Source organism: Silurus meridionalis, chromosome 5, assembly GCF_014805685.1.
Source record: "Silurus meridionalis isolate SWU-2019-XX chromosome 5, ASM1480568v1, whole genome shotgun sequence".
Taxonomy (NCBI): Eukaryota; Metazoa; Chordata; class Actinopteri; order Siluriformes; family Siluridae; genus Silurus; species Silurus meridionalis.
The window spans coordinates 17,244,269-17,369,173 of record NC_060888.1 but is presented as its reverse complement, the minus strand read 5'-3'; the positions used below and the strand labels follow the sequence as shown (position 1 = coordinate 17,369,173).

General features: G+C 36.9%; 5 protein-coding genes across 7 annotated transcripts; 4 read left to right on the top strand and 1 right to left on the bottom strand.

Moving 5' to 3' along the window:
• Window positions 1-13,734: 13,734 nt before the first annotated feature.
• enpp6 (ectonucleotide pyrophosphatase/phosphodiesterase 6) lies at window positions 13,735-23,075 on the top strand. Its single transcript, XM_046850420.1, has 8 exons — window positions 13,735-14,304; window positions 18,244-18,423; window positions 18,646-18,757; window positions 19,208-19,349; window positions 19,488-19,667; window positions 20,138-20,275; window positions 21,180-21,303; window positions 22,670-23,075. Exons 1-8 carry the CDS (start codon window positions 14,061-14,063, stop codon window positions 22,879-22,881), a joined length of 1,332 nt encoding a protein of 443 aa, XP_046706376.1. The 5' UTR covers window positions 13,735-14,060; the 3' UTR covers window positions 22,882-23,075.
• A 5,698-nt stretch (window positions 23,076-28,773) lies between these two features.
• Window positions 28,774-69,785, top strand: snx25 (sorting nexin 25). Of its 2 annotated transcripts, XM_046849598.1 has the most exons (20): window positions 28,775-29,401; window positions 29,696-29,781; window positions 31,796-31,880; window positions 40,489-40,705; window positions 41,562-41,734; window positions 45,927-46,113; window positions 49,595-49,665; window positions 51,874-52,064; window positions 55,661-55,792; window positions 57,326-57,601; window positions 58,943-59,107; window positions 59,646-59,777; window positions 61,211-61,351; window positions 61,592-61,705; window positions 62,709-62,870; window positions 63,303-63,420; window positions 63,581-63,647; window positions 65,576-65,757; window positions 66,695-66,795; window positions 69,149-69,785. In XM_046849598.1, the coding sequence occupies exons 2-20, from the start codon at window positions 29,779-29,781 to the stop codon at window positions 69,218-69,220; spliced, it is 2,589 nt and encodes an 862-aa protein (XP_046705554.1). In that variant the 5' UTR covers window positions 28,775-29,401; window positions 29,696-29,778; the 3' UTR covers window positions 69,221-69,785. The 2 variants fall into 2 exon arrangements, with proteins under 2 accessions (XP_046705553.1, XP_046705554.1); XM_046849597.1 differs by having other exon boundaries at window positions 28,774-29,781.
• LOC124386015 (LRP2 binding protein) lies at window positions 69,128-76,558 on the bottom strand. Of its 2 annotated transcripts, none has more exons than XM_046849600.1 (8): window positions 76,296-76,558; window positions 74,932-75,029; window positions 74,647-74,760; window positions 73,820-73,953; window positions 73,614-73,719; window positions 73,272-73,495; window positions 71,739-71,904; window positions 69,128-70,406 (listed from the first exon to the last, which is right to left on the bottom strand). In XM_046849600.1, the coding sequence occupies exons 1-8, from the start codon at window positions 76,420-76,422 to the stop codon at window positions 70,359-70,361; spliced, it is 1,017 nt and encodes a 338-aa protein (XP_046705556.1). In that variant the 5' UTR covers window positions 76,423-76,558; the 3' UTR covers window positions 69,128-70,358. The 2 variants fall into 2 exon arrangements, with proteins under 2 accessions (XP_046705556.1, XP_046705555.1); XM_046849599.1 differs by having other exon boundaries at window positions 69,128-70,368.
• A 954-nt stretch (window positions 76,559-77,512) lies between these two features.
• On the top strand, window positions 77,513-89,347 carry fnta (farnesyltransferase, CAAX box, alpha). The gene is made up of 9 exons (XM_046850456.1): window positions 77,513-77,962; window positions 78,564-78,649; window positions 78,746-78,860; window positions 81,555-81,659; window positions 81,868-81,994; window positions 84,278-84,426; window positions 84,557-84,619; window positions 84,915-85,089; window positions 88,781-89,347. The coding sequence occupies exons 1-9, from the start codon at window positions 77,829-77,831 to the stop codon at window positions 88,919-88,921; spliced, it is 1,095 nt and encodes a 364-aa protein (XP_046706412.1). The 5' UTR covers window positions 77,513-77,828; the 3' UTR covers window positions 88,922-89,347.
• Window positions 89,348-101,044: 11,697 nt separating this feature from the next.
• On the top strand, window positions 101,045-105,661 carry LOC124385758 (transmembrane protein 271-like). The gene has a single exon (XM_046849021.1). The coding sequence runs from the start codon at window positions 102,077-102,079 to the stop codon at window positions 102,884-102,886; it is 810 nt and encodes a 269-aa protein (XP_046704977.1). The 5' UTR covers window positions 101,045-102,076; the 3' UTR covers window positions 102,887-105,661.
• Window positions 105,662-124,905: the final 19,244 nt, after the last annotated feature.

The following is a 124,905-nucleotide window of genomic DNA, read 5'->3' as shown; positions in this document are numbered from 1 at the left end:
GGGCAAAAAAGTATTTAGTCAGCCACCAATTGTGCAAGTTTTTCCACTTATAAAGATGAGAGAGGCCTGTAATTTTCATCATAGGTACACTTCAACTATGAGGAAAAAAAATCCAGATTTTCACATTGTCTGATTTTTAAAGAATTTATTTGCAAATTATGGTGGAAAATAAGTATTTGGTCACCTACAAAAAAGCTCGATTTCTGGCTCTCACAGACCTGTAACTACTTCTTTAAGAGGCTCCTCTGTCCTCCACGTGTTACCTGTATTAATAGCACCTGTTTGATGAACACAAATGTTCACAAGCAAAATCTAGTGGAACTAGTGTGTTATAAGAACAGATTGGGATCATACAGTACTTATTACCAGGTGTTTTTTTTTTTTTTTTATGGCCATACTTGCTTAATTGTTAGACATAATAGTTATTTTAGGATTTTAAATTTTTTTTTGTATGTTACGCTTTATGACTAAACACACAAGAACACCAATCATGCAATTATTCCCCAAAGTTGCACAAAGTTGAAACCACACAGTTACATTAAATGTCTTAGTATGCTGTAGGATTATGATTGGCCCTCAGTAGAACTAAAAGACCCAAAAAGTTCCATCATTACTATGCTCCTGTACATTAAAAAAGACATGGTTTGTTGATGTTTGTGGATGACCTTGACTGACCTGTCCAGAGCCCTGGCATCAACCCCAATGTCAGCAACCCCAACCCCAGGCAGTAATACCATTGCAGCAAACATGCATGTGTGGGTTTACTGTGGTGCAGTGTGGGCAGGCAAACCCACACTAATTCAACACAGGGCCCCTGTGGCTCTATGTGGTTTTTCTTTGAACAACCTGACTGTAAGCCCACAGAAGGCCCACCTGTGTCTTAGGGTTGTCTGTGTGCAACACTACCTTAAGGTTTGCCAACATGAAGCCCACATGGGTCTCACTGGGGCCCACTCAACTTAGTGAAATGTCATGTGGGGCCAGAGTGGGCCACTAGGGCTCCACTAAAGCCCCATGGTGTAAGATAAGATTTCACACTAGTAACAGGTCTAACACATGATTGCTGGCAGTGTTCCCACATTGGTATTTGCTGGGTTTGGAATGACTTGGAACACAGACTGTGCATCACATTCTTATCTGATATCTGTGCCTGACCTCAGTAATGCTTTCGAAAATGTATGAGCCGAAGTCCCTACCACCATGCTCACACAGGTCTTTGGAATTGTGTGTTTAGCAAGCATACAGTAAGGAAAATAAGTATTTGAACACCCTGCTATTTTGCAAGTTCTCCCACTTAGAAATCATGGAGGGGTCTGAAATTGTCATCGTAGGTGCATGTCCACTGTGAGAGACATAATCTAAAAAAAAATCCAGAAATCACAATGTATGATTTTTTAATTATTTATTTGTATGATACAGCTGCAAATAAGTATTTGAACACCTTAGAAAGTCAATGTTAATATTTGGTACAGTAGCCTTTGTTTGCAATTACAGAGGTCAAACGTTTCCTGTAGTTTTTCACCAGGTTTGGCCCACTCCTCCACACAGATCTTCTCTAGATCAGTCAGGTTTCTGGCCTGTCACTGAGAAACACGGAGTTTGATCTCCCTCCAAAGATTCTCTATTGGGTTTAGGTCTGGAGACTGGCTAGGCCACGCCAGAACCTTGATATGCTTCTTACAGAGCCACTCCCTGGTAATCCTGGCTGTGTGCTTCGGGTCATTGTCATGTTGGAAGACCCAGCCTCGACCCATCTTCAATGCTCTAACTGAGGGAAGGGCCAATACATGGCCCTGGTCATCCTCTCCTTAATACAGTGCAGTCACCCTGTCCCATGTGCAGAAAAACACCCCCAAAGCATGATGCTACCACCTCCATGCTTCACAGTAGGGATGGTGTTCTTGGGATGGTACTCATCATTTTTCTTCCTCCAAACACGTTTAGTGGAATTATGACCCAAAAGTTCTATTTTGGTCTCATCTGACCACATGACTTTCTCCCATGACTCCTCTGGATCATACAAGTGGTCATTGGCAAACTTAAGATGTGCCTGGACCATGACGTCTTAGTGTATTACCAACAGTAACCTTGGAAACGGTGGTCCCAGCTCTTTTCAGGTCATTGACCAGCTCCTCCCGTGTAGTTCTGGGCTGATTTCTCACCTTCCTTAGGATCATTGAGACCCCACGAGGTGAGATCTTGCATGGAGCCCCAGTCCGAGGGAGATTGACAGTCATGTTTAGCTTCTTCCATTTTCTAATGATTGCTCCAACAGTGGACCTTTTTTTACCAAGCTGCTTGCCAATTTCCCCATAGCCCTTTCCAGCCTTGTGGAGGTGTACAATTTTGTCTCTAGTGTCTTTGGACAGCTCTTTGGTCTTGGCCATGTTAGTAGTTGGATTCTTACTGATTATATGGGGTGGACAGGTGTCTTTATGCAGCTAACGACCTCAAACAGGTGCATCTAATTTAGGATAATAAATGTAGTGGAGGTGGACATTAAAGGCAGACTAACAGGTCTTTGAGGGTCAGAATTCTAGCCGATAGACAGGTGTTCAAATACTTATTTGCAGCTGTATCATACAAATAAATAGTTTAAAAATCATATATTGTAATTTCTGGATTTTTTTTTTAGATTATGTCTCTCACAGTGGACATGCACCTACGACAATTTCAGACCCCTCCATGATTTCTAAGTGGGAGAACTTGCAAAATAGCAGGGTGTTCAAATACTTATTTTCCTCACTGTATATGCATGCAATTTTCAGGTGTCCACACATGTTTGTATATATAGTGTAAGTAGAATTAAATTGACATAGCCTAATAGTAGGAAATTTGAATGTTTATATAATAGGATGTTGTGGCTAGCTATTAGCAGGTAGCTTTTTTTTTTGTTTGTTTTAAATGTACATTAATGCTTTAAAAACAGCAGTTTTGTAATAACCATTTTACCTGAGCTGCCTTTATACATTTGCAGTGGCAACAGAATCTGAATGCCTTCACCGGTTGACAAATTTCTACCAGGTTCTTGTTTTTACTGGTTCACTTCCTGGCGCCATTGCTTATTTAAAGTATTTGACACATGATCACAATCCACAGCCACCTGTAAAAAATAAGGTATTCTTACAGTGCTAAAAAATTGATAATGAAACTGTAAGTGAACAAAAGATTAGATAAATGAAAATCTGGTCTGGAAAAAAAAATAAAAGAAAGATTAAGACATGATAAATGACAGAACAACCAAGATAAGCATCTGTGGCATCGTAAGCTCCACCTTAGTAAAACGAAAAAGAAAAAAAACTCAAAGGAATTAACAGTTACCTAAATATTTCTATTAAGTGTGAAACTCTACTAGTGGAACATATTAAAGGTGTTTTCTCGTTTCCTGGTGCAGTATCACATATCAGTCAAAGGGAAACTGGGTAACAGCTCTTGTGCAGCTGTGACTAAAATCTGTGGGGTCCCAATGACTAAAAAAAATGTTTAGATATAATTCATTTGCTTTATGTATTTTTTCTGCAAACAGGATTTTATAGTGACATGGATCGCTTACTGGCATGTTCCCTGTCCTGTACAATCTCGTTCTGTGTGTTTGCATATCAAAGGTACTGACAGATGCTAGTGTAATATGATCGGACTTCTCTCTGTGTGTGTGTGTGTGTGTGTGTGTGTGTGTGTGTGTGTGTGTAAGGTGTGAAGTGTGAGATGTGTGAGATGTGTTTGTGTGTGCTGTATGTAGAAAGGAAAACAGTACCCCGCTCCTCGCCTTTTGGTTTCGGTTGCTGTTCTCGGCCTGTAAATGTGTTATCTCAGGCCCACGCACAGCCCTAATGACACTGTTAATTACATAACACAAGTAAACACAAAGGTCATTATGAAAGTGTTTTACTTCCTTCTCCTCTCCTACTTTTCCTTGTTGTATATTTGCTTGAGGCTTTGTTCGTCTGTGTTCAGTGAATATTAGTCTGTCTGTATATTAAAGGCTGTCAGTCTATATATAAAGGCAAACAGAATAATTTAACTGTGTTGACCTATTTTATTTGATATGGTTTGGAAGGCCTGTTATTGGTTGAACTATTCATCTTTTAATTTAGTTTGGCGCCATCTACTGGCAGAAGAGTAAGAGTACATAGGTTTGAGTGCCAGGAAAGAGTGTTTAGAATAAAACATTTTGAAAATTTTAATAACAAACAATGTTTGTTTAGATATTCGAAACTTGTATAATATTTTTATATATTGGGTTTCAGTTTCTGTAAGCATGTGTAATTGCTGGTTTCATGGTTTCTTACATTACATTGCTGGGAAAATCCCAAACACTATATTAGTGAAACTAGGAAAAGACTTAACCTCTCATTAACTAAACACATTAATTATAGAATAAAATGGAATTAGAAAATTTTATGAGGTAACTTTCATAAAAAAAAAAAAAAAAAGACAATGTCCAGGGGCAAAAGAGAATGGGCAGATGAACGACCTAAAACTAAAGAAACTGACCAGAGTCCAAGAGTGGCAAATTCCACAGCATAAATAAATAATAAGACAAACACACACTCAAACCACAGTTTGGGCTTGCAGACTATGGCCACAACTGAGCTCCAATGTGGGAGCCCATACAAGATTACCTGCACGAAATTTCATGCTGGTAGCCAATGATGGTTAAGTGTCAAAGTGAACTGTTTGCCCCCAAAGGGGCATATTTGCTGGGTTTGAATTGACTTGGTTGGAGCACAGATTGTGAATCAACTTCCCATCTGATATCATTGCCTGACCTCAGTAACGCTCTCAAGAATGGATGAGCCCAAATGCCCACCACCATGCTCACAAATCTAGTGAAAGCCTGCTTTTTATTCAGTTTCATTCCTAAAAATAAAATGTAAAAAATAAATAAATAAATAAATAAATAACAGTCCTCTACAAGCTAATTATTATCAGTTAGCAGCCTTTCTGGAACATACTGTAGTAAGTCAATATTTGGCAAACTCATATTAAGTTGAAGCTTATCATACAAGTAGAGCAGTGGCCAAAAGTGATGTCTGGCGGGAATTTTTTTTCCACAATATTTGATTTTAATGACCCTACATGGTCGATTAAACCATCAAAATAAGAGGACTATGCCATACTGGAAAGAAAAAAAAGGTAAACTTAGTTATATTTCACTGAAAAGATAGAGCAAAGAAAAGCAATCTATTTCACATATTGGAATATGGTTTTATTCTAATATGCAAATATGTATAACAAATAAAGAGAAAAATGGTGGAGCAAAGGAACTACTTTGTTGCACACATAGTGCCTTCAAGGTCATTATCAATGTTTTCATTTATAAAAACTATTATAAGAAATTCCAACGTCTATCCTTCTGGACAAAGACATCTGTTACTTTGTTGTAGCAGTTGTGCACAGCAGTGCCAATATTTTTTGGCTATTTTCTTTCCGCCAGCTGTGAAATTTTGTTAGAGCTATCTAACAGTAGAAGGAATGGGAGAGTCATCAGTACTCAAGTTCTTACACACCCAAGTTCAGTACTCAAGTTCTCACCCACTGCAGCAAAGGTAATGGCTTTCTCTTATGGTACATTTATATTGCAGTTTTATTTATAGCAACAAGCCTGGAAGGCGATGACATGTTGGTTTTATTCACACATGTAGTAAGGGGCATGTGCTTATCCCCAAGCTCAGGTCAGTTTGAATTGTTTAATCCGAGTTGAGTCAGACCTCTCGGCTTCTGCACTTAATTGTGCCTTGCCGGGAATAACAGCTGAACTCTGCAATTTTTACAATAAAAATGACCAGAATCATAAAAAAAGTGCAGTGCGAGATGAAACTGGAAGCTTGTGACTATTGCATGTCTCATTCAGGACTCTGGAACCTGTTCTGAAGCAGCCATACATTGTGATGATTTTCATCCAGCTGCCTAAAATGCTTACTAAGTTTCCTTGGATGGTCACAACCCTTTACATTCTGCATGGTCTTACAATGCTTTGCAATCATTCTCCGGATGGTGTGACAGTTTAAATCCAGCACATCAGCAATATCTCAAGATGTCTCACCAATTTGAGCTGTTTTGACAATATCCTCTTATTGTTGCAGAGGACAGCTCTTTCCACTTGGCCATTTTTACCAAAGCACACAAAACAACATCTAGTAACATAGCCAACACAGCGATAGACACACTTGTGAGGTACCAGTGTTCCTCTCCCTTTATTCACTTAAGATCTGCCTGATTCATCTAGACACCCCATCTCTGGATAGAGTTCTCTTCAATTGAAGTCCTGTGCAGCTGAGGATCTACATGAACAGCCTAAAAATCCATGAAGTTAATTAGAAACTCAAGAACTGTGAGAATGGATTTGGACTGTAATTAATATAAACAGTCTGCTTCAGTGGTTTTGGACCACAATTTGCTTGAACAGTTTTGCATGCATTTTTACACCAATGAACAGCACACCTCAGCAATAATAAAACTATAACAAATGGACATTCATGAGGACAGGTTGTGTTTTTGGACCGGTTCCTCTCAAGGTTTCTTCCTTAAACCATCTCAAAAGAGACATTTTCCTTGCCATTGTCTCCATATGCTTGCTCAATGGGAATAAACTTACAAGAGATACACCTTTTTATCTGTGTAAAGCTGTTTCAGGAAAATGTCTATTGTTAAATGCGCTACATGTATAAACCTACATTTAATTAAATTGATCTTGTAGCAATTATGACCTGGGAATAACGAGTGCAAGCTTTGTGGAGCAGCTTGGTCAATAATGATGCCCACGCAATGCAGCGTGTTTACCTGCATTTAACACACATGCACACAAAATCTTTAATAAATCTTTAATAATATGCTGGAATAAAAGCAAAGATGTCAACTTTCATTGGTCAGACATCACTTTTGGCAACTAATATTTATCAAAAAAATTTGCTACTAATTGTTTAATTAACACACTTTCTTGCATATTATACATTTATTTTTTTCGTGCTAAAACACAATGCAATACAGAGAAACACAAACATTACGATGGTTGGTTTTGTAAACATGCCTGCATGAAAGTATAACTAAATATAAAAGGTTCTGCTGTGGCGACCCCTAATGGAAGAAGCCGAAAGAACGTTTTACTGTAAATGACCAAATTAAGAATACCAATGAAATCAATGGAACAGGATTTGCAACAACAACAACAACAACAACAACAACAACATAAGTGTCAGTGCCCTCTGGCTGTCTGACAGAGAATTGTCCGTGGTGGTCATGTTTCTTTCTGTTTTTAATTTTTGTAACTCTGTCAAAAATAAATACAAATTTCCAATAAAAAAATAGAATAACAGTTAATCATGTACTGGAACATATGGTGCATTACATTCTATACCCCTGGATAAATGACACAGGTTTTCATTAACATTTTATTATACAGCAGTAACAGTGTGGTTTGTAATAGCTTAATTCTTCAACATTTCACCTTTAAGTCTTTTAAATGGCATCTGACATGCCCAGTCTAGTAGCAGCAACATTCTTGTGTTTATTATGCAAATTATCTCAAAATCGTTGTTGGGTATAAAAAGTCCCATTGTCAACCTTATGCATGGTTTAGGAAACAAATAAAGCTGCTACTGGCTGGTACTGGTATTCTGGCAAACTGTACATCATTGGTCTGCCAAATCTCTTGGTTTTATGCCTTAGCATTAATTAATAAACAAAACATCTGAATGATAATGCATAACCCTGCTGAAAAACACATCTTAGTCAATCTACAGCTATCTGCTGTAAAAACACAGATCAGGCTGGAACTGCATTTCACAACAGTGAACATTTTATAGTGCCCAAACATTATGCTTTAGACGCAATTACATTACAATTATAAATTTTTTAATAAATAGTTAGTCCAAGTCCAAGTTTATTTCTTAAACGCTTTTCACAATGGACATTGTCTCAACGCAACTTTACAGAATTTAAGAGTTAAAGTAAAAGATAGGCTCTATTTAGCAAGGTTTTGGGATTTTTCCCACTTGAGTCTACAGTATCAATTGGTCCGCGGATCAATTGCTACCGGGCCGCACAGAAAGAATACATAACTTACATTATTTACGTTTTATTTATTATCTGATTCTGAACAATGTTTTATTTGGAAAAAAACGGATTCTCTTCGCCACATCTGTCTATGACTCACTCTTGATGCATGTGAAGATGCCTCGGTCACATGACTCACCTCCATCTGCTAACTTCTTAAAGGGGCTGCTCTGGACGCTAACCCATAATACATTACCGCTAAATTAAAACCCCCAAGCGAGCAAAATAAACCAAAAGCAACACAGTGAATTCACCTTTATTATTATATTTAGAAAATACCAGTTATAATTCTATTTTGTTGTATTCGTCCGTCACACCTTGAAGGCCGGTCCATGAAAATATTGTCCGACATTAAACTGGTCCGTTGGGCAAAAAAGGTTGGGGGACCACTGCTTTAGAGTATAGATTTACTGTCCTCTTAAAATAACTCAACATACAGCCATTATTGTCAAAAATAACTGGCAGCAAAAGTAAGTACATCCCAAGTGAACATGTCAAAACTGTGCCCAAAGTGTCAATATTTTGTGTGAGCGCACTGTTATCTAGCACTGCCTTAATCCTCCTGTTCATGATATTCACAAGAGCTGCAAATATTGCTGCTGGGATCCTCTTTCACTCCGCCACAATGACATCACGGAGCTACTGGATGTTAGACATTCTCATCTTGGCAGTGTGTTTGGGGTTGTTTTCATGCTGGAAAACTGCTGTTTGGCCCAGTTTCTGAAGGGAGGGCAGAAACTACTTTAGAATTTTACAGTACATTTTGAAATCAATGACACAATTTTTCTGTTTAAAAAAAAAAGTGTTGCCACACATGCTGTCCCCCATCTGAGCAAAACAAGTTTATCTTAGTCTCATCAGACCACAGGACATGGTGCAAGTAATATCAGTAATGCTCTTTGACAGTTTGTCTACAGCAAACTGTCTGCAGGCTTTCTTGTGACCCAGCTTTAGAAGAGGCTTCCTTCTGGGACGGCGGTCATGACAAGTGGACCTTCCACTTCTGCAACCTCTAAAGCATTGCTGGCAGCACTCTTGTGACTTTTTTAAAGCTAGTGGGTTCAGAGTGGAACCCACTGTACTGTAACTCAGTTTGAGGCTATTACCGATCTTCTTATAGCCTCTGCCATCTTTGTGGAGAGCAACAAGTCTAATTCTCAAATCCTCAGAGAGTTCTTTGACATTAGGTGTCATGATGAACATCCAGTGGTCAGTCTGAGAGAACTGTACTCAAAGCACCATATTTTAACTGCTCTAATACAAGATACACAAATTTGTATGGTCCTGTCAAGCTAACAAAAACATGATGAATAAGACGTGTGGCTTTGCATGGTTAAATGACATACAGCTGTTATCACTTAGGCTGTACCCACTTTTGTTGCCAGCTATTTTAACAATAATGGCTGTATGTTGATTTATTTTTAGAGGACAGTAAATATGTACTGCTATACAAGCTGCACACTGACTACTAAAAATATATCCATGTTTTATTTGTATAGTATTGCCCCTTGAGAAGATATACTAAAATGGTTGTTAAAATGTGAGGGGTGTATTTACTTTTGTGAGATATTGTATATAAAAAAAAAACAAATTCAGACACCTTGAAGTAGACTGAGGTGAACTAAGTGAAAATAGACACAGTTCATGTTTTTCTTCAAACTGGTCCTGTCCCGGAAAGAGATCTCAGATAATTTATTTCACCAGATAAGCACTAATTTGGTCTTAGACCTCTTTGCATTCATACAACTGCTTTATTGCTCATTTTAGATTTGGCTTCATAAAAAAATGTCATATGTGAAATATTGAGCCCTGTGGCTAAAGAAAGAAGACACACAAATGTTATTAACAAAAATTATTTAAAAAATGGCTCAATGTGCGGCTAAAGAGGTACAGCAAATCTGCATTGTCATCACTTCCTTCCTCTATGCCCAAACGTTCTCTTATAAAGCACCAAAAATTTTATTTGATTAAGGGGCCATGAGCCGCAAATAAATGTTGCATTATAGCAAACATTATACTCAAATGAAAGTTGCTATGGTTTCTCTCATTTACGATTTCATGATATTTAAAATAAATAAATTTTATTTCCAAAGTTCCAGTTTAGTGAAATGTATTGTACACTGAGAAACAATACAGTTTATTGTACAATAGAGTTCAATACCAAATGAATGAGAGACATGAAACTGGTCTTTATTTTTCAAAAGTTGTTTCAAAAGTGATTTTTTTCCCCCTTTTTTCTCTACTCATTTATCACATTCCATTATTTGGTTATTTCTGCTTTATGATATCCATTGTCTTTGTGCAGGGGTTTGTGTTCATCGTGTGTGTTCATATATTTTGCTATTGTTTTTTCACTTCACACCTGGCTCTGTAAGTGTATTTAGTTAAAAACACTATTTTCAGTTCTGCTGAAAAATAAAAGAAACACCTTTTTTAATATATAGTTGCCTAAAGTGTTTTAATGATGTCCTTTTCTTCAAACATTTACATTTCTATTAAATTTTAACTGGACTGCGACATTGCCATGTCAGATAAGTCTATACATTTAGTAAATAATTGTTCCTTTATCTGACTTGCAAGCAAAGTCCTATCCGATTTCTTGTCTGAGGTCTGGTTTAAATGTTTCTGAACATTAATCAACATAATTTATCAATGTAGATGTAGTAGTAATGTAATAGTAGATGTAATAGTTTCTTTCCAAGAATAAAGTATATCACTGTATGTAAAATATCAATATAAATCATTATTATTTATATAGTTTTGCTGTTATACTGTCCTCTTCACATTGTTAAAAGGTATATATTCTATACACCAGAGGTGCCAACTTCTTACTATGAAGGGGTTTGACTGATGGTCGTAAGCTGAGAATAAATGATGCATTTCACCATACTGTATTACATAAAAGTTGCCATGGTTCCCCTCATTTATAATTTTATAATATTTAGAAACAAATACATAGAAAATATTAATTTGTAATCTGTTTGGCTGCTACAGTTTTATTTTGAAAGTTGTGTGAGTCAGTGAAGCTTCTAGTACACTGAAAAAATAGAAACACTCCCATTTCTAGTATAACGCAATTCAATGCCTAATACAACTATTCAGGCTATAATACAATACAGCCATAAATTTCCAATAGCAGTAACCTTAAATGAGAGACTTGAAGCTTATTTTTCAAATGTTTTACAAAAAAAATAAGATTATTATGTAGGTAAGAGGCAGTTTGCTTATCAGTTGACTTTTTATCAGGTTCATCAGACCATAAATGTAAAACATAGAGGTAGGCACTGCCAAAGTATTTGTATTGAAGTAGTCAAGTATGTTTGCTTTTATTGTCATTTTAAACATATAAAGTACAATACACAGTAAAAAGAAAAAACACCATTCCCTCAGGATCAAGGTTTCACAAAAGACAACATAAATTAAAAAAATAACACAAAACACAGAACTACACAAAACTAACTGGTTCATGTGTCAAGTCAAGTGAAGTTTATTTCTATAGCGCTTTTCACAATGGACATTGTCTCAAAGCCGCTTTACAGAGTTTAAGAGCAATGTGTATTTATTCCTGATGAGCAAGCCATGGCCACTGTGGCAAGGAAAAACTTCCTTATATGTTATGAGGAAGAAACCTTGAGAGAAACCAGACTCAAAATGGGAACCCATCCTCATTTGGGTGATATCCAGATTGTGATTATAAGTTTTGAAAACAACACAAAACACCGGAGAGTGAGAACTAACATGAGCACTAAAATGTAAGATTATGAGTAATGTCTTTTCTACAGTCTTATACAGTCATATGAGGATATGGAACCAGGAGCTACTGAGCAAATCATAAAATGTGTGTCTGTGTCAGTTCAGTCCCTTTGTATTAAATAGTCGAGTGTCCCAGCTGATTTTCTTAGCCATCCTCACTATCTGCTGTAGAATCTTGCAATCCGCAATGGTGCAATTCCTAAAACCAGGCAGTCATGCAGCTGCCTAGGATGCTATTGATGGTCCCTCTGTAGAATGCTGTGAGTATGTTCCATGGGAGCTGGGCCTTCCTCAGTTTTTTCAAGAGGTAGTGATGCTGCTTCCCTTGTTATAGAGGCTCTAATGTTCTATCCACATTCAGAGACAAGTTGTTGGCTTTGCACCAGTCCATTAACCTCTGCATGACCTCTCTATGCTGACTCCTCATTCTTGCTCATGAGACCCACCATGGTCATGTCTTTGGCAGACTTGATTATTCAAGCTGTACAGTGCTACAAGTTAATGAGTCAGCAGTGTGAACAGCAGGTGACTAAGCACACAGCCACATTGCTCACTGTAATGCTCACTTGGACGAAGTACACAAACCATGTACTTGAGTTAAAGTAGAGATATAGTAGGTAAAATATTACTCTAGTAAAAGTGCTCCCTTTAAACTTTTACTTGATTAAAAGTACAACAATGTTTGCCTTCAAATGTACTTAAGTAATCAATACTTCATGTTACTCTTAGCATGCCAATCTATTAATAGAATGATATTAATCAGTTAAACACTGATGGATATGTATTAGCATTATCATGAGCCTAAAAAACAACTTAAAAAAAAAGAGGCCACGAGTGTTGTGGCAAATCAGGGTCAGGAGTTTCTTTAATCATTTATTACTCTCAAAATGTTCTACTTACTGTTGAACTGATGCTCAACTGTATGTTCATATACTAAGTAGATACCACTGTCAGGTGAAAGAAAGTGCCGGAAACCGAAGTAGAATTCACAAAGGGTTTTTTAATGAAAGAACAACAGGGCAAAGCAGAAAACGGCAACCCGCCAAGAAACACCAGGTAAATCTTGGTGAAAGCTGTGACTAGACTGAAGCACACAAAACACACAGAGTCTCGTAAACAAAGATAAAACAAACTGAGATGCTTGGGTAGTCCGATAGTGTTTCTTAGCCTAAGCTGTAGAACGGACAATGAGCTAGTGGAGGAACGGGGTTATGAAGCGTGAGAACTGATGAGGGCCAGGTGTAGCTGATTAGTAAGTGGGAGAGCTGCTTGGAGTAATAGGTGAAGGTGTGGCTGGTGGATCCCTGACAACCACCAAGCAAAAAGAAACGACTGAGTTTTTTAATATGTAGTTTAATAAAAAGTAAGATATCTAACTTTGAACTGTAGTGACGTAAAGTCTCCCCAAATAGAAATACTTCAGTTAAGTAGAGATACTTAAGTACAGTAATGAATTACATTTACTCCGTTACAGTCCACCACTGGTAACATATGGCATAGGCCAAATCAAAGGTCACCACAAGCCAACAGTGGCCCCCGGGCCCTAGTTTGAGCATCTCTTCTGAAGTTAATCTGTAAGGAACCTCCAGATTCCACATATTTTTTATTTATGAACTTGATTACGGTGTACTTTATCCATCACTGTACATTACATATTAAATAGTTTTGTATGTTCGGACATACTGACAAAATCTGACCAGTAGAACATCTGGATCCTACTAGGAATGCACACGAACATCTAGAATATAAAAATTTGATTGTCTAATTACCAAATTATTTCACGAATTAGTTCTTTTGCACCCTAAATATTGTAAAAATGTCATTCGTATTTTTTTTTTAAAGATGGCAGTTGCGCCATGATGTAGCCCAGTGGGTAGAATTTGTAGACGGTCCCTAACTTACAGTTTCTCACTGCGCATTTGACTGATACGAGACGCAATCCTGCAGCTTCAATCTTTAATAACCGTTTGACAAGAATCTTCTGCAGGCTACGAGTAGTACTTGTTTGTGCCGATAAATAAAAATACGGTACTGCTGTATTAGGTCAGATATTCAGATCCAAAGCCGGTGCGTACTCAATCCCAATAATTTAATGTCGGACCCTATTTAATCCCGGTCCGCTTCCAGTCTCCCTATTTTTCTTTCTCCGCCCCACGGAACATGTCCTAGTCCTCAATCCATGTTCACTTCTCATTCTGCACTTCGTCCTTGATCACTTCTCTCTCAGCCCATTTGATCCTCCCTGCAGCACCATGCCTAGTCCTGCGCGCTCAGCATGGGCTTTTATCGTTGCTTTTCTTCTTGTATTTGGATGCCAATGCGCGGATAAGCAAAAACTTTTGGTCTTCCTCATCGACGGTTTCCGCTATGACTACATGGCCGATCTTCAAAACCTGCCTGGGTTTAAAGAAATTGTGAACAACGGCGTCAAAGTAGATTACATGACTCCGGACTTCCCGAGTCTTTCCTATCCCAACTATTACACCCTTATGACAGGTGAGAGAAGCTTCTTTAAAAACCAAACAATCTGTATACTGTATTTCTGTAAAAGATGATTGCTAAATTTCATTTTTATTTATTCAAATTTTTATACTGCCTATTTCATGTATATCAAACTAAAACTGCTCTCTCACTGGTATTGCAATTGGATAATGTTGTTTAATGGTAATGAAGGGTATGCACTCTGTAATGTATAGCTTTTGCTTCATCTTCTAGACCTCTGTATTCATATAATCTATTGAAGGTCAAAATCTGAGTGTTGACAAAACATGGATCTTTTTATCTAAGATGACAAGATGACTCTTTCCCAATCTCAACAATCCAGATCCGGTCAGCCTGTGCCCACTGTACTGTAGCTTCAGATTTCTGTTCTTGACAGCTGACCATTGTAACCTGATGTCATCTCCTGTTGTAACCCATCAGTCTGAACATGTGCTTTGTTTTGCATTTTGAGATGCTTTTTTTACTTACTGTGGTTGTCATATTATTTAAGTTATTGTAGTGTTCCTTTTAGCTTCCTGACCATCCTTATCTGGACACTGCTGATTAATCAGTTGCTTTGGTCTGTGTCTGGATCTCTGCTCTCTGGATGTTTTTATTTTTTTTATAAGAAATTCCATGAGATCCCAATATTCACAGTAACTGAAATCACCCCCACCCCATTCTGTGGTTTGAAGACAAAATGTAATCCTTTGTATCCCTTGACCTGTACCTGTACAGGTGCCACAGGATTGGTTGATTGGGTAATTCCATAAATGTGTAAGTTTACAAGGTAAAAGGAAAGCTGACAGGACAAAGGAAAGTCATGACTGATTGACAGCACAATGAAAAAAACATGGAGTGTACAGCTGAATGTACTCTTCTCCCATTATTAAATATTATGTATATTTCTATAGAATAGAATAGTTTTATAGTATATTTTATGTGTACTATATTTTATGAGTCAAATATGATCATTCTCTTACTGTACCTCTTTTAAAGGTAACTATTCTTTTTTTCCCCCAAATGAGTATTGAAGTACATATTCCTTGTATATCATTTTGCATATACGGTAATATACATATAATATTGCTCATATCAGATGCTGCTTTATGCATAATATTGCTTAACCCCCTACATATTGTTAAATCTAAGCAAGTCTCATGTCACTATGAAGGATTATTACATCAGTTTTTAACATTTAAATGAAACTGTTAAGCTTATACCTAGTAATAGACTTTTCAAACTAAGCGAGCATGAAAAATGAAACTAATTACTTCATTAGATTTGATTCATTTATTCAAAGAAACTGTTTTATTTTGGTCAGGCCATGGTGAATCTATGCCAAAACCAGGAATACATGTTCTGATATTCAAGCTGGAAAAATATCCCACTGGCTGGCCCTGTGCCATATAGTCCCTAAAATGGATCCTCAAACACCACAAGGGCTAGGAGGAAAAGATACAAAACAGTTGTAAACGTGGTTGTTCTTGTTTTTGTTTCTTTTAAATATTGATATATGGCTTTTGCTTCAGGCAACATAAGGCATGAGGCAACTTATAATAGGAACAAAGTACGGAAAGGTCAGCAGTATCAGCGTGCTATAAAAGAAGGCCATAATGTAATGACAGCCATTTTTTTATTAGACAGTAGATATTGTCAAGATTTAATGGTGCCAAACACTAGAAGAGCTTGGCACAGCTAACAGCTTTTTGACATATACTTCCACAAAAGTACTCTCCATTCTAATAACATAGACAAATGTGCCTTTCCTTAGTTCAGGCTGTCAATATAATTACAAACAAATATAGAAGTAGTGATTTAAAATCATAGAAAAATGAAGAAGAAAGTGTTACAATGTGTAAAAAATGTTTTACACATTATTTTCAATAAATAAAAGGAATATGCTTCATGGATAAAAACAGGAAAACCTGTTTATTACAGTAAAGAACAAACATACAAATTGTAAATATTTTCCTTAAATATCATTTTATATATATATATATATATATATATATATATATATATATATATATATATATATATATATATATATATACATAAACTAATATTTTCTCATTGTCAAAGACATTTAAATATATAATAATTATGTATATAATAATGTCTTTTGCAATGAGAAAATATTAGCTTATGATACAACCATATTGTTATTAATAATTCCATAATAAACTCTTATAAGCTTTGATACTAGGTTGTTTACTGCATTTATTATACTATTATTTCTTCACATTGCCCTGGCTATAGATAGACCTCGGCTAATAATTAACCAAATATAAAGCCATGGAGGTCATTACATCCTCGATACAGACTCTATTAAATAAAATCCCAATTAGCCATGCTTTGTGTGGCGTGTGTCTTTGTGATGTACAAACCTGGAGTCAGGTAGACTTTATGAAACCTCTGGTTCCATGTGCTTGTCCTAGTAGCATATGTGAAGAAACAACTGTTTGCTGTTTTTTAAACCTTTACTTTAATCCTAGCAATATTTCACCAAATCCAGGGCCATGTCAGAAGCTGTTTATGATAATTGTGTTTCCATAGTGGAAAAGTGGTTATCAACAAAGACATTAAGTTTATTGTTATTAGAGAAAGATAATTAAAGTTCACATTTATATTTTTTTATGACTATATGGACACATTAACCAAGCATTAGATTAGTTTTTTTTATCAGGTATGTGCATTGTTCATGTTTACTTCTATCTTTCTGTTTCAATAAGTTTTTTTTTCTATGGGAAACAATCCTCAATCCCAGTCACTGCAGCTGTGTGGATGATTCGCTGATGGTGGTTGTTTTTCTTAGGCTTTTGGATTTCCCCCTCAACCTGGGCTCGAGTCTGTTCCAATAATCACATCCAGGCAATAGTAAAGCCAGTAAACAATGAAGTTTAATCCAGATTGCTGATTTCACTACTATAACAGCAGACTAAAGTTAATTGTTTTCTCAACTTTTCAAAGATGCTGAAAGAAGAGAAACTGGCAGAAATCTCTTGCTTTCTTATTTGTATACTTTCAGGTTTAAAGATTTTCTATAAATCATCTGAATATTTATCTGAGTGTGAACACAGTATTCGGTATTGTGTATGTTGATTTGGCTGTATTCCTGCACACACAGTGCAGAAATTACATCTCTGAATCTTTTTTTTTCAAGATTTTACAATTTACAATTTTTCTTGGTTTGTTTTTAATTTAATTAAAATATTCTATTTGTTAACTTATTAAATACTATAAAAAATAAGACCTCGTATATATGGAAAACTCTAGTTTTCAAATAAAGTATTTGTAAATGAACAGAAAAAGTTTGAAAGAACTGAAAAAGAGATTGCACAGATTACATAGACCTCAATCTGATCGAGCATTTGCAGGATATGTTGGACAAAAGAAATGTGATCCATGGTAGCCTCTTCTAACAAAATACAGTTAAATGATCTACTGCTAACATATCGGTGCCAAGCAGCACACATTCAGAGGACTTGTAGAGACCATGCCTTAATTGGTCAGTGCTATTTTGGTGACGAAAGAGAGGCTTACACAATATCATGGAGGTGGTTTATATATTATTAGCAGTTTATAGTATAAGATTAATTTAGATTAGATCTATGGAATAATCAAGAAAGGATAGTGACACAGCAAGCAACACATAAGACAACTAAAGGTCTAGGCTTTCAGTCTGATGCCTTTGTGGAGATGTTCTGTACATGTTTCATGAAAGTGGCCTCAGATTTCCCTGCAAAAGGTACCTTAGAAGACTAATCTATGTGTGCGGTGGGATGATGTCCCATCCAAAGACATAGTGAAAACTAAAAATTAATGAATTCAGTGTACTAGGGTAAATTACGATTTCAGTTATTTGTTTAAATGATTTTTATTTTGTAACCAAATCAACTTGTTCAGTTTAAATCTGCACAAAGGGTCATCCTTATCCCTTTAATATACCAGGTCGCCATTGTGATGTGCACCAAATGACCGGGAATTTTATGTGGGATCAGAACTCATCTGAGGAATTTCTGATTGGAGCCAATCCAGGCAGCCTCTTACCGATGTGGTGGAATGGCTCTGAACCCATCTGGGTGACTTTGCAGAAACTAGGCAAGAATGTCTACATGTACCACTGGCCAGGTCAGTGATGGTTGTATGTTGTCTTTGTTATTGCTCTCAAATCACCATTTGCATAATTATACAAAATACAGGATAAGATATTGGACATTTATTTAGTGTAAATTAAAAAAACTGTGTGACGTAAAATCCGTGTGACTGATTCTTGTTGATTCATTTTCTATTACAATTCAAGACATGTCAATATTAATACAAGTACACAAACAATTATTTGTGTATTATTAGGTTGTGAAGTGAAGATTCTTGGTGTAAATCCTGCATTCTGTGAGAAATATGTTGCCAGTCCTTCTTTGAAGAATCTAAGTGATGCTATAGAGAATGGTCTTAATGTACTGAAGTAAGTGTTACACAGACCTCCTCTAGCTAAACAAAGAACACTTCAAAACCACTTCAAAACCAAAATTTTTTTAGAATGATAGAATTATGAAATTCCAAAGCAAGTTCTCAGACAAATTGTTACACACTGTATTAACAATACAGTGTAATGCAGTATATTGCAGCAGCAAATTTTACAGATGTACTACAGATAGATTTTAAAGATGTACTAAGCACATAATGAATGGTTCAGATTACATGTTCTTTATCATTGAAGGTCTTATGGGATGGCATGTAAAGAAAATCCATTATATGAATAATATTAAAATGAAACTTTTGAGAGACTTACCTATATTAATTCAGGGGTTTATACTCATGATTTATTTTCAATTATAAACATATGTAAATAAAACTATTTAATTGTGATTAAATAAATATTTGGTGTGTATATTCTGTGATTTGTTCTTCTAAGGAATGATGTGGCAGATATGGCTGCTGTGTACTATGAAAACATCGATGTGGAGGGCCACCACTTTGGGCCTGGGTCGGCGCAGGTGCGGACTGCTGTTCGATCACTGGACATGGCATTCCAGACGTTAAACCAAAAGATTAAGGTCTGTGCTAAACAATGTACACAAGCCAGTCTGTGTGTAATGAAATAGACACATTGTTGTTCAGTTGCTTTTCATGTACAGCAGCACAGAGGAAACATTTATGCAAAATTCCACTGAGATTGCAGTTGTGTATTTCAGGAGAAAGGCTTGGAAGATAATTTGAACGTCATCATGTTTTCTGACCATGGAATGACTGATATCAACTGGATGGAGAAGATTATAGAACTGGATAACTACATAAACATGGCCAACGTCTTAAAGATGATGGACAGAGGCCCAGTTGTCAGTCTGTGGCCTAAACCAGGAATGCTTGAAAAGGTAAACTTACTGTTGTATTTCCTATTATGTATATTAAACATATGGATATGTTCCTATTATTTATAGTGGTCAGAGTAAATGTGTGTTGTCTGAGTCAGAATTTCCTTCAAACATTTTTTCTTTCACTAGCAAACTCACAAACATACATAATTTTAATAAAATGTGATGCTTAGAACAAATTCAACAAATTAAGTGATTTGTACTGGCACCAGTGCTAATTTAAGCAACTAAGGACTAAAAAGAAGTAAGTAAATAGTATAAAATCGCTTTTAGATTTACATTTTGGGAATAATTATGCAATCTATGTTGATTTGTCAAAGGTCATATGTGTAGAGATCTGTATGACTTCTTTGTATATGGTTCCAGGTTGTAACAGTACAAAATATGGTGAAGGGTGGTGAAGTTGTTATTTTTTTACTGCCACACAGAATGTATATAGAATAATACTTTTCCTAAACTTTTTGTTTCAGATATATACAGCATTGAAGGCAGCAAAAAACATGAACGTGTATCAGACACCTGATATCCCGGATCGCTATAACTATAAACGTGGAAAATTTGTCTCACCCTTAACACTTGTTGCTGACCCTGGATGGTTCATCACTCAGGTTAGACTTGAGTATTAATGTCACAAAATTAACTGAAGAAAAATAACATGGAATTTTGCTTTTATTGCCACAAACTTTTATTTTATTGTTGAAAAAATGTTTTTGGGATCGTGATAATTTTAATAGATATCAATAAGTGTTCCGCTAATTCTTTTATAATAATAATAATAATAATAATAATTCATTCTATTAATAAATTGGTGTGCTAAGAGTCACATTACAGTCTTTACATAAACTGAGTTGATTAGGCAAGAGTCTTGTGAAAAAATACAATATTATAGCCATAATAAATCATAGTATTTTGGATACTTGAGTACATTTGAAGGCAAATACTTTTGTACTTTTACTCAAGTAAAAGTTTAAAAGGAGCACTTTTGCTTTATTGGAGATCTATTTTACCTACTGTATCTTTACTACAACTCAAAAACACTAATAGAATATAAGCAAATGTAGGCAATTCTTATAGCTAGTTTAATATTTTTTTGATTTAGTTTTTTTTTTTTATATTTGAGTTATTTGTTTACTGGTAGCTTTAGTCTGAATTTTAAATAAAATTTCCAATAAAAAATATCCTCAATTTTCTTAAATATAAAAACTTTGGAAAGTTTCTAAATGTCCAAAACATACAAAAAGTAAAAATATTTTTGGAGAAAAACGTAACCATTAACATAAAATTAACTTGGAATAAAGGTTTTAGTATTCTGCTTGAATAGTAATTTATTTAAAATTGATCTAGGTCTAGGTTATACTTACATTGACTTTTCTGTGCTTAATACAGAATACTTCTCAAGTCCCCTATAATCAACATCTTAAAAACTCTAGCAATTTCTCTACAAAGCAAACCTATTGCATTTCTGTGTCAAACTGAACCTATCTCAGTAATCTTTCCTGATTCTGCTTGCAGAACAAAGATACATTGCCTTACTGGCAGAATGATACAGGAAAGCCTCAGGGCTGGCAGCATGGTTGGCATGGCTATGACAATGAGTTCCTGGACATGAGGGGCTTTCTACTTGCTAAAGGGCCAGGTAAACACCATATAAACACTAAACATGTTTGTTTACTAGAGATATGGTCATTTTCTATAAAAGCAGGGCTTGGGAATGAATGTCATGACATTCGTTGTAAGTAAGTTAGTTTTTTTTTGTTACCTTATACAAACATGCTCACACACAATGTAAGAACTTACAGAAATTGCTATTTTATTTTGTCATTGTTCAAAACGCACCACAGAAACATACTGTAGCTTAAATCGTGACAAACTGCTGTGGGATACCAAGCAATAATTGGCTTGCAGCACATCCTTTCCAGTATCCTTGCCCTTACCTCCACTCCCGCCCCTATTATTATTATTATTATTTTAATAATACATTATATATATATATATATATATATATATATATATATATATATATATATATATATATATATATATATAAATTATTGGAATGTGATAATTGGAATCTCGACTAGGTTAGGAATGGCCATGCAAACTATGTGCAACCCCAAAATAAGCAATCACCCTTAAGACATTGTCATAACATCATATTCTATAAAGTCTAATAGTAATAGATTGTGTATATACACAATGCTGTCAAAATAGTAAATAGGTTTCAGCTCTTTGTGACAGTTAGAGGCAAAGTTATTCCTTTAACGTTTATAGCATGGGGCAAGATTTCAGAGAGGGGGACTTTAAGCTTTGCTGTTTATAAGTAACTTACATTGTTGCCTTGTCACCAAGATTAAGGGAATAATTAAAGTGATTGGTAAGGCAGTAACTGTATATATGTGCTATAATGTAGATGAGAACGGTAACTAGTTTACTGTCACTATAACAGGCTTACAATTCCTAGATTTTTGTTATCATTCACTTTATATTGGATTTCAACATATCTGAATTGTGTCAGTTTAGCTGATTTTACAATGACATTGGCTGACCCTTAAATTAAATATTTAGCCTAAACTATATTGCCAAAGGTTTATGCACACATGAACATCATGTTATTTTAATTCGATTTTCAATTAAGGTCTGGGGGTGTGTGCTCATTAATTCAAAAGAAAATGTGAGATTACGCACTGATCTAATGGTGCATTCAGCATTCCAGTTTAACCTAAAGGTGTTCAGCTGAGTTAAGGCCAGGGCTCTGCAGATAATTTAAAATCCTTTACACCAACCTTGACACTAAAATCTTATGCACAGGGTCAGTATCATGCCAGGGTCAGCCATGATGTTATAAGGAGAATGCCTAACTAGATTTTTAATATTTCTTTATCTTCCAGTGAACTTAAAATGTATATTAAATTGTAATTATGAATACTAGATATTTGTAAGTTATTATTATACCATGAACATGTACATGTATATTAATCCCTTGTCTCATCTCTGCATGTCAGCCTTCAAGACAAATTTCCAAGCAGGGCCTATCAGATCAGTGGATGTGTATAATTTAATGTGCAACATGCTTTCCATCACTCCACTTCCCAACAACGGCTCCTGGTCTCGAGTGGAATTTATGCTGAAGAATTCTTCTGATGCCATACAGCCTGTGCTGCTTTACAGTACTGTGTTAGCACTGCTGTTAATGCTACTGTCTGTTCGGATTTAGAAACAACACACACGTCTACCTTCTGCAAGACTGCACTAGGGTGCAGTACACTCTGCAGTTCAAAAACAGTTGGATACATTAATTAGAAATCTTAGTTAAAACTGTACAAATTGGGAAATTGAAATTTATTTTTAGGTTGTTAATTCATGATTCGACTCTTGGCACAGACAATAAAGCAAAATAAAGCTCAGGTACTTGTCCTTATACATTTTTTTATGACTTTCTTCATTGTGACACCATGCAAGATACTTTTAATGCTATACATTAATTTCACCCTCATTTCATGTTGATAGAATAAATTAAGAATTAGTGATTCTTATTTTTTTTTGTACTTTGTTGAATGTAAAGATACATGATGTTTACATTTTTTCAGCATGTGAAAATCAATTTTCTTAACATCATTTCTAAATAAGATTGTATATGTTGGGTTTAAAAATTAGTTTTTGAAAAAAATAAAAGTAAAATAAAAGAAATGTTTTTGTCCTTTGTTGTCAGCAAAACTGTGCTGCATCACATGTTGATCTAGTTCTTTCCCAAATGTACAACCTTTTCACCTTTTCTTTATCAACTTATATCTTTGACTCTAGCACATCATATTTATTGTTTTATTGCCTGCATTATATATATATATATATATATATATATATATATATATATATATATATATATATATATATATATATATATATATATATAAATTACCCAGCCATTAGGGTTGGTCTAAGAGCTGTTAGTGCTGGTCCCAAGCCCAGATAAATAGGGAGGGCTGTGTTAGGAAAGGCATCCAGAGTAAAACGTGCCAAATCAAACATGCGGATTACGAATCGGAATTTCAAGCCGGATCGGTTGAGGCCCGGGTTACCAACAACCGCCACAAGTATCGTTAGTCAAAAGGGTTACTGTTGGGCTACTGTTGACTGAAAGAGAGGAGGACAGGAATGACAGCAGAGTAACGAGAAGTGTAGGAGAGTAGAGGTTGGGGTTGGTACTTTAAATGCTGGTACTATGACTGGTAAAGGGAGAGAGGTAGATGATATAATGGAGAGGAAAAAGGTAGATATGTTGTGTGTTCAGGAGATGAAGTGGAAAGTGAGTAAGACGTCAAAGGTGAAGCCGTGTGCTTAGTTTGTTGTACACAAGTCGCTGTGTTTAAGGATTACAATCTGATTTGCCACTACTTGACCAAACACGAGGAGAAATATAAGAGCTTATCTGACGAAGAGCACACAAAGGAGTCAGAGGCTTTGCTAGCCAAGCTGCAAACTCAAGAAATGCTTCTTACAAAACTTTGCAAATACAGATACAGATCCTCTATAACTGACGATCACCTCTCAGCTGTCCTTCGCATAGCCACCTCAGCCATTCAGCCAGATTTCAGTGCACTTGTTTAAGCCCAAGACAGACTGGATTTTTCTCACTGAACAAGTAAACTAAACTGAAAACATCAAAAGCACTTATTGTTTTTTGTATAAAGTTGTTCAGTTGCTTATTTTTTTAAATACTGTAAAACACCTTTTTAGTATTTGTGAAGATTAACAAGTTAAAATAAATTTAAACAGTGACGTTTTGTTTTGTTTTAAACTGTTTATTACTTGCTTTAATCGCTTTAATACTTTATTTACTAGCAGCTTATCAAAATATATAATTTACTGCTTTTTACAATGGGAGAAAATTATTATTGAGCAGAATATTTAAATTTATCATTGGTTCGGCCCTCCAACACAGTTCTTTCATGTGGCCCCCCTATCGAAATTAATTGCCCAGACCTGGTTTAAACTGTTCTCTCATGGTGTGGATGAAAAGAGAAATGGTGTATGAGTGATCCTGAAGGAAGAGTTTAGTAAGAGTGTAGTGGAGGTGAAGAGAGTTTCTGATAGGGTGATGAACGTGAAGCTGGAATTTAAAGGGGTGATGATAAATGTCATCAGTGCCTATGCTTCTCGAGTGGGTTGTAAGATGGAGGAGAAGGAAAGATTCTGGAGTGAGTAAGATGAAGTGGTAGAAGGTGTACCTAGGACGGAAAGATTAGTGATTGGGGCAGACATTAATGGGCATGTAGGTGAAGGGAACAGAGGTGATGAGGAGGTGATGGGTAGGTATGGCTTTAACGAGAGGAATGTGGAAGGGCAGATGGTGGTAGCTTTTGTAAAAAGGATGGAAATGGCAGTGGTAAATACATATTTTAAGAAGAAGGAGGAGCATATGGTGACGTACAAGAGTGGAGGAAGGTGCACACAGGTGGACTATAATCTATGCAGGAGATGCAACCTGAAGGAGATTGGAAACTGTTAGGAGTTGGCAGAGGACAGTGTAGCTAGACAGCATCGGATGGTGGTCTGTAAGATGACTTTAAAGGTGAAGATTAAGAGGAGGAGAGTAAGAACTAAAAAAAAAAAAAAAGGGGGGACTGAGCTGGGAAGGATGTGCTGCAAGTTAGAGCAATAAAGGATGGAGATGGAAATGTGTTGACTAGTGAGGAGAGTGTGTTGTGAAGATGGAGGGAGTATTTTGAGCAGCTGAAATGAGAAAAATGAGAGAGAGAGAAGGTTGGATGATGTGAAGATGGTGAAGCAGGAGGTACATAGGATTAGTAAGGAGAATGTGAGAGCAGCTATTAAGAGGATGAAGAATGGAAAGTTGCTTGGATCGAATTACATACCAGTAGAAGCATGGAGATGTTTAGGAGAGATGGCAGAGAGTTTTTTAACAAGATTGTTTAACAAGATGGTTTAACAAGATTTTGAAAGGTGGGTGTTTTGAAAGAGAATGAGAAAACCCACTGGGTACAACCACACACACCCATCACACACACTCTTCACTCTCCTGCCATCAGGAAAAAAGAGGGTCCAAAGAATTCTGGCCTCACAGCCAGACTGTGTAACAGTTTTCTCTCTCAAGCAATTAGTACTCCTGAACTGTACATAACACACACACACTTACTCAACTGTGTGTAACTGTAACTGTACAAAATGAATTTAACACACACATTACTCATCTCAATCCACTCCACCACCCATATTATATTTATATTTAATCATTTTATACACATTACATATGTATATATTATACACATTATACATATACATATCACATTACTGTATAATCTAAGTATACAATAGGTTTACTGGCTGGTGCTATTTTGTATTCTGTGTTTAAAAAAACAAATCTGTCCTACACTGTCTTGTGTTGTCTGTCTGCACTGTATTTTTTTCTGCACTGTTTGCACACAGTTGCACACGATGTACTTTATGTGGCAAGGACACTTACTTTAGTCCTTGCTCTGTGTTGTGTTATGTAACTTTATGTTGTGTGATATAGTTATTTAATGTAGCACCAGGGTTCTGGAAAACATCTAATTTTACTGTGTATTGCATCAGCTATATATGGTAGAAATGACACTAAAAGCTATTTGACTTGCCTTGAATCTTGACTAACGGAGAGTGTGTTAGAGAAGTGAAGTAAAGAGTGCAGGCAGGGTGGAGAGGGTGGAGAAGAGTGGCAGTGATTTGTGATAGAAGGGTATCTGCAAGAGTGAAAGGGAAAGTTTATAAGACTGTGGTTAATTTTGCTATGTTGTATGGTTTAGAGACAGTGGCATTGACTAAAAGACAGGAGGTGGAGCTGGAGGTGGCAGAGCTGAAGATCCTGAGATTTTTATTAAAAGTAACGACAATGGACAGGATTGGATATGAGTTTATTAGAGGAATCGCGCATGTAGGAAGTTTTGGGGACACAGTGAGAGAGGCCTGATTGAGATGATTTGGACATGCAGACGAGGGACATGGGATATATCGGTAGGAGAATGCTGAGGATGGAATTGCCAAGAAGGAGGAAAAGAGGAAGGCCAAGGAGAAGGTTTATGGATGTGGTGAGGGAAGACATGCAGGTAGTTGGTTTGAAAGAGGCAGATGTAGAGGACAAAGTAGCATAGAGACGGATGATCCACTGTGGTGACCCCTAATGTCAGCACCGATAGAAGAAGAAAAATATATATTTTTTGATAAATCTTTGTTCACCCAGTGATTAAAAAGTATTTATTGAGCCAATAGGTCATTTAATGTGTTTACTTACTTTGCAAAGGACACATACTGTATATTATCATGCCACTATGATGTCAGTAGAGGTACTGTTTCTATAGATAAATGCGGTCATGAGTGGTTAAGAAAGTGCATATGGACTGCAATAGACTAGCTACAGTTAGTTAATATACAGTGGTTACAGATACTTTACTTGTAAAGTTACAACTAAAGAAGTGCATTTTTGGGTTGCTGTTCATCAATTAAGCAGCAGATGTCGCAAAAACACAGTTTTTTTATAAACCAGATTTACACTAAATCCAATAGACGTGTGTTTACATTATAAAGTTTTGTCATACTCCACCATTTTTTTTCTCCCTCCCTGTTGGGTTATCTGTCGTAATATAACATTATTTTCCACACATACCAGGCATGAATGACTTAACGGTGTGAAAGTATTAACAAAAAACTACCCTCTGTTGCTCTCTGTTTATCATAATTAAATCTGTGCTCTGTTTCACTGACTAGCTTGCAATTGTTTGATTAATAATCAGATTCATGTGTGACAGTACTACAGGCAAAATATAAATTAAATCTGTCTTGATTTTACGGATGTAAATAAAAACAGAATGCAATGATTTGCAAATCTCATAGATCCTTATTCTAGGACTGTAAAACAATAAACAAAATCATCCACATCATCCAACCTTCTCTCTCTCTCTCATTTTCCTCATTCATCAGCTGCTCAAAAAACTCCCTCCATCTTCTCAACACAACCTCCTCACTAGTCAACACATTTACATATCCATCCTTTATTGCTCTAACTTGCAGCACATCCTTCCCAGCTCAGTCCCTCTGCCTGGCCATCATCATTTTAAGGAAAATATAGGGTCTTTTTGAATTTGATTACTGCAACAGGTTTTTAAAAAGTTGGGACAGGTCTATGTTTACTATTGTGTAGTCATCTGGGAACTAAGCAGACCATTTGCTGAGAGGAATGTTGTCCCAAATGTGTCTGATCCCGGATTCTAACAGCTCAATGGTTCTGGGTGTCCTTTGTTGAATTTTTTATTTCATGATGCACCAACTGTTTTTAAATGGTGAAAGGTCTAGACTGCAGGCAGGCCAGTTCAGCACCCAGACTATTTTAATACAATTGCATGCTATTGTAGCAGATGCGGTATACAGTTAGCATTGCCTTGCTCAAAAATGCAAGGCCTTCCCTGAAAAAAAAGACAATTTCTGGATGAAAGCATTTGTTGCTCTAAAACCTGTATCTACCGTTCAGCATTGATGCAGCCATTCCAAATATTCAAGCTGCCCATTATACAGGCACTAATGCACTCTCATACCATCAGTGATGTGGCTTTTTAAACTAAATGCTGATAATAAGCCTGATGGTCCCTCTCCTCTTTAGTCTGCAGGATGTGGTGTGCATGGTTTATAAAAAAGAAATACAAATTTCGATTAGTCTGACCATAGAACAGTTTGTCCCAATTTGCCTCAGTATATTAAAAATCTTATAATAACTTGCTGTTTTAGTATGTAAACTAAAGACGGATCTGGAATATTTAGTTGTTTTGAAACAGAGCTTTGAACAGGAAACTTGGAAAGAAATTCACACAGAGACCAATATGGGTTTCACTTCCATTATTCCCTAGAGGAAATAAATGCCCTCGTGACTCAGGCTTTTATTTCTTTCTTTATTTGTTTGTTTGTTTATGCGTGATCTGACACTATTTTAATTCCACAATGTCCAGCCTGAATCCTGCTTGTTCATTTTAAACATTAGAAACGCGACCGATTGACTGACCCATTAGGTGCGGTGCGCAGTTCGGGCTGGTCGTTGATTGGTCGATCGTGGTCACGTGCGTCAGTGTAGACGCGTTTCCTCTCCAGAAAGGCTGACGAAAAGCGCCGTAACCTAAACACACGCTGTTTGGACTGGGATATTACTCTGGACATGGCGCCTTCAGCTGCGGATTTATGGTGGAATTAACATATCCGGAATGCGAGTCTGCGATTTGTTTGTTTTATAATTTATTTGCGGTGTTGGAAAGTTGGACACTCGTTCAGAGCTGAGTAAATGAATGTAGCCATTAGCTCATAAAAACACTGGGGTCTTAATTATCTAAACAAAGTTGCTAATTTTCTGTTGGTATTGTGTAGTATGTAGACTTGTTCGGTGTAGATATCCGAGTTAATGCCCTGCTTGGGCTACATCAGATAGCGGTGATTTTATTTTTCCTCGCACTTACACTATACTCGAAGACAATAGAAAATACCTGGCTGTTTTGACTAGCTAGCTCCGTTATATGGGCTCTGCAGGTGTCCGTGTTTGCTGGCTGCATCAGCTTATATGCAGTTCACATGCCATCGATCACGCTGAGGTAACAAAAGTAAGATGCTAGTCAGCAGAGCTGTAGGTTGGCTTCGGGTTTTCAGCGCGGAGTAGCGGTCCAGCCTGTCCGTAGCTCTGTGCTCCACCAAAACCAGGGTACAAGGTGGGTAAATGAATGAAAGTTGAGGGGCATAAAGTCTGTCCTGTTCGCGCCTGTGAGGCCATGTCATTTCCAGCAGCATGCATGTTAATGGCAGCAGTAGTGGCAGTGGCGATGCCCCCATGCCTGGTCCCTCATGCCGCCTCCTGCCCGCGATCACTCTGGGCATCGCGGCGGTCGCTGTGCTCTTTCAGTCCGGCTACGGAGGACTCACAGTAACCTCGTTTTTCCTTAAACTCTTCATTTACGTCTCTTTCGCCCTCTTCTGCTTTCTCCTGGGCACTTTGGGCTTGATAGTCAAGAAGAGTCCACCAAAGATCATCCCGTTCGACCCGTCCAAGAGGCAGTCTCCCAAGCTGCTGGATTTATTCAACAGATTAATGGTAAGATGATACACAACAATCTATCATCCATCCATCTTCACTAAACTGTGTATCCTAGTCAGGGTCATGGTGGACCCTTGGAATGGATGTGAGACAGCACATCATGCACACATAGTTTTCCACACACATTCACACTTGGGTGGGTGGGTGGGAGGGGGATGTGTTTAAAAGTCCACATATTAAAGGATTTGTAGGAGGAAATCCAGAGAAGCTTGAGACAATCCATACAGAGTGAATAACATGCACAGAAAATCTATGCAGCTCATGGCTGGAACAGAAAAGCACGAGATGTAATGCAGTAAAGCTACCCATCCTTATCAGTATAGTCACTGACTGACCATGTGATTATCTTGCACTGACACATATTGGTCATGGTTTTTTTTTTTTTTTTTTTTTTAGATAAACCTACTGAATAGGTGCACATTTGCTGTGGACAGTTTGAGAGCAGATCTTTGGCCTTGGTGCAGCTGTATCAGGAATATAGTCTTGTTACGATGCCACTGCTTGGCTAAAAACATTAACCTGAAATATCCAGCTAACTGCAGCTCTGTGTTTCGAAATGGGTCGTTGATGCCAGTGAGAATGTACAGTCCATTAGTGATTGCTCCTGATACACTAATCCACTCAACTGATCCACTCAGTACAGTGCTTGCTGAAATGCCACTATCATGTCACTGCCATTATTTGAGTTGAGATTGGTCCAGCATTCAAATGATATTCAGTTACTGTTGAATAATCCATTTCCATATCTGGAGGTGGTTTAGGAGGACATGCAAATTGTTCATAGAAACAGCCAAGCTGCAGTGAGTAATTGTATATCTCTGAGGTGCACTTGTATGTTGGGTGTGTCTGATAAGCTAAACTCTTATCTTAGCCCAATTACCTCTTGTGACATCCCAAAGAGTTGATTTTATACCTAATTTTCATCAATTATTTTGAATTATGTGCATCCCTAATCGTACGATACAATGTTTTTGGCATTTGGTGACTGAATGCGTTTTCCAATCAAATTTAACCTATGCACACATTTAATGGAGGTACACTGATAAAATATCCAGAAGGCAGTGTCAAGAATTAACAAGCGTCCGTGTTTTATTCATTATTATCTGGCTTGGGGCTTCTGGCTTTGTATTTTAGTGTTTTACCTTTTAAATCGACAAAACGTTGTATAGAGTGCTATTTGTGTATGTGTAAAAAAAAAAAAAAAGGCTGTAGTAATGTGACAATATTGAAGCAATCCAGTAATTTTCTGTGCAGTATAAAGGAAAGAAAAAGAAAAGGTGCTTTATACTTGTCACATGTACTTTTACAGCAAGGTGAAATTTTTTCTTCGCATATCCCAGCAATGTTATTAGTTGGGGCAGAGCACAGCACAGGGACAGCCATTATACAGCACCCCCTGCACTTAGGGTTAAGGGCCTTGCTCAAGGGCCCAAAACTGGCGCTACCAGGGCTTGAACAACGACCTTTGGATCAGTAATTCAGAGCCTTAATCACTGATCTACTACCTCAAAAAGGTACCATGATACCATGGGCATTTCCAAGGGTAATTTTTCTTTCCTTTTTTTTATTTTTATTTTTTTTTTATTTTTTAAATCTGACTCCATAATGCAGATTTAAAGTCTGTCAAACTGCTATGTGTTTGGATGCAAACAATACACAGTGCCTTCATAAGTTCCTCTCATTGGGAAATGTGGGAATGGACACAATTAGGACTGTATGTCATGAAGATACCCAAAATAGCCTATAATATTGAAGTGCTGGTAATATCAGTGTATTTTTGCATTCTTAAAGTTCTATTAAAACTGGAAGAACATGGCCAATCAGCAAAATAAATGTATGCGTTTGAGTATGTATTATTAAAAACATTTTTGGCAACCTTGGATGCACTTGCTTGACTTAAAATGATGCCTGTCTTATTGTTAAATTCAGTTTGTTTCGCAGTGGCAAAACAAGTGTTTTGCATTACTGCACATATCCCTTTCCAATAGATTCTGTGTTTTGTGCTCCACAGGGACGGTTTTCAGTACCACTTCTAGACTCTGTGCAGACCAGACGAGTAGTGGTGTCGCACAATGTGGACAAAGCGCTGAAAGAGTGTGAGTAGAGAAGTAATAATGACAAGAATGCTAACAACTCCAATAATGTTACTTGTTCCTTTGTAAAAAAAAAAGTCTGGCACTGAAGTGACACTACCGGGAAAATTCCATCAGCAAAACTCATTTTACACATTTGATTCCAGTAAAGAGATTTGATTACAGTGAACAAATATCCCTGAAGAAGTGGTCATATTGAACTTTTAAGCTTGGAAAATAGGTATGAACAAATTTCATGTCCAACTCTAATCTGGATATGATTGATGAGAGTGAGCTGTTTTGACTTAGCAGAAAGATGAAGAAGAGTAGAATAGAGTTATCTGTCTGACTGATGGTGATCTCTTTACCACTTTACCATTGCTTAATACAAATTGCGTACCTCACTTCGGTGTAGGGGAACTGTGACTAGTTTACATGCTAGCCTCCATACCTGAAAGATCACGTCACATTTTTACAATCTGCTTTAATTTTGTTCTAGTGGGGCTACACAATGAATGTTTTAATTGTTTAGAGTTTCTGTCCCAAATACTAAAACGTAATCAAATGATTGAGCTTAGCTTAAGGTTGCCAACTGATTGACATTGAAGGCTATTTTTTTTATTGAGCTTCTGCTGAATTTAAATGGAAGCAGTAGTTCAGCTCACTGGTTATAATGTCAACACCAATCTCCCACTGCTGGGCCCTTGAGTAAGACCCTTAACCCTTAACTGCTTTTGTATAATTGCTATCTGTCAAATACCACAAATGTTAATACCTGAAATTTACTTGCTAAGAAAGTGTGATCGTAGTTCCACCACCATCAACCGTCCACATGCTTGACAGATGTAATATAGAGAGAATTTCAGCCTGTCTTTCTGCTGTAACTGTCCTCAGGCGGCAGTTGAAACTGACTTCATAAAGGTTTCAACCCGAGAGCATGTGCGAGTGAAAGAACTGAAATTCTCAATGGATTAACAAACCTTGTGATCACCCTGGTGATACATGTGTCCAATAACCTAAAGTTTAGCACGGCCATTTGCACATTCGATTTTTCCAAGTGAACGAATGCTCATTCCCGAGTTTACACCCTACAACTGGTGATCACTGATTGCTCGGGGGCAATTCTAAGCTTTTCACCCAGGCAGCGGGGGTAATTTTGCTCTCTTGCTTCTAGAATAATCAGGATTTCAACTCTCCAAATTTCCTGTTCGTCATCGGAATCATCAGAAATGTTCCATTACTGTTTTGTCCTGGAAGCTGTGTATGGATTGCTTGTTCCTCCATGCATATGGGTAAAAAGAAAATGCCAATTAAGTGCTTTATTTTCACACAACATAATGCTGCTCTCTGTATTCAAATTTTCACATTTGCAGAGCAATTAAGTAAAAGAAAAATAACAGGTGGTTAGATGCTCGTATTTGGTTTTGCTACCAAAAACATAGTAAGAATCTACATTGTAGGTTATACAGATTATAGAAGGTCGACTGAATGTTATGCGTTTATATACAGCTGTGGTATACAGTGTTCTTTAATTAATTAAATAATAATTATTTTAATTAAATAATTAATATATATCTGTATATATATTAATCTTTATATTCACAATTGATAACTCATGCACAAATTACTTTGAAAGGATACAGTCTTTACTGTGAAAGGCTAAAGTGATGAAATGCAGTGAAATATTTCAGTTTGCAAAGTGGATTTATTTTATTATTTATGTAAAAGCATGACTTCATTATAGTAAGAAGAGTCATAAAGATTGTTTTAGCTCATGCAGATGCCATGCAGTCTGCTGTGCTGAAGCAAATGGTATATGAATTGTCATTTGCTAGCACAGACCACTCTTTTCACCTTTGCCCTTTGTCTCAAGACTTCCTCACTCTCATTCCTTTATTTACGCTTTAGCGTGCTTGTGTGCGTGTAACCCTCTAAAATTTTCCGAACATGTCCACGTCTTTGAAGTTCCCCATTTATATTTGTGACATCTCATCATGCTCTGTATTGCTCTAGGGTCAGTTCAGAGCATTATGTGAAATGAGTGATTGAGGAACACAACACTGAGGCTGAAAAAAATTGCTTTAGGTTGTGAAAACAGTCTGTTTATTGCATTTATGAGTCACTTTCTCTAGCTTGCCTAGTTCTGGTCCAGTACTTGGAAATTTCCTTTCCTTTTTTTTAATGTATAAATTCAAACCACACCAGGCTGTGCCTGTTATGCAATTTCGTCTAATATGTAAATGAAAGTCTCTCAGTTTCATTTTTTTTTTTTTTTTAAATAGAGAAATTGATTTAGATTTTTGTGGCTTGTTTGTACATCCCAGCTGGTATGTGAGCACCACTAGCAAACAAGACAATTTACTTTCACTAAGCCATTTATTTAGAAGATGAATGATATAAACACTAGGTTCATATCTAGTTGCTGTGTTGCCGTGCGGTTTGACTGTGTAATATAATAATTGGTCTAAATGCATTTGATAATAAGAACTAATTAATTTGAAGTGTTGAAGTAAGTATTGTCGAAGGTACTATTCGTTAGACTTTGTCATTAGAAGTATTTAACAATAGAATTCCTGAGGAGACATGAAGTGCTTGTCATTGCAGTTCTAGTTATTAGATGTGAAAAGGAACTAATTACAAGTTCTCCTCATTGGAGGTTAGAGGTACTGATCATTAGAGGTAATGAGGTAGTGGTCATTAAGTGCTTGTTTTTATAGGTAGGGAGGTAACGGTCAAGTGCTTGTTATTAGAGGTAATGAGGTAGTCGTCATTAGAAGTACTTAAATAATTCTCATTAGAAATACTGAGGTAATAGCTATTAGTGGTCATTAGACGCAATAATCATAAGTTATTTTATTGTGTATATATATAATATTATTATTATGTGTTTGTTTAAAAAACCACTCATTATATGTACTGAGGCACTGATTATTAGATGTGCTGAAATATTTTTCAATAGAAGTATTGCTCCATTGAAAATAATAGCATCAAAGTACTGATTATTAAATGTTTTGGTAATTTTAAAGCATCAAAGTACTGGTCATTATTCCTGGCAGTTCCAATATTTGAAGTTGCCATGCTACTAAATTACTATTCTTTTATTCGTAGTTTACTTATTACAGTGCAGCCTTGTGGTGTCGGGAACAGTAAGCTTTAGGACTATTGCACTGAGCTTGCCATGCTTCACACATCATTTATTTTGAAAGCTCTTGCAATACTGGACATTCATTCAAGCCATGACCACCACAGAGCCTAGTTGAGCTGAGGAGTTTGGGTTAGTACAAATGACTTTGTGGTAGAACATGTAGACTTGGACTATTATAAAAAAATTAAATAACATAAAAAAAAGAACGCGAATGCAAAGCGTCTCATATAAACATTTTGTGGTTATGGAGGTGGTAGTCTAGTTTTGTAGCCATTTTTTTAGTTTTATGTGCTGTGACACAAAATTATTTGTGGTTGTGAAAGTTTTTTTTTCAGGGAAAAGTTCTTATGGATTTTTTTTTTAAAGTTTCGAAACTGGAGTTTTAACTGCATTAATGCACTCGCAAGAAGTCCGTTAAGAAAGTCAACATTGAAGGTACAGTAATGAACCGCTCTTAGTAAAGGTTGAGTGGAAGAGGCCAGAGAGTGAAGGCAGGTTAACAAGAATCTCATTAGTAGCATAACAACAGAGAGAGGTGACATACTGGGATTCAAAACTACGGGATAAGAAAAAGAGTGGAAAGTGAGGGACACAACACAGAGGACTTTCTTCTTCTGACCTACAGTGCCTTGCAAAAGTATTGACCCCCCCTTGGCGTTTTTCCTATTTTGTTGCCTTACAACTTGGAAATAAATTGATTTTTATTTGGATTTCATGTAATGGACATACACAAAATAGTCCAAATTGGTGAAGTGAAATGAAAAAAATAACTTGTTTCAAAAAATTCTAAAAAATAAATAACGGAAAAGTGGTTCGTGCATATTTATTCACCCCCTTTGCTATTAAGCCTCTAAATAAGATCTGGTGCAACCAATTACCTTCAGAAGTCATGTAATTACTTAAATAAAGTCCACCTGTGTGCAATCTAAGTGTCACATGATCTCAGTGTGTGTATATATATATATATATATATATATATATATATATATATATATATATATATATATATATATATATATATATATATATATATATATACACCTGTTCTGAAAGGCCCCAGAGTCTGCAACACCACTAAGCAAGCGGCACCATGAAGACCAAGCAGCTCGCCAAACAGGTCAGGGACAAAGTTGTGGAGAACTACAGATCAGGGTTGCGCTAAATACAGGGAAATTCTTGAGGGAAACCTGTTTCAGTCTTCCAGAGATTTGAGACTGGGCTGGAGGTTCACCTTCCAGCAGGACAATGACCCTAAGCATACTGCTAAAGCAACACTCGAGTGGTTTAAGGGGAAACATTTAAATGTCTTGGAATGGCCTAGTCAAAGCCCAGACCTCAATCCAATTGAGAATCTGTGGTATGACTTAAAGATTGCTGTACACCAGCGGAACCCATCCAACTTAAAGGAGCTAGAGCAGTTTTGCCTTGAAGAATGGGCAAAAATCCCAGTGGCTAGATGTGCCATGCTTATAGATACATACCCCAAGAGACTTGCAGCTGTAATTGCTGCAAAAGGTGGCTCTGCAAAGTATTGACTTTGGGGGGGTGAATAGTTATGCACGCTCAAGTTTTCTGTTTTTTTGTCTTATTTCTTGTGTTTCACAATAAAAAATATTTTGCATCTTCAAAGTGGTAGTCATGTTGTGTAAATCAAATGATACAAACCCCCAAAAAATCCATTTTAATTCCAGGTTGTAAGACAACAAAATAGGAAAAACGCCAAGGGGGGGTCAATACTTTTGCAAGGCACTGTAAATATGCACATTGCAACATCAGTAAACAATATGACTTTATTCATCTATGTTTCATAAAACCATGCTGCAATGCCTTATCAATTAAATTGGTTTACTATATGCATATTAATAATATAAAATGCAGATGTAAAAAAAATTTATCTGATTAGATTATGATGCTATTTTATTTTAACTGTGAAGTCAGGCCACTGATAAAAAAAAAAAAAAGTAGGGTTTTTTTGGCTACATTTTGATAGAACATCAGAAAACTGCAATCTGTCATCACATGTCTGTTTGAGAGATGGTTCATATTTGGTGATTGTACAGCAGTGTAGCCTTCACAAATGCGAGCATAGAAGGAAGTTCCTGTGTGCTTTGAAATTGGATAACCTGAAATGAACCGAGATGAGCAGATATCTTTAGTGAGCTTGTTTTGTCTTTACTTCTCTCCATCCTTCCATCCATCCATCCATCCATCCATCCAGTACAGTTTGTGGTTTTACTCCACAAGAACAATACCTTCTTTTAATAATTCAGTACACAATTTTCTTTATGCAGTATTTATTATTTTATGAATTGCCTCCTGCCCTGAAAGGCTTATTCCTGCCAAAGCGCTGATCAGATATATGAGACACATCACATCATGGGCCTTTTCTGTTTAGTTGTATAATGTTAGATTTATGTCTATGATACGGTTATAAAAAATAGCTTAAATTCCTTGTTAACACTATTGTAAAATAAATACTGTTCTACTGATAAAGATGTGATGTAATAAAAAGAATTGCTGTAAGTTTAATCAGGTCCTCTAGAATCTTAAAAAAAAATGAAATAGGCTGGCTTTAATACACAGTGCGGGATGTTTCCCCACTCATTTTTGTGATCATTACGAATATTATTGACAGTGGAAGTGGCTGAGGTAGTGAGGAGGCTAGTTTGTTTGTACTATAATGTGTTTGTGTTTAAATTTGTAAGAAAGGGGAGTGCTTCAGAGAGGTTGTGTTATCAGGGCACAACTAAGATGCAAATTTATTTCCAGTGTGCTGTTTTTCATAATATGTCTATTAAAATTGTTTGCATGTGTTTTGATGCGAGTAATTATGTATAATGTTCTAATGGAAATTGATTGTTATTCCAATGAGACAGCTTAGCTTAAACTAATGAAGCCTTGCTATGGTGTGCTCTGGCAGTATGTGTGGAACCTACCACTGAGATTTCTGAAATGTGTCTATAATTAGACACTCTGCCTTGCATCGATGAAGCCCTTTCAGGTCAGCGTGTCCTGGTACTTTTTGGCCTTTACACAGATTTTTTTGCAATCTGCTAGATAGATGATGCTGTGGAGTTTTGACAAGGAGAGAGTCATGGTGTACAGCTAGCCCAGATTAAAGCGTCCAAGAAGCTTTTCTGTCTGTCTTTGTGTTAACTAGATGATAGGAGTGATTGGGAGTGAATATTTACTTTAACAGAGGGTCTGCTCTGCATACATCTGGTATGTCTGGGAATTATTGTGTCTCTGCTGTATGTCTGTGCGTTTATCTCTATATTTAACATGCTATATATGTGTCTCAAGATTCAGAGAGACAGAGAGAGAGCGACATGCCTTACAGGCTTAGTTAAACAGAGTGGAAGCAATGCCAGCATGACTCACTCCCAGTTGTAGAGAAGACCGCTTACAATGAGGCTGCTAAAAACGCAGCAGATGCTCAGTTCTGTGCTGTCATTGTAATTAAGTCATTTTGTTTTTAATCTTATATTTGAATAATATTACCACATGAAATTAACTTAATCAATAACTTAATGAGGCTCTTAATTTGGTGATTGGGAGAGAAACCCTGTTGAAAATCTTATTGGAAATATTAGTTGTTTTTCCATCTATCCATCCATCCTGGTCATGGTTGCAATTAATCCAGGAGCACTGGGAAGAGGCAAGGCAATTTAACCCAACTAATAATCCTCCTGACATGTTTTCTTGGAAGGTGATGGAAAGCCAAAGAACCAGAAGAAAACCCACACAGGCACTGACCCAATCTTAGGATCAAACTTGATCTTTGAGCCAGTCTTCTGAATAACCCATTTTTCCTGTTTAGTACAACTTTGCCATTGTGTAAGAAGTGTTGTTTCATGTACCTATTGCTAAATCTGAGCAGTAAAGAACAGAAGGTGATCACAGAAGATCACAGTTGGATCAGCTTTTTACAAATGGGCTTTTGTAACTAGAGTTAATGCTTTTAAAGAAGGCCAAAGACATTTAGTGTCTACACAGAGTTGCAATTGTTTTCCCTTGGCTGTGGTACCAACCCAAAGCCATCTGTTGCTTGGAACCAGGTCCTTTTGTCTTCCTCAGATGGTCTCTCTAGAGTTGTTTGTGTCTTTCTTATAGAGCAATTTTTCTGCTTAATACAGCTTTGGACAGAAAACCGTTCTTGTCAGGGCAGCCTGACAACTCAAATGTCATGTCAAAGTGTGTTTGGACAAACACAAGAGAGGCACCAAGGGCATTTTGTCCAATCTGCTTTTGTGGTGATTTACTGGTGTTCATGAATTACAGCTTGCCTCAGAAGTAAATCCAAACTCTGTTTCATGCCATCTGGTCCTGAGACACTTTTCGTCGAGTTCGGGGAATGAATTGATATTTTGTGCTTATTAAGGGAGATCTTCTGAAGGGAAATACTATAGAAATTAAACTTGGATATATTTTAGATAGTCAATAACTCAACATAAATCCATTATTGTCAAAATAGCCGGCAAAAAAATTTCCTATTCCTCATGCTCATGTTTTTGTTTGCTTGAAAGGACCATACAAATTTATGTATTTATTAAAGCAGTTAAGATTTGGTGCTTTGAGTACACTTCTTTGACAACTGGATGTTTAACATGGCACCTCATCGCAAAGAACTCTCTGAGGCTTTGAGAATTAGAATTGTTGCTCTGTAGAAAGATGGCCTTGGCTATAAGAAGATCAGTAACACCCTGAAAATAAGTTACAGCCAGAGTCACACAGAGGTTTTCCAAAACGGGTTCCACTCAGAACAGGACTCACAAGGGTCGATCAAAGAAGTTGAGTTCTCATGCTGCGTGTCAGGTGCAGAAGATGGCTTCAAAAACAGACACATGAGTGCTGCCAGCATTGCTTTAGAAGTTGCAGAAGCGGAAGGTTGGTGCTCAGGCCATACGCCACACACTGAAACAAGTCAGTCAACCATGGTGGTGGTAGCATCATGGTCTGGGGCTGCATGAGTGCTGCTGGTTCTGGTGAGCTGAAGTTTATCGAGGGGAAACATGGATTCCATCATGCATTCTGAAGCAGAATGCCCTTGATTCAGAAACCTTGCCTAGAAAGCTGAAGGTGATTGAGTGGCCAAATATGTCTCCAGACCTAAACACTGTTGAGCACCTGTGGGGCATCCTCAAGCAGAAGGTGGAGAAGCATCATTTGTCTAACATCCAGCAGCTCCATGATGTCATTATGGAGGAGTAAAAAAGGATCCCAGTAACCTGTGCAGCTCTGGTGAATTCCATGCCTAGGAGGTTTAAGGCAGTGCTAGACAGCAATGTGCTCACACAAAATATTGACACTTTGGACACAGTTTTGATATGAAATATGAGTGGTGTACTCACTTTAGTGAGATACTGTGTGCATATGTGTTAGGATTAACAAAGATATTTGGTAGTAGTAAATAGTCTGTGTTTTACTGATGCTGTGTGGTTTAGGAGCAAGTCATTAAACTGGCGTCCTTTTTTCTCTTCATTTTAGTGTTTGACTACAGCTATAGAGATTACATCCTCTCATGGTATGTGCCTCTGAGTCGAGATGAGGGCCAGCTCTATCAGATGCTGGCTGAAGATTTTTGGGAAATGGTGAAGCAGCTGAGGACACGCCTTTCCGAGGTGGACATGGTTAACATCGTTTGTAACAATATGGTTAAAAACCTCCACGCCCATTTCTGTGACCTAAAGGCCTCAAACACCAGGTATGACGTTCCTCTTTATTCATTGGCCATCATTAGTTTAACCCATTTTCTAATAATTAGGCATAATCTCACCTAATATTGCTTACTAATGACTTTTTATTAGCTTTTGAGACATCATTTTCATTGGTGAGTTGAAATTGCCAATAAATTGACCCAATTCTCAGTTTAATTCTAACAGTTTTAAACCTGCAACATTTTATCTTTTAATATTCTGCATAGGAAATATAAATGTACTACTTTTAAAATAAAAAAAATTGTAAAGTAAAAAGTGTTGACTCAGTGTGTGAATTTGCACTGCTAATCAAAAGGTTGTAAGTTCAATCTCAGCACCGCCATGATGCCATGGCTGCATTCTTACTTTCAAATATAAATAGCTGGTTATATGTTTCATGTGTGCAACATCATAACATTTTCGATACAACACGAGCGCATGTGTTTGCTTTTTGTTTCTTTATTTCCTCTCTCCTGATATTATTAGACACTAAACACTCATGTCCTTAATTAGATCTCTAAGGATTCAACGGTTACGGGTTGTTCTGCGCTCAGACATTCAGGATTGCTACTTCAGCACATCCACGTAGAACAGCCCATCATGCAATGAAACGATCAATCAGCAGAGCTCATTAGCAAAGTAGAATTTTAAAGCAAACAGCGTCTCTGTCAATTGCTGTCAACTCTTACTGAATCAATGTCTTCATTTTCTGTTTTTTTATTTATTTATTTTTTTCCCCCTCATGTAAAACTTTCTGTCTACCTTATGGCTTTATTTCTTTTCTTCCCTCAATCCCTTTCATCCTCCCTTCATTAATTCCTTCTTCACTTCCGCCCTCATTATCTCCTTGTCTTCCCTCTGTAGGCAGGAAGAGTTACCCAGGGCCTTCCCGCTCCATCCGTGTTTGTGCAGTCCTAAGGAGGAGATGCGTTTCCTGCGCTGCTGTTCACGTATACTTGTTCTTTGCTTGCTACCTTCGCGAGACTCGCGCTCCCGCAGTCTCCGGCTCGTCCTCGTTGAGGTTATCGCCACTAAAGGTGACCTATCTTTTTTTTTTTCTCTCAAATAACAAATGCAAGTCTCACTATTCTGCTTACTGTTCATGATGCATTAATGTGTAGTTGTTTTTGTTATACATATTAGTGTTCAGGGTTGGGGAATAATGAAATCAATTGCTGTGCAAAGAAAAATAAACTGAAATGAAATGAAATAAATATTTAAACTCTTTATAAATATAGCAGTTAAGCTCACCATGTTTGACTTCAATCTCTCGACTTAAATGTTTCTCTCAGATTGGTAGAAAATGAACTTGAACTAAAATCTCAAGTGCCATTGGTTCTTTGTTAGACCAGTTTATAGAAGTTCTCAAGTTGCACTTTAAATGGCAGTACTATGCAGCATACATTACAATCTGACCTCTTTTGAAGTAACAATGTACTTAATACTAGGTAGTGCCTCCTTTACCTCTGACAACATCTTTAATTATTTATGGATTCCACATGATGATGGAAAGTTCTTTTGTCTTTCTGGTCCAGGTTGACCTATTTTGCATTGTATAATTTATTAAAGTTTCTAAGTAGACTTTTATTTTAAGTATTCTCTTAAGCGGGCCAAAAAATATTCACCACATTATGACACCACCTCCACCAGCTTGGATTGTTTGCACAAGGCAGGTTGCCTCCATGGATTTGTGTTGTTGCCATTGTATTCTGACCCTTCCATTTGTGTGGCTACTTTTTTCCAGTCTTCTGTACAGTCTGTGCTCATTGTGGACTGTTGTTGGCCATCCACCTCAAGGTCTGATATATCTGAAATGCTTTTCTGCTCATTACAGTTGTACAGAGTGGCTGAGTTGCTCTGAGTAGCTTTTCTGTCTGCTTGAACAAGTCTGGGTTTGCTGTTGTTTTTTTCATCAAATAACTGCTACTCAATGAAAGGAGATGGGCAAGTTATAGAAATATCAAACCAGCCTGGCACTATCAGTTCCACAGTCAAAGCCACTGAGTTCACATTTTCTCACTTTTTTCTCAATTTTTTTTAAGCCGTTGGCTCACTTCTGCATGGTTTTATGCTGCTGCCTCTTTATTGTCTCTTAGATAGTTGCATGAACGTGTAGGTGTTCCTAATAAAGTGCTAGATAAGTGTGTCTTTGTGTACATGAGTACATTTTACCTGTAAAGTAATATCTCAAAGTCTAGCCTTTTCCAGTAAATAGAAAATATTTGCTTTTGTGCCCTGTACCTCACATCAGCATGCCAAAGCAAACGCCATAGGCAGCATTTTTAGTTTGCTCTGCAGTATAACTGCTCTGCTCATGCAAAAAGTGAGTGGGTCACAAGAGGCAACCTTTTTTAAAGCATTGTTTATACCTAAACATTATGAAGTCTGTATTCAGTTTTACAGCTGTTAGCAGTTAACAAATGTGTCATGCTTGTAAAGTGGCACCATTATTTATAAGCTCCAATAATTAGCAGGAAGCTTTTGACTGTTTGATTACTGACTTTTCCATCCACATGGCTCTCAAATCAGTTTGAATTGATCCATTGAGAGTAGGACAATTTTAATCTTGTATTAGAAATGTACCAGGATTAAATTTGTCTTATGCACATAAATATATAGAAACCACATTCTGTATTCAAGCACTGTGTTTTTACCTGACGGCTTGGTGCATGCAGAAGATGACCCACTTTTTTGCAGACAGCGTGGGCAGGCTTTTTTAACTCACACGCTCGATGAAAAGAGCAAGGTGACGGAAATGCACAGAGCCTAATTTGACTTTTTTGCTTTTTCAAATCTCTGTTACTAAGCAACATCTGTCAGTGGCCATATCGAGTGCTACAAATCTGTACTTTTGGGTTTGTTTGTTGATTGTGCATCATTGTGAGAGTACTAGTGATTTCTGTTTGTTACAGGCTGTTCCCCTTTTTGTACTGCCATCTGTTTGCCTAAAGCAGACTTCCACATCTGTCATCACTGCTAATGGGCTTCTTTAAGACCTGTTAATTTGATTTGTAAACTTTCGCTTTCTACCTGAGTGCAAGCATCTCAACCAATTCCATTTGATCTGTCTGTAATTCTATTTTAGTGAGCTGTAATGGACTCGAGGACTGCTACATGAGCTGATCATAAGTCCACCCATGGTTTTATTTTGTTTCTCTGTTACCCCTGACTTTGGTCTTTAATTATGGTTCTAATCAAATCATAGACTTAATTTGTCTGCAAATTGCTATGAAATCACTATTAAAATCAGTCTCCGAAGGAGAATTAACTATTGTTCCTCTCCCTCTGCCCTCCCTCAAGAGAATGTGAGCGTTTAATAGACATATCACCCTAATATGAGTATAGAATTATTAAGCATTGGCAAGGATTTACTGTGCATTCTGGATAATGGTTAGGAAGCTTATATTAAAATTCTTTATTTGATAATTAATGAAATGTGTATATATATATTTTTCTATTCACTTATGTATGTAGATTTTAGTTTTTATCAATTCTAATATTAATACCATGAGACATTTGTATAAACTCTGTTTTATGCTTGTTGCTGCAAGCAGGTTTTTTTTTTTTTTTTTTTTTTTTTTTTGCCATCTTTAATAGAGAGCTCTATAATAGCTGACTCGAGTGCACAGAACAGTAGGTATGGGCATGGAGAAAGGAGTGCAAGGTGTTAGTAATTGCAACTTGACTAACGAGCAAAGCGCTGTTGCATGTGACAGTTTCTCTTCATGCTTATGTCACCGCTTAATGCTTCTCATTATCTTTTTGACACAATTCCCGTCTGCTTTCACTCGTTTCAGCTGTGCATGCTCAGGGTGCATTCTCTATTAAAGACGATTAATCAAGAATGCCAAATAAAGTCCAGATCACTGGCATTTTGTGTTCCCCCCAGGCCACATTTGTGTGTGTGTATGTATATATATCTATATCTCTATCTATCTATCTCTCTCACAGTAAATAAGCTTTGTGTCAGACCAATACTGGATTCTATTATAGGTATAGATGCATCGCTACTCATTTCTCTTTTTATTATTATTTACTTAGCTCTCTCGTTCCTCTTAATATCACTTCTGCAATTTGTTACTACTAATATTAGAAGTTGTATTCATACTTTAAACCATACCAGTCATATTGTTTCTGCCTCAGTATGAGCAATAAGGAGCACTTGTCGGGGCATGGACAGGCCTTTAGCGTCTCTCTGCTTGTCAGCCTGGAACTAATTTGCAGAATGGAGCTTCAACCATCCGTGTCCTGCTATTAAAGACAAGGCCTCGGATTTTCACTTGAACTTCCGCCTTAATTCTTTTATGGTTCTTTTGGCATCTCAGCATCTTGTGAATTACAGTCCCGGAAGGCTATATTTTATTCAGTTAATTGCGTTTCTAAAGACAAAACTGTTTGAGTCTGTTCACAATATTTATGGGGTAGAGGAGATGCTAGCAATTTTACACTTGATTGTTTAGATTAGCGCATGTTTTTTATATATTTTTTAAACAGATACAATCCTTTGCTGTGCAATCCTTGAATGCCAGGGATTGACGTTGAAATACTACTAGTCATGATTCTTTTACAAATTTTAGAAGAAAATATTTGTTTTATTTATTCATCTTGCATGAGCATATTGTGGTTGTAGCTTTTTCTTGGCAGTTGTTTGCAAATGGTAGCTGAACTGCATTTTTTTTAAAGAACTGAATTAGTTGGAAAAAAGTAAAATACGAAGACTGTCCAAGACTGTAATGGTTCACTGGTTTTGAGTCAGACTGTGCACACAGCCATGACTCATTTGCCTTATTCATTTATTTTCTACATCTAATCTTAGTTTAATATTGGTGGGGCTCTGGTCTTCAGTTCAGAATATTAAACATGTATTTAGGACAAATGTACCTTTTTCCAAGTAGGTATTTCTTCCATTTTTTTTTTATTTACTTCCTAGTTTTCCTAAACTGTTTCTCAACTTTTCTCATCATTAGTTAAAACTTATGACTTCATTTTTCTAAATCTGAAAGCTATATATACATTCAGAAATCATTTTCATGGTTTCACTATTCATATCTTAACATGCACATTCAAATTGCTGCGCTGGAAAACATCTGTAAAACCGGATTTAAATGTCTTGTTGGTTTCATCACTTTAAAATTATGGTGTTTTTGTGGTTCACTTTGGAGTAATTAAAATGTATCCAGCGAGTTTTAAAATTAATTATTTATTTTTTTCCCTCTCGCTCTTTCTCAGTGTTACAGCCATTAGTGGAGGTTCTAAGTGATCCAGATTACATTAACCAAATGCTGTTGGCTCAGCTGGAACATCGGGAACAAGTGAACGAACACCATAAGAAAGCGTACACGTATGCACCGTCCTATGAAGAGTTTATCAAACTCATCAGTAGCAGCTCTGACATCGACTTCCTCAAACAGCTCAGGTGAGACAAAGCATCATCTGCTGTTTTGTTTACTATGAAATCTTACACCCATTCACACAAATCTTTATACTTCAAATCCAAGTTAACTTGCAGCAAATTGTGCGTTACTTATTCAGCTAGGAAGCACTGGATATGTAATGCAGGCTGCATTTTGATAAATGTTTTTTCATCTTGTGTCATGCTGAAATATGCTATTTGGGCTGAAGTGCTGGAAATCAACTGTGTTTATTGTTGCAGTGAGTCATAAGTAACATTCAAACACACAGCAGAAAGTTTTCTGAATTATTGATCTGTACAAATGAAAGATGAGCTTCGCGTTTTTCATTGAATTGTAAAGTGCAATCAGTCTGCACAAAACGATAACACTGCATATTTGATGTGTTAGAATAGAATATTCCTTTTTTTTTTCTTTCAGTTTATTAGATAAATAAAGAATATGCACCATATGACTCTATTTAAAGAGGGGGGTCTGTTTCCATGACACTTCACTTGCCTAATTTTCATTTAAAATCCCTGTGATTTTCCCTCATTTGTTCTGAATGAAATCAACCGTAGCGTCTTAAGATTTTCTAAAAAGGATCTTGAACAATAGTATGAGGCAGGCTGATTAAGTCCTTAATGTCTTTACCTGAAAGGCGAACGCTATGGTAAAAAGAAAAAAAAGCAGAGCAATTCTAATGTGGTGATTTATTAGGATTTAAAGGCAGAACTGTGATATACTCCCCCAGTTTGCTTTTTGATTCACACTAGTGGCTGCTATGGGAGGTGTTAATGAGCCGGTTACTAGGCAACACAGGTAAACTCGAGTGCTCTATGTGGCAGATAATAAAGTCTAACCATAAGGCTTTCCGGGTTACCATGGTCACTTAATGGCAATATTTACTTATCTGAAGATTAAATATCTAAAAACAATACTAAAATTGTAAATGCTAATTTAGTTGGTTAGGTTGTACAAGCCAAAGTAACACAATAGTAGTGTTTTCAAGCAGATATATTTTGTGTTTTGTGAGAGATTTTTTTCGATAAAGCATGCTGAAGCTTTTGTTTTTGCATCAACTGATCAAACCAGTCTGATTCCAGCCAGGAAAGCTATTGTGTAGCGCTGCAGTTTAGTTCATATAGATATGCCCAAATCCATCATTCTTTGAAATGTCTATCTGTATCACATCTTCGCTATTTAATCTTTCATCCAAGGAGTTTCATGTCCAGCTGGCGAAGGTAGGCACAGCAAAGGTCAGCAGTTTAGATACAAAGCAGTACTAAATGAGTGACTGAAGAATGTTTTAAATTCCATAAATATTAATAACCAAATTTATCCATGTATACATTTGGCTTGGTTAACTTTAGGCATGTACAGAATATAGAGTAATTACCACTGATTAAGTATATTCATTAGGTATGTTAAAAAACTGGCACAAAAACTATTCAAGAGAATAATGCGAAAAATCTTTGACCTAGTTTTCCAATTATTTTCCAATTACTTTTACTTTTAGTAATGATCAGAATTTGATTATCACTGCTTCCTCTTGACGTTGGTCAGCGCAGCCACCTTCAAACAGCTTGACCAAGCCGTTGCCGTAGAAACTAGTGTTTTGTATAGGATTTTACAGTAACTCCATAATCCCCCTGAGCGCTTACTGTAAAATCCTTTGTTTCTCCCGCATTGCAGACTACCTCAAACAAGATATTTGAGAAAGGACTATTTAGAAAATGAAATAAACACCAGCAGCCTTCATTTTTATATATATATATATATATATATTATATATATATATATATATATATAAAAACAAAAAGCATCTTATACAAGACTATCCCAAACTAATAAAACTGTCATTTTCAATCCACTCCAACTAGCCACAGTTTGTCACCTAACCACCCCAGCAAAAACTCCTTACAGTAGCTGCATACTTTGAATGGCTGCTTTTACTCCTTTAGACTGTTAACTAGGTGTACATTTTCTGTCGCAGCCATACTATTTTTATAAGATCTATAAATAATGCATAGGGGACTTTATCAGATATGAAAGCAATACGACCCCATATCGGGAAGCTCGCATTCTTCTGTAGATTATAAATCTTTCTCAGAACAGTATGTGCTATGCTGTTTAGCCTTGGTTGAACAATCTCACCCAGGTTCTTATCTCATCCAGGGGCTCTTATTCACAATATCTTAAAACTGAACATCCTTGCAATACACACAGTACTGCCACTTCCCTTTATTCTGTATAATGTGATAATTTATAATAACACCATCCATTTAGAGTCTGGTTCCTCTCAAGGATGCTTCCTCATGCCAGGGAATTTTTTCTTTTTCCCTTTTCGTTGTTGCCTACGTCTGTGTTTAGAAGTGAAATTTAGAAACAATGTTTTTGTGACTGTATCATTGATATTTATTTTAACTGTAAATCTATAAATGATTACATGTTTGTTTCTCACAGTCTGCATTAGTACTGGTGTATCTTTGCCTCCATACGTTAAATCTCCACATTACCCTAGATATAGCTCGATGATTATTAAGCCAGTTTTCTTGTTGAGCGTGATGCTTGAATTTAAATATAATAAATATGTTCCATTGTCTTTTTATTTAGTTCCAAACAGGTTATAGGTACAGAAGATGTTTTATTTCAAATTCCACAATTTGCCTTTCATTGAGCTTGTTTTATTCAGCGAATTCTCTCTCCCTCTTACTTTCCCCATAAAATATCTCGTTCTGGAACTTTGGTAGGACTGCAATATCTCACTTGCAATAAAGAAGAAATTAAATATGGAGTAGCTGACATTATGGGCAGAGTGTGGCAGAATGTTTTGTTATTATTTTTTCTTCCCGAGTGGAAATAAATCCTGAAGAACTTGCATTAATAGCTTATAGCTACAGTCTTCTGAAGATTTTTTTTTTTTATCTTCATCTGGCAAACTTTCATATTTCAAATAGATGTTTTTATGTATAGATTGGCACTCAAATTAGGAAGTGAAATTTTATGTGGCAAACACAGCTTGGAAAGTTTAAATAGAATACATAATGAATAGTCTTTTTGATTGCAAGATCCTTTCTACTTTTTCTTTAAATAATTGCCAGTAAATTTTGAGATGATTTAAGACAACAGGCTCATTTCATTCATTGTTAGGAGATTTGGATTTCTCTTGATTGCTCGGTTAAAGCTGTTTTAATATACTGTAGCAGTGTTCATACAGGTCGCTTTGTTAGGAAGCACTTTACGGATATTGGATAAGATTGTGTTACATAATTTGTTACACCATTGTAAAAATGTGTTCTGGCGAGATGTAGAACCTTGAAAGGTGTGAGAAATGTACTAAGAGTTGGCCTCTTCCTGTTATATGGCCTGAATTTTTTTTTTTTTTTTTTTTTTTAAATCTTCCTCCAGCCACTCTGTAAGAATTTTTGTGTTCTCCCACTTCTGTGTTTCTTCCAACACTATAGACAGTAGAGTACTGACTTGCATTTCTTTAAACTCATCCAGGTATCAGATAGTTGTGGAGATCATTCAGGCCACCACTATCAGCAGTATCCCCCAGCTCAAGAAGCAGAAAGGTATGTCTGACATCCACCTATACACAACAAAACAGTTTTTGTAAGTTACATAAATATTATGCACTTATTGAACAGCAGCTTGTTATTACAAAGACATGTGGGAGTGTTATAACAAACACCCACATTGGCTGAATTATGGAACCATAAATACACCAGTCATTTTCCAAAGATATTTGGATAAAGGGTGCTTTCCCCTCACATTAAATGTCAAGTTATTGGATTGCTAGACTTAAACAAATATGAGCCTATTCAGTTTATTACACACCTATTTCAGTTTTAAAATGTATATAAAGATGGATTTGGACTGTAATTAATATAAACAATCTGCAACAATGGCTTAGGGCTGCATTTGCCATGAGCATTTTCCATTTAAGTGGACGGATTACCTTTTGGGTCTGGTTCCTCTGTTGCCACTGTTTCCACTGGTTTGATAAATACAATAGTAACTGATAAGAATAGAAATTATAATGCCAAGAATTTCTGTTTAACGAGTGACTTTTATTAGAGCAAATGAGACCAAGACTGATGTAAGGAAATAAATTGTATAACAAGTAAATTTTAATTTTAAATAATTATTGTATAACAAGTAAATTATGTAATTATAATATTATGTGTATGTATTTAATTTATTGGATGTTAATGCTGGTGAAAGAAATAGTCAGTTTGAAGGTTTTTTTTTTTTTTATTTATTTTTAAAGACAATCACTTTTGTATATGTCAAAAACTGATTTTCAGTTGAGAACAAATGCCTTGAATTTTCAATAGAGTAGAGAGTTTGACCATGTGATGGGTTTTCCCAAGTCCGCACACATGCAGCGTTCTCTTTAAGTTTCATTTTGTCTTCTGATCATTTAAAAACCAGTATTAAATGGGTCAATTCCACTTTAGCTCACTTGCTGAAAGGAGATTTTTACATTTGATTGTTGGTTTGTTTTTGAGACCGTTAAGATATTTAGGCCATGTCTGGTGAAAGTGACCTTTGTGCAGGTAAACATGATGTCTGCATGGCAACAGTCATAGTCAGTAATTGTAGCTGTTTCATTAAATGTAATCGGATTTAGTTGACATTTAGTGCATGCGCTTCCAATTATTCTGTACTATAACTGCTCTACAGCTAAATGTCATTCCCTGACTGGCTTACTTTTGTGGTTTGATGAGTATCATGGCTTTGCTTTCAAAGAACTTCTTTACAAGCTGCTGTTTTGGATGTATTTAATGCTTGGGAAATATTGGTAAGCTATCGAATGTCACTTGAATTTGAATGTGATTATGTAGTTAACCAGATAGAGAGTGCACTTCTTATCTACATCTCAGAAAGAGATAATTACAGTGAAATGATTCTACTCTTGGATCTTATGTTCTATTACAAAATAGGTATATTCTGCATAAAAAAAGACCAATGTTCTAAATAATAAAGGTTTTTCAGTTCCTCACTTCTCTCTCTTTTTATTTATTTTTTTTCCCGCTCCTACATCTGACAGCTCCAGACATCGGTAATGAGCCAATCAATAACTGCTCATACAGGGCTGTCAGAGTGTTGTCTTCTGTATGCAGACAGGAAAAATGAACATCGCCTCTACAACTGTCTCACTCGCCCCTATTTCTTTCTTTCTTTCTTTCTTTCTTTCTTTCTTTCTTTCTTTCTTTCTTTCTTTCTTTCTTTCTTTCTTTCTTTCTTTCTTTCTTTCTTTCTTTCTTTCTTTTTATTTTTTATTTTTTTATTTTGTTTTCCTGCTTTTGTCTTTGTTTCTTTCACTGAAAAACAGCTGGCTCTCTGCAGCTGCATTTCTGGGGGGAAAAAAAAACAAAACACGAGACGATGTGGACTATATATAACTTTTCAGCTTGCAGTACTCATTGCTGTAGAATTCACTTCTGTAAAATGTTCACCACCATAAGCCATCAATGAGTCCCACCCAGCCATCTCTGGTCCTTGAGTGGGTGTCCTAATGTGGTTAGAATTTTGTTACATAATTAGTTTCCTCACTGTAAAGAATTTTCTTGAGACATGTTCTATTAGGCAGTGCCTAATCCCTTTTATATGGCTTAAAATTATGGTTTCTCTGTAATCTTCCTCCAGCTGACCTGCAGAATTCTTGTTTTCTCCCACTTTTGTGTCTGCTTTCATCCCCACACACACACACACACACACACACACACACACACACACACACACACACACACACACACACTTTCCCAACTGTACAGACAGTAAAGGAAAGGAGACCGCTGCAATGAAGGCTGACTTGTTACGAGCTAGGAATATGAAGCGCTACATTAACCAGCTGACAGTGGCTAAGAAGCAGTGTGAAAAGAGGATTCGGCTGCTGGGTGGTCCCAACTATGAGCAGCAAGAAGACGGGAACCAAGATGAGGGAGACGGGCCTCAGGGCCAGAAGGTGAGGGTAATAGTGCTTCACTTCTCACCACAGTTCATCAACATCCTTTGCACATGAATATAGGAGGGGTTTTCCATGAGCTAACAAACGATTGGGGACTGGTGCAATGGAGGGATAATTTTCTCAGTAGGCTGCACAGTGAATTAAATTTTTATTGTTGTTAAGATGCCCGTTTTCTCAAAACACACATTACTAAGAACTGAGATTTTATGAGCGGCTTAGATGTTATGAATAAGCGTGCCAGTCATAAGATGAGCACAAATATAATATATTGTATAGTTGGACATGCAAGCACACGCATGCACACACATACACAAACAAGTGCACTTACACACACACACAAACATGCTAATTTGTAGGTATAACTGCGCTTGATCGTTTGTGTGGTTTGAATTTAAGTCTGACAACCATCTCAGTCTCAGGTTCTGTGTAAAATGCAGTGACGCCATTACATTTAATCAAGTAGCTTTAAACTTTTGCTCTCTGTAAAGAGCATAAAAAGCTATTAGGAAGTCAGATGGGATTCTGTGTTCGTGGGACTTTTACAAAATTCCTTCCTGATGATTTAATGTTTAGAATTATTTAGCATTTCGCAATTAGTCAGTCTGTTAGACAGATTTATTTGGGGTGTGTATGGCAACATGCCTATGCCAAAAATCCAAGTGAGTTATAGAAACTGGTGTGCATTATTGAAGCTCAAGTGTGTGGTAAAATACAACTGTTCAAGGAAAGCAGATGTAATTTATGGACAAAGAACTCACACTTTTTTTTTTTCTTCTTAAACAGAGGAAAACTCGCTATGCATGCAACTTTTTTCAGCTATTGCTTCTGCTTTGTTTTTTGCCAGCAGTGGGTGGGTCCAACTGACCTGACTAACCCTCAAATATAATTGACTGACTGATTGTCCTGGAAATGAATTCACATATCAATATTGTACCACATTTTTCAACATTCTTTTGCTTCTTTGGTCTTTCTTCTCTCTCATCACCTTTCTCAAAAAGGAAGCATGCTATTACTTAACCTTGCTTTTCACTTAATGACATTACATGGTCTTCTTATCAGGGCTGCCTGGGTAACTCATAATAAAGCACAGACAGATTTGTCTCTTGCTGTTTCAGATATTTAAATTTCATAGGTGCCTTCCATTTCATAGGTGCTGTCTGTTCACATTGTACTTTAGTGCGACAATTTATTGTATCCCTTTAGGCTCACCAGATATTAAACCTTGTTCCCAGCCTCAACTACCAAATGAGTTTTGTGACTTGTCATCCTATGAGAGCTTACTATAATTACAGATTATGAATATCTGTGTAATATTGAAATCTTCATCCAGATAATGTGCCATGCATCAGGCACGGTTATCAATTTGCGTGACAGCAAGTTTTCTTTACGAGTTCTAAAATGCATCATAACAGCAACTTACTTACATTATGCTAATACTACTACAAAATTAGACTTCATTGTGAAATCACTCAAAATCTAGACTTTTGCAGTTACACTAAATCCTTAATGGTGGTCCACTTAGTTATCCAGTCATCTAATGGTGATGCATCTGCTTACATCTTTATGTATTTATTACATCTTAACACTAAATGCCAAAAGTGTTACTGTGTACACGAGCTGTCTGTTAAACCCTAATTGAGGGATGCAGATGAAATTTATGCAAGGAGCTTTTTACTTTCTTACTTTCCAATCTAAATCCCGTTATTTCAAAATAAATGCAAACCGACCTGGAACTGCTTTTATATTTACATACAGTATTTGACGTATAATTCACTGGAATTATGTATAATTCACCGGATCTTTATGAACTTTATGGGTTGCCATGAGTGATGTGGAGGAACTTGAGTGGCCTGAGCACTAACATAAACCCCATTAAACACTTTTAGGATGGATTTCAAGCCGTGGTTTATCAGTGCCTCACTAATGCTAAAGTAAAAAGCTCCGGCTTGTCTGAGTTTTTTATTTTCTTTCCCACAACTACTTTAAGTATGTACACTATATTGACAAAAGTTTTCGTTCGCTTAACCATAAGATGCATATACGCTTTTTGAACATCTAATACCAAATTTGCTGTTAACTTAACCTCTATAATTTAGCACACTAGTGCTCTTTTGTAAAGCAAGTAGGGTAGGGTGATGTAGGATGAGGAGGCCTGGGTGTTTAATAGGGTTGAGGTCAGAGCTCGATAGCAGGCCACTCAAGATCTTCCACTCCAGCCCATGTAAACCATACCTTCATGGAGCTTGCATTGTGCACAGGAGCATTGCCATGCTCTAACAGGTTTGGGTCTCCTAGTTCAAGTGAAGGGAAAATGTACTTCTACTACATCCAGACATATACTATATAATTCTTTGCCTATAACTTTGTGGTAACTGTTTGGGGAAGAACCACATATGGCTGGAAAATATATAAATTTTAGACTCTATATTTTAGTTCTAATTTTATTATTCCATATTTCAAATTTTTGTAAATGTTGTTTAAGTTATTTATTGCTCTATTACAGTTTTATTTTTCAATTTGATTGTTTATTCAACCAATTAAAAAAATAAAAATGGGACACTGTGTCAGATGTAAATTAAACCAATAGAATTTGTACCGTTTTGAGGAAAAACAGAGGACTTTTTTTTTTTTTTTTTATATAATTGCTACAACACATCTCCAATTTTGGGTACAGTGCAAGAAAAGAAATAGCCAGAGAAACATTTTGTAGTTAATTCGGTTAATGTCAAGAGGCCAGTAACCTGATTCGGTTTAGAGGGTTATGCCCCCGTCTTCTCTGGACCGAATGTCATTGTCAGAGACAAAGTTGAAAACTGTGGATGCCATGTCCTCTGGTCTAAAGAGGAGAGGGGCAATCCAGCTTATCAGCACTTAGTTCTCCAATCATATGGGGGTGCATTAGTCTCAATGGAATGGGCAACTTGCACATCTGGAAAGTATCAATGCTGAAAGGCATACTGTATACAGGTTTTACAGCAGCACGTGCTGGTTGGGAAAAGCCTTGTATATGTCAGCAACACGGTGTTAAACCACACACTGCAATTTTTGAGAAGTGTTGCAGCTATCAAATTAAAAACTACCCTATTTTATTTCCTTAAAACGGTACAATACCTCAGTTTAAACATTTGACATGTTTTCTATGTTCTGTTGTGAATTAAATATGGGTTTATGAGATTTGCAAATCATTGATTTTTTTTTAAATCTATATATTTACATTTCCTATAGTGTCTCCAACTTTTTTGGAATTGAGGTTGTATTTCACAGACCAGTCACATGTATGTGACGCATAAAACTATGAATTTGCTCAAAATATTGTTAGGTGGTTAAGAAATGTACATTTTAAGTAATTAGAAACAAGACTTAATTGATTTGAGATTTGTTTAAAAGATTAATGACTAGTTTACTCAGTGAAGTTCACTTGATTTATTGATTTTGAGTGATGTGATTCAGTGTTTCCAGGCACATTGTGGTAAAATTCACAGGAGAAAAATAAATAAATAAATAAATAAAGTGACCCGAGAAAAAAAAACATTTAATAGAGATTATGTTTGTATCTTAAAGACTCCTAAAAAGTTTCTTCTTTTCTCACACAGATTCTTCAGTTTGAGGAGATCATGTCTAACGCTGTGTTCCGAGAGCATTTCCGTGTTTATATGGAGCGTGTGGATAAGAGAGCCCTCATCAGTTTTTGGGAGCTGGTAGAAATGCTGAAAAGTGCTAACAAGGTTAGAGAAACATATGCACATTCCCAGAAATATAATAAAAGAATATTTGCTTAAAGTTTGAACGCTTAATGCTTTTTTGACTAGTGAACTAGCTTATTTCTGAATACATATCTTTCACTTGTATTATGTTAACAATATCATCTGATGAGCACAAGATGGTCTGGGCAGCACTGTTATTTGTGCTGGAGGCATTATTTCAATAGGGTACTTCTTCAGTTCTGTTAAATTTATATTTTCTTTTACTCTGCTGAATTGTGCTGCTGTATTGCTGTAATGTTTGGCCCCCAGGACTGCAATAAGTGCTTCTTGTAACATTTTGATCTCTGGACTCATGACTACATGCCTACGCAAAAAAAGAAATAAAAAATACAGGGTAATGTTTTTAAGCAGCACCAGCACCATAAAATACAGAATAATGTGAGTTGCCTGTGTTCTGACAGTGTTCATCAGCTCATTATTCAGAGAGACCTTGTAAAACGCTTCATATTAATGAACACCACATGCACAAAAAATAAATAATAATAATAATTTAAAAAAAGAGTACCAAGATTATTGATTGGGGAAAATGTCCTTGTGGTGCTCCACAAGGCCCTCTATGATTTTTACACAATACATGTCAAGGGTATGAATTATTAGCACTTCCACTCAGTAGAATTATACATGTTTTTATTGTACTTTTTCTACATATTGTACTGCAGTAATTGCATTCATATTGCCAGATAAGTTAAGTATTATACTTGTTTTCATTTTTTTCATTTTTTTATTTTATTGTAGTGTACCAACCAAATACGGTAAATTCCTTGTTCTGCATCAGCTTTGTTTATTAAGAAAATAAATCTAGTAAGTAAAAGGTTAATGTCAAGAAAGTTATCATATTGGCATATTAGATGTGGTATCTCAATTGTTATGTTAAGATCTCAATTATTAAAGGTCTGGGTTACTGATTGGAAGGTCAGGGTTTGAGCTCCAGCACTGCCAAGCTGCCACTGTTGAGCCCTTACGCAAGGCTCTTAACCCTCTCTGCTCCAGTGGTGCTGTATCATGGCTGACCCCAGCTTCCTAATAAGCTGTGATATGTGAAGAAAGGATGCCACTATGCTATAATATATATGTGACAAAAAAAAAAAAAAGAGCATCTTATTATTGTCAAGCTACCTCCCCTACTTTCAGGATTTCAGGAGATGGACAGAACGCAGTTCATATCTGCTGAATCTGATTGATTGGCTTTTATTTACACACACATGAAAATGATTACATCCAGTATGCTGTCTGAATGTTTGCACATGAAAAATCTTTCTCTTTTTTAATTAAAACCCTGCAATTGATGAATTATTGTTACTATTTTTTCACTATTAAATTCACAAATATAAAATCTATATTCTTACACAATATTCCACTTTTTCTGAGTGGCTGATGTTTAATGACGAGCTGAAATAAAAGTTCTAAATTAAGTTAATTGAATTAACTGTTTGTAAAATAAACAAATCTATATTTAATTCTTAATTCTGTTTTGTTTCTTTGTTTTTAATGCAGAGCGAGGTGCCACAGTTGGTAGGTGAAATCTACCAGAACTTCTTTGTAGAGAGTCGAGAGATCCCAGTAGAGAAAGCTCTCTATAAGGAGATCCAACAGACTCTGGTGGGAAACAAAGGCACTGACGTCTTTTACAAGATCCAGAGTGACGTCTATGAGACCATGAAAGAGCGATATTACCCCTCGTTCCTCGTCAGTGATCTGTATGACCGTCTCATTAAATGGGAGGAGCAAAGAAGCAGCTCTCAGTCCAGCAGTGAGGAAAAAGATGATAGCGTAAGTACTTGCGTCATAGCACACTGAAGAATAGGGCTGTGTGAGGAAAAGGGCGTAGTGACTGACAGTTAAATGAATAATATTAGCTAAACACCATTTTGCTTTCAGGTACCTGAGCAATTTATAACAATGTAGTGACAATCAGCCTTTCATACCCTGTAATAAAGGCTACAATTCCAATGTGCTTTCAGTGATGAGCATCACAGAAACAAATGCAATTTTTCACATTTCATTATGATTGATTGCAATCCAGTAAAGAGACCATGTATATTGATTGCTTTCAGTAAATCAGTAAACTGGACCAGTCACGTTTCCCCCTACTTTCTACTCACACCCAAGGTCCTATGCAACTCACGTTTCAGGAGAGCTCGGCTCAGATTAAAGAAAATGGCAGAGATATTTATAGTGAGCTGTAAAATTATATCTAATGGTTACCTGTAGGCTGTTTTTTTTTTCTTTTTCCTTTTCCAAAGAGCAAAAAAGCAGCCCGTGTCTCGCAAGCTTTATATATATATATATATATATATATATATATATATATATATATATATATATATATATATATATATATATATATATAATACTTCTCATTGTACTTTTGTTTTTATTATTTTTTCAATTTATTTTATTTTTTTGTCTTAGTAATATGATCCATTTAAATATACAATACCAGGTAGTTTTTCCAAGGACCCAGATATTTAATTTTTTATCAGCCAGCACCAACATTTCTGTAGGGTTTAAAGTTAGAATAGATTTAAGCGGGTGTACTATTAATAGCATTTATTGTATTTTGCATGTGCTTCACACTTGCAGGTTAGATTGTACGGATCAGAAATGCAATCATGGTTTTAATTTTGTATATTTTCTCATTTTAAAATATTAATTCCACCAAATGAATTTCTAATTAGGCCAGTGCAAGCATTACACACAACATGCCTCTGAATCGTGACTTACACTGACCACAGCACACAGGCTTTTCAGACTGCAGTCAATGTAGCCAAAGTGGAAAATGGAGTGCACAAATATATGATGATTACCAATGGTACATTTAACAATCTAAACTGTAAACTGGCTATGAAATAAAAAGCCTATTTTTTTTTTTATTTTATAATAAAGTTGGACAATTTTATGGACTGCACATAAAAGATATACTTAAAACATCAGTTATAATAACAACTAGGCCTTGGATGAAGTAATTGCCTACTCATTATAATGACATTTGGTTTATTGCATAGGATTTAACTTTATGGTTTTCACCTTTTGTCATGACTACATGTGCGATTAACATGACCTGACCTGGCCATGTTTATGCTTGTGTGTTGCTGTGTTTTTCGTATACAGTGTCAGACCATGGACGGCGGAGAGGTGACCCTGGATGAGGGCAGTAAAGGTATTAACGAGCAGGCCAGCTATGCTGCTAACAAACTCCGGCAACTCTGCGAAAGACTGGAGTACAAACGCCAAGCTCTGGGCTCAATACAGAATGCTCCCAGACCTGACAAAAAGGTGTGCCTATTGAATGGGACAGAAGAGCAATTGCACATGCAAAAAAACAAAACTAGGCTCCTGATTAATTTGTATTTCTGTATTTAGCAAACCAAATATAGGTTTACATTACCGGTACTCAGACTGCGAAAATGCTTCTGGGCCTTAGTAACAGATAGCTTGACCTCGCTATGGCCTGATTTAATAATCTTAACCGCAATTGGTGCACTATATGCACCTCAGTTAAACCCGGGGTCACTATTAGCATTCATCTTTAGCGGAGCTGCTCTTGTTATAGTCTTCTCTTTGCTGCCAGGAAGTGTCAAGTGGCCTTGTAGATTTACCCTTAAAAAGCCAGACATGTGCTTTCTGTCTAACTCCATTTCAAGAGCACACACTGTCTGGGATCTTTGTGAATTCAACTGTGCTGTTGTTTTCATGTATTAACTTTGTGTCTTCATCATTTATTAATAGCCACAAAATAAAATGACACACTTCACTTGCAGCTGGGATGGGATTGCTAGCATCATTGTGTTTATATGTGTGTTTGTGCATGCAGATTGTGTGTCTCCTGAAAGAGGAGATTGGGGTAATGGAGAAGGAGCACAGTGAACTGCAGCTGCATATCTCACGTACAGACTGGTGGTGTGAGAATCTGGGCACATGGAGAGCTGTGATTAACACAGCCGAGGTTAGTCTGCCGAGTGACTTAGGTTGCTTTACGAACAACAATTTTTATTTATTTTTTTTTTCTCTTTCTCTTTCCTTCCTTCCCCGAATTACACAGCTGCTAAGGGAGGCACACAAAGTTTGGCCACTAGTAATGACCGAAAAGATTACTTTCAGTTAAAAGATTAAAAAATGAATAGATTTTGTATACAAATTTGCATTTTTTTTTATTTATTTACTATTTTTTTTTATTTACTATTTTTACGTTTTCTGTGATCGCTATATCAAGTGAAAGGGGTTGAAAGCAGCTTCTGTAAACACCGTAACCAAAGTGTAATCTTTTGAGGTTGAATCTAGTCCCCTGTAACACATTGTGACTCTGCTTGAACCATTTCAAGATTATTAGTTTGATTTGGCAAAAAAGACATGTGAATGACTCATTTAGATACAAATGATTTGATGGAGATGACGTATCAAAAGAAAGTTTCTAGAAATCGTTCATACTTTTCATGCACAACATTTTGGCTTTGTAGTTAATAATTAATAATTTATCATTTCAGTATGAAATAATTTATCAAATAATTTGTTACTTATATATTATAATTATCCACAATATGGAATTAAGTTCCCAGGCCTCCTCACCCTACATCAGTACCTGACTTGACTTTATTTTATTTATGTGGCTTAATGTGACTTGTGGAAGGGGATGCTCATAAAGCTTAAATTAATAAATTATTCATTTATTTATTATTATTATTATTATTGTTATTTATTTATTTGTTTATTTGTTTGTTTGTTTTAGAAACCTGCATTTTTAATGTTTAGGCTCAGGTCATCTCAGGAAGTTCTCCTAGCCACCGTTGCCTCCAGCTTTCTAGTTTAGGAATCTAGATCTAGACCCAGATTTCTCTAAAGTCTGTTTTGTCTACTATGTAATGTGCTAAACAAAAAAAGGACTAGAATTTAAATGGAGAGCGACATAATTGCACAACAGCTGCGCCACACGTCTATGACACTGTGGCCTTGTTTATAGCTTGTCTATTCTAGCTCTGATTTGCTGCAGCAGTAAATAAATATAGAAAGAAAAGAATTGTGTTTGGGCAGCAGTGCGAACACCTGTGAGGGGCCTGGGTGCTTTAAACACCCCCCAAAAAAGAATGCAAAGCAGAGTGATTTTCAGATGAACCCATGTTGAAAACCAGCAGAACTTTCTTACTTGCCCATTATTTTTTTATATTGAAGATTTTTTTATGCATCTTTTGAATTGCACCTGGCAAATCCAAATCACTGACTGTATGTCTATTTGAAATTTTGTGTAAAAAAAAATGTATTAAGCAACATGGGTTTCAGATTTTTTCATCTTTTGCCAGTAAAACACCTTTAAATCGTATCCCGCAATTCATCCCAGAAACATATGACGTACTTTTTGTATGATGTGTCTGTCTACACCGGTAGGCTTGTGAGGAGAACAGTGAGCAAATGGCGTTCTATTCAGTAGCAGTGAGTCTTTTGGAAAGTGAAGACTCGGAGAACAGCAGCTGGTTTGTCACGAGGAAGCTGAGCGAGTTTCAGGCCCTGCACAGGAAGCTGACTGAGGTACATGTCACCTGGGGACATTTGATTACTTGACATACGCTCATTTCTTTCAGAGAGCATTTAATCCTCACTTCAGTGCCGACATCTGAGTCGACAGAGACTCTGCCGTGTCCCTGACCGAGTTGCTATGGCGACGAGATGAGTCATCGAGCCGTCGCATGTTTTCAGATGTGATACAAATTACGCATGACAAAACTCTAACACCACAGGCCACCTGCCTCTCTTTCTGTCGTTCTCCAGTGTTTTCCCTCTTTGAAGAAGGTTCAGCTGCCCTCGCTCAGCAAACTGCCATTCAAGTCTATTGACCAAAAATTTCTTGAGAAATCCAAAAACCAACTGAACACATTTTTGCAGGTGAGCTTTAATATTGCCATGTTGCACAAATTGCAGTTTTTCGGCCTTTAATTGCAAATGTCACTATTTATTTTTTTTGGAATCAATGCAATTTCAGCTCCCTGGGTAGCTCGTTTGTGCCTGTCAGCTAAAGGGATGTTGAGACTATGTGTAGTCTGATTGGATGTCGCTCATGACCGAGCAACTGAGACTGGAGACATGTATAGGTATTGACAGAGAAGAGCAAGAATCAAAAGTTTCATATCACTCTCTTTCTTTTATTTCTGTTTGGAGGTACAATTATTCTGCATATAAATTAAAATAGTTATGAACAACTTGTATTTTTCTTGTATGTTAATCTTATAGATTTTGATTCAGTGAAAGGTTTAGCCAGATGTTCTCAGTCTCATGTTTAATAAGCCTGCCATTTGGATGTGCAGTCTCCAGCCTATTATTTTTTATGGTGCAAAAATTTCCAAAACTCTCTTGGGTGATTGCTCTTGCATGAACATATGCAGTGTCAGGTCTAATAAAGCAAGTTTTTTTTCTCTGAGTGGTTTGTTTGGCAGGTAAGAACAGAGCAATCACACTCATGTGTGAACTAAACCAGGCAGTGTTGTTCCAAACTGGTGTTTGTGTGCTAGACTATCTAGTGTGGTTTGATGAGAGTCAGAAAATAATGTGGTCCTGGATTGAACCAACTGCTGGGGGTGAACTAAATATGTTATGTATTGTTTGCAAAACCTATTTAGTGCTAGCTATGTTGTTCCATGTGCATGTGTTTCGTTTTTTTCCATTGCCATATTTTTTACCATAGAATGACATTTTTAAATGGAGTTTTAGGAGTATATTTTCAGCCCTACACGACTCTCGATATGGGGACGTTTTACCATCTACATGATAAAACCTTTTACAACCTTCATCAGTATAAAAAAATATGTTGCAATATGTGATCTCTATATATAAAAAAATAGATTGATTGATTGATTGATTGATTAATTTGTCTTTTTTTTTTTTTGTGTAGAAAATGCTGACAGATGAGCGTATGTGCCAGAGCGAAGCTCTGTATGCATTTCTCAGCCCATCACCAGAGCACCTTAAGGTCACTGACATCCAGAAAAAATCCACGTTCTCCCTTGCCTCTTTTCTGGAGAGACTGCCAGGAGATCTTTTCTCCCATCAAGAGGTAACCACACACACACACACACACACACACACACACACACACACACACCAAAATTTTTAAACAGTGTATGAAGTGACAGGAGTGGTAGAACGTCGATACAATAGAAATAGCTCTGTGCCTACATTTCAAGCTATGCTAGACAGTGTAGAGAGTGATGCGATTGTACATGCACACTATAAGCAAGCTCAGCTTAAGTTACTGCACTCTATTGTTGTGTATTGATTAAAAAACACATCACAATCTCAATGCTGAGAAATTTTGCCACGCCACAAAAAAAAAACAACAGGAAGAGGAATAAAATATTTTAATGGGTAGTGGAAGTCTTAGCATATACATTGAGACTGAGAAAGGCACTTTACAACACCTAATTGAAATACAAAGACCCGGTTTTAAATGCATCACTCTCTCATGGTCTCTATCACTTTTTGTCAGGATGAGGCTGAGGATGACAGCGATCTCTCAGACTACGGCGACGAGCCGGACGGGAGGAAAGATGTCCTTGCCGAGCCCTTCTTCATGCTTATTGGAGAAGTGTTTGAACTCAGGGGCAGTAAGTGAAATCCTGTGCAGTGTGATTATCAGTGCATCCTTAGCTGTATGGCTGTGTGTGTTTCTTGTGTGCTCTTAATGAAATGAAGTTTTATCGGAATGATTGTCCCCTGAAGTGCAGTTTACTGCAAAAACTAATGTTGTGTCATTTTCCCCCGCAGTGTTCAAGTGGGTACGGAAGACACTAATTGCACTAGTCCAAGTCACTTTTGGAAGGACGATAAACAAGTAAGAAAGGCTGCTCATTGTCTGACTGGTATTTGACAGTGCCTGAAAGCTAATCAAATTTCCAGGAAAGCAAAGTGAAGTAAAGCGATCTCCTGCTGTGGGCTGCTGTGACCCTGCCAAAGAGAACCGTGATTGAAAGGTTCCCAGGTTTCCCCATCATGCATGCTGTGGTCATGCCTAAAAAAAGACACACTGATGGGGATGTACTGAAACTGTGGGCACTGTGTTTAGAGAGAATCTGCATGCTGAGTAGACGATTGTGACTTGTTGGACAATCTTTAGCCTCTCAGTCTAGTGTTTTCATACTTTTGAAAGCGAGCCATTATTACTTAGTTTCTCTATACACTACTGAACAACTACACTACTTATCTACCAATCAACAAGTCATCATAGACCAGTAAAGTGTGTGTGTGTGTGTATACACATATATACATACATAATGGTTACGAAACTAATACAAAAACTGCACGGAAAGCTAGCCAGCAAACATTTTTTCCATGATCTATATAAAGAAAATTATTATACACTACATGGACAAAAGTTTTGGACACCTGACCATTCAAAGTATGTGCCTTTTTGAATACATCATTCCACAATTACTCTTATTTGCCGTTATAATAACCTCACACACTTCTGGGACAATATTCCACTAGATTTTGAAGTGTGGTTGTGGAGATTTTTGCTCATTTATCCACAATGTAGTTGATAAAGTAAGGTGCTCCTGTAGGTTGAGGAAGCCTTATGAGTCAGCGTTCCAATTTATCCCAAAGGCGTTCAATTCCATAGTGTTATGGTCAGAGCTTTATTGCGGGTCATTCAAGATTTTCCAACCAGTGCAAACCGTATTTCAAGGGAGTTCTCTTTGTGCACAGGGGCATGGTCATGCTGGAACAGGTTTGGGTCTTGCGAAGGGAAGGGAAAGTTGAATGACATCCTACCGAATCGTGTGCCTCCAACTTTGTGGTAACAGTTCAGTGATGAACCACATATGGCTGGAAAAGTGGGGTGTCCCAATACTTTTGTGCATATAATGTATGGACAGTACCCAATCCTAGCTGGCTATTTTAAAGATATACATTTTAATAAACAGTAGCAAAACCTGACCGAAATATAAAGGTCAGTTTAATAAGAACACTTGTACGTTTGTTCTTTTATTAAATTATCCAGTCAACCATTTATGTGGCTCCAAGACCTGCCCTGTTCAGAGCATAATTAATGCAGCTACAGTTCTAGTCCTAGTGCTTATGCACATATCATTAATTAGTATGGCGGAAAAAAACACGGTGATATGAGTGATATTTTGTTGGCAGGTTTGCCAGACAGGCTGGTTCGAGTATTTTAGGAATTGCTTATCTCTTGGCATTTTCACACTTGACTGTCTCTAGAGTTTATATAACTGGTGTGAAGAAAAAAAAAGAAAAACATCCATTAAACAGTATCTCTGCAGGGGGAAATGTCTTGTTGATGAGAGAGGTAAGAGAGGAGAATGGCCAGACCAGTTTGCATTGACAGGAATCCAGAAGTTAAAGATAGAAACAATATGTGGTTATCTTTCATTTGCAGTGATTCAGTGCACACTGTAGCCTGAGATTTGAGGCTTTGGCTATCAGGAGTGGAACCCTATAAGGTCTTCTACTATTATAGTTTGCTTGCATTAAGGTTGCATATGTTCATTGCATAAGGTATGCATAGCCTATCTTTGAGCTTAAAGCAGTCTGGCCATTCTTCTCTGACCTCTCAACAAAATTCTTGACTAGTATATAATACCTTTTTATAATTACATTAGTTTGGTGGTAGAAAAGAAATAAAACATAATGGAAAGTAATTTGTAAAGTAAGTTTTGAAAGATTCCCCTGTATGCCTACATTTACCTATTATTATTATTATTATTATTATTATTATTATTATTATTCTATAATCTTTTCTAGGCAGATTAGAGACACGGTAAACTGGATCTTCAGCGAGCAGATGTTGGTTTACTACTTTAACATATTCCGAGACACGTTCTGGCCTAACGGGAAACTAGCACCACATAACAAATCTCGCACAGACGCCGAGCGCCGTGAGACCAAGGAAAGAGCACAGCAGAAACTGCTGGACAACATTCCCGGTAAGAGCACCATGTCTCTTAAACCCTACACACTCTCGAGCTCTTTTTTGCTTCCCTGTGCTATACAGAAATAACTAAAAGTGTTTGTTTACCGGATGACCTTCAATTCTCATGTTTTGATGAGACGGTATGCAATCTGGAGTCCTTTTATGAAGACTAATCCGCCTGGAGACACTGTTGATGTTCTGCAATTACCCACATAAGTCCATTACACTGAACAAGATGCACTTTTTCTGCTTGACAACAGATCAGCCCCCAAATTAGAAGAATATACAAAATCTACCTTAACTGACTCTCCTGGAATAATATTACGTAATGCCTAATTTAGTCATGCTTGTGAAATACTAATTTGACTATTTATTTATATACAAGTCATTAGCCAGTGTTAAAGTTCTGATTCCCCCCTCTTCATTTTATGAGATTTGTGTATTTGAAATCATAATCGGAAATGAATTAATTCAATTAAATTAAGAAAAAATCCCCAAAGTGTTCGGGATTGCAATAGTATAATTGTTATTTTGGGGAAGCAGCAAATACTTCGGTGACGCTCGTGTGGTAGTATTTGATTTAAATTAAATTATTTTTGGTTAAGTGCATCAACCACACACACTCATCTTTGCAAATACAGAGCATATGCAATCGGAGCCTCTTAGCACAGAGCTCACTAATGTTCAGCTTCAAAGCTCTTGGCACGCCGCCGTCATTGTCCGTGGAACCAGATGAGTCCAGGCGATGGGAAGCACTTACTAACAAAAAAAAAAAAAAAATCCACTCTGTACTGATAATTCAGTCGAAATAAAAATCTGTAAATTAAATAATAATAAATAGTGTCATTATAAAACTTGATTGGGACTTGTGAATCCAGCTTTCACACTGTGGTATGATTAATAGCTTGAGCAAACTATAACCAAGCAACTTTTAATTTTTTGGCAATTAGATGCATTACAGAATCTAGTGGGGCAGCAGAACGCTCGTTACGGGATCATTAAGATCTTCAATGCACTTCAGGAATCCAGTGCCAACAAGCATCTTCTTTACGTAAGTGTATATCATTTATTCTCAGTCACTCCAGCCTAACCTGTACTTTGTTTTATCTCATCCGCACCTGACACTATTAATTCTTCTGCTTTTATTTTATTTATTTTAATATCTTAATTTAGTTTGCAGAGGTTGGGGATTTTCTTTACTCTATAACTTTAAGAAATCAGTTGTAAGCATTTCCCTCCTCATCTCATAAAAGAACATTCTGAATTGATTAAATATATATAGTTAAGTGTGTGTGTGTATATGTATGTATATATATATATATATATATACAGGGAGTGCAGAATTATTAGGCAAGTTGTATTTTTGAGGATTAATTTTATTTGAGGATTTAATTTGAACAACAACCATGTTCTCAATGAACACAAAAAACTCATTAATATCAAAGCTGAATATTTTTGGAAGTAGTTTTTAGTTTTAGCTATTTTAGGGGGATATCTGTGTGTGCAGGTGACTATTACTGTGCATAATTATTAGGCAACTTAACAAAAAACAAATTCATACCCATTTCAATTATTTATTTTTACCAGTGAAACCAATATAACATCTCAACATTCACAAATATACATTTCTGACATTCAAAACCAAACAAAACAAATCAGTGACCAATATAGCCACCTTTCTTTGCAAGGACACTCAAAAGCCTGCCATCCATGGATTCTGTCAGTGTTTTGATCTGTTCACCATCAACATTATGCAGCAGCAACCACAGCCTCCCAGACACTGTTCAGAGAGGTGTACTGTTTTCCTCCTTGTAAATCGCACATTTGATGATGGACCACAGGTTCTCAATGGGGTTCAGATCAGGTGAACAAGGAGGCCATATCATTAGATTTTCTTCTTTTATACCCTTTCTTGCCAGCCACGCTGTGGAGTACTTGGACGGTGTGATGGAGCATTGTCCTGCATGAAAATCATGTTTTTCTTGAAGGATGCAGACTTCTTCCTGTACCACTGCTTGAAGAAGGTGTCTTCCAGAAACTGGCAGTAGGACTGGGAGTTCAGCTTGACTCCATCCTCAACCCGAAAAGGCCCCACAAGCTCATCTTTGATGATACCAGCCCAAACCAGTACTCCACCTCCACCTTGCTGGCGCCTGAGTCGGACTGGAGCTCTCTGCCCTTTACCAATCCAGCCACGGGCCCATCCATCTGGCCCATCAAGACTCACTCTCATTTCATCAGTCCATAAAACCTTAGAAAATCAGTCTTGAGATATTTCTTGGCCCAGTCTTGACGTTTCAGCTTGTGTGTCTTGTTCAGTGGTGGTCGACTTTCTGCCTTTCTTACCTTGGCCATGTCTCTGAGTATTGCACACCTTGTGCTTTTGGGCACCCAGTGATGTTGCAGCTCTGAAATATGGCCAAACTGGTGGCAAGTGGCATCTTGGCAGCTGCACGCTTGACTTTTCTCAGTTCACGGGCAGTTATTTTGCGCCTTGGTTTTTCCACACGCTTCTTGCGACCCTGTCGACTATTTTGAATGAAACGCTTGATTGTTCGATGATCACGCTCAGAAGCTTGGCTATTTTAAGACTGCTGCATCCTCTGCAATATATCTCACTATTTTTGACTTTTCTGAGCCTGTCAAGTCCTTCTTTTGACCCATTTTGCCAAAGGAAAGGAAGTTGCCTAATAATTATGCACACCTGATATAGGGTGTTGATGTCATTAGACCACACCCTTCTCATTACAGAGATGCACATCACCTAATATGCTTAATTGGTAGTAGGCTTTCCAGCCTATACAGCTTGGAGTAAGACAACATGCATAACGAGGATGATGTGGTCAAAATACTCATTTGCCTAATAATTCTGCACTCCCTGTATATATATATGTGTATATATATATATATATATATATATATATATATATATATATATATATATATATATATAATGTTTTTTTTTTGTTTGTTTTTTATCCTTTTAACCCACGACACATCATTGGCATACATTGGCGATAATCAAGAAGAGAGGATTTCAGGGCAAATTGTGCGATAAAAATAAAAAAAATAAATAAAAAATAAAACCCAAGAAAAATAATACAGTACTAAGCACCACAGATACATGAATGTTATAGGGGGGGAAACAGGTTCAATTAAAATGTTTTGTTAGATAAGGATTAGCTAAAAGTGCAACCAAGGAATGAAACCAAGGAGGCATACATTAAGAAATGAGAAAAAACATTAGTTGTCCATCCCCTGTTTTCCCCCTAAAAATTTTCTCTGGTTTGATTTATGATATTTTGATACACTAATGCCATCTAGTGGCCGTGCAGGGATCATCTTATTTAGGGAAGTCTAGTCCGCTAATGGGTTTTTTTTTCCCCCTCCCTTCTTATTTTCAGGTCCTGCTCGAGATGCTCCTCAAAGAACTCTGCCCTGAGCTGAGCGAAGAGATGGAACGTTGCACGATCTAAACTCGTGCACAGTCCCCTGTTGACTGAGGATTCACCTCAACTTCACTTAATATTTTGTTACTTGAAAATGCTAAATGGAAGTTTTATTTAAGAATCACACGAATCACTATGAAAGTGCTCGACTTGATGGCATCATACTACAGGACCTGATGGACATCACTGTTTACTTTTTGGATTTTTTTGTTCTCTTTCTGGTTTCTAACAAACTAGATTTAATGCCAACCAAGTTTGTTTTTGTTCTTTTTTCATTTTATTGTCTATAGGGTTATGTTGGACCATAAGGTCATAAAATGTGAAAAGTAGTGGAATGAGTGTTGTACTTGTCTAAAAAGAGAAAATGAAAACCTGGACCTCTTGAACTTCTCTACCTACATTACAGTACATGTCGTGGTCATTATGAAGGCTTTTAATTGTGCAATGTGTAATGTAAGGTTATTGTGCTAGTTAAATTTGTGATATTATTATTATTATTATTATTATTATTATTATTATTATTATTATTATAGATTTTATTTTTACCAACAATAGACTAGAGCATTTATAAGCAATAAATCGCAAAAGACTATTTGTGTCACTCATTTTATTACTGTTATTCCTTATACATAAATGTGGCTGGCATGGTGATGAAGCAGGTAGAACCCACAGCTTCAGTCACTAGTTTGCTCCTGAGTGTGGGTTATTATGTGTGGAGTTTGTGAGGTCTCCTTGTGTTCACAAGGGGGTTCTCAGTTTCTTTCCCACCTCCCAAAAACATCAGTAGATGTTCTATCGGCTCTGTGAAGTTGCATTTAGGTGTAGGAGTGAGTGTGTGAATGGTCCACTATGATGAAGTGGTGTTTCTGGGATAGGCTTCGGATCCACGTGGCCCTGACCAGGATCAATCGGAAGGATAAAAGTGATTCTAAATTAGCATCGAGGTCAGAAGTTGTAACCACATCAAGTAGGTGAGATGTGTTTGATCATTTAAAGGTTTTTCACCCAAGTACCAAAATAAGAGGAAAGAAAACTAAGTCTTTACTTTGTGAACAATCAACAGCTGCATTTGGTGAATTTGATGTGGCAGCACTTCTTGTATATAAATATTACATTCTGCCATTAATGAGGTTCATCTGGAGGTCCTTAAAAACTCCTGGGTTCATCAGGGCTGCCTGAAAAGAAAGAAGTGAGGGGGGAAACAACTCATGCGCTACACATACACATCACAAAAAGCAACATATGTCAATATCAGTGAAGCTCTTCATTAGCACAGGGGTCATTATATATATCACATTAAAACAAATATAAAAACATAGATTCACAACCCAGATTAGTAAGAACACTTGTATCCCTGCTCATTCATGCAATTATCTGATCAGCCAATCATGTGGCAGCCCAACAAAACCTAAAATCATGCAGATACAGTAAATGATTTATGAATTAGAAGAATAAATTTTTACTTTAAACATCTAGGATTAGAAAGCCTGTGCCCATAGTAGGTTCAGATTTCCTTTCTTGGCTAATGTGCTCTGCTGTTGTAGCCCATCTCCCCCAATGTATAATTTATATAGCTTTCTATGATGCCTTTTTTTTTAGGTATCATGAGTATAAAATTTAATTTTTTTTATTTGAATTGTAGACTTTCTGGCAGCTTGAACAAGCCTATCTTTGTTGTTCAACAAGGTGCTTCTGCCTACAGCAGTGGTTCTCAAACCTTTTCAGCAGGAGGGCCCCCTTGTGTAGGGTAAATCCTTTTGTGGCCCCCAAAAGAAAACTCATGATGCAAAACATCCTCAAACTTACAATTTTACTTAAACATTTTAGACCGTATCAGAAACAAATAAATTTGTATAATGGCGAAACATCAATTCTGTTTGTAGTCTTATTTCTCTGATGTTGAATATACAAAAAAATTTAATTCTACATTTCATAAAATATATTTAATAGTAGTTTTGACGGTTAAAAATAACATTGTCTGAAAAGTGCAACTAAAGTATTGAATACTGAACAGTAATTTATGATGTCAATAGTGGAAGATGAATACTGAAGGTTTTGGTGATGTTTCAGTTAAAGTGCTGCGTGAAATGTATACTATTTGAATATTTTTTTATATTTCTATTTTTTTTTTTTATACATTATAGTTTACATGGTTTGACAATGCTGACATAAAGGTAAAATATATATATTTTTTTATAATTTTCTAATCTAGATTCTAGAATTTCTATGCTGCCCACTAGCGACATCTGGTGGCTCCCAGTTTGAGAACCACTGGCCTACAGCACTGCTGACTACTGGATTTTTTTTAAACAAACCATTCTGTGTAGACGAAATCAGCAGTTTCAAAAGAATTTACACCAGCCTGTCTGACACCCACAACTATGCATTGGACAAAGATACTGAGATCACATTCGTCTTTATTCTGAAGTTTGTATATAGCTGTTTCTGTTTCTGCAATATTTTAGTTATTGTGCTGCTGCCACATGATTGGCTCATTTAGTAAATGTCTGTTACACTGTATATTCAAGTATAATCAGCGCTTTACCTTAGCGTAATAGTACTGTGCTTTTTCTGTGTTCTGTGTGACTCCCCGGCCGAGCTGGAGGCAGCGGGCAAAATAGAACAGGCCAATAGCTATGCCTTTACAAATGTACTCAGAACTGCAGCTGGTGAAATTTGCTATTTCACTAACATCTTCATACTTGCTCACCCTGCAATGCATAAGCATATATTTTTTCTTTAACCACTTGTTTGGTATTTCTCACTCCTTTAAATACACTAGATGGACACAATTGGACACAAATGGACACCTGACCATAAGATTCATGTGGACACATCATTTCAAATGTATTACCTATTTGCTGTTATGACCACCTCCACGCTCTATGTTCCACTAGATTTTAGAGTGTGGTTGTGGAGATTTGTGTTCATTCAGCCACAAGAACAATCAAGTCAGTTTGGGGAAGAATGACACATGGCTTGAAAAGTCCTGTATTGTAAAAGCCTGTATTGTAACCACTTATGAGATCTACATCTTGGCTCTGGGACTTTATCTACTATATTAATAACAGTCTAGTGATCTGTTCCAGATCTGTAGGTAGGCACCTATAACTGCATACACTGTACATTACATTTAACTTTAAATTAAACTCACTCCTTTGACACACTTTTATCCAACTGTGTGTTCGAAAGGCACATATGAATCTTATGGTCAGGTGTCTACAAAATTTTGTCTATATATTTGATGTTAAATCCTAAACATTCCAAAAGAACTCCAAATACATAAATAAGCAAATGGTTCGTTTGCTACAGCTACTCAGAAACATAGGAAGGAAGGGCATGATGTCTCTATAATCCAGAGTCAACACAAGTCTAGCTAATTAGCTAACTTTAGCCAAGCTCATCAGTTTGGTTTTATTATCATCATAAACGATTGATTTTCCGAATTACCTGACTAGCAGCGATGAATGTCAAGTCACAGGTTTCTACTCATGTACTCAATCTAGTATATAAACACTTATGTCACAAAAACACAGGGACTTGAATGGTTGAAATGAGTTGGTCTTGGTTGGAGGGAGTCTCCACTTTCAGGGCTGTTTAACACTGAAGAGTAACACGCTAGCATTAAGTGTTCTGACAGGAAAAGTTGCACTTTAGTGACTAATTCTAACTTAAGCATGGATATGAAAAGATAAAGACAATTGGGGGAACAATACATGTAACAATAAAAGTGTTGTTCTTGAAAAATTGTTAGCATAGGCTGTGCTGTACAAACCCTATTGAAACTATTTGGGTTGGAGGTGGCTAATCGCCCTTACACCACCAAGATGCTAATTTTGTCCCTTTACTAATGAACCCCAATCTGTTTAATTTCCTTATTTGGGGAAAACTTAAAAAAACGTTCCAAGTAAAGAAGCAGGTGTACTGTAGAGACATTTTGTGACCAATTTTACTTGCCTGCGAACAATTAACTCTCTGTACAGTATCTGAATTTGACTGGTATTTTGTATTGAGTATAATTGAATTATTTTTTAATGCCTACTTAATGACTTTGCCTTTGATTATTTACTTGTTATACCTCTCAGCCAAAAGTGCTGCTCTGGTGTAGATTTTGCGCTGGTAGTAGTAAGCAACAAGGTGGCCCTGGGCGTAAACGTTACCCCTCGCCGCCGCCTCTGTGAGACAGTGAAAAGCAGACTGCAGGTCCTTAGACACACCGTATCCATGTAGGTACATGATTCCTAGCGCCCCCAGGGATTCCAGGCTGCCATTACCACAGGCCTCAGAGTGCCAATAAAACGCCTGGGATAGGGACATAGTATCAGGGTATCATACATACATCTGAACTTTGCTAAGCTTCATCAGTTGTTCTTGTTTGTAATATTTTTATACAAAGGTTTGCTAGTCAGTGCTTCGCTACCTTTTTAAGATCCCGTATTTCAGGGCTACAAAACAACAAGCCGAGAGAGGACTGAGCTTCCACGCTGGCGTTTGGGTTTCCATCATCTGCTGCAATGAGCCAGTATCTGCAGGCATGACGAGATGCTACTCAGAACTAAAGATTTTTTAATTGATTTATTTTTTATTTGTTTTTTATTCTTTAGAAGCTACTCTGACTGCACTCACTTTTCTGCCTCTACTCTGGAGGCTTGCACTCCATATCCCTGCAGGTAAGCTCTTCCCAGGTTGTACAAGGCTGCATATCTGACTCTGCCTGTGTCCCATTCAGCTACTCTTCTCATATAGTCCACTGCTTTGCTCTGTTTGGGACAGGAAGGAAATGAACACACAACACATTTATTGGCTGGAATCGTGTACATATTATCATTTCTATAGTAACCGCTCATTCACAGAGACTCTGCATGTTTCAAGCCTAGTAATAAACAGATTTAAACAATGCTGTAACATCACATGGTGTAATGCAATGTGTCATTATTGACATGATGTAAGAGATATACATTTAACATTTATACTATTTGTAAGGTTTCCACCAGGAAGACACCTATTCAGGTTTGTTAGTATAAAGCTGTGTTGTTTTTTTGTGTACCTTCAAGCGAGAGAAAAAAAGGAGGATGAGAAAATAAGAGTTTATAGATCTCGTATTGAAAGTGGTCTAAAACAGGGACTAACTTGTCTTACATGATGTTTCTAAACATTAAATCTAATGGCATTTTTAGTCACTAAATAAATGTAATACTCATTGTAATAGCATTTGTTGAGGAACAAAACACTTTGGGACCTAAAATAGGTTTATTTAATATAATATATAATTTATTGGTTTTTTTTTTTTATATACAGCATACACTATGAAACAGAGTATTGTTCACTTCTAGGAGTTCATCATAGCTGTTTTGTTTTAATAAGATTATACAGGGAGTAGTAAATAGGCATAATGTTACTGTATCCATCTACACCTAATTCGTGTAAAACACCACCATTCAAGCAAAACTTACAGGGTCTGCATTGGTACCAAGTCCATCATAGTACATAACAGCCAGTTGGTAGAGAGCTTCAGGTTCTCTCTCCTTAATCCCATCGAACATAGCCTCAGCATTCTTATAGTGGCCCTGTCATAAAAGATTAATTAATAAAAATTGACATAAATCACAAGGTTGAGCACAAACCAGTAATTGGATTTTGGTGGCTTTAAAAATCCATTAATGCAATCCATACTCCCACTGAGCAGTCTCTCACTGCCAGTCTGTATCTAAAAATCACTGAGTCTCTCACATAATTACCTGCTCATAATAGAGATATCCTAGCAAGAAGCTGGCTTGGGTATCTCCTGCCTCAGCCCTGCTCTTCAGCATCTTCTCAACCTTCTCCAACAGGCATTCTGCATTTAAGTCCATATTCACATGTTACAAATTTCCATCTTAAATTAGAGACACCACCAGAAATAAAGACCTGTCCTGAATGTCATAAAATTTATTTATTTATTATTTATTTATCATTTATTTATATATTTATACAGAAGTAGTGCCTGTGGAGATTACTAACACGTCACTGACAAGCACTCATATCAAATTCATGATTATCTAGTGCCATCTTTTCATTTCTTCAGAGACTTAATTGTATTGAAAAAAGAAATTGTAATTGCAGTAAAGAGATTAAACTTATTTGTTCAACACAAAACAGTGTCCGCTTTTTCAGCATGTTTTAAATAATTAACAAAATGGAAAGTAAATGAACAGAATAAAATCCGGAACAGCTCAATATTTGGTGTGACTACACTTTGACTTCAGTTCATGTGTACTTGCACACTTTGTACACATGAACAAAGTCAGAGATTTTGTAGGATCAGAGTTAGGTGAGAAATATGTATCATCAATTTCAGATCTAGGTTGAAACACAGTCATTAACTGACAGAGAAACAGTTGTGTAGGAGGCTAAAAACTGGGTGAAAAACAACCAAACTCTGTGACTACGGTGAGATTGTGGAAGTTTCATGTCACAAGTCATACACCAAGCAAGACTGTGTATAGCATCAAGACACAAGCAAGCAAGGCCTCTCCCAGGCAAAGATTTCAAAGCAGACTGGGGTTTCAAGATGTGCTGTTTAAGCTATTTTTGAAGAAATATTGGAAGTTTTGAGGACTGTAGACGCAGTGGACGATCATCTGTACTAGATGAAAGAAACATCATGCTTACGCCCCTTCCACATCAGATGATGCCCAGCAGTGCCAGCAGCAAAGAACTGGTGGAAACCAGTGGGACCCAGATACACCTATTTTCTGTATAGAGAGGTCTGGCCAGAAGTGTTTTTCATGGAAGAATTGCAACCATTTGCTTATTGGCCATTTGCTTATTAGTTCTCCAAGTTGTTTTGAACAAATTACCTGCCAAGTTCCTTCTAAAACTGTGCAAGTTCACCTGGAGGAACTGATGCTGTTATGCAGCCAAATATTGATTTGATTTGGGTTCATTTACTGTCATTTACTTACTCTTTTTGTTAAAGAAGAAAAAAACACTTCTATTTTGAAAGCATTCTTACTTTACAGCTTTATTTCACACCTGCATAAAGCTTTTTGACAGAACTATATATAATAAGCCTAATTAATCTAATGAGCCCGCTAGTAACTAATGCAGCGTTCAAGCTTACCTGTATTCCCGTAGGACTTGAAAACCTCAGAGTTCTCATAAACACTCAGAACGACGCTGAGCGCTTTGTCTTTTCGGGTTTTCTGCTGGTTATTGGTCCCGTGAGCCGTCGAGTCGGAGGAATTCATTAGTTTTACAATGACTTACATCATGTTAACACTTTCACAAAGCAGAGACAATGATACTTTGATGAAAGTGTATAAAACTTGATAAATCCCTGCGTTCAGCACTGATTTCAGGAGCTGACCGCTGAGTACAAACGTCTCCTTGACAACCGGTTGCTTGGCGACGCTCTGGCACTGATTTAACCTGCATGCAGCGTTCAATGACCGTTTCAAAAGCCAATTACTGACAAAAAAAACATACTGATACTGACTGCTTTTGGCATGAAACACTACACACATTTCATTAAAAACTCTTTAGACCTGAGCTGCCCGAGCCAGTCATATGGCTGTGCGATGTATGAGAGAAAAAAAACAAGAGCCACTACTACAGATCTTCATTCATAATTTTATATTTACTAGATAATGTTTTATTTTATGTTTAAGCTGCAACAAAACAATGTAAAATGAAATTAAAAGTAGAAGAAAAGAAGAAAAATAAGGAGCAACTCCATGTCTCTCATTAGTGTCTCACATGTATCTCACATGAAGCATGGATTTATTGTATTTATATTAGATTGTCTCTATGTTATAGTTTTGATTGAACTAGGAAAAAATTTAACCAAAATGAAATTGCATTACTAAACCAGATTACAGAGTAATGCTTATTTATTGATTCTGAAATATTATACAATCATAAGTGGAAGCATGGCATCTTTTATTGGAATATTATACGGTTAGTATAATGCACAATTTATGTTTGGTTTCTAGACCACAATCCAGTTAGATTTTTTAGTTTTGACACCTCTGCTATAGACAGTTTCCAGTGTTCTTCATTTCTAAGTGTATTATTATATATGCATTTATTTGACACGTACATTACATAGGAAGCTGGGGTCGGAGCACAGGGTCAGCCATGATACAGTGCCCCTGGAGCAGAGCGGGTTAGGGGCCTTGCTTAAGGGCCCAACAGTGGCCGCTTGGGGGTGCTGGAGCTTGAACCAGTGACTTGCATTCGGGAACCCAGAGCCATAAAGAGCTACCATCACCCCATTATTATTATTATTATTATTGTTGTTGTTGTTTTTGAGGAGATTGCTGGGAGTGATTATCATTATTTACTGAAAACTGTAACTTTTGACATTTTATTCCATTTCCTTAATTTGTGCCCCACATTAATAGCTTTTCTAATCATTCATCAAAACAGCTTCAGACTTAATACATCGCAGAGCCTCACACTTTTATTCTGATTTGTCTTTGCCTCGTCCTCGACACTCGTGTGCACAGGCTGTGAAACTCAGCTAGCTTCTGTCTCACTGTCTCTCTCTGTGTGTGTGCACAGGCTGTCAAACTCAGCTAGCTTCTGTCTCACTGTCTCTCTCTGTGTCTCTCGGAGCCATTTAGACGAGCTAGTCAGGTAACTTTCAGTCCGAATGGCATCAGTAGAGGAGATGTCGAGCGCGGTGTCTGATGCTTTAGAAGACGGGAAAGTAAACTTTGACCATGCGGAAGAGGACCTGGATATTGATTTGGAGGAGCATCTGAGCGGCGGTTATGTGTTTTACAGGTAAACACTGCAGCCTGAGCGAGCTGGTTTGCTAGTTAGCTAGCAAGTTAGTGAGTTAGCATAGCCGGCTTCTGTAGTTCCTGAACTCTCACAGCTTTAGAAAGATAAACTGCGTCACTGCCAAGTCATTATTTCACTGTTTAATATATTTACTGGGGAAAATGTTTTAAATATGAGAGTAATATGTTGAATTTCATTGAAAATATATTTCTGAAATAAGCAGAGATGACTAGCCGGCAGCTAGGTTTATTGAGCTCTATGATGCTAGCTCGCTTGTTACACTGTTCTGTCCAGTTCACTCCGACTAGCTACCATGTAGTTCTTATTGGCAGCTAGTAACTTATTTTATATTTAATAATTATTCCCTGACAAATTATTTAATTAAGTTATATTTGCCTTGCTGTTGTGCATTGTCTTATAATAAAACCCCACCTTTTTTTTCTAGTAGTAATTCAGAAACCGTTTTCAGTTTGAGCATTCCAGCTTGTTTTGGCAAACCAAGCTTTATTCATTCAAATTGTTGTTTATTTTTAGCAATACAATTTTAAATACACTGTTTATTTAAGCCTCAATGATTTTATTGTATTTTTTTCATGAAAAGGGACAGGAAAGACTGGGCAGATCTGGAGCCGGTTCCTCAGGATGATGGACCCAACCCTGTGGTAAAAATTGCATATTCAGACCGATGTGAGTGAATTTATTGCTCGCTCATTTTACACACGAGCCTGCACTGATAAACGACGGATGAAGTATGTAAACTTGGTTATTTTTGTGTCTTTACAGTCTCGGATGTGTTTGATTACTTCAGAGCCTTGCTGAAGAATGATGAGAAGAGTGAGAGGGCCTTTGCACTCACTGCTGATGCCATTGACCTCAACGCTGCAAATTATACAGTATGGTGAGTTTGGAAAAATACAGTGGGTGAAATAATTGTTTGATCCCCTGCTGTTTTTGTGAGTTTACCCCCAACAAAGAAAAAAAACAGACTAGAATCTTTATGGTAGGTTTATTTTAACAAATCCATAAAAAGAAACTTCAAAGAAAGGTTCTAAATGAATTTGTTCCTGTAATTAGTCCTGTCCTTTTAAGAAAGAACTCCTAATATCAACTCGAGACACCCGTCACAGAATCAACCTCTTCCTTTCTAACTCTCCACCACCATGAGCAGGACCAAAGAGCTGTCAAAGGATGTCAGGGACAAGATTGTAGACCTGCACAAGGCTGGAATGGGCTACAAGACCATCAGTAAGAAGCTTGGTGAGAGAGACCACTGTTGGCATGATAATTAGAGAATGGAAAAATATGAGATAAGTCAATGGCCCTCTCTCTGGAGCTCCATGCAAAATCTCACCTCGTGGGGTAAGGATGATTCTGAGAACGGTAAGGAATCAGCCCGGAATTACACGGGAGGAGATTGTTAATGATCTCAAGAGAGATGGGACCACAGTCACCAAGAAAACCAAAGGTAACACAACAAGGTCTCTCTGCTCAAGAATGCACTTGAACAGGCCCTGTCTGAAGTTTGCCAATGAGCACCTGAATGGTTCAGAGAAGATTTAAGAGAATGTGATATTGTCATACCAAAATTGAGCTGTTTGGCCCCAAGAACACTATCCCCACTGTCAAACATTCTGCTTTGGGGCTGTTTCTCTGCCTAGGGTGCAGGAAGACTTTTCCACATAAACAGGACTTTACACTGTAGAATCTTGGATGAGATCCTCCTGGCCTCAGCCAGAACACTGGAAGATGGGTCATGGACGGGTCTTCCAGTATGACAATGACCAAAAACATACGGCCAATGGTCTTGTAACCCGTTCCAGCCTTCTGCAGGTCTACAATCTTGTCCCTGACACTGCTGCTGCACTAAACCGGCTTCATTATTCGATTCAAATCAGAATAATTTAAAGAAAATATTAATGAAGAAAAATGATGCCTAAAAATATATATACAGTGGAACCCGGTTATGTCGATGTCCTAGGGGGTTGCCAAAAAGCATCGAGATAACCGATGATCGAGATAAACAAAAATCAATATGGCGGCAATATATTAACATGCTTGAAATTTCTTTATGTACATGATGCGCTTTAATAATTGAGAATGTGCATGCACGTGTTTTTGGAGGGTTTTTTTACACAACAGCATTGCCGCGATTTGTTTGATGAAAGCATGCTATAAAAATGTACATACATGTTTATTAACCGGCACTCTCTCAATGGCTGTGCTTTTCTTCCCAAAGCGCATCGCGGATTCCCCCGATCCTGCCGTTGTTAATTCTATGCTTTTGCTGCTCATCCCACGTTCTGCGCTGCGCTCCTACCAAGCGCCGCGCCGCGCTCCTACCTAGCGCCGCGACCAAGCGCTGCTTTCGCCTCCCGTTCATCGCATAACATTTAACAACAAAAGGCATATGTGCACTTACTAACAGCAGAGATTCACCAGTATACAATACAACACCTGTAGCATCTGTAAGGCTTGATTTTTCTGACACTTTCGCGAGTTCTTCTGCGGCTGCACAGCGTCGATCCAGATAACTGACATTAAATGGCAAATTTTTCCCCCCTTGTGTTCGAGATATTAGGGTTCGGCGACATAAAGTCGACATAACCGATAAAAAAATGCGAGAATTTGGCGGTTCCACTTCAAAAACGTTGACTTAATAGGGTTGTCGAGTCAACCGAGGTCGAGATAAGTGGGTTCCACTGTATATATATTTTTTATATAGAAATCATCAAAATGGTTAGAAAGAGAGGTTCAATATCGTGTAAAACAAAATGTGCCAGGTTCACCATGTCCTACAATAAAATGTATATAAAACTTTATATTTTCCAGAATTTATTTTTTATTATTATTTCCCAAAATTTGAACTGAGGCAGTGTCTGACTAAATGGCTAAAACAGTATAAGCTCAGTAGCAGCATCTAATGTGTTGTTATAACTGGAGACAGAGCTATAAAGTCCTATAAAGGCTTGACTGCTTTTTTCAGTGTGCTATATTTTGGGGCAGAGGGGCTGGTGTCATTAGGCTCTGTTCAACTTTATAACCTATATTGCTTGTCTTTGTGATCTGCACTATTACTTTTTGCTGGTAATTCTGCAAGATCTTCAAGAAAGTATGTGACCAACATTGTTATAATCTAGGACTATTCCGAACTAAAGAAAGTGGCAGTTTTAATAGCCAAGTACAACATTTAGAAATAAAACTGTAATCTTACACAAGCACTAAATAGACAAAAATATTGGGACACTTTCCCATCCATATGTGGTTCTTCTCCAAACTGTGACTATAAAACTGGAGATACTTAATTGTATAGTGGTGTTTATGGATGCAGTAGCTTTGACGCTTTCTTTCGCTAAAAACTAGGACATCCAAACCTGTTCCAGCATGACATTTCCCTCTTGCTGAAAGTGAGCTCCATGAAGATATGGCTTACATGGGTTGAAGTAAAAGATCTTGAGTGGTCTGCTTCAGAGCGATGACCTCAACCCTTTTGAACAATAAATTACACTGCTCTATCACCTAGTGCTAGCTTTACATAAAGATCCCTGGTAATATTGTTTTTTTTATGCTTTGCTTGCTGGAATCCTTTGTGCAGGCACTACAGGAGAGTGTTGCTGCAGGCTTTGGAGAAAGATTTGAGAAAGGAGATGAAGTATATCACTGCAATTATAGAAGAGCAACCCAAGAACTATCAAGTCTGGTAATGCATATCTCACCACTTTATCAGCATTTAATATACCTGTAATTACCAATTAAGAAAAAAAAAAAAATTGTCCCAGATTAATGATGTTTCTGATTTTTAATGACTGTGTATTGCTCTACACAATACACACAGAAGCTAAATACTTTGCTTCCTCTGTCAGAATATGTGTAGTCCCCTTGACTTTGCTCTCTGTGTTTGGCTTAAGGCATCACAGGCATATGGTGGTCGAGTGGCTTAATGATCCGTCCAAAGAGCTGCAGTTCACGTCTGAGATCCTTGTTCAAGATGCCAAGAACTACCATGCATGGCAGCACAGACAGTGGGTCATTCAGGTAAAAAGTTCGAAAGACCTCACGCATCTCTCCTCCACTCATGCATTTCATCCATCAAAATTTCATGCACGAGTGTTTTTTTTTATTTATTTATTTATTTATTTTTCCCTTTTCTTTTCCTGAAAGCATTACTAACAGGACTTGGTGAAAATTCTAAGTTTGCATCTCAGAAGCAGCAGGTGGCAGGATTTGGAACAAAATCTTTCTCTTTGGCTAATGATTTGCTCACTCCTTCTGCAATGTCTGCTAAAGTATTTTGACTTCAAAAAGGATGTTGAAGGATGTTAATTTCCTGGTTAACAGATAACAGACTAAACAGACTACTACAATTATGGCTTTCATTTATTTTCAGGGGCCTTTAACACTTTTCAATTTATGGCAGGTCTTTTCTCTGGCCGATGCTGATATTCAGAATGCAGATTTTTTTGTGGATGATTTTCTTTTTTTCTTTCAGCACATAAAATCTAACAGTTAATTATAAAGAATTGATACAGAAAATTGCTTAAATTGAAGATGATTCTGCATGTCGATTCAGCAGCGGAGCTCATCATTGAGAAAGAGAATCCGATTGGCTAGTCAGCTTGGCGAATGAGCACACGAGAAAAACATGCTTGTTTCATTCTTGCTCTTGATCTTGTCTTTGCAACTTAGCAGACATGATTGAAAAAAAAAACACATGGACCCGTTAGTAATGACTGTGGCAGGTGGAAAATGCTGCTTGCTTTATATATCTACAGCTCTTAACTTCCAGTTTCATTGTTTGGATGCCGAATACTCATTAATGCCACCTGCTGGTATGGAAGAGTTATGTTACGCACAATCGGCCAACACCGATTAATTAAAAAATGGCTAAAATAGGCCTGATCAATAGGTCGACCTCTAATTAGGACACAGACTTTTATTAGTATAAATCTGCCTAAAACTCTTTCGGGGGGATAATAGTTAGGAAGCATTTTTTTCATTTAAAAAGGAAGAAGTGCTAATTTAAGAAGCTCTGGACAATGTAGCTTCTTAGATATCATTTGAAGACACTCAGATGTTTCAGATGTCAAGTGGAAGTTTGTCCCACCACCTTGGTGCCAAAGCAGGGTCTAAAAGCATGTCTTTCTTGTACTTTTAGAATGGCTTTTTAGGGGAAGATGATGTTTCAAATCTGATGCTGGCAGCTACAGGAAGCCGGTGGAGGGAGAGTAGCAGTGGGATAATAAAGGAGATCCTAGAGTGGTTGAAAACAAGTTGTGTGGCTGCATTCTGGATCAGTTACAGAGGTCTTTCAGAGACTGGCCTACCATGAGAGAGTTTCCATAGAGATCACGAGATCTTAACATTGAACATTGGGATGAATCACCTCGGATGAAAATCATTTTAGTTTAAAAATTTTTTTTTTAAGTTTTTGATTTTAGTTAAGCTTCAACTGATGCTGAAGCTCAGGCACAATAAGATATCTGCCAGATATGCGGGAACGAGAGTCTGTAAGTAGAGGGAGAGAATTAGTTGAGTTTCATTTGCATAACAAAGGAATGAAAACCTGGTAGTAGTAAATAGAAATACAACCTTAAGTAGAGGCTGCTGTTTACATGCAAGTTCTGAAAAGAAGAGCATGCATGTATGTTACTTTGATGTAAGAAAGGTTTAGGAATGTTATGTTGAGTTAGAGTAGACACTGTAGGTATGGTGCTGTAATAAGTGAAGAAGTTGTGCTTTTACTACAGTATGCCAGTGCAATTGTGACTTTATAACTTTAGATAGTTAAAAATTGTTTAATAGTTTTCTGTACTGTCCATAAAGTTCCAGTCTGCCACTCTTATGTGTTTTTGCTGTGTTTTTTAAAGAATATCTGAGGAAAACCTCTTTACTTAAATCTTACATATAAAATACAGATTTCTTTTGGTGTGGTACTGAGACGCATGGGTATTTGCACTGATAATACATAAGGACACATTCTCCCTCATTTGAGAACGTATCCCCATTTTCTGAAAATGACCTTCCAGTGTAAGTGATTGGCCAAATGGGTTCTTCGTTCTTTACTCATTGAGGAAATAATATTGGAATGATTGCACTCTTGCCAACACAGATGCAGCAAAACGCTCACATATTGCTTTGCCTCTCAACAGTTCAGTTGTGTGCTTTGAGTTGCAATTTGATTCGGATCAAAGCATCTGGCAAGTGAATACATGTAAATGTCAAGCACAATGATTCACTATAAAAGCTCTCTCTCTCTCTCTCTCTCTCTCTCTCTCTCTCTCTCTCTCTCTCTCTCTCTTGTGTATATGTGGTGCCTAGAATTATAAACTGTGGGATGGAGAGCTGGAGTACGTTGAGGAGCTACTGGATGAAGATGTGAGGAATAACTCGGCATGGAACCAGCGCCATTTTGTCATCAGTCACACCACTACTTACTCTCCTGCAGAAGTGCTAGAGCGAGAAGTGCAGTAAGTCTGATTCTCTCACAGAACTTTTTGATCTTTACATCTTATATGTTCGTTTCTATCTTGTAGCATTTATTTCATTTTAGTTGTTGATTTGTAATCATTCATTTGTTTCTCTTTTATTTTGGAACAGGTACTCCCTAAAACAAATCAAGAAAGCACCACACAACGAAAGTGCATGGAATTATCTTAAAGGGTAAGAGTTGCGCTGTGTCCTAAACAATAAAAGCATCTTTACTATTTATTCTAATCCAGTTTGCGGATGGGGGACTAGGGTAATATGTACTTTTGAACAATAGATGGCACCATTTCTCAATTTATTATAGTATACAGTATTTTGATTCATTCTTGTTGATCAAGCAGGAAAACCGAACGGATTGTTTGCTATGTTGTAATATAAAGTGTTAAACATGTTCTAGCACACTGCATTTGATTTATAGACATTTTGAATAAAAGCGTTTCTCCTGTGTGCGTTTGATTGATTGGGGTAGGATTCTGCAGGCTACAGGACTCTCAGCGCATCCCGGAGTGCTGCAGCAAGTTCAGGATCTGCAGGAGACATGCTGCTCACCACATCTGCTTGGCTTCCTAGTGGATTTCTACGAGGATGTACTTGAAACAAACAACAGTAACAACAAGACTGACACGCTCAACAAAGCTGTGGAGGTAAACAAAAAAAACCTGTTGAGTAGTACAGGCTTAATTATATAAATGATTATGCTGACTTATATATTGGAGGATTTATTTGTTTATTTTTTTGTCACTAATGGTAAAGTAAGCACCAGGTCTTAAATCCTTTTTAAACCACATTCAAATGTGAATAAAGCTGCAATGTTATGCTCTCACAGATTCATTAAACAGAGTGAGGGTTATTCTTGCATGTACATTTATGGAAACTGGCAGATGGCCTTATCCAGAAAGACTTGACAAAGGTGATTTCAAGTCTTTATCAATAAATACATTCTCCTGATACCTTTTTTAGTCTGGCTCCTTAGTGAGATAGAACAGACACAGAGAAAGTGTTCATTTAAGCACTTAAGGAAGAGGTAGGCTGTTTGAAGATGAAGACCCAGAGACTTAGCTGTTTGGACATGTAGGGGATCTTCATTCAAAAGAAGAATTGAGGTGCATGTCCCCTGAGAGATGGTGGATCCAGGCGAGCAGTGTTAGACTTTCAGAAGGAGCGCAGTGTAGGGTGTAAAAGTGCTTTGAGGTAAAAAAAAAAAAAAAAAAAAAGGATGCTGGTTTACTTTTGGCTTTGTAGGCAAGCATCAGTGTTTTAAGTCTGATGCAGGCAGCTATAGAAAGCCAGTGAAGGGACAATGGCTTTGGAGTGGTATGAGAGTATCTGATTCTGCTCAGAGGCAGAGCTGCCAGGAGTAAATACATTCTCAATAAGACAAGATTGAACAAGCAAATGAGTGTGTGGTGTATATAGAAATGGATGAATTGATCTGAGGCTCAGATTAGCAGTGTGAGAGGTAAATGACCTCTGATTATCTGGGGTTTACCTGTGCAGTGACCAGCGGTGAGATTTGAGAGTTTTCCGTGGAAATCACAAATCCTGACATGGGGATGAATCAGCTGGAATGAACAGGATTTCAGTTTGGCTAAAATTAAGTTTCAGCTGCCATCCATGATTTATTAACTTTCAGAATGAATAGGTACACAGCGACAGTTAAAATGCTTTGTAATAGCAATTTTGAAGCAACATTATAGAGTCAATCCCATCGGATTTTAACAGATGCTCTGCTTAATCATGTAAAAAAAAAAAAATCAACTCGGTGCACAAAAAATGTGAAAACTTATTGAGTTTAATTTCTCAGCCCTTTCTAGTGGAAGCACATCATTAAATAACTGATATGAATAGAAAGCGTTCATAATTTGTACCTGAGCTAATGACCTAAAATAATTTAATCCCTAAGTCATTAAGTAAAGAAGTGTATGTGTAGAATATAAGATGTTTGAGGTATTAGAGTGTCCATGTGTTTTTACACAGATTGGGTTTACTGGGTTATCGGAGATGTCGGTGTGCTTATGCGTGTAATATTTAATGGCATGTTTTATTTCACTTTGATCATTCAATTTACCGGTAGGCATATACATTTAATTAGGCTATTGCAGGTTTTATAATTCTGAACTCTATGCACATAACTGGTAAAATGTCTATTGTGATTAAAGTGGTTTGGACTTTGTATGCATTTTGGGAATACACAGATATTAACCCTTACATTTCTGAATGATTGATCATGGTATGTACAGCAGTAAGAAAAAGGAAGAACTAGTGGAAATCTCTGGGAATCAAAGAAACCAGATCAGTGAAATGAAATACAGCAGCCACATAACACTTTATTTTTATTTTTATTTTTTTTGTTTAAAAGAGTTTTAGGATGTGACACTGGGTCACTTCTAGAAACTCGGCCACAGACTAAATATAATTATAAATAATTGACCCATTGATGAAGCATGAAAATACAAAGTATTAGTAGTTGTAGTGATTTGTCATTGATGAATGATGAATTAATTTTTAACGAGTCTTTAATTTGACTCAAAAGAACGCGTAGTCTCAAAGAGTGATTCGTTCATTTTCTAATGGACGAGCATGAGCAAAGCATCACAAAATTTCGCTAGGTTGTTTACAGGAAACAGAACTGAGTAGTTTATTTCTTGACTCTTCTAGTCCGAGTCGTTCGCTCTTTTATCACGTGACTCTCATATACGCTATGTAGTACATTACACAGGAAACAGAATTGATAAGTTCATCTCATGAGTTCTCTGGTCCGAGTTTTTTGTTCTTCTGTCACTTGACTCCCATATACGCTATAAAGGCGATTTGAACTAAATGACAAAAAAAATAAAAATAAAGATTTGTTCATTTTGCTGAACGAGATTCATAGTAACCAAGTCATTAAAATGATCCGATCTTCCCATCACTAATTGGGTGTCCATCTCAGCTGTTCACTCTTGAGAGAGCCTTAGTTAAAGCTTTAACTTTGTTATATTTTCTTACTTGTGGAAACTTGTGTAATAGTTAAACATGCAGCTGCTGTTATAATATTCTGATATTGTGGATGATGGTTGTTTTGAGCAGGATAAGTCCATTTAGTTCATGTGGCACTGCACATACATACATTCACCAGCCACTTTATTAGCAACACTCTGCTTATATTTTGTGGGACCCAACCTTTGCTCTGAGAACAAAACGCTGCTTTGTGATTTTGATCCATGTTGACATCATTGCATCACATGACCGATGCACTAACATGTCTCGCAGATGATTTACTAATTTGTGACAATAAAGGGATGCACATAGTCAACAAAAGGATGCAATATTTAGATTGTCTGTGACATTTAAACCATGCTTGATTGGTGGTAACTGGCTCAGCGTGTGCCAAGAAAACATCCCCCACAATATTACATCACCAACACTAGTCTAAACTGTTAACCCAAGGCAGGATGGATTCATAGATTTATGATTTTGTTGCCTTATTCTGACCCTACCATCCACAGACCATCCACATTAAGATTCATTAGACCAGGAGTGTTTTTCTAATCTTCATCTATCCCAATTTGGTGAACCTGTGCCCATTTTAGCCTCAGAGTCCTGTTTGTTGTGTTCCACACTCACAAGCATCAAACACGACTATTGCCTGATTTGATACTTGGATTAATGAGCTGGTGTATGTGTTCCCAATAAAGTGGTCATGAATGTCCACACACATTCACATATAAGACACAATGTGCAAGTACATATTTGAATTAATTCCAAGTAAGTCACATTACAATTCACATCTGTAGAGATGTATTATTTAATTAAGTAGTAAAAAAGATATTGGGTCAATAATGTAATAAAAAAAATTCAATGGTCTCTGATATTTGGACAATTTCTGTGCGGTCACTTACTGTGAAATGAGCATTGTGTATGTGTAGGCATAAACAAAGCTGCTTTAATTAAAACCTAACCCAAAAGTTGTTTACCTCAGCTTTTCAGTGGCAACAGAAGAGAACACACACATTTGTATATGTGTTGAAGAAACAAACCCATACTAGTGACCTTTTCAGATTCAAACAAGAAGTGCTGAATATTGAGAATCGTTAACAGTAGGATCACTTTTCCTTTAGCTAAAAGGCTTTTAGTGTCTCGCAGAGAGGTGTATTTTTCCCTCAGGAATGCAAACCAATCCCTCTTCCTGTTTGAAAAATGTCAACTTGACAGTAAAGTACAGGTCAGGCTGCTTGTGCCTGCTGGAGAAATGTGCAGCATTTTACAGTGTCATTTTATTTTTGATCATGTGCAGTAATTGGTCTTAATAAGCTTCCTCCACTTCCCCCAACCCCCCCTTGGTTTCTCTTCTAGATCTGTGAGCTGCTTGCCAAGGAGAAGGATACTATACGGCGGGAATACTGGCGCTATGTTGCCCGCTCATTACAGAGCAAGTACGGTTCGGAACACACTCCGCTTACATCCAATGAGGAGCAGAACACCCCCCAGCAATAACTAAGAAAAAAAGGAAGGAAAGAAAGCGAGTGATTCACTTAACTATATAACTGATTAGAAGGAGTATGACTCCTAGATGCTTGCAAAACTCATGCTGAACTGTGTCTTTCTGTATTTTGGATTTACCATATTGGTAAAGCCCATTATGTAGATGTCGCGAGGCGAGTAGAGGAGGAATGAAACCTTTGCGTAGATGTGCCGAGACTCGAAGGCTGCAATGAATCCAATATCGTTTACTAACAAGTTAACAGTTTGAAATTCAGACTCTGAACGGAAAACGACATTTAGCATAAATTGTGAAAGGCTACACAAAATATAGGCAAACATATATAAAAACACTGTTGCCAAAATATTTGTGCAAAATCTGTAAAGTTCCTGTGTATGGTTGGTTTTGTATGCTTACAATAAAAAAAATGAAAAATAAAACTGTTTATTCTTGTCGTATAGAGATTGCAGGATCGCTGTCTTGTGGGGAAGTGGTAGAAAGTTGCAAGACAAGGTGAAGAGGATTGAATCTGTATATTTGCCCTGAATTCTCACTAGGCTATATGGTAATCAGTCTGAAGAACACTCATTCTGTCAATACTTTGCTTTGAAGATAGCAGGGTCTAATCTCTTGTCTGCATGTTTGTTTTTAAATCAGTGACTAACAGGTTAAATCAGTGCAGGGGAAACTAATTTGATCTGCACATTTCCCTTTGTAAATGGGGTTTTGCCACTATTTCAAAGCAGATGTGTTCTAGATGACTTAACCAGCACTCATTCAGGGTTTTATTTTTGTCTTGGGTACCCGTTTTGTCTGCAATATATTCGATTTAGCCCAGTTCATCCCCACATCCCCTCCTTCATAAAGGCCTGCAGCTAATAAATTCATACAGTTGCTCTGGTTTATGTTGTGTCTGTAATCCATTTTCATAATCCATTCCCTTAAAGTTGGGATTTCTAATAGAGTCTGCACCACTGAGGGGGAAGATACCGAGTTCATTAGCAGAGTTAAAAAAATAATTCTGAGAGAATTCTGGTAGGCTGCTTTAGGCTGCAATTTGTGTTTAACTCTTTACTACAGGAAATATATGGAAGAATCTTTAAATATGGACTTTTACTGCTGGAGCACCATTGCACAGCATACCTCGCTTTCTGAAGTAATCTAGTGCAGCGTATTAGTTTGCCTTTCATTTAATTTATTTAAAGCTACAACAACAAATAATCTCCCCAAGGCTGTGTTGTGTCTGTGTCTAAGATCTCTGTTTGACACTTCCTTTTTTCTTTTATAGTATTCATCTGCTTGCGGTCAAATACCTGATCTTTGGCTTTGTTGATTTTTGAGACACTCCAAATTTCCTGCTTTGTTCGAGACTATTTAAAACCATAATGCATTATTCTAGCTGTGCTTGCTTTTAGCACATCGTGTCCTGTGGTCACGGCTTCCTCTGAGATTCGCAAGTGTATGAAAAATAGGAGTTTATTTTCCGTTGTAAACAGGCTCTGAATATTGACTACTATATTGGAGCGAGCAAATGCCTCCTAGGTCATGCAGGAGAGAACAGGAGAATTCAGAACAGTTTGTCTGGGTACAAATGAAGCAAAGAAATTTTCTCTTTAATTCTTCTGCAACCCCATTTCACCCTTCTTAATAGGTAGCATTGTCAGAAACCCCCTCCTGTTAGTTTTCACCAGGGCTCTCTGTTTGAGAAGATGTCAGGGAAAAGCAAAGCAGTGATGCTGTGTAATGCTTCAGGGGCTGTGTCCAGGCCTGGTGAGTAATTGCAGGACTTGTCTTTTCAGGACTGACTGCTCCATTACTAATATGATACTTCAGGAACCCGGCGAAATGGATGTGGGTACTAATTTCTTTTGCACTTTTTCTTTTCCAGGTTCCTTCTTTCACAGACACTGTTATTTGTTTTTTAACCTGATCCTCCCTGCAATCTCTTAGAAAATTGTCTGTAAACATGGAGTAGTTGATTCAGTTTATGTGCAACCTGACTGAGCTACACTTCTGTGAAACCGTGGGTACTCGGGTTTCATCATAAGAAACTTCGATTATAGGAACGACTGTGTAGTACATATGTAGCACATATTTTCTTGGTGCTAGAAGTTTGTAGATTGTGATTTTTCAACAACTAACTGGTCCTTTCCTAAGACTAAGATGTGTTATAGAAATGGAGAGCACCTTCCAGATAGCAGCGAACCATAAAAGGACATGCGTGCTTTCAAGATAATAAAAAGCAGTTCAGTGATCATAAACCTGTTGTAAGCTACATGAACATTGGGATGGTGTCAGTTAATGCTGAACAACATCTCTGTTCACTATATTATACACCTTCCCTAGGTTACCTCTGACTAATGAAATATTAGAACATTAGCTTCTCCATGGATGACTGCAAAAGGAAACCAATGCTTGCCTGACACCTCATGATTACCTTCAGAGTCTGGTGCCCTTAATGCCTATCTAATTTAATTTCACTCTGAGGGCCTGCCTGATTCATCTTCATCTATACATCTGCACTTATGACTACATTTCTGCTGTGCTGAATGGTTGCTCACAAATTCACAGATTTTCACTTCCCAAACATTCCTTCTGGTTACTGTAGATAATACACCGGAATGGTGTAGATTTGTACAAAATAACTGTTGCACCAATCGTAAATTGTGCTGCTCCTCCAGCTGTATTCCAGAACTATCATTCACACTTATTCTATATACCGTCTCAGGGAAGTTTTTCTTGCTACTGCCACCTTTGACTTGCTCATTAGTTCTAAATCCAGTGTCCAGATTTTCACAAGGCTGCTTTACACAGTGCTAGACAAACCGAGCCGAATTGAAGTGTTGATATCCAGGTTCCTCAGATTAGGTACGTGAAATTAAATGAGCTAGAAACTCATCAGAGAAGGTCTGTCAGAAATTATTGCTGATGTTCTGTCTATAAATGATACCAATCTATTAATAGTTTAAGGGTGTGCCAAGAACCTGATCACCCAACTCACGCTACAACATGACAAGTCACAGAGGTCGTTTGTGCTTTAGAATGAACCTGGAACACAATCATGCACGTGTGTGGGCGATGATGGGTTTGTTCTAAGTAACTGAAAAACGTTTAACACATTAAGTGCATTTGGAACAATGGTAGCTAGGCCACATGTGTCTTTAGCGTCTGATTATTTTTCTTGGGGTGTTTGTGAGTGAGTAAGAGAGAGAGAGAGAGATGTAGCTCGTCATGACAGGACAAGTAAGCCCTTATCTGTTGTCGAGCACAGGTAGGGAATACCAATGAGTTAACTGATGCTCTTTTTAGAACCTTATTTAATCCTGCACATTTCATTTTCTTTGCTGTATCAACATATGCAGTTGTATTCCTCAAACTAATGTGACTATCATTCAGGCGTGTGTCCAAGAGTGTGACTAGAACAGTAAACATGTGCTTAGATGCAAGAAATGTATTATTTATAATGGTTCATTGTTACACATTCAAAAGCCTCACTTGTTCTCCTCCAGAGTGGTTCATCAAGTTATATTGCATTGTATCTTCCTGAGATCAGATTCTAAACCCAGCATTGAAACTAAGTTAAAATACACTATATGGGCAAAAGTATTTGGACACCTGACCTTTCCTGCCTTTTGTGGTTCTTCTTCAAACTGTTACCCTGAAGCTGGAGGCACACAAATGTATAGGATGACTTTGGATATGGTAAACACTTGAAGTTGTAAACCAAAACCTGTTTAAACATGGCAATTGCCCCTTTGCACAAAGCGAGCTCCATGAAGATACAGTATGCTTTACAGGGTTTGGAGAGGAAGATTCTGAGTGGCCTGCTATAGAGCTCTGATCTCAACCTAACTCAACACCTTCAGGATGAATGTGAACACTGACTGCACCCCAGGCATCCTCACCTCACCTGCATCACTACCTGACTGTACTAACACCCTTGTGGCTGATGAACACAAATGTCCACCAGCACATTGCAAAATGTAGTGAAACATCTTCCCAGAAGAGTGAAACAAAATATAAGAGCAAATTGGGACTAAATGTGAACTGCGATGCCTAAAAAAGCAGATACCATACTTATGACCAGGTGTCCGCAAACTTTTGGCAATATAGTGTATTTTATAATAATAATTAGTATTATTAAAAGAAAATAGGCAAGAGATAATTGTAATTTAGTGAAGATGAAGAACCAATTTGAGTTTTCCTCTGTTTGGAAAATGAAATTATTTGAATGGTACTAAATTTGTATAAGTTAGTTATTTGTTGTATTTGAATATCATTACCACATGTGCAGCCTTATTGCATATTAAAATTTGGAGAACAAAGGAAAAATAAGTAAGCTAATGTGCTTCTCTGGTTTCCTGTGTGATTCTCTCAGGAACTTTTCAGAGCAGCTGTAGCTGTCATACACTGATATGTGTGTACCCAAGAGAACATGATAGTCTTTCTGTGCCTTTTCTTCTCTAACATTTCCCACTATAGCAACCTGATGCTTTATTCGAGAGAGTGAGCGAGAGAGAGAGTGTTACAGTGTGTGTGTGTGTGTGTGTGTGTGTGTGTGTGTGTGTGTGTGTGTGTGATGAGGTTCTGTAAATAGCTACCTCACTTTCTTGCTCTTTTATCAAATTTGTCACCTTTTTATTTTTTTAAATAGCTTTCCTGTTCTCCATATATACAGTCCTACTTTACAGATGCCCCTAAAACAACATGCAGTGACATCACTAATAACCTCCACAGGCAGGAGATAGAGGGATTGTGATCAACGGTTTGAGGAAGAATTTGAGAGCAAAAATATTGAGGCCTTACTACAAGATACTTCAACAGATCATTTCATCTCAAGTACTAACTATTTAAATTTTTTACCTTTAAGTATCGGTATTGTATATATTGAATATATTAGATTTACAAGTTCTAATGTTAGCTCAAGCTTGCTAATGGTCCTGCATTTTGGATCAGTTTATAATAGAAATTAGTCAAGACTCAGTCTTATTTTTTAGGCAGTACCCAGATAACTATAGTGTCGATGCACAACATTTCAGGTTTGAGACTTTTCCCTTTTTTTTAATAAGGGTGATATAGTACATTAAAATCTCAGGTTGATTATCTCTGGTGGAAGACCAGCTATGAATATAAGATTTTTAGAGGAATAAGTATTCTATAGTAGATGTCTGATGTAATTAAAATTTGAAATTGCAAACTGGTTACACAACTGGCGCTAGAAATATGGTTTATTTGTATTTTTTGGGAAGCAAACAAATGCAAAATAAGCATAATCAAATACATTTTGTGCAGTAATATTTTTGTGATTTAAATTAGGCCTGTCAAAATTAACGCGTTAACGCAAATACATTTTAACAGCACTAATTTTATTAACACGCGAATTATGAGGCACACATTTCTGTTTGACCATTTTTTATAAAAAATATAAATAAATACATAAATATAAAAGAGGCACAATTGAAACCTTCAACGCAACACATTTATTCACGATGCCCTTTCTTTACTCAGATATAAAAGAAAAAACTCCACCAAATAAATTCTTTTTAAATCAATAAACATTTGTTATACTGATGCGCTAAGTCTCAAAACAAGCACCAAAATCCACCATGATGCACACATCCGGCAATTAAAACCGCCCGTGTGGAAACATAGCAAAAGTTTGGTTTGGTGTCGTCATGATTTACATAATTTAGAACACCATAATTAAAACATTTACAAGAATATTTTGTCCTCATGCTCCATATTGAGTTTCACCAATAATCAAACATACATTTGCATAAAGCATCCACATTTGTCCATGCTTATGTTAGAGTATTAAAAAATGTAAAAGTATTAATTTAAGGTGAATTGAAAACAGATAAATATGTGCGATTAAGTCACAAGTTAACTCATGACAATCATACGATTATTCGTGATTAAATATTTGAATCGATTGACAGCCCTAAATGTAATACAATAGCTTATGTTTGCCAGTGATCTTGAAATTTTAGCTACATTTGATATTAACAATAATGAAGCATGATCTAACGTTGGGTTCTTCAAATCTGCAAAGTTTAGCACCAAACTTCACAATTCAATTGTCCGTAATGTTCTAGTAATCCTGAAGACCATAGTAAGCTGGTCATGTCGATTCTATTAAAGGTTGATACTAAACTTCAGGACCAGATTTGAAGAATCCTGTGAAATAAAGCCAATGGTGTTTTTTTGTTTGTCCCCCCCCCAAAGGGTAATCACTCAAAAAAAAACAAACAAAAAAAAAAAACCCTTAAAAACTAAAGTTCTGTATCTAAGTACCTGGGATCTCTACCAGAGTGCTGGACAGGCCAGAGTGTGGAGAAAGAAAGGATCTACTTATGGTGCACAAGAAGTTCATTAATCAAGAATGGTGGAGGTATAAAGTCTTAGGCTTATCACTGATGAACTTACAATGAAAGCAGCAAAATAAGTTCAAGAACATTTTATTTTCCAATTAACTGAGAAATTCATCTAACTTTATTTGATTTGTGAACAGGCAGCATTGTAAGACTTTATTAAAAGGTAAAACAATAACCAAACACACTGCCAACACAACTGGCCAAGTCAATCTCCACATTTTAGCTTAATTTAAAAGCATTTACTTTTTGAAACCTCTTAAAAATGAGACTGAAGAGAGAAACTTATACATTCTTACTCCTTATTTATTTGTTCAGACCTTTTCAATACTTGTTAACGAATCTCAGAATGCAACAGTTTGGTGGGATCAGTGGGTCACCAGCTTGATGCAGTGTTTGCTAGCAATGGAGGTACAACTAAATATTATGCGTTATTTACATCATTTATTTGAAGACTATCTGTTGCCACTAAAGGTGCTATTTTTAAGTTGTTTAACACGTCTGGATGTGTTAAATATGCAAATATCAGAAGATTGCAACTGAATTTCTGATCTCATATTCAACTATTAATCACAAACCCACGGGGCTCCAGGCAAAAACAAAATACTTAGCCTTGACATTTCAATACCTTCAGAGAGGACAGTATAATAAATGTTAGTAGTCCATAACATTTGTTGTTTTTTCCCCCCTCTCTGATTTACAGGGTAATTATTTCACTTCCAAGCCGGTATTTTATTTATAGCTACAGGAATATGAGGAGAGTGGTTCTGTCGAGCAGCAGTTAGCTTTGCCAGCTCACTGGGTCTCTGGTTCAATTCTAAAGTGGGGTTAAATTCTGTGTGGAGTTTCTGTGCTTATTCTTCCTGTGTTCATGTGGGTTTCCACTGCAGGGCCTGGTTTATTGCTAGTAGGTGGATTGGCTACCCATAGAGTGAAAAAGTGTGTGAATGGTTTCCTGTGATGGACTGTTATCTCACTTAGTGTGTATTCACAACTCCAGAATAGACTCCAGATCCAAAAGGACAATTAATGAAAGTAAGTTTAAAAAAAAGGACCGAATTAGCTAAAAAATTTTCCTGGATCTCTTTTTTGAGGTTTTACTTTAATGAGGTTTTAAGAGGTTTGACTTACTTCAATTAAAAAGGAAACTTTCTAGCTTAAGAACCTGTAGAATGAAAGTGCAGCACAAGCTCTAAATAAGGAAACTGCGCAGACAATTGAAAAATATATTTTTTTATTTTTTTGTTGTAGATTTCTCTCTCTCTCTCTCTCTCTCTCTCTCTCTCTCTCTCTCTCTCTCTGTCTCTGTCTCGGGGTATTAGATCTTCTATGTTTCCTCCAGAGACCATAAATCTACTGCATGAATGTCGGAGAATGTCAGTAGTCTACACTCTAATGGAAAAGAGCTCAATCTAGAACATCCTAATGTTCTTTGATTCTTGCTCCAAGGGGAATCCATAGAAAGGTTTTGTAGCATCATATAGCAAAGGGTTTTTTCTTTCAGAAAAGCTTTCAAAACTTATTGGTTTCTATAAAGTGAAATATGATACATCATATAGCCATATAATCAAAAGTGACCATAATACCCATATGTAAGGTTTCCCTAAATGCTTAAACCCTTTTACATTTACATTTACATTTGCGCCATTTAGCAGACGCCCTTATCCAGAGCGACGTACAAAAGTGCTTCAAATCTCTAGCAATAATTAAATCTACACTGGTACGCAAGATTACAAACTTAATATAAATATAACTCTTGAGTTCTACAAAGCAAACTTGAAAAGTGCTAATTTAAGTGTTTCAGGAAGAGGTAGGTCTTCTACCGTCGCTTGAAGATAGTCAGGGACTCCGCTGTACGGACATCTAGGGGAAGTTCATTCCACCACCCCAGTGCCAGAACAGAGAAGAACCTTTCTTGTAGACCCTTTCTTGTAGACCCAAACATTTCGAGTATGTGAGCATAATGGAAGGTTCATAAAGATGGTTGTTGCAAACAATTGGAGTGGAAGATCTTTGCACACCTTTGAGATGAGCTGAAAATCTGACTGCACAGCAGACCTCCAATGACAGAGTCTTGACCTCACTAATTCCCTAGAGCACAAATAAGCACACACTTTCACAGCCACACTCCAAAAATGGAAGTTATAATAAGTGCCAAGGAAGAACTAAGTCTGGAGTTGGATGTTCAACAAGAACATATTTGGCATATAGTTAGTGTGATTGAATTGCGTTTGAGTTGTCTTATGTGATATTCTTGCATGCTGTAAACAAATTGCCTTCGGAAAACGAATAAAGATGACCTGAACTGAGCTTTTCAGCATTGCTTGGGTGTATATTAATTTGTCATTATGCCTAATTCTTAATTTTTCTTAGTTAATATGCAGATATTTTATTTAATGGAGTTAGCTAAGAGTCTTCTTCTTCTTCTTCTTCTTCTTCTTCTTCTTCTTCTTCTTCCAGCTTCTCCCATTAGGGGTCGCCACAGGAGATCATCCGTCTCGATACCCCCCCGTCCCCTAAATCTGCCTCTTTCAACCCAACTACCTGCATGTCTTTCCTCACCACATCCATGAACCTCCTCCTTGGCCTTCATCTTTTCCTCTTTTCTAGCGGCTCCATTCTCAGCATTCTCCTACCAATATAACCCATGTCCCTCCTCTGCACATGTCCAAACCATCTCAATCGAGCCTCCCTCACCTTGTCTCCAATACGTCCTACATGCGCTGTCCCTCTAAAAAACTCATTTCTAATCCTGTTCATCCTCGTTACTCCCAACGAAAACCTTTAACATCTTCAGCTCTGCTACCTTCAGCTCCGTCCTCCTGTCTTTTACTCAATGCCACTGTTTCTAAACCATACAACATCGCAGGTCTCACCACAGTCCTACAAACTTTCCTTTTCACTCTTGCAGATACCCTGTATCACAAATCACTCCTGCCACTCTTCTCCACCCACTCCACCCTGCCTGCACTCTTTTCTTCACTTCTCTAACACACTCTCTATTACTTTGCACTGTTGACCCCAGGTACCTGAACTCCTCCACCTTCTCCACCTCTTCTCCCTGCAACCTCACTACTCCACTGCCCTCCCTCTCATTTACACACATGTACTCTGTCGTACTCCTACTGCCTTTCATTCCCTTTCTCTCCAGCGCGTACCTCCACCTATGCAGGCTTTTCTCAACCTGCTCCCTACTCTCACCCCAAATGACAATATCACCCGCAAACATCATAGTCCAGGGAGACTCCTGTCTGACCTCATCCGTCAACCTGTCCATCACCACTGCAAACACGAAAGAGTTCAGAGCCGAGCCTTGATGCAACTTGAACCTGTCTGTCGTTCCTACTGCACACTTCACTGCTGTCACACTGTCCTCATACATTTGCTTTGAGAATGTTAATGGAGCAGTATAGAAAAGGTCAGAAGAAGTTGTCTTGTGTATTTGTAGATTTAGAGAAAGCGTACAACAGAGTGCCGAGAGAGGAGTTGTGGTATTGTATGAGGAAGTCAGGTGTGTCAGAGAAGTATGTGAGGGTGGTGCAAGACATGTATGAGGACAGTGTGACAGCAGTGAAGTGTGCAGTAGGAATGACAGACTGGTTTAAGGTGGAGGTTGGACTGCATCAAGGATTAGCTCTGAGCCCTTTTCTGTTTGCAGTGGTCATGGAAAGGTGGACGGACAAAGTCAGACAGGAGTCTCCGTGGACTATTATGTTTGCGGATGATATTGTGATTTGTGGTGAGAGTACGGAGCAGGTTAAAAACAAGGTGGAGGAGTTTAGGTACCTGAAGGTCAACAGTGCAAAGTAATGGAGATTGTGTTAGAAAAGTGAAGAAAAGAGTGCAGGCAGAGTGACGTGGGTGGAAAAGAGTGGCAGGAGTGATTTTTGATAGAAGGGTATCTGCAAGAGTGAAGGAGGACTGTAGCAAGACCTGCGATGTTGTATGGTTTAGTGACAGTGACATTGACTAAAAGACAGGAGGTGGAACTGGAGGTAGCGCTGAGAGATTTTCATTGGGAGTAACAATGATGAACAGGATCAGAAACAAGTTTATTAAAGGGACCGTGCATGTAGTACTTTTTGGAGACTAGGTGAGAGAGGCTAAATTGAGATGGTTTGGACATGTGCAGAGGACCCCTAATGAGAGAAGCCAGAAGAAAAAAAAAAAAACTACGAGTACCTTTGTTCAATGTAATGACCACATGCTTACCTGCTGGTTGGTGCCGTAAACGAACTATCTATTTATCAAACTAAATGCTTGCTCCCGATTCCCATAAGAGGCCATTAAAGGGCCAAGTTCCCCATCATTGGTTCATCCTGCTCTCCAAGGATTCATATTGAAGATTATTTCGAAGACTTTTGCTTGTATCATTCACCATTTTTGCATCCAAGATGAGATTTCTTTATATGCTCGCCTTATGTTCCAGAGTTTTAATGAATAGTTTATAACATCCACCCTGAATTACTAACTGGTATTTGTAATCAGACTAACAAAATGCCAACTGCTGTTTCTTTGTTCTAAGCGTTCCATCTTCTCAGCACAAAATTTTCATCTGCCAAATTGTCCCATCTAATAACCTGTAAAAAAAAAAAAAGTCACATTATCCCCAGTCCTTTAGATTGTCAGTGTGCATCAATCTATATTTTAATACTTTCAAATATAAGTCCTTGTCTGGTCTCGACAATATGGTTAGACCATCATATCAGGAGCTTCTAATGATGTTGGTCAGTATTATGCAAGTACTGATCATACGCCAAGAAAAGTGTATCAAAAAGCAAGCTATTATTCATTTAATTATAAAAGAGTAAGGTATGTTTGTGGCTATATATGTTTATTGCTTATTAGCTGGGAGGTTTAAATGAATACAATCCACTGTCATTTATTACTAGGCCTAGTTTTCAAACAGTTTGCAACTGTAATAATTGTGTTTACTCTAGAGCTTTCTTGTACCCTTACATGAAAACTAATTGTGCCAACAAACATATCTGTACTATAATTACCCTAAAAAGTGCAGTGTTACGAGTGTGGATGAGACTGTAGCTGAAACACTTTTGTGAGCGCTGTACAGTTACTGCATGTTAAGAAGCCTGAACCTAAGGAAAGCAAGAGACATGCTGACACCTGCGGTTTGGCTTAATTGCTGTGATTAGCTCCCTCATGGGAATAATTGTTAGTTGCTATAGATGAAATTAGAGTTTCTCTGTGTAATTTAAACTGTTTTAATGAGAATGTATTGGGCTGATAAATAAATATGGTTCATCAGAAGGAATATAAACAAGCTTGCACTTTAAGAAATGTGTGTGTGTGTGTGTGTGTGTGTGTGTGTGTGTGTGTGTGTGTGTGTGTAAACATGTATGTTTTTCTTTCTGACCTTGTAAAGACCCATTGTAAACTATTTATGCAGTTTATTAAAATTATGCATATGTCTATCTTAAACTTTTTCTTGAATAAATAAAATTGTTTTTAATCTTTTTAGGATCAAAATGGTTAATCATTACTTTTCATGTTTCTCTATGCACATACATGCATATAAAGTACACTTATTAAAGTGACAGGCTGTATAGAATTTTTCAATCCGTTCTTTATGCATAGAGGTGTTAAAATGCTTTACTCTGTGGACTGGAGAAATATAAAATTAAATATTTTTGCCAGTATGCACATTTTGACATTTTACAAAGAATGATAAAATATGAAACACAGACATTTCTCTTTTAAATGTATCTTTATAGCTTATTGTTTTTCTTATAGAAACCTATTCCTAAGTGCTTTTCTGCACAACGATGTGCTGGATAAACCTTGACGAACCATTCAAATAAAAAGGGAGATTTTTTTTTCTTTTACTTGAAAGAGCTGTTAAAACAAAACAACATAAAATATACTCGGCCAAAAAATACTGGATACTAAAGGCATGTGTTCTAAAAATTTTTTATCGATCGTCACAAAGTCACGTACAACCCCAGGGCTTATTTTTCAAAAGGCCTGTGAACCTAGTTATCATGTCAACACAAGAAAAGTAACATTAGCCCCTCCCTAAAAAGCCAATCCGAGCTCCGCCTGATACACGCAAGGCAGTGTTTCAGCACCACGGACAGCACATACAGCACTGAGAAACCCCGACATGGTCTTATAACGCATCCACAGTGATATAGATTTCATCTTCACTTGCAAGTGTTAAGACAATTTCAGTAGAAGAACTTTGCATCACTTTCTTTCTCTATAACGCACTGTCCTACCAAAGGCATTATTATACTTATTTCTTCTTATATTAAGAAAGCCATATGCCTATTTATAAGTATCTGAAGCGAGATTCTGCTTGAAAATGGGGAAGCAGTAAAAGAAAGCATCACTATGTGTCGCATTCTCGAGTTTGCTGCCAGTCGGAAAGGATCGAGTTCAAAGCTCAGACTGAAAGCCAGTCTCACTGATGTGCGCTCGCTCACGGCGGCGCGCTTTGGAGGGCTGTAAGAGCGGGAGGGAGCGTCTTTCCTCTCGGTCTTCACGACTAAGCCCTGCGGAAGTGGATGGCGGGAGAAGGTCATGAAGGTAATCGCTACCTTTAAGCTGGATTTGGGCGGCTGTTACCGCAGAAGGAGCGCGCCCTGCCCATCAATTATTCATCCGTTGGGGAAGCGGTGGGAAACGGCGGCACGGCACGTGGCTCCGCACATCCTCCGTTCTCCCAGCAGCCATCGGCGAGTCATGTCCCAGTGTGAGGGCACTTCAAGAAGAACTGGAGAAGAGGACCAAGGAGGATGAAGGAGGGTGACGGGCCGGACGAGGCAGAGGAGGATTATAATGAAGTTGAGTGGGAAAGGAGCGTGCGCCGTGGTCTCCAGCAGCCTGCTGTTCGCGTGCGCCGTGAGCGCGGCAGTTGTCGGGTTCGAGTGTCTCTCTCTCGGAGCCAAAGTGAAAGCGCACTTCCAGCTCAGCGCGGCTGCTGGCGCGTTCTACTCGGGAATCCTGCTCGGACTTGGACAGGCACTGCTTGCCATGGCGTTGCTCTGCTGCAAGGGCAAAGCCCCTTGTCGCAATTTTTTCCTCTTCGGGCTCCTCGTCTTTCTGCTTGGCGTGCTCACGGCGTTCTCGGGCGCAGTGGTGGACGGCGACGCCGTGTCGCTCGTGGAGCGGAAGTACTCGCGCTACTGCTTGGACACCGTGGATGTACCTGCGGCGTGCGGGCGCCTCAAGGATTACCAGCGCGGCCTGGTGGCGTCCACCGTGCTTAACGCTCTCGAGTGCCTCATTGGACTTGTCAACCTGGTGGTCATCAAGCGCTACCAGGCGGCGCAGTTCTATCGGAGGCGCCGGGCGCACAGGCGCAGCGCGCGCGCTGTCTTGCTGGGCGAAGAGCGCGAGCTCACCGTGGCCGCCGACTTCCGGTCGGTCTCTTATATAAGCCTGGCAGTGTGCGGGTCGCAGGCGCGGGAGGACGGTGCAGAGGCGCGGAAAAGCGGCCATCCGTCTATCGAACTCCCTGGCTACGCGCCTGCCCAAAACGAGCTCCACCACGTGTACGGGTTCTCTTACCCGCCTTTGAACGACTCACCGCCGGCCTACGAGGACATATTTCCCGGAGAAAGGAGGAACAAAGCGCTAGAGTGTTAAAACAGAGAGAAAGTTTCTTAAACCACTTCTCTAAACTGCAGTGACAATCACGATTTGGCCCTGGACATCAGAAGCACGCGCGTCCGCGTCTCTCTTTTCTCGGCTAAATAATACGCTGATTGTGTAAACGAATTGCTCCCCTTTTTTCATGGGAAGTGGGCAAGTGAGTACATGCGACACTCAGTTAGGAAGACTGAACTGAAATGGTAAGAGATATATTCAGATCACAAATATAAAGGCCTGATGACTTTTCAACATTTTGATCCACTGATTGTACACAACATCTTAAGCCCATGTAAGTTGGTTGATGTCTCCCCGTTGTTTTGTTGTCATTTTCCTCCGTTTGGCTCATGAATAAATAAAGTGTAATCATTTCTATGATGTAGATATTTAATACAAATATCAAGATTGAAAAAAAAAAAACCTCTTCTTATTTCAGGAATTAATCACATAAAGGTGGTTGCCGGTGCTCCTCTGTGGTTCTTTGGCCTACTTTGTCAACAGGTAATTAGGCTAGCAGCAAACAGGTCTTTAGAAATGCAGCTGGGCTTTTTTTTTTATATACGAGCACACTGGAGACACCAGCACAGTGGATAAAAACCATGCAATTCTTTGATGCAATTACAGACTACATTAAGGCTAATGAAAGCTGCAGCAGTTCTAAAATAGAATAATATTATTATTGTGCTTCTCTCTGTGAACAGTTAAATGCAAAATCGCCCAGCTTTCATGCCTTAGTTTTTTTAATGAACAGCTGCCATGAAAGTGTGCTGATGAGCTTGTGCAGAACAGGAGGGATGGAGAACAATAACACTCTGCATCGGTTTAATATGCTGCAACACCTTAGTAGTGCACTTTATATTGATTCACATTTTCCTACATTGGCACTGGCAGTTCAAGGATGAAATAAAACCAATTGACAGATGCTGCAAGAGCAAATAAGGTTACCAAATAATCCTTTAAGCAAAATGATGGCCAAATAAAAAAAGTTTCCAGATCAAGTAACCGAAACTGAATGTGTGCTCAAGTCATTGCCAAAGATCAATCTTGAAGTTCCCAGGCAGTATACATAGCAAGCTATGATGGATTACATTTAACTGGCTTTGTGATAGCAGCTTCACCCGTGATTCATCATACTGTTTAGACACATTATCATGTAGAATTTGGCTTGGAGGCTTGGAGAGGCACTGGAGTGAGGCATTTGGCCTCTCGTGCCAATAGTTTCCCAATTTAAAAGTAAAAGGTTTACTTGGTGGGTGAAGGTCAAATAGCAAAAACTACTGACAGCTACTTGGATGTTATGTGAAAACCTTTATAATGCCTGTTTCGGTATATTACATGTTTAAGCAAAGTTTTGATCCATAGTGAATAAACAGTAAATGTAATTTCTGACTGCAGAATCTTGTTTAAAATGTATGAATTTCTCTGCAGCTAAAACGTGAAAATCTGTCGAACATTTCAAATATCAGGGAGCAGTAGCTGGTTAGACAACAATGTTACGAGGTATGTGCAAGCTGCATTGATTTGGGAACGTCCCCGACAGTGCAGTAGACAAATGTCTTGTTGATGTACCAATCATTTATAGCATGTTTTTAGACTGGTTTAATTTAGCTAATGGATGTGAACAAAATTGAATGCAGTTTGCTATTTTGCCTAATTCCCTTCCTGTTTTCTGTTATCTATTATTGAAGAGAGCAGGAGAGAAATTTACAATGCTCGCTTGATTTTATTGTCGGTGTGTATATGCCTTGGGTGTTTTTCTGCTCCTGCAATTAAATACTAAGGTTAATGTTGTTTAATGCAGAATTTAACATTTATTTGTTTAGAGAAAAAAAAATGGTATTGATCTATGAACTCTAGAACTTTATACTACATTCTCTCCTACATACAAACATATTTTTGCACTGTAAGGAGGTTTAGGGTCATGCTTTCAGCAGCTTAATAAATGTCAAAGAGATTACTTTGTTAGTCCTAACATGCAAATCGCTGAGGTGAATTCATTATACTTTTAATGAGCAAAATAACCTAACCAATTGCAGGAAGTAGCTAATTGCCCTAAATATGTCTCTGTCAGACCCTGAGATGAATTTGAAAGGCCCTTCATTTGCATATTTGCAGCACAAGAGTCCATGTTTAATACTTTCGAAACAACTGCAGTCTCATCAGAGATTATACATCTGTTACAAAGCATAAACCATGTTCTACACAAATAGGCTTGTGTTTGTGTTTGCACTATGTGAACAAGTTGGTACTTAATGTCTTATATGTATTCTGGTGCATGACAGTATGATCTGCATGTATAAAATGCTTTCTTACTGAAGTACATAGGGCATAGTGGCCAAATCTTCCAAGTATATTGTATGTCTTTCTAGCTTTTACATCTCTGAGACGTTTTAGAGTATTTGTTGTCTGTAGGAGTAGGAGTGTGATTGTAATTCAGGGAAGACGGAGGGGTTTTCTGCTGCGGAACTTGGTGTGATAAAGACGATCCTGGATGCTGTCCAAGGTCCTGACTCTACTACTGTGATTAGTGCATTGCCACCTGACATAGAGAAGCATTGGAGAGATAGCAAAAAAAGAGGTAGGGAGAAGTGGATAGTGAGAAATGCTGGCAAGGAACAAGGATGAAAATAAGGAATAGATTGTATCCATTATCAGGTGCTGCTGTGAACCTGGTTTATGGAGGTAGCAGGATAAAAAAAGGTACAGTGTGTAAGAATTCTTTAGTGACACAATTCAGGAGATGCCTTTAAACCCATATAGAGGCATCAAGTGAAAAACTGAAAACAAGATACAGTTAAAAAAAAAAAATAAAAAAAAAAAAATATATATATATATATATATATATATATATATATATATATATATATATATATATATATATACAGTATATTTATTTGCCTTTTAGTGTGACTGGGTTTCTTATCAGAGGCAACATTGAGAAGTGTTTTTTTATTCTAAAAGACTCAATTCATTTAGCCCCCATCAGAGCTTAAATGAAACATGTTTGCTCAATTTAGTTTTATGACTTTGGTGTTCCTCTGCAATTTAATTAGGTGTAGGTGATTTAATGCTGGGCCTTATGAAGTGATTACTCTTCTCATCCAAACCCTATAAATAAGCTTTTCCGTGCTTCATTTCAATCCATTATCATTTGTTTGGTCTCTCTCCAGTGGTCCTGCCTAAGTGAGGAGAGCTTGAAAAGCTACAGATGCATGACAAATTAAAGGAAAAACTGGTGCCTCTGTTATGCAGAGAGATTTGGCTGGCATAATTAGGGTCTACTTGTCCCATGGGAGGAAAGTGTCATAGCAAATACAATGTTCTTCTGATTTATCCTTTTTTAAATTATTATTTATTAATTTTTTTTACAATGATGATACATTTTTTTTCTGATGGGAGTGGTTTCATAAAATCTTTACCATTGCAGTGCTAATTCTCAATCCAATTGATCAGCTAATCAAAAGAGACAGGGATAGGATATCCATAGGGAAAATGCTGTTCATTCCTTTGATGCTAGAAAGTGGTACATTAGTTAATGTAATGGGCGACTGAGCTAGTTGATTGAACGGTCATGAGTGTACTCACCAGATAATTTAATAAGAACACTTGTACAGCTGCTTATTTATAGAATTATACAATCAGACAAACAAGTGGCTGCAGTGCAATTTATTTAAATGTTCAGATATAGGTTAAGAGATTAGGTTAATGTTTAAGCATTATAGAAAATGCTGACCTTGTGAAATTTTCACACACATCAATCTGTAGTGTACACAGAATAAAAAATAAATAAAAAAATCGAGTGAGCAACAGCTCCGTGGGTGGAAATGCCTTTCTGAAAAGAGGTGAAAGAAAAATTGTCAGATTACTTTGAGCTATCAGGAAGTAACTCAAATAATTTCTTAACAACCATGGTGAGCAGAAAAGCATCTCACCATGAAAAAAAAAAATCAGAAAAGCATTAAACCTTAAGGTGAATGGGATCAAAAGACCAGATCAGCTTCTCGTCCTGTCAGCCAAGAACAGGAATCTGAGGCTACCAAGGGCATAGACTCACACAAACTGTATACTTTTTCCCAATTCGATGTTTGATGTGAACATTAATGAAATATCTTAACTTGCATTTGCATGATTGTATGCACTGTGCTGTTGCCAGATGATTGGCTGATTACAAAACAGCATAGCAGAGCTGGTATTTAGTTTTTCGTGCTAAAGTGGATGGTGAATGTACATCAGAGCAAGAAAATAAATGCACAGAGCTATAAATACACAGAACATTGACTTTAAAATGTTGACCAGTATAGCAAGTCTCTGTTACAGGCTTGTTTTTTTGCAAATGTGCAGAGCTATTGAGTCCTACTGGGTTATGTGTTTGACTAGCTCAAGTAAGCATTGGGAGGAAGTAGGGTTTTAAGTAATCAGACTGCCTCAGGGCACAAACTGTTGTAGTGTATGCTGGTGGTGGCATGGATACTCTTTTACCTTCTGGCAGGATTTTGACAAGTCCATGAGATGGGTGAGAGGGGTTGTCCACAATGCTGGGAGCTTTTTACAGATGTAGTGGTTATTGCATGAGGCGATTTTGGTTGCTAGAGAGACCTTAATGAACTTTTCAGCTGTTCTTACAATCTGCTGCAGAGTATTCTGGTCAGAGACTGTGCAGTTCCCATGCCACATGGTGAAACAGATGGTCAGGACATTGTCTATCAGCCCTCTGTAGAAGGTGGTGAGAATGTGAGGATTAGGGTTGGTTCTCTTCAGCTTTCACAGGTTTTCAAAAACATTAACAAACATTAGGTTAATGTAAAATTCCAGAGACTTGTAGAATCAATGCTATGGTAAATTAAAACAGTTCTGAACCTTCTGTATTTTGGGCTAGAGTTCATGTTTGAAGGACCTCATTTCAGTATGAAAGTAGGGACCACATTGTTGTTTCATGCAACAATACACAAAAAAAGAAAAGTAAAAAGACATGTAATTAAAGTTTAGAATATGATAAATCTAGAATATATAGATAAAATCCTGAAGCTGCTCCATTGGCTGTATTTTATTTTTTTTTCTTTCTGAACAATCAGGAAAGGTGACTCCAGGGTTAGCCGGAGTCACTACATACTACTTATATACATTTGGACTTCTCTGCAGTTTTGTTAATTGTGACCACAGTGAGGAAATAATGGAGACCAGGGCTGTTTCAAGCTGAACTGTATATATTAGCTGAAAGAAATTCTCTAAAATGAATAGAAATTAAAAGTTAATCGGAAAGTCTGATATTGTGACAAACCTGTAAGAACTTTAATTAGGCAGGAGAAAATGGAGAAAGTGGCTAAGAGAGGAGAAGGTGTAATGTGCTAGAGATTGATTCGTTTTACAGTGACAAGTCTTCATAATCACCCATTCAATGTCATTCATAATGCTGACAGGGAAAAAAATCAATCGGTATGACAAGAGCAATTAAACTTTCTTTTAATGGCTGATCATATGATTAATTAATAAAGAATATTCTAAAATCCCTGAAGGTATAATGGCCCTTGGTTTCTATCATTTTGACAAGAACATTTATACTGTATTGGTCTTTTAAGTGATTATATTACATGAGAGGAGTTAGTGTAACCTGATCATGGGCCTACTGCCCACACTTTTAAGGATGGACACTAATTCATGATACATGGTGAGCAATCATGACTAAGTGCTTACAAAGCACAATGCAGCCTCTATATGCTACACCGTCCTTCTTTTCTCTCTCCTCCTGGGCAAAAATACATCCATTCTCAGGCTTTAAAAATGTGGCCACAACATTGATGGAAAGCACGAATTGATCTCTGCTAAAAGCTCCTTATTATGTATAGATCCATTTGTCTTGGTGAAGACGCCAGGTAGAAGATGCTTCTGGAAAACGTCCAGACATTAAAGACAAAACCTATCTTTAGTAGAGGAAGAATTGATTGTTCGTTTACCGTAGACTTCCTAAAGCAAAAAAGATGATGCTTGCTCTTCTGCTACAATCTTCTGTACTTACTAGCTTCTGAAGTCAACACTAATATTATACATTGCAAAGCAACAATGCAGAACATTTTTTTTAGAATGTTTATTATTAAGCAGAAAATATACAGCGAATTATTTATCAATTGAAAATGTAACAGTTCTTTCATACCATTCTAATGGTGTTTAAATGGATTGAGCAACTTCAAATCGCTAAAAAGTGAAACGATTTTTCTGAACATAAGCTGCTCGGACAAAAAGAAAACCTTTCTTTTATCTCAGTGTGTGAATTTTCTCATTTCTAATAATCTGAAAATGCAGTATGCAAACCCCAGTGAATGATTTTTCATATCATATTTTGCATATGGCTCAGCATTCTTGCTCTACCTTTAAAGCACATAATCATTACATTGCATTAAACAGTTAAAGTAAATGTCACCAGATCTAAAACTACCATCTTATTTCACGGTGAATGCTTGCACAGTTTTAACTTTTAGGTTATGGCTGTGCTGCATCTTTAGTTGATGTGCTGATATTCTTACCGTCTCAAACTCTGTGTCCCTCTCATCATTCTAAAATATTGATTGCATACGTGCTGGATGAAAAAAATAGTTTTTAGTACGTGTGTGCAGCCTTATACCCGGCAGAAACATTTCTTTAAATATTTTGAGCATGCCAGTGTGCATTTATTTTCTGTACAATGTTTGTCTGGAGTGTTAATGATTTTGGCACAGTTTTTATATGAGAGAAAATGGTATTGTTTAAGGTAGGTAGGTGGTTTGAGAGAATGAAGTATTTGAATCGCTGCCTGAAATATTTATTTTGTTTAATAATTTTCCACATGAACAATGCCAAAAGACGTGGATGTGACAGTAAATACAGTTTGAACAAGACTGCTAAAATTATACAGAATTATACATTATAGCAGTATGCAAAGCGCACTATATGCAATGTATAATTTTCAACTGACATTCTTACTCTACCTTTTATGCACTCATTATCTTGAACTATATGATTCCTGTAAATGTCACTACCTATAAACCTAGCATCTTTTTTTCCACAGGGAATGCTTTGCAAAGCTTTCAAATATTAGGAAATAGCTCCCTAAAACTATGTGCTGTAACTTGAGTGTGTACTGATGATTTGTATGACAGACACAGACCTGAGAGCATTCTGACGGCTGGGCCCACGGTTATGCAAATCCACCATAATTAGTGTCACTTTAATAGACTGACAAGAAGAAGAACAGCATCATGGAGACTTTGCATCTGTCAACTGCACAGCGAATAAAGCACATCATGAGTGGTCATGATTTTTGTACGACTTACAAGATGGAGAGTTTGTGTGTGGAGTTTCCTGGACATTCTAACACTCAAGGGTCTCTAGCCATGAAATCTATTTGTAGGCTTATGATTTGTTAAAACTACTAGTTTCTATTTCCTTTTTACAGATACAGTTCTTTTGAATTTTGTGTGATTTTTCCTATGCCTTCATTTATTTTACCCTATTGTCAGAATTTTGTATTTATAATCATTTGTACAGGATTAATGAACTGAAAAATCCAATTTATATAAATGAAAAGATCAGTTCTTGTTTCGATAAAATCCTTCAGAAAGTAGCATACATTTAATTTCCTGCCATATACAGTATATATATATATATATACACAGTGTGTGTGTGTGTGTGTGTGTGTGTGTGTGTGTGTGTGTGTGTGTGTGTGTGTGTGTGTGTGTGTGTGTGTGCCAAGGTTAGTCACTCTTCTGTGTTTTTGAAATATTGATTTAATAATTCATATGACATATTTATAACATAACGAAAGCTAAATAATATAACTGTCTCTAGTAAAATTCATACTGCTGGCTGCCTTAGACATGGATTTGCAGTTATGTTAGATCTATTGAGCTTTTTGTTGCAAACAGTTTGCTCTTTCAGCTGCAACACAAAATGTGTTGACATTTCTGTCTTGGAGGATATATACAGAGGATATATTGTCATTCTGTTGCAATGCATATGAAAAAGACAATGAAGATAATGCATTTATTCACTGTGAATGAAGCAAAGTTATTTATTTAAAATGTTAGCTAACAAATGGCATAATATCAAAAGTCATCAAAAGACAAATCCTTGAGATTTCTTTAGGTCTAATCGAGCTCATTTCTATTTTCATGTAATTTTAAAGTGACTGATTAAAGGTATTTATTCTATTAAAATCATTATGTTGTTTTTGCTATGTTGTATGTCTTTTCTTTTTCATTTTTTTGTATTACTAGGTCCTGCTTTCAAAATTTTTGGCACTCCTTTATCTTCTCTGGAGAGTATAAAAGCAATGAATTTCCTCCTGTTATGTCTTATATGGTTAATATAGGAGAGACCTTTTGACATTAATTAAATAAAAATAAAAATAAACATGCTGGTTCATGCACTCCACCATTTAATTTATCACAGGATCAATTTAAATTTTTTTTAAGGTTTAATTCAATGATGATTTGCATATGTATTTTAATGTATTTATCTTGTTGAAAGATCAAGTTGTGGTAAAATTTACCAGTTGAGTTGAGTTGAGAAAACCGGCCAAAATGATCAAAGATCCACTAGCATTGTTTACACTTTTATATGCATACAGTCCACCCTCCTGTATTTTATAGTTTGCTAAAAAATCATTTTTTTTGTATGTGACAGTTACACACAGCTTGCTGTTATGATGTTGCATGTATCAAACTCTTCCTTACCTTCATTCTCACTGTCTTTTAAGGTTTAAAAAAAGTTCCAATAACCGATTGTGTAGGGCAAGAAGCATCTATAAATGCATATATTTTTACCCAAGGTCTTTATTGACCAAATAAAAAAAAAAAAAAATAATAATATATAATTATAATATATAATATATAATATATATATATATATATATATATATATATATAAAGGTTTTTAAAGATACATTTAATCTTTATTTATTTTAAATATTCCAGTAGATCAATTATATTTTGCTTAAACATTTTTGGGACATTTGCATTTGCATAAAATTGCATTTATATTAAACAGTTGCACTTGAAATAGCTTTACATATGATAATGGGATTAATTTCACTAGTTTCAGAACTTTCTGAAAGTCTGGTATTGTGCAATAACCATAAGCTATTTTACTGAATTCCAATCTCTCAGATGGGCCATCAAAAAAAAAAAAAAAAAAAAAGAATTGTGAATTGTATGCCATGCTTTTTGTTTTGCAACAATACAGATGAATGTGAAACAATTTCTATTGAAGCCTTTTCAATAAAATATCTGTGTTATTTAATAAAGCTGTTCTAATGATGATATTGTTTTGTAAATGGAATTGTAGCTAGTTTTTCTGATTGTTTGATTGGAAAATGTTTGTATTTTCTGGTGTAACGTTTATTTTAGGTAATTCCCCTTAAGGGTCCCAATAATTCTTGACTGTAAATACAATTTGAACAAGAGCAAAATTATAAGATCAAGTGATAAAGTGGCCTCATAATAAAGCTGTGCCTCTGAGACATCCCACCATCTCAACCTAATGGAATTAATCTTGCTCAGTAACAACAACATCATCAATAAAGGCTTCAGGCAAATGACTTCATATAGAAGAGTGACTCTGAGACAATTACCTTGAGCAGAAAACAATTCAGGAGCATCACTTGAAATAACCTTATCTCCCAAAAGAATACAATCCCATTTATTAGACTTGTGGATAATGGATAATCAGTGGAATCAGTTTCAATCCTACTTTCAAAGCACACACAATCTTCTTTGCTAAAATTAGTAGCATCTTTATGGCACCTTTCTTAAGGATTAATATAAGTCAAATATTTCTGATGTGTTTTAGTGATCTAATGTGGTGTATATAATACATTGATAAGAAAGGTGCCACGAAGATGCTACTAATTTTAGCGAAGAAAAGTGTGTGTGCTTTGAAAGGAGGATTGAATTATACATATATTTAATAGTTCTATGTCTTTTGGAGGTCTGACTGTAAATAATACACAAAACTAAAATTACTCGAAGTAGAATACACATTTTCTATTATAAACTAATGCAGTGAGGCTGGATAGGTGTGGATAGGAGGAGGTACTTTAAATATAACCTTTTTGCTTTAATCATTTTTTGACACAGGTGTTATTTAATTAAATGTGTGGTAACCTAGTAAATAATTTAATTTTACCAACATATAAGGAAAGAAGTTTCTGCAGCTGCAATGCATCCAGTCTGGTCATATTAATTTTCTCATACTATTCCTGAAATTATTTTCAAACTCACTTACATTGAATCTATCCTGTATTTTGCACTTTTAAGTAGACATGTCCCAAATTGCATATTCATTGAGGCAAACTTGGACAGTACTTGCTATCCAGCTCATTTGAAAGTTGTGGTCGTCTGTAGACCCTGCGGGTGTTTTCACTTTTCTTGCAGGTGATTTTAGAGCCACATATGAAATGTCCCTCTTAAAAGTAACCAGAAAAAAAAAGAATCAGTCTCTCTCTTGATACCACTCCAACAGTTGTGCGGGCGTGCTGGGAGCAGCTCTCCGGCAAATCATTTGGTGACACTGTTTGATGGAGCCGTGCAAAAATATGAACTTGGCAGATGTGCTGGCATATGCACAATCTCACACTGCTAATGAACACAAAGCCAGATCTGGCATACTAATAAGACAATAATGTTGACAAACAGAGTTCCAGTACTTGCAATTAAGTTTCACCTGATCTACTTTTAAACACAAGAGTAGCTTTAGCTTGGACTACTTTTTTAAAATTAACCCGTTTTTAAAAACTCAACCCAAAACCAATTTGTCTATAAAAGCGGGTGATGAAAATAATGCATTAAAGCTATCATAAAATTAAAAAAAAAGTTTTTGAAGGTGTTATTTCACAGCAAAAAAAAAAAAAAAAATTAAAAGCATGCTGATGTGTTTTCACACGTCATCTAACTGTCAGAAGCATGCAGATGTGCCAAAAGCTAAAATAAAAATGTGTTCCTGAACAGGAAACATATATAATGCAAAATAAGAATGCAGTATGTGTGAATGTATGTGCCTGTGTGATTGTGGGTCAACTGTTTGGCTGTGCAGTTCATTTGCCTCTTGTTGTCATAATAAAATTAAGTGTTAATGAAAACATTTGATGGGAAGGCAGCCTGAAAGGGATGTGACTGTGAATGTGTGTGCGCCCTTGAAAGAGATTTGTGTTCCACTGCACTGGACAAGTTGGAAATGGTCCAGAGAAAATTGAATTGGTGAGCAGAATGAGAGTGCAGGTGAGGAGAATGGACATGTTCCCATAATGCATCTCTTCTGCGTCCAGAGGGAGTAGTGCACGAGAGCAAAGTGAAAATTTGGGAGAGCCTATTTGATTAGATGAGAGCTGCAATGTGCATTGGTCATAAGCAGCTAATGTAGTGTTTCTGCGAGGTGGTAAGATGGTTATACACATATTTTTAGGGGAGTTCTTTTCACAGAGATATATTACATAGACACAAATGTTTAGACAATTACAATTTTTCGAATACAAGAATTCTTGTATGTACCAGTCCCTCTCAATTAACATCAGTGCCTGAGCTCATTATTGTTCATGTGGCTGAATGAGCAAGTCCCTTCAGCCACACTCTAAAATCTAGTCGAAAACCTTTCTAGAAATGTAGACGTAATTATAACCGAAAAGGGAAACAAAATCTGTGATGAGATGTTTATAATGAACATATCAGTGTAATACAGTACATACAGTGTCTGTCAAATGATTAAAAAATACTTCCAGATGAAATATCTTGTAAAACTGGTCAACCGTGTTCTTCGCTAATTTGATATCCAGCTCATCCCAGAGCTGTTCAGTAGGATGTCTTCTTGTATGCTGAAGTTCTATCCAATTAGACACAGTACAGCTGTACAGGTACAGGTGTTTAAATATGGAATGGTATCCCTGTTGGTTCAGTCTTCCTTTCACCTGCAATAAGTCTCCATCTATCTCTGCTCCAAAACAACCACAAACCCTTAACCTCCATGTTTGACTGTGGGTGTGAAGTAGTCTGCTAACATTTTTCCTTCTGTTCTCCATCTAACATAAATTCTTCTGTTAGAGCCAAAAATGTCAGATTTGGACCAGACTTCCTTTCAGTCAGCCGCTGCCCAGTTCTTGTGTGTAAACAAAAAAACCATAAATGTGTCTCAAAAACAATAAAAGACTCAATTCACTTCAATTTTATTTGTATAGTGCTTTAAAAGAAATGACATTGTCCCAAAGCAGCTTCACAGAATTAAATAGATTACAAATATAATGACATTTATAGATCAGTTTACATACGTTTATATCTTATAAGGTAATCCCTAATGAGCAAACCAATGGTAAGAATAGTAAGAAACTGCCCCCTAAGATCATATGAGGAGGAAACCTTGAGAGGACCCAGACACAAAAGAGAACTTATCTGGGTATCTCTGAATGTCCATTTATTATAGTTCTATCACTGCTGAGATTTTCATCTGTTCACTGATAGACACTTAAAAGCAAACACGGTTCATTGCAACTCTAGTCATAAGCCATTGTATCACTGTTTATATTAATTACAGTCCATGTCCACCTTCATGGTTCTTGAGTCTTAGCTTATGGATTTTTCGGAATGTTCATGGGTAACCATCATCAGCAGCAGCGAGCGGTCTCCAAATAAAGTGGATGAATCAGGCAGGTCCAGAAAGAAGACAGGGACATATTCACTGGTACCTCAGGAGCATGTTTAACTCGACAGGGACTGGAAGTAGGGGGGCAACAGGGAGAAGGAGAAAAACATGCATTAGGTATCCTTATTGTATATTTATTTATGTAGTCATTGCTGGTGGTTGATCTGAATAACGGCACAATGTGGGATATGGAATGTCTTTTCTATGTGGGGTCCATGCACATACACGTTCAGACGGATATTTACAGCTTGGGCAATTTTGGCATGGCAGGCCCACTTATTTACATTTTTTTGGGGAGTGGGAAGAAAATTTGTGAGGCTGGATGATACACACATGGACACAGGGAAATTATGAGAAGTCTCACACAGATCATAACCCAAACTCAGCTTTTCAATGCACTGTGCCACTTAAAAGCTTTTTGCAGTTGTCTTTATTGTTTATGAGCATACTACCATCACATTAGTGATGCTTCTCAAAAAGAAAATAGAATGCCTAGGAATGTTTAGTGTACTAATTTGTTTTGGTAAGAAAGCTTTTTGGCCTTATTTTCAGACATTTCTCACAACATGAGGAAATAATCTTTTTTTCATTATTTATCACATCTACTTTTGGTATTTAAGCAGATATAATGTCAAGCATTTCTACTTGATTAATTTCCATGGGCTACTTTAACCTTTATTTGAGATATTTCCCCTAAAGGTATCTGTATTTTTTCTCAAGTATGATGACTGGGTTCTTTATCAAACACAGACAATAAATAGACCCAACAATAAACCATAAATCTGCAGTTCTCAGAATTGTCTTTGAGGACCTTTTAAATTCCCTCGAGCTTTAAGAACTGTAAGAAAATGAACTTATTTTGAGTAAAGACCTTGTGGAGTGATGATGATCTTGCCAAAAGCACAGAAAAGTGTTTTGCATTCTATAGGAAATCTTAGAGGTTTTCTTCTGTAGTATGAAGTGCATTTTCCTCATTACTTAGAGTTTAGTTTTTTTCTTGATTTAACCCTTAGGTACCAACCACAGGGTAAATCATGAAAGAGAAGTCATTGGGAGTATTTTCCAATCAGTAAAGGGGTATCTAAAATAAAGGTTTAAAGTGATAGTGTCAGTCTTTCTTAAATGGACCTCTCTCAGTATGTTGCTTATAACTGAAAACATTTACTATTTGATATTTTTAGTACAAATACATAAAGCAAGTCAGAGAAACGTAAAATATTATAAACCCTTTGCTAAATTCCTTTAACGGGTGTAAAATATCTCCAGGCACCCAGCTTGTATGCTATGTAATTCTTCCTCTTCTTCTTCTTCTTCTTCTTCTCCATTTACTGGATCGTTAGTTTTAGACTCATGTTACCTGTGTACAAATGATATTCATATTTCTGTACTGTGCGAATGGCTGTTCAAAGACTGCCAAATGGGAGCGGGCTATTGGAACACCAATAAAGAAAGACAACTGATTTGAGCTGGACTGAACAAAGAAGATAAACTGAGGCAGCCAATATAGAATCAAAATGTTTCTGTCATTAGTCAACACAACAGCACAGCCAACATTCTGCTGCAGTGTCATCAGTGTTAGCCTTATTTTCTCTGAACTGCGGCATCTAACACCATGCCAATATGCAGAAAGAGGATGGGAATAAGTGGGGGGAGAAGCTTTGCCCAAAAATTGTACCTAGAGCACAATGGCTTGATAAGGTATTAAGTCATTTATTATAAAGGAACATTAGGTGAATTTGGGCACAGTTGAGGTGAATAATCTAATTAGTGATTATTGAGCACAGGCTTCATATATTCTGATTCGGTTTGTGCATGACCTTTGCTAAGTGACAGTAGAGGAAATTACATTTCTGCAAAAAGTATTTTTGACACATGCTAAAGCAAACTATTGGGCATGATAAATTCCCATTACAGTATTATGCTTAAATTTATTTATTTACATAACATTTTTCATTAGAATAACTAGAGTGAAGGACAACACTGTTTGTTATAAAATTGCTTCATGTACCTATTAAAAATAAAATATATTAAGTATGATAATGACATTTACTGGAATGTTTGTAACTGTATGTACACCTCATAAGTTGATGACTTATTTATGGAATTATTATTATTATTATTATTATTATTATTATTATTATTATTATTATTATTATATTATTTTGCAATTTTTTTTGTTTAGAAAACCAGGAGCACTACACTAATAGAGAACATTTTGTTTTTTTGATTATACAAAATAAAATGTATTTCTTTGAATAACATTTCATTTCAATGTAGTTAAATTGTATTTGTAAAGCACTTTTAATAACCGACATTGTCCCAAAGCAGCTTCACAAATTTAATAGATTCTGAATATCATGTATAAATCAGTCCATATAAGTTTATCTCATATGAGTATATCCCTTCAGAGCAAGCAGACAGTTGCAAGAAACATACTTTGAGAGGAACCAGACACTAAGAGGAACCCATTTACATCTGGGTGACACCAAATGCCAATTCATTTTAGTTCTATTATTGTTGAGGTTATCAACTGTTCACTGATGGACGCTTGAATGCAAAAATTTTTAATTGCAACAGTAGTCTTCTCAACTGTAAGTCATTATTTACAATACAAATCCGAGTTTAACTCTGCTCAGTAACTTCATGGATCTGTAGGTGAATCATCTTAAGCAGCAACAAGTGGTAGGGCATCAGGATGGTCCAGAAAGAAGAAAGGGACAGGATCACTTTATTACTGGTACCTCAGGAGCATGATCAGTATGCAAATAAGGACTTTGGCAAGACTAGCTATGACAGCATTACAAAAAAGAACCAGAAGGTAACAGAGGGTCTCTGGGATATAAGACAGCCCCCACACAACCATCAACAAACTTTGAGTGAAAGCATGAAACTATAAATGAAAGCATAACCACAATCCATCCAGATCTGCTCTTTCACCAATGAAAAACCAAAGGCTTGACTATGAAAATATTTTTTCAACCTCGATATAAACACAAAAATTGTAATCTGTTTCATAATTGTGGAGCTTTGTAAAAGAAAGTTCTGCCCCTTGCTTTACTTTTCAAGATACCAACAAATAGTCTGCATTTTTTTTTATCAAAGTAGGTGTAACAGATCATAACCTATCAAAATTTTATGCAAGTTTGGGTGGTGTGAGACCATTCAGTGCTCTATATGTCAGCAGAAGTATTTTATAATCAATGCAAGATTTGTTTGCAAGTCATTGTAAAGTGGATAAGACAGGGGTGATGTCATATTTCTGGTATTAGGAAGGACACATTGGATTAACTGGAGCATATTGATGCATTGTAACATTCACACAGGAAGTCATTACAATAGTTCAACCTAGAAGTTTTTCTTCATGTAACAGCATCATATTTTTAATACTAGCAATATTTTTAAAATGAAAGAAGGCTATCCTAGTAATATTATTTACATGAGCTTCAAATGAAAGACTGGAGTCAATAATCACACCAAGGTATTTTACTGTTGGACATGGTAAGACAGAAAGACCATTCAGAGACACTCTTTAATCCGAAAGCCTACCTCTAGCTGCATGCGAAGGAAGCAGAAGGAAGTTAACAAGCATCCACTGTCTAATGTCCATTACAGATTCCTCAACATTATTAAGCAGCTGTCTCTCATCTGGTTTTGCCGAAACATACAACTATGTATTGTCAGAATCAATGGTAGGCAATACCATGTTTTTAATTATTTTACCCAGAAATAGAATAAATAAGGAAAACAGCAGTGGGAATAAGACACATTCTTGCAGAACAACCAAACCTTTCTGTTTATTTTACTATATACATATACGATATACTATATAAAACTCACCATTTACATATATAAACTGATATCACTCAGTAAGACATTACCTGAGCCAGGAGAGATATGTTCTCTAAATTTCAACAAAGTTTTCTAGTCTATCAAAGAAGAAAATTATGATCAGGTCATATTATGGGTGCTATTATGAGGCCTAAATGCTGACTAAAACATTTCACGAATGTTTTTCCAATGTAACTATGAACATTATTGGTGTGATATAAGCTTTTTATCTTAGAGAGAAAGGATAGGTGTGATGTTGGCTTATAGTTGGACAGCTGACAGTGGTGAGGCCAGGTTTTTAATTAAGACTCTGATAACTGCCAGCTGCCAACATTTTAGGTACATATACCACTGTTAAGGGAAGAATTTATTATTTATTTCCACATACACCATTTACATTTAAAAATAATCTGAAGGGATTCTTAATCTAACTCTGTTTTCTACTGAAAGTTCACCAATGTCTGTTTGCATATATATAAGTTTCACACTATTTATTGCAGTCGATTGTAAGATTTGAAATGTTTACTGGTCATTCTCCATTGTGTCAAAATGACTGACATGCTTATACGCAATTATATTTTAAATTTAACAGTGGCTGAAATTTCATGTGTTCATGAACAATGTAAAATGAATATTTCGTTAAGTTAGCTATTTTTTCCATTAAAAAAAAGTATTTTAGATAAATTGGTTGTACAGTGGTAGCATCGCAGCCTCATAGCTTCATGTCTTTAGTTTAATCCTAAACTGGGCTTGGGTTACTGTCTTGTGTTGAATGTTCCTGCTGAGTCTAACTGGGATTCCCTCATGTTCTTTAGTTTCCTCCCACCTCCTAAATATATGTTGGTGGATTGACTATGACTTTATGAAGTTGCCCCAAGGTGTGGTGAATAAAGGGTGTGTATGTGCAGGACACTCTGTGGTGGACTGGCATGGTGTATTCTCATGTCCACTATACCCAGGGCAGATTGATCACTCACCCAGAGCAAGATAAAGCAGGTTTTGGAAGATGAATGACTTAATATTCTGTATCATTTTACATGAAATGCTTTATATTTCAAGAATCAGATTATTGATCTGGCTTTGCCTCTTAACCTCAACAATGCAAGTGATGACGGATTAACTGACAGAATCGCATGTTTTTTATTTTGCTTGAAAATCGTCTACATTTATTTATGCTGCATTTCATTCTCACAGCATGTGACAAGGAACAGTCACAATATCTACCTTAATTGAACACATTCTGTTTGTGTTTTATTGAAATTGGCTTTTTTCTTTCGCGAACTCAGTGTTGCTTTACAACAAGTGAACAAAATGTGCAATTTAAACATATAAATAAGTGCAATATCAGCTGTTGACATGAAAACAAATATTTGTATCATATTAAACTGGCAGATTATGCACACAATTTTACATAACATAACCCAAGATGGCTTTGGTGTTCACTCTACTTTAGATAAAGCCACTTCTGTCAGTCTTTAAGAGAAACCATACCTTACCATATGTTACCTTCCAGGTAATTGGGGGCTTGAAAAGTTTCAGTACGTCAAAAAAAGTCCACAAACCCTGTTCATCTCATCTGAACCTTTATAAACCTCTTTGTAACCCTCACTGTCTGAAATGATGTCTAACAGTGTCTGACGGCAAGAGCAGGAAGCTGATTCAATGAACAGCTGGCTGTAATCACATAGAGACTGTAGTTCTGTCATAGGAGCAAAATGAAGAGAAGCCTGTCTCTGTATTCTCATGTCGGATTCAGGCTCTTTGAGTTGAGAAGCAATTCCTGATAATGATAGACAGCTGTGGGCAGACAATAGGTTGCTAGGCGACAGCATGTCGAACAGGCAGGTATGTCAGGCCGTTGTGAATGAGCATAGAGCGAATGAGATGTGGAGAGACATGGACACAGAGGCACATGGAGCATTCAGACTCAGTCTATTCACTAGACCTGGAAACTTTAAAATAAACTCTGGATGTTGTGACGCAAAAAAAAAAATCTAATTTCAGTGAAAGAGACACATACTCTTATGCAGACTATCTTGGGCAATCTTTATCCAGCTGTTAAAATTTGGTAACTACCTCTCACAATTTGTGTCCTTCAGACGTAACACATGTAAATGCAAAAACCTTTAAATGAGTTGGGTCTCCATTGAAAAGCTGAAGACACCATTCTGTGTAAACTGTAGAGAGTGTTGTGTGTGTAAATCATGGGAGATCATCATTTTCTAAAATATTCAAACCAGATCATCTAACACCAACAACCATTATGTCATCATAATTTTTCTTCCTTGACATGGACATCAACTGAAGCAACTGTATCTGGATAATTAATGTACTGAGCTACTGCCACACGATTGGCTGTTCAGATAACTGTTTAAGATAACATGCACAGGTGTACAGATGTTGACATCTTGTTCTTTAAGTAAATTTATGTGTACGGCTGCATGTTTGATTGAACTCAACACAACACTTTTAAACACCTAGGCTTTAGAATGCATATGATATGTCATATCAAGTCAAGAAGTCATATGCTCGAGAAAAGAAAATCCTGTCTTCAAAACTCATTGCTCCCCTTCTTTAGTCCGATACCCAAAAGGTAAATTTCTTGATTTATATAATTGTTTTTTAAGCTAAGGCATCATACACAATCTCCCTGACACTTTTTGCCACTAAATAGAAAGAAAGTCTTGAAAACAAATGTAGAACTAGACCTTCAGAAAAAAATGGTATATTCTGCTTGCCGTTATGATCCCCAACAGTTTGCCTGGATTGTTACACACAGAGGTTAAAATGATTCTGAAAAATTATACACACAAGCCTGTAGATTTACTATAAGATAGAATTTTACTGCTTAGGCAATGTTGCTTTTTGCTGCAGTACATTGATCAGGATTTGAATTGGCTACTGAATGTAAAATTTCCTCCAATCAATCAATCAATCAATCAATCTATCTATCTATCTATCTATCTATCTATCTATCTATCTATCTATCTATCTATCTATCTATCTATCTATCTATCTATCTATCTATCTATCTATCTATCTATCTATCTATCTATCTATCTATCGTAGTCAAACCTGAAACCTAGCAGATAAAACAAAAAATAAAATAAATAAATAAACAATCCACAAATTATCCATACATTTCTAATACACTTTTCAAATTAGATGGAGTGTATGCTATCTAGGTAGGAGATATAGATAGAAGGAGATGTTTTCCATAAGTCTTTGCTTACTAGTAGTGCATAGTACATAGTGAATAATTTTATTGAGGCAGAGCCAGAGTTTATTCATCCTGAAGTTCAACACAGGAGTGCATTTTCCTGATGTACTGTATAGCACTAGCAAGACAATAAAAAGGGACAGCTTAGACATTTGTATTGAGTATAATAAAGCTTGAAATAGTAAGTAAAAAGTAGCCTACTTTTCTTTGAAATGTAATTAAGTAATAGTAAATGTAACACTGCCCAAATATTACTCATGTATATTAATAAATTGCAATTACTCAAGTGTTTTTTCAATCCTTTTTAACATGGACAAAAAATAGGTAGTATGACAATTAAGCATTCAATTTATCTAAAAACTAGAAAGTCTGAGCTCTTATTTATTATATTTTTCAGCTCAACAAGTAAATGTATTGTTGTCTACAAGCTAGTCTGCTAATATTATTGATCATGAATGTATGATGTATTCACTTTTTCAATTATTTAGAATGAAATCTTTTTTAATGTAATCAGTGATGGAACGGTCCTCTGGAACGCTGTATATAATTCACTTTTCTAACCTTCCAGACTGGACATTTTATGTGTTTTGATATTTAGTTAAACACAGCATTCGATCTAGCTAGCCAATATTGATATTATCATGCTACAGTGTATAGACATTGATTTTCGAAATGTGCTGAATTAAAAAGCAGGAGTTTCATCATTTATTTATCATTAGTAAGCACCACATTCTTCTCAGGGTTACTGAGGATCTGGACATTTGGTGCAGGACAAAAATACACTTTGGCCATCTGTCATCATGTTTCATACAGAAAAAAACTTATTTCTTTGTGTGTGTGTGTGTGTGTACAAACACACAAACACACACTCATACATATACAGTACATATAGGGAGAGTGAGCGTGAGTCTGGAGAATAGCCTTTTTTTCAGCAGTTTTTGTGGTCATTTAAACTTTAATAATAACAGGTAGATATAAAATGTGAACAATATTGAGCAAATCGATACATTATTTTTAAAATACTGATAATGTTTGTGCTCTACCACATTACAAAAGCCCTGCAAGCATTAACACTTGATTGCATAACCTGAAAAACATCAAACTCGTCTTCGAGGGAGTTTCATTGCTTATTAAACATTAAGCTATAATCATTAAAGCTGTACACTACTACATGAACATTAATGTGTAATTTCATTAGATGAGTGAGTGTATAGCTGTTTTTTTATTTGTATTTTTTTGGAAGGACTGGCTACATGCTGAGATCTGCCTTGTACCTGTCACTCAAAAAAAAAAATTTTTTTTTTTTTTTTTTTCGCTTTCCACATTGCACTCATTAAGCAGAAACAGAAGCCACTAATCCTAAATCCTTGGAAATGTAATATCCTCCCACATTCATTTCAGGCAATATTTAAGCCATGAGCCTCCAAATGGATAAACATGCTAAAGACAACAAAAAAAAGAGAGAATAACACTTTAGATCAGATGAACTTTAAAGCAGACAGCCTTTTTATGCTGCTTTATGAAAAGAGAGAAAAAAGCAATGAGCAGTAGGGCAATAAGCAATTTACTGAAGCAAAACCACGGCAAAGACGAATATAAAATGAATGGCTTTCTGAGGTTTTTATAGATAAAGATGCAAAAATATGCAAAGATGTGGCTCCTATGAGGGCACACATTTCACACATACCGGTTTATGTATGTGCACTAAAAACTGGCCACTTGCAGTTTGCTTTTGAATACTAACTAACACTAAAGGTTACAACCAACAAAGATGTAACAAAAAAATTCGGACCTGTCCAATGCTAAATGATAAATATATTTCATGTGGAGAGTTTTTGAAGCAGACAGGATTATATAAAGAACAAGCTAAAACTTACACATAAGGCTGAATTTTCATAAGCTTAAACACACACTATTAGAACAAAAGAATTGGGACACCTAATTTTAAGCCATATGCAGTTATTTTATTATACTATTACCACAAAGTTATATGGGATGTCTTTGGATGTGGTAAAACTACATTTTCCCTTCACTTGAACTACAAGTTTCAGCAATACCCCTGAGCACAATTCCAGCTCTATGAAGATATGATTAACATGGGTTGCAGTGGAAGATCTTGAGTGGCCTGATATAGAGCTCTGACCTCAACCCTTTGAAAACCTTTGTGATGAATTGAAATGCTGACTGCACCCCAGGCCTTATCACTTTACATCAGTGCATGACTTTACTAACACCCTTGTAGCTGAATGAGCACAAATCTCCACAAACACAATCCAAAATCCCGTGAAATATCTTCACAAGAAATTTGAGG

Bases quoted from the DNA above. Each gene is read 5' to 3' on its own strand.
- enpp6 (XM_046850420.1), top strand. From the start codon at position 14,061: ATGCCTAGTCCTGCGCGCTCAGCATGGGCTTTTATCGTTGCTTTTCTT. The intron at 18,424-18,645 runs GTCAGTGATGGT...GTGTATTATTAG, and splicing joins CTACATGTACCACTGGCCAG to GTTGTGAAGTGAAGATTCTT. The intron at 18,758-19,207 runs GTAAGTGTTACA...TGTTCTTCTAAG, and splicing joins AATGGTCTTAATGTACTGAA to GAATGATGTGGCAGATATGG.
- snx25 (XM_046849597.1), top strand. From the start codon at position 29,479: ATGCATGTTAATGGCAGCAGTAGTGGCAGTGGCGATGCCCCCATGCCT. The intron at 31,881-40,488 runs GTGAGTAGAGAA...TCTTCATTTTAG, and splicing joins GGACAAAGCGCTGAAAGAGT to TGTTTGACTACAGCTATAGA. The intron at 55,793-57,325 runs GTTAGAGAAACA...TTTTTAATGCAG, and splicing joins TGCTGAAAAGTGCTAACAAG to AGCGAGGTGCCACAGTTGGT.
- LOC124386015 (XM_046849599.1), bottom strand. From the start codon at position 76,422: ATGAATTCCTCCGACTCGACGGCTCACGGGACCAATAACCAGCAGAAA. The intron at 73,954-74,646 runs GTAAGTTTTGCT...TGTCCCAAACAG, and splicing joins TTGGTACCAATGCAGACCCT to AGCAAAGCAGTGGACTATAT. The intron at 73,496-73,613 runs GTAGCGAAGCAC...TCCCTATCCCAG, and splicing joins AAATACGGGATCTTAAAAAG to GCGTTTTATTGGCACTCTGA.
- fnta (XM_046850456.1), top strand. From the start codon at position 77,829: ATGGCATCAGTAGAGGAGATGTCGAGCGCGGTGTCTGATGCTTTAGAA. The intron at 78,650-78,745 runs GTGAGTGAATTT...GTGTCTTTACAG, and splicing joins AATTGCATATTCAGACCGAT to TCTCGGATGTGTTTGATTAC. The intron at 78,861-81,554 runs GTGAGTTTGGAA...TCCTTTGTGCAG, and splicing joins GCTGCAAATTATACAGTATG to GCACTACAGGAGAGTGTTGC.
- LOC124385758 (XM_046849021.1), top strand. From the start codon at position 102,077: ATGAAGTTGAGTGGGAAAGGAGCGTGCGCCGTGGTCTCCAGCAGCCTG.